Source organism: Mastigoproctus giganteus, chromosome 3, assembly GCF_048544385.1.
Source record: "Mastigoproctus giganteus isolate SK-2022 chromosome 3, ASM4854438v1, whole genome shotgun sequence".
NCBI classification, from domain to species: Eukaryota; Metazoa; Arthropoda; class Arachnida; order Uropygi; family Thelyphonidae; genus Mastigoproctus; species Mastigoproctus giganteus.
In genome coordinates this window covers 10143857-10288035 of record NC_143577.1, presented here as the reverse complement: position 1 = coordinate 10288035, position 144179 = coordinate 10143857, and the positions used below count along the sequence as shown (strand labels likewise).

At 36.8% G+C, this 144179-nt stretch overlaps 1 protein-coding gene and 3 non-coding genes across 4 annotated transcripts; 2 read left to right on the top strand and 2 right to left on the bottom strand.

The window, feature by feature from the left end:
* Positions 1 to 4726: 4726 nt before the first annotated feature.
* Positions 4727 to 4841, bottom strand: TRNAL-CAA (transfer RNA leucine (anticodon CAA)). The gene is made up of 2 exons: positions 4804 to 4841; positions 4727 to 4772 (listed from the first exon to the last, which is right to left on the bottom strand). It is a non-coding gene; the product is annotated as a tRNA-Leu (tRNA).
* A 1371-nt stretch (positions 4842 to 6212) lies between these two features.
* Positions 6213 to 6285, top strand: TRNAT-UGU (transfer RNA threonine (anticodon UGU)). Its single transcript has one exon. It is a non-coding gene; the product is annotated as a tRNA-Thr (tRNA).
* A 2322-nt stretch (positions 6286 to 8607) lies between these two features.
* TRNAL-CAA (transfer RNA leucine (anticodon CAA)) lies at positions 8608 to 8722 on the top strand. The gene is made up of 2 exons: positions 8608 to 8645; positions 8677 to 8722. It is a non-coding gene; the product is annotated as a tRNA-Leu (tRNA).
* A 25875-nt stretch (positions 8723 to 34597) lies between these two features.
* On the bottom strand, positions 34598 to 124852 carry LOC150087661 (mitoguardin-like). The gene is made up of 8 exons (XM_090369853.1): positions 124832 to 124852; positions 122611 to 122697; positions 104938 to 105036; positions 84143 to 84277; positions 70113 to 70166; positions 66371 to 66487; positions 63653 to 63786; positions 34598 to 34696 (listed from the first exon to the last, which is right to left on the bottom strand). The coding sequence occupies exons 1-8, from the start codon at positions 124850 to 124852 to the stop codon at positions 34672 to 34674; spliced, it is 672 nt and encodes a 223-aa protein (XP_090225979.1). The 3' UTR covers positions 34598 to 34671.
* Positions 124853 to 144179: the final 19327 nt, after the last annotated feature.

Below are 144179 nucleotides of genomic sequence, written 5' to 3'. Positions count from 1 at the left end.
CATTGCTCTACACAAGAGAGATAACAAATTCTTGAATAACCAAACGTCTACATTTTCTAGATTAATCATATTTTACTGGTTTTCAAACAGACAAATGAAGTGCCGATTTACTTTGTGATCCTTGATATGTGAATGAAATTAGTATACACTGAAATTTTAGTAATTTATGAGCGACCGAATACTATATATATGCTACTACCGTGCAAAGGAGTTTTATTTTATTTATTTTAAAATTCTTTAATCAAGCGTATAATCTACGAATGCCACTTTATTAGGTATACCCCTACTGTGCACACAAATGGTTTGACCCAGAACGTGGCAAGTTACATGACCACAGTTGTGGATATAAATGCAGCAGAACAGCTTTTCTAGTATCAGTTAAGCGTACAAACCGTAGCAAGAATGGGGAAAAGGAGCGATCTGACGGACTTCGAACGTAGCATGGTAGTAGGTGAAAGACGTGCTGGACAAAGCATCTCTGAAACGGCAATTCTCCTGAACTTTTCACGCACCACAGCTTCAAGGGTGTATCGAGAACGGTGCAACGAACAGAAAACATCCTCTCAACGGCACTCTTGTTGAAGAAAATTAGTTGTTGATGAGAGAGGTCAGAGGAGGAGGGCTAGAATTGTGCAAGCAAACAGACGGGCCAAAATGTCGCGCATCACGTCAGAATACAACCTTGGTGCGCCGAACAAAATATCGCAACGGACAACTAGTCCACTTTGTCACGAATAGGCTACAACAGCCGACGGCCACATCGCGTACCTTTGTAATCAATGAAGAACAAGAGAGCACGCCTCCTGTGGGCACAGCAACACCAGCAGTGGACTATCGAGGATTGGAAAACAGTTGCTTGGTCTGACGAGTCGAAGTTCCTGGTGCATCATGTTGATGGAAGAGTCAGAATTTGGCGAAAACAACATGAATCCATGAACCCGTCATGTCTGACGACTACTGTGCAAGATGGTGGTGGCAGTGCTATGGTGTGGGGAATGTTTTCTTGGCACATTAAGTCCATTGATACCCTATAGATTCACATCTGAATGCCACATCGTACCTAACCATCATTGCTGACCAAGTGCATCCGTTTATCCGTGCATCCGAATCACTGTGGAATTGTTCCAGGAACATGACAATGACTTTTCTTTGCTGCAGTGGCCTGCTCAGTCTGCGGATCTCAATCCTACTGAACATCTTTGGGATGAGCTGAAAGGGTTGTTCACTGCAGGCCTACACCTCCGTCGAATCTCGAGGAATTGCGTGACACACTCATGTCTGCATGATACTCCATTCCTGCACAACGTTTTCAGCATCTTGTTTAATCCATGCGTAGACGAATTCAGGCTGTTTTGAAGGCTAAAGGAGGCTCAGCATGCTACTAGGTAGGTGTACCTAATAAAGTGGCAGCACAGTGTATATTCCATTACTAAAAGAGAGAGAAGTGGGAGGCAGGCAACAAGGTTGAACACCATTTTTGTGTTCGCTTAAACTGAAGTTTTTTGTGTTGATGATGCAAGTTCCTGTGCTCTTGTTCTGTTTTTCTGTTGACTTTAATTTAAATGGATATGCTCTATTTATTTCAGCCGCTCCTGCACTGCAATTTGCTGCGTCTGGAGCTACTTCGTCTTTGAACTTAATTTTTCTAAATTAAGTTCAAAGCTTTCCTGTTGCTATACTTTCTAAAAAATTGTTTTTAAAAATATTAAGATGGTAACTACCGATTAATCATCATTACATCCAATTAGCGGAATATTTGCATATGCTGGACATAAAAGAAACTATCATTTCCCTTTGAAACTGTTATCCTTGGGTGCCTAGTTCGGCGTTTCACGTTTGAAATGGATTCCAGGCTATCTGCGGAATACCTTTAAAGCCAAAATATTTGCATATTTCGTAGTCATACAATACCTGCAATTTGATGGCATTCCTGCCATCACTGTTTGCACTGCTTGTTGCCTTATGCAATACACTCAGACGGATGAAGTCAGGTTGCGCCAGTCATGTTTTCTTTCCTTCCTTAAGTAACCAAGTAACTAAGATTGGCTGTTGAAAAGAAGCGAAACGTCTTCATATTGCTTAAAGCTCTGAGGGAGGGAGAATGTTTCCAATCTTCTTGAGCCCTTTGATCCTTTCAAATCCGTAGAAGAATTTAAAGAATCAAGGGGACAGCTTGCGCGTATCTGGATCAATTATGTAGTTAACTAAGAAAAAATATTTTTCAGGATTAAATAATAATGAAAGGAAAATTTAAAAAACGAAACGAGCCTCTGGTGAGAATTGAACTTACGACCGCTGGTTTACAAGACAGTACTCTGACCACTGAGCTATAGAGGCACAGGCACTCCTGTTATTGATGTTTTGTCATTCATGTTAGACGTTGATAAAGTTGAATCCCAGAGACTTTTGACTACACTGAAGAGAAAAACAATTAGCAGTTCCAGGTGACTCACTATCTCCAACTCTTTTCTCTAACTTTTCTCAATTCGTTGTGGCAAGAGCCTTGTATTTTTTAAACCAACGATTTGTACTGTACATGGCAAGCTCCAACTCCGTATATATCAAATAGCTACAGTAATTTCACACTGAAGAGGAGTCCATTTAAAACTTGTCCACGAATTCTAATAATCTTTTGGCTCTTTCTCTTATTTCCTACCTCAACATCTGCTATTGTTTATTTCATCTTCCAAATATCATAAAGCTCCTGTATTTCTTTATCACAATGTCTTGGGATTGGGATTAATTCAAAAATTTTTATTTGACATATGCTATATATAGAAAGCCCCCATATTTAAATAATTCTAGTTGTTTTTTCATCAATGCTATGTGGTTCTTTAGTAATCTATGAAGAATCCAGCTCTTAGTACAATTTCGTCTTGAACAAACACATCCCAAGGCCGTTCTCCTCCTTGTGAGTAAATAGATAATTATTCAAGGCATACATAAAGCAAACAGGACACCATACCAGACATATAGTACGTGAACTCAACAACATTTGCAATGGTCCCTGCACGTATTATTGGATTTCAAGTAATGATTTGCAGACTGCTGTTAAACGAACTTGTGATGGCGCTGGTGGATTTGGTTGATGACTTCAGGGTCGCAATTTTCCTTTATCGGCCGACATTCTGGAGATGACTCATTTGCAATTGGTGACAGCTTTTGATTCTGTGAAATATATTTGGCATTACAGAGGATCATATTTATAGTATTCTATACAGCGTATGTTACATTACCTGGTTTAGCTTATTTTTCATTTTATATTCGAATCGTAGAGAGGCACCGTTGACCCTTCGCTAGATTGCGATTTACGACTGAAATACGATTTTTTGATGCTGTGTTCACGGAGGGGGTAGGGCTTTGTTTCTTTTTTATTTTTAAGAATTCATTTATTTTGATACCAGGATGGTACTTAGGTAGTACAATCACACCTTAACTATATAACACTATTTATTTATTTATTCATTTATTTTTCTCTTTCATTTTTACACCTCATAAATGGTGAAAACATGTAAACAGCATCATGCATCAAAATCATGACAGTCAACAACTATCATGATTTTGCCCGTGGTGTTTAATATTAATAAACAGTGACAACCAACACCGGTGACATAGTAGTTGGTGCAGGGCATAATAATCGACCTCGGACTTTGGCTACTTCGACTCAGCCAATCAGCGCCATCATGCGTTAGTAAATGCGTACTTAAAGTCGTGCTGTGGTGCATGCAGTGTTTGTTGGATTTTTGTGGATGTCACGTGTTCTTTGATGTTTGCCTTTTCATTCACGCACAATTAAATGAGGGAACAGACAGTCTTTGAGATGTGTTTATTGAAGCCATAACTGGGGTATCACCCATTCACCCCATCACAATGAAATATTGAATGAGAGAGAGAGAGACGACAAGAAAAGAAATGGAAGGAGGCAATAGAAAAAAATAAATAAAAAAGGCAACGAATAGCATAACGAGATTTAATTCGATGTACCTCTAGGTTATTGGCAAGACTGGTTTCGGTGCAAGTAATGCAAACGAATATTGAAAATTGGATTATACGATTAAGCTCATAAGATTACAAAAGCCTGGTTTCCATTATCTCAGAAGCAGCAGAGTGGCGCAGTGGAAGCGTGCTGGGCCCATAACCCAGAAGTCCGTGGATCGAAACCACGCTCTGCTAGGAATTGTTTTTTTTCTTCCGGGTTTAAGAGTCTTAGCATCAATATAATCAACTTCTTATGTCTCTCTATAGGGAACACGCTTTGGAACTGAATAAATCAAAGACTAACCAAGCTTAAATATTTTTTTAACAGTTCCGTTACGAAACTGTTGCTCAACAGATTCGTACACTAAAATAATTGTAATTTTATCTGTCCATTGCAATTTTTAAAGGACAGTAAGCCATACATGAAAAAAAGGTAACATACTGCATTTTTAGTCATTATCTTAAATTTATTTTATTACCATGTTCGTCTGTCCGTCCGCATGTAATAACTCGACTGTCACTGGATTGATTTCATGAAATTTTATATTTAGATTTTTCAGAAATATTTGCTGAGTCTTCCCAAATTTTATTAAAATAGAAGACATAAATCCGGCAATTATTATTATTATATTTTTTTAATAAATATCACGTAAGGTATCCACATCATATATTGTATCTGAAGCACTGGATATAATGTTCGTTGCCATGCGTGCGTTCCAACTCATTGGAAGAATAAATAAAAATTGTTTGTCAGGAGTGGGATTCGAACCCACGCCCACATTCGTAGACCAGAAATCACAACTGCTTCTTACAGAAGGAATTATCCTTGAGTCTGGCGCCTTAGACCGCTCGGCCATCCTGACACGATAACCGATCTTCATCTTGTATTTGAGTACTCATACAAGGTGGATTTTCCAATAGTGTAAGAACAAGAGTTTAATGGCAGTTATAGCTTCGTCACTCCTCGCTTTCCAAAGACAGTTCGTACTGTTCTGTATGAGCTTTGGGGGAGGCAGTGGGCATCTAGTTTATGGGTGTGTACAATTTTTTGAACCACTGAAGAACTTAGTGGGATAAAATGCATCAGTTAATACTGCGCTCCTACAACGTGCTTAAAATTTTTAAATGACAAAATAGTTTTGGGCTGCCTCAGGTTACGTAAGGAGTTAACCAACGTTCAAGTTAGTGCAGTTGCATCATTTCTGAACGTAAGAACTACATTAGTAACTATAAACTGGCATTATTAAGTATATCTCATATACCTTCACAACGAGTTACCATGATATTGCACTAACTCGAATAAGTAATGCTTCTACATAGGAGAAGACTATTGTTACTTATTCTCAGCGGATACTCTCACCCATACAACTCCGTTTCGGAGCTTATTGGCTCTTCATCAGTGGGTGGGCAGGTACCTATTCTGTAATCTTCAATAAGCAACATCTCGTTCACGATCCTTATAGTGTTACATGCAAAGGGTCGCATAGCCTGTCTGAAACTAACAATATTGCATTAAAACTACATTTAATTTATGAATTTCTTTTTACATACAAATTGTAAAAATAAACAATAATTGTCGAATTTCTACTTGAACAATTTTAATGAAATTTGAGATCAGTTAACAAACCTTTCTATATGAATCAAATATAAAATTTCATAAAAATTCATCTATTGGGACTCGAGTTGTTATATGCGGACGGACTAACAGGCACACTGACTGACATGGTGAAGACAATAGGATATATGATAACGCGCCTAAAAATGTTCTATTGGAATATGGTTTTCTATATGGTGAGGATGGAAAAGAAAGAGTTGCAGGTTGATTGATTTGCTGGAATGACTGTAATGATGGGCATTATTGAATAATTAATAATTGATTATGGAATTTATTCGATTATGAAATCGAAAACAAGAAAAATAAAAATAAAAATCAATTCTTAATACATTGCGCTAAGTGGAGTAGCCACTTGTGCAGTGTTTGTTCCCTTCCTGACTGGATTAAATCAGTTGAGAAGTGTAGTATACAAGTTGCTTGTATACTACACTACCAACTGTTGATTTAAGAAAGACAAGGCTGTTGGCACCACGAGTTGAGTTGGTGAAAGGTATACTCAGTTAGAGAAAAGACTTGGAGCGAGTGAGTAACCTTGAACTGCTAATTGCTTTTCTTCCAGGTGTAGTCAAAAGTCTTTTTCAACATCTAACATGAATGAGAAAACATCGCTAACAGGAGTGCTTCTATAGCTCAGTGGTCAGAGCACTGGTCTTGTAAACCAGGGGTCGTGAGTTCAATCCTCACTAGAGGCTCGTATCGTTTTTTACATTTTCCATTCATTATTATTATTTAATAAATCACTTTTCAGTCGTCTTTCACTCTGTAGATGTCTTTGTTCAGAAACTTAATCCCAATCGGAAAAACAACTCAAAATTAGTTTTATATTAGCAGTCAGAAAATAATTTAAATCTCTGCAACTCAGTCATCGTAATACTTGGGAGGACTATCGTTGAAGTCGACATAATTATTTTATTAAATTAAGTTCAAAGCCGTCTTGTTGCCATACTTTCTAAAAAAAAAAGTTTTACAAGATTTTAAGGGAGTTACTATTAAGGGAATCATATATGCATATGTTGGACATAATATGAAACTATAATATCCCTCTGAAACTGTTATCCCGGTGCATAGTTAGGGGTTTCACGTTTGAAGTTGATTCCAGGCTATTTGCGGAATACCTTTAAAGTCGAAATATTTGCATATTTCGTAGTCATACAATACCTGGAATTTGATGGCATTCCTGCCATCACTGTTTGCATTGCTTGTTGGCTTATGCAATACACTCAGACGGATGAAGTCAAGTTGCGCCAGTCATTTTTTCTTTCCTTCCCTAAGTAACCAAGTAATTAAGATTGTCTGTTGAAAAGAAGCGAAATTCGGTCTCTGGTGCATGTCTTCATATTGCTTAAAGCTCTGACTGTAGGGAGAATGTTCCCAATCTTCTTGAGCCCTTTGACCCTTTAAATCCGTGGAAGAATGTAAAGGATCAAGAGGATTGCTTGCGCGTATTCTGGATCAATTATGTAGTTAACCGAGGAAAAAATATTTTTCCGGATTAACTTCAGAATTTGGCTAAATTTCTTGTTGTTTTTTTTTAGAGAGAAGGTTTCTTTGACTGATCTTCACTAGCATCTGATATGAACAACAGTAAAGGAACTACTTGTATAGTTCATTGAGCATTGGTCTTGTAAACTAAGGTTGTGAGTTAGATCTAGGCTGTGGTGTTCTGTTTATTTTCCCTTTTCCCACTCTTCTTTTTTTTTTTTTTTTTGTATATTTTTAAATAAAAGGTTGTTTGGTTGCCGTTCAATTTGTTGATATATGTTTACTTGATCAGAAACTCCAAATCCGAATCAAAAAGAGGCTAGGAATGAATTTTACTTCTGTCAGAAAGTATTTCAAATTTCAGAAAGTATTTCAAATATTTATCAAATAATAATTCAGTCATCATAGTAAGAAACAAATTCATGTTTTTTCCTCACTGGAATGAACTTACGAAGACCCACCTTTTACAATAGAAAAAGCGAAATAAAAAAAAATATTAAAAAAAAATGAAAAATAAGAAAATGGCATGAATAATTTGCATAATGTGCGGCTCTGTAAGGTGGTAGGTAGATCGATTTCTATTGGATACTCAGAATTTGTATGCTAGGAAGTCTATTATATCAAATATTCGCGTTCGGCGACTGTTTCCAATAAAATATTCATGAAAGACATTTTGTTCTGTTAATTTTGTCAAGCAGTGTACTACTACTACTACTAATAATAATAATTATTATTATTACTATTATTATTATTATTATTATAATTAGGGGGCTCCACCCACTGCTTGTCAACCCTCTCGCACAATTTTCTATGGAATATGTAGAGGTATGACGGAGTAAATCAAATCTTTTCTACGTAAAAGACACACCTGTCGAAACGCACTGATCAATATCTAATTTAATATATAAAAGACAATAGAAAGTGTAAGAAAAAACTATAAAAAGTAAAATTATGTGAATCTTGAGTGAATGAAAGTTATTATTAATTGGATGTTCTATCTTAGCCTCTTCACTGGACTGACTGATGGCTATGCAGGCCCTCAGGGGCCTCATGGTTATCCAAGCTGACACCATACTGTGGCTTTTCCTAGCTGCAAACATGCTGTTTCCACACATGGTGTGGAATACTGACACTGGTCATTAGGGTAACCCCTAGGACAGTGCGGAACAGAGCTGCAAAAAGCACGCTCCACCACAGGAATCTCTTTCCCTATGTTCTTTTATTCCTACCACCTGGGGAGGTTGAGTCTTCTTCTCCCAATCCCCCTTCCCCTACCGTGGGTGGACTATCTCCTTTTTCCTGGTGCATTTTGTTCCACTAAGTTCTTCAGTGGTTCAGAAATTGTATACACCCTCAACCACATGCCCCCCCCCCCGAAAAAAAGTTCATACAGAATAGTTAGTAAGAACAGTATCGAAACGAGTAATGACGAAGTTATAACTGCCATTAAACTCTTGCTGTTACGCTATTGGAAAATCCATCTTGTGTGAGTACTCCAATACCAAAAGGAATTTGAAAAGATTGGTGTTTGTGTCAGGATGGCCGAGCGGTCTAAGGCGCCAGACTCAAGGGTAATTCCTTCCATAAGAAGCAGTTGTGATTTCTGGTCCACGAATGTGGGCGTGGGTTCGAATCCCACTCCTGACAAATACTTTGTTTTTGTCAGGAGTGGGATTCAACAAATACTCTCCTTGAACCTAGTTTCATAAAAAAATATTGAAAGTACTTCTGATTTTAAACCTTATAGTACATTGGTTTGAAAACGCTGTACTGTAACTGCTGTACATGTATTACATACAGTGTTCGTATAATAATTTCTGTATTCCAATGAATCATGAATGAACTGCTTTCTTTAAATTATGGAGCTTATTCATGAATCTATTCTGATGATGAAGAATATATTCTCTGATGATGATTTTGATGAATGATCATCTGTTTTGCCGATAATCAATCTATACTGGTATGCAAAACTTAAGGACCAACACTATTTCTAAAGGTAACAACCGCAAAATCTTTACTTAAGGTACTGTTTACTGATGAGAGTAGATTCAGTCTCAGCAGCGATTCTGGGCGTTAGCTAATCTGGCGAGGGGTTGGCACACGGTATCATCCCGCAAACATCACTGAGAGGGATCGATATGGCGGTCAATAACCGGTGCACGCTATTGTACTGAGGTAATCCTTCCCCATGTGCGTCTGTTCCGAGGTGCCATTGGCCCCGAGTTCGTGTTTATGGATGATAACGCCACACCCCATCGCACTGCAGCTGTTGATATGCTTTGGAAAAGTGGGGACATTGTCCTTGAGGTCGTGGGCCGTTGGACGACTTGAAGCCGGGCAGTCGCACTTTGCTTAATGTGTCATGCAGTGACGTGTTGGCACTTTAGAAGCAGTTTCAGGAGGCTGGAACCATTACAAGAAGAGCTGGCCAACGTAGAATGAAGGCTACGTCAACAAGAAGAGACAGCTATTTGGATCTAACAGACGGAACCGTGCGATGTCCTGTCATCAACTGTGTCTTGAGGTCACCGCAGCCACAGTTGAAAACATTTCTAACCAGACTGTGTCGAGAAAGCTTAACTCAAGTGGACTCTATGCAAGGAAGCCAGTGGTTTCTATTAATTCCCAAACCACAGCGGAGTTTGTCTAAACTGGTGCCATGAACATGTGGTTTGGATCCCTGACAAATGGGGTTCAGTTCAGTTCTCTAATGAGTCCCGTTTTAGCCTACAAACGGATTTTTAACGTTCTTTCATGTGGAGACAACAAGGAATGTGGTACCATCCCTCCAACATCAGAGAAAGGAACACTCACGGTGGAGGCGGTGTTCTCGTGTGGGTAATGATCAACGGCCACACCCCTCTTCATGTTTTTGATAGAGGTACCGTAAATGCGCAGAGGTAGAACAAATAAAAAGATTCAGACTATTAAATGTGAATATTTAAAAATAATTAAAAAGGCAATTTTCATAATATTTTTAAAATTAAATCGAATTTTTTTGTGGCCACTGCACAAATATTGAAAATTGGATTATACGATTAAGCTCGTAACCGATTACAAAATCCTCGTTTCCATCATTCAGAAGAGTGGCGCAGTGGAAGCGTGCTGAGCCTATAACCCAGAGGTCGGTGGATCGAAACCACGCTCTGCTAGAAATTGTTTTTTCTTCTGGATTTTTTGAGAGCCTTAGCATCAGTATAATCATTTGCTTATGTCCCTCTATATGGAAGGCTCTTTGGAACTGAATAACTCAAAGACTAAACAAGCTTTAATTTTAGCAGTAAAATTTTCCAACCGATTTTCAAAATTTCTGTTAGATGCCCACTCAACAGTTTCGTAAGGGCCTACAGCAGTCAAATAATAAACTTCCCCGCTTGATATCCAGCTCACTCATTTGATTTCATCGAGTCAGGAAGGGAACAACACTGCACAAGTGGCTACTCCACTTAGTGCAATGTATTAAGAATTGATTTGTTATTTTTAGTTTTCTTGTTTTCGATTTCATAATCGAATAAATTCCATAATCAATTATTAATCATTCAATAATGGCCATCATTACAGTCAGTCCAGAAAATCAACTCTTTCTTTTCCATCCTGACCATTTTTCTCTGGAATAATTAGCTTTTCTAGAGAGAAACATGTTCCAACGGAACATTTTTAGGCGCATTAAGTTCCTCTTCAGCATTTCAGTCAGTGTGCCTGTTAGTCCGTCCGCATGTAACAACTCGAGTCCCAGTAGATAAATTTTTATGAAATTTTATATTTGATTCATATAAAAAGGTTTGTTAACTGATCTCAAATTTTATTAAAATTATTCAAATAGAAATTCGATAATTATTATTTATTTTTACAATTTGTATGTAAAAATAAATTCATAAATTAAATGTAGTTTTAATGCAATATTGTTAGTTTTTTTTTTCAATTATTTATTTCAAGTAGTAATCAAATACAGTATTTATTTATGTTTTGTATTAATTATTTCTTCAGATAGGAAGTTTTCTCTGCAAGAAGGCAGAGGTGCGTTTGCAGATCTGTTGGTTGAGCAGCCTGCGAGGATGATCTGTAAAAACGTATTCTTCTCCCCTTGAACCTAGTTTCACAAAAAAATATTAAAAATACTTCTGATTTTAAACCTTATAGTACATTGGTCTGAGAACGCTGTACTGTAATTACTTACTGTACATATGCAATATTTACTGTACAGCATCTATTACATACAGTACTCTGTAATAATTTCTGAATTCCAATGAATCATGGACGAACTACCTTCCTTAAATGATGGAGCTTATTCATGAATTTAGTCTGATGATGATTTTTGATTAATCTATTCTGTTGATGATTTATGATGAATCTATTCTGTTGATGACGAATCTACTGTTCTTCAATTCTGCAACCAGAATTGAAGAACAACGAACTATGACTATACTGTCCTTTAAAAATTGAAAATTTTGGATAGATAAAATTACAAAATTACAATTATTGTAGTGTACGAACCTGTTGAGCAACAATTTCGTAAGGGAACTGTTAAAAATATAACAGAAATTTTGAAAATTTAACTACAATTTTTTTTTATGAAATTTTATTCCAAAATTAAAGCTTGTTTAGTCTTTAAGTTATTCAATTCAATTCCAAAGGGCGTTCCATATACAGCAATGGATTGTATCGATGGTAAAAAATTCAGAAGCAAAAAACAATCCCTAGCAGAGCGTGGTTTCGATCCACGGACCTCTGGGTTATGGGCCCAGCACACTTCCACTGCGCCACTCTGCTCCTCCCTGATTCCTGGAAACCAGGCTTTTGTAATCCGTTATGAGCTTAATCGTATAATCCAATATTCAATATTCGTTTATATTACTTGCAGCGAAACCAGGCTTGGCCAATAACCTAGGGGTACATCGAATTAAATCTCGTTATGTTATTCATTGCCCTTGTTACTTATTTTTGTTTTTCTATTGCTTCCTTCCATTTCTTTTCTTTGTCGTCTCTCTCTCTCTCTCTCTCTCTCATTCAATATTTCAAGGGGAATGGGTGATACCCCAGTTATGGCCTCAATAAACACATATCAGTGACTGTCTGTTCCCTCATTTAATTGTGCATGAATATTCGAATAAGTATACACAGGCAAACGTGAAAGTACACGTGACATCCAGCTTTCTGTTTTTCAAACTTCCTCTGGGTTTGATAAACAGAAAAATCCTCTTGCAGTGGTGCCAACTACGTCCTGATTGGACAGTGGAACAATGGAAGAAAATCATGTGGTCAGACGAATTACGATACATTTTGTTTTCCACTGGTGGCAGGCAGAGAGTGTGACGAGAACCTCACGAAGCGATGGACCCTGCTGGCTTTGTTAAGACAACCCAAGCATCTGCAGGTGGTATCATGGTATTGAGGAATGTTTTGTTATCACGGACTGGGTCCTTTAATAACCGGTGAAAGGTCGAATGTTAACCAGGGAGTACCTAAATATATCAGATCTATTGAAGCCTGCAATGTTTTACACTTTTATCCAGAAGGTGATGGACGCTTTATGGATGACAATGCAACAGCGCATTGTGCCAGAATCGTGCAAAAATGGTTTGGATATCATGACACTACTTTTTTTCTCTTGCCCCCAAATTCACAATCTCAGTCCTATTCAGAATGTGTGGGAGATGTTGGAGAGAGAGCTATTCGGCAAAGAAGTCCTCTTCCTTCAACTTCATTGCAGCCAACGCGATATGTTGCTGGAAGAATGATTACAATTAGCCCAAAACGTACTAAAACATCTTATAGAATTCATGCTGCGCCGCATATTTTCTGTTATTGGAAACTAAGGAGGCCCGATTCGATACTGAATAAAGGTTCCTAATTTTTTTTTGCCCAGAGTATGTGTGTATGTGTATTTATATATATGTACACACGCACTTTTAGAAAGATTTCTGGGTGCATTCCAAATTTCATTCAAATCAATCGAACAGAAATTCCACAATTATCAGTTCTTTGTCCGTCCACATGAGTAACTCTACTGCAAGTGGATGGATATTCATAAAATTTCATATTTGGCTCTTTGACGAGATTTTTTAAGCCATTGCAAATTTCATCAAAATCTGACCAATAGAAATCCAGCAATTATTATTATTATTGTTCATTATTTTTTTATAAAAAAATAATACAATCATGTATTATTTTCAAAGTATGGGACTGTTTTATCAGAAGATCAGTCCAAGACTAGGAAAAAATATAAAATGTTCGTTGCTTTTCTATAACCGATTATCATGAAAAGGTTGTAATAAACATAGAAATCGATCTAGATAACTGGTTCCAGATGGTCCTCTGATACATTTTTCTCTCCAGAGAATGATCAAAGTCAAGTTGATTTATAAGTTCCATTGTTCTCTTAAAGAAAAAGAGTTCTTTCTTGGAAATGTGTGGTGTTGATCTCCCGATGCTCGTCTTCTGTCTCGCAGCTGCCTCTCGTGCATGAAAATTAAGATGGCATAGGAGATCTGGAAGATCTCCTATGCCATCTTAATGATCCAGAGAAAATATGATATAGAAGCTTAAGGTCCAGGACAGTTCGCTTCCACAGATTGCAGCTTGGCAGTAGGAGCACAGATTTGGATAGAAGATTCGCTGATAAAACACAAGAATGCGTCTGGTATTATGTATGTTGCTAGTTGGAGGAATGAATGAGTAATGTGTCCGATGCGTAGAAACGAAATGATCTCAGTTTGGGAACAAACGTTGCTTTTTGCTCCTTTTTTGTTGAAAATCATGAATTATCAATATGTGCAAACTCGCCTGAAGCCGTGCAGTCGCAGGCAGAGGTTACACGTTGGATTAATGTTTCAAACAGCATTGTCTCGGCATTATGGAAGCAGTTTCAGGAGACAGGAACCATTAAAATAAGAGCTAGCCAAGGTCGCCTGAGGGCTACGTCAAGCAGAACAGACCATTATCTGGCTCTAACAGACGGAACCCAAACGATGTCCTGTCATTAACTGTCTCTTGAGATTCCTGCGGCCACAGCTGAAAACATTACCAACTTGACTATGTTAATAAGGCACAACTCAAGTGGAGGCTATGCAAGGAAGCCTATTTGTATCCTATTTACCCCGTCTGCGCGGTAGCACAGTGGTATCGTCACGGTTCCTTCCCACGCCGGGTGGAAAAGGCCCGGGTTCGAATCCCGTCGATGACGCGAGGAATTTTAATGAGCTTTTTTCACTCATTGGCTAAGTTAGTCGGTCTCAGGAGTAGATAGCAAGGTTCTCCCCCCCAGAAATGGGGGGGTTTCGTCCAGTAAAACAGGCAAATCGACCAGAGAGCACTCGCAATTTACAGGCATATATATAAATGGGTAAATGTAAGAAATTACGGGTGGCCCTAATATAATAGTTTGAATTTGAAATGAATCCCATTAACCCCGGGACTTCCAGACTTGCCTGATAGCCACAGTAAATGTCTTTTTCTGGTGGTAGAACTGGTTGTCTCTGTGTGGCTTGGGATGGGAGTCAGGGGGAAGGGGACCAGGTGTCCCCTTCCCCCTGGCTGCGAAATGCCAGGCGCCAGCACTCAACAGAACCTACACACACAAAACACACGTACACACACACTTGCCGGCCCGCATCAGCCGTTATAGGGGGAACTCTGGAGACCGCCGTACAAACGCAAATACCTTGAATCCCATTAACCCCAAGCAACCACACAGCTCGTCGAAACTGGTGCCATGAACGCATGACTTGGAGCCCTGTCAAATGGGGTACAGTTCTGTTCTCTGATGAATCCCGTTTTAGCTTACAAACATATTCTAGACGTTATTTCATCTGTAAAACAAGTAATGCGATACCATCTCTGATGTTGCTGAGATGGTGGCGCATTCTTCGTTGTGTTCGGATGAAACATAGAGCTCAAGAATATCTTTAAACTGAAAATATCCAACGAATACCGTGGCCAGCTCGATCCGCACACTTAAATCCGATCAAACATGTGTGGGATGCCTTTGGACGTCGCATTGCAAGCCGACACCCAACTCCTCGGTCACTTGGTGTTCTTTCACTTGGTGAGCTGCGTTGGTGGAAGAATGGGATTTGTTGCCACAGAATCTTACAGGCGCTTTTATATCGAGCGTGGTTCATTGCTGTCAGGCCTATTTAGCCGGTGGAGGGGATCATACACTGTACTGATGTCTTGTGACCTTTTTTTCGAGCATCTTGCATCGGCTGCTGTAATGTGACCGTTTTGGTAATTCTTATACAACCCCTATAAATGTTCCTTATACCTGTTTGTAGTTTCTCTCTACAAAATGGTGGTACGCCACCATTTTGTCTTTCTTCATCGCAAGCTGCACGAGTTACATCACGTTTTCTACGTGTTCTGTTAATTTTGTTTGGCAGTGTATTATAGTAAGATGTTTCATAAAACTTCCACCTAGTTCGTTGTCAGCACTTCTCTGTGTTTAATATTAAAGTTTAAACATGTATGACAATATTGGTGTTGTTTAAAGCAAACGTTTGGTAGTTACGCTCAATTATCTCATGTTGTTTAACAGATGGTACGTTTGAGATTCATTTTCATTCTTTCTTTTTTTGCAACAACAGACATTTCATAATAATAGCTTCTCTGAAAATATATGTTAGCTTCTCTGGATAGACATGTGGACTTAATGCACTGATTAAAGTTGACTGACATTTTGATTAATAGAACTCCTGCATGCCATACTCCTATAATGGACTTTCATCATATATGATAGCTATTAGAAAATCGACAGGTAATTATGCTTATCCGTCCTCGAGTTAGGGGTGTGGGAAGAAAAAATGGCTCATCCAATTACATCTTGGACCAGGCTTGCACTGTTTTTTTTTCCACTAGTTTTTTTAAGTGCTGTTTAATCAATACGCAGCAACACAGCAATTTTAAGCAAGGGAAATATTTTTAATGATGACGTGAGGAATTTTATTGGCCTTTTTCAAAATATTGAGTTAGTCTCAGGGGCGGGTTGAATGTTTTTTCTCTAGGAAACTCGGATTGTTGCTCCAGCAAACAGACAAATCGACTATAGAACACATGTAATTTATAGATAATTATATACGTGGAAATATGGTCTAAGTAACTGATGCGCTTAAAAAGAAAAAAATAAATAAATTTTCTGTTTATACTCCGGGACGACCACACGGTCAGAGGAGTTCACAACATAGAGAGGATTCAAGAAACAGCACCGTATTTAGCAGTCACGAGCTTGAACCCCGGTCACTCAAGTCATGTATACTTATGCACCCTCTCGTTGGCCACTCGGCTACGGCTTCCTGATGTGTTGAAATAGATGGTCAAAGGAGCCACTTCACATCGGGCCCTCTCTGACCATCTGTTTCAAAATATCAATAACTGGCGATATTCATTAGCTTACTGTTTCCTTCAATGAATAATCACTACTTGTCCAACTATAATGTTCTTTTCCAAGAAGCAAATTTCTTTTACACTCGTATATACGGACTGCTGCAAGGTTTTATCTTAATTGTCATCATCTGAATCTTCATCGAAAATTAAAGCAGTGATCACTGCCTGCACAATATTAGCTATATGGGTGCCTGGCATTGTCTTGATGGAAAAACCACTTCACGCACTTGGTCACACCTGACCAAGTGCATCCGTTCATATTGACAGTTTATCCTCAGTCAGATGGTTACTTCCAGCAGGATAATGAGCCAGTGCACAAAGCCCGAATCACTATGGAATGGTTCCAAGAACATGACAATGAGTTTTCTTTGCTGCAGTGGCCCGCTCAGTCCGCGGATCTCAATCCTATTGAACATCTTTGGGATGAGCTGGAAAAGGCTATACCTCCGTCGAATCTCAAGGAACTGCGTGACACACTCATGTCTCCATGGTACTCCATTCCTGCACAACGTTTTCAGCATCTTCTTCAATCCATGCCTAGATGAATTCAGATTGTTTTGAAGGCTAAAGGAAGCTCAACACGCTACTAGGTAGGTGTACCTAATAAAGTGGCAGCACAGTGTATATTCGAACTGATAGCGTAAGGTATAAAGTAAAACTAGATAGCGTAATACGAAGCACTGTATTAGGAATCTGTTAGCTTAGTATAGTATTATCAATTAATCAAAAATAATCACAGACTAGCGAGAGTGCTGTTACTTGGGGGAGAAACGAAGGGAGCGATTCTATAACGCATCACGATCTCAAAAAGTGTGCGAAATGTGAAATGTTTGCCGACTTTCTAAAACAGGACATGATCTAGCCAAGGATGCCTTTGTGTGTGCTAGATGTGTAGAGTGTCAAGAAATTGGCGCCAACTCAGCGTTCTGATGGGCGGGTATGAGAGCTGGAGGTGTAGGGTAATTGCCCTCGAAGAAATTAATATGAGGGGTCCATCAATCTCCCAGCTGCCCGGCTCAAAGGCAGAGCTGACTCATGTGCATCAGGCAACACAGGGGCAATCTCTAAGGCAGAATGCGCTGATCTCAAAGGAACTAATTATTGTTTGTGACTCTGTTGTCAGGGAGATGAGAAATATACTATGCAAGAAGGATAAGTGGAACAGGACCAGGGTATGTCTGCCAGGGGCAAAGGTTGATGACGTTGTAGAGCAGATATCATATTTTAAGGGCACAAAAGGTGATGTTGTTGTGCACATTGGAACTAATGACATTAAGAGTAAGAGATCTGCAGATTTACTCAACAAGTCAATGTTGAAAAAAAGTCGCGAGTTAGGGTTGAATGTGAAAGTGTCTGCAATTCTGCCCAGACACGATAGGAGGGAGTATATGATGAGAGCCGTGTCGATCAATTCGGCAATGGAGAGATTGTGCAAGGCTCAAGGGGTAAAATTTTTTTCAGCCTGGTCTGTACTTATTAACTGGAGAGACTGCTTCTTCTACAGGGATGGGATACACTTAAATAGAAAGGGTGCAAGAATATTTTCTGATGCTATCGAGGCAGTGTTAGGTGGGTCGGGAAAATTGGGGGGATACACGAACTAATAGATTAGCAGTAGCTGCTGGAAGAGGTGAAAGTGATTCTTGCACTGCTTCTATTGAAATGCAGTTGAGCAGCAGCCTGGAAAGCAAGGCAATAGAGATTTCTAGGACTGCTGGGAGTCGTAGTGGAGCAAATAAATACATGGGCTGTGTTAGTGTAACTAAGAGTAGTGTTAGTGTAATTAAGGTGGGCAGGGTTGCCGACCTTTCTATCATCTTAACGACAGTAAAGACAGTATGCTACTCCAACCGGATCTATATAAGTTGAGAAAATGGGCTGAGAACTGGCAACTGAAGTTTAACATTGACAAATGCAAAGTACTGCATATAAACGAAGCAATAAACGAAGAGAAACGTACCAACAGTGTGGTACCCTCAGGAAAATGAAAAAGACCTGGGAGTAACTGTGCAGTTGAATCTGAAGTTCGCTGAGCAGTGCAGACGGGCTGCCAGGGAAAGTCATGGAGTCTTGTCAATGATATATAGGAAGTTTGCTAGCAGGGACAGAGAGGTGATTATCCCGTTATACAAGGCAATGGTCAGGCCACGCCTAGAGTACTGTGTACAGATCTGGAGGCCTCATTTTAGGAAGGATGTAGAGTTGCTAGAACGAGTACAAAGAGGGCAACAAGATTGGTGAGGGCAATGAAAGGATAGTCTTACCAAGAAAGGCTTAATTTCTGCAAATTGCAGTCCGCCTGGAGGGTAGGCATCTGCGAGGTGATCTGATTGAGGTATGTAAGGCCTTGAATGAGTTGAGCAAGCTGAATGCTGATGAAATTCTTCCTCTTGCTCAGATTAAGAACCTGAAGAGGCACGTTTCAAATTGAAGAAAGGCAGTTGTAGAATAGATGTGCGGAAATTTGCCTTTAGCCAGCGGGTAGTTGCTTGGTGGAACAGACTTCCATCTTTTGTTGTGGAAGTTGATAGCCTAAATAAATTTAAGGCTGTTTGACAGGCATTTGGAACGAATGGGTGAAATGGGAGGGTTTTTTTTTTTTGGTTTTTTTTTGGCTGAAGCTGCATTAGCTTGCTTTCTTGCATCCTATGCCTCTGCTAATGCTAATACATTAGCAGAGGAACATTTGCTAATACTAATGTATTAGCATTAGGAAGGTTGCCTCTAGGAAGTGTGTCAGCGTCGCGTCGACTTAATAGATTTTCAGTGTTTCTATCAACCAGCTATGGGGCACTGAGTCGAAGTCTTTGCAGTAGTCGATATAGGTTCCAGTGCTTCTTATAGACTTGCTCCATAACTGCAGCGTCAATGGTCATTTGCTTCTTGCATCCTTTGCTCATCTGCTTACATCCCTTCTGTTGCTCAGCCATGATGTTCTGGCTCCCCAAGCGATCTGATATCTTCTTAGTTATGCAACCGGTCAGGATCACATTGCTGAGAGTCAGGTGTTTGGTCTGTACTTGGCCGTGTTTGTGGTGTCTTTTTCCTTAGCTTTCAGGTAAGTGATTTTTTTCCAAGATTTCAGAGGCTATCAGGTTCCTCTTGACAATGGTCCGTCTTTGGTCTGCTATTCGTTGTTCGGTGACCTGAAGAGTCGGAAACCGTTCCAACCACTTGGTGCATAGTATCTTTCAGTGCATTGTCTTGTCTATCTCTATCTTCGTTACTTCGTAATATGCTCGCATCATGAATGTATTCATTTCAATGCTTCACTTCAGCGTTGGCTTCTTCCTTCCTTCCTGGGTGGTCACCAGCGCAGTTGCGTAGGAAGCACTTCCAGTTGATTGGGCTGGGTGATCTTGCCCTTAAGTTATTATTATTATTATGATTATTATATACAATAATAATAATTATTCAATATTTTTATCATGAAAAGTTACAAAATAATATGTTGTCTGTCTTTTCTAGACTGTTATAATCCAGGCCCTCTTTCCTCAAGAGTACTCGTTGCCTCCTGGTGGCTATTTGTGATCACTGTGATTAGTGGATACAGCGGCCATTTGGTATCGTTCATGACCCATCCTAGCTTAGAAGATCCCATAGACACAATCAAAGATCTCGTGACCACTATTAAGACTAGAAAATATAAGTGTGGAACAATCAAGGATTCTTCAGATCACAACATTTTCAAGGTAAGGCACGCATTTCAATTCGAATTTTTTTACAAAGTTTTTTTAACAGAAAATTAACAACTTATCAGTTGCTTCTTTCTTTAAAATCGGTTAATGTTTTTATATATAATTATTCTTTTGTGCTGCTCACCGTCTACTTGAGGAATTCTAATGGCACATTCTGGCCGCCCCATTCACCTAACATTCTTATTAGGACATTTCTTAAAAATCAGACCCCTTGTTTTGGAGAATATTAACTTATTTATTTGTCTTTTGGAAATCTTACTAAATAGGTGGCGGACACAGAAGATTTCAAAGTGATCCTTAAATCGATGGAATCAGATGTACGAAATTTTGTAAGAAATGACAAGGAAGGGTTACAGAAATGTCTAGCAGAGAATTATGCTTATATAGCGGGACACCTAACGGTCGATGCAGATATTAAAAATGAGAACGTATTCCGTTTTGCACGTGACAGTTTTCAACAATCCGGATATGGCATTGCTCTCATAAAGGGTTCTTGGTACCAGGAGCAGCTAAATGAAGCGTAAGTTAAAAAAATTTCACTTCATGTTCATAAGTGTATCAACCCCCTAGTTCTAGTATGTAATAATACAGGGTGTCCGAAAAGTCTGGAACCAATGGAATTTACACTACCTATGCTTACCCTCATTTACAATGTGTTCAGCATGTTCCCCCTGACTCTCCACTCATTTTTGAAGCTGGCCACTCTGGTTTCAACACTGGACGAATTTCTGTGGGCTGGCATGAAACTTAGCAATTACTCCATTTCGGGTGTCTTCACTTACAGAAAGTCAACCTCATCGAGCCTTGTCGGCGAGAGATCCAATATCTTTAAATTTCATTACCAGTTTCCCAACTGTGCTGTGCGTTATTGGATTCCTTTCAGGATGTCTAGCATTAAACTCGACCGCCATTTCCCTCTGGGTCCATACCTAATGACAACTAAAAGGACTATCTCCACCCTTTTATCCAGTGTTGATGCCATTTTTCACCTGTAAAGAACATATTTTTACCATGGTTCCAGACTTTTTGGACACCCTATAGAGAATTGTACAGCAGTAATAGTTTCGTAATTGTACACAAATGGGAAAGTTGTTTCACTGGACGAAGTAAAAATATAAATTATTGGTACTAACCTTCCAGCAGCGCACGCTCATAACCGTTAGGGTATTATGTCTGTAGAAGTAAGTATGTTCGCAGGCCGGTTTGCAAGTTGTTCTGGCTGAAAAATACTCCTGGAATAACTCATGGGAAGAACCCAACAACCTCGAATGAAGAGGACCTGAGAAATTCCCCAGTCGTTGACGTGAATTAAACTAAGCCTCTCCAAACGAGTGAAAGACTGTAATGTATCGTGTCGACTAAGTTGCCAGGGTGGGTTTTGGGAGGAAAAGTGTGAGTATGTGCTATAGGTGCTCTGTTGCTGTGTTTACGAAGCACGATCAGCTAGCTATAGTAATAGCAATAATATTCGCTGTGTAGTGCAAGGAAGCCACAGACCTTTGCTGCACTGGCAAAAAAATAAAACAAAACAAGTAGATAATAAAACAAATCATATGCTTCCCTACTCCCACAGGTAACTATCCATTTGACCTTTCAATTTATTCAAACTGTCAGCCTCAACTACCTACGAGAGCAACCTGTTCTAGCAACCAACGACTCGCTGGCTACAAGAAACCTTCCTATAATCTTAATCTGAACCTCAACTCCTGTAATTTGAGTTTATGGCTCCAAGTTCTGGAATTCTTTATAACAGTGAGAATTCCACCTTCATTCATTTTACTAATCCCTCTTAGAGCCTTATAAGCCTCAATCAGGTCATCTCTGAGGTGCCTGGTTGCCAAGCTCTGTAGCCCACATAATCGGAGATTTTCTTCATACGTTCGTCCTTCTGCCGATCTCACCGTGCGAGTTGCCCGTCTTTGAACCCTTTCAAGAAGCTCAATGTCCTTTTTTCATATAAGGCCTCCATACTTGAAGACAGTATTCCCAATGTGGTCTTACAATTGCCTTATACAGTGGGATTATGACCTCCCTATCTCTAGAGGATAATGTTCGATAAATCATCGATAGGACACTGTGTGCTTTCCTGGCTGCTTGTTTACACTGTTCAGAAAGTGTAAACAGGTTTTACACTTTCTATTCTCCACTGCTTTTAATTTAACTTCACCAAATGTATAATTTATTTGTGGGTTGCTCTTCCCCAAGTGTAAGTAAGACCTTGCATTTAGCAGCATTAAAAGATAGCTGCCACTTCTCAGACCATCTTTGAAGTCTGTTCAAGTCATCCTGAAGGAGCGCTGCTTAGCACTGATCATTAACAACTCTGCCAATCTTTACGTCATCTGCAAATATTGACATTACGACTTCTATCCCTTCGTCGATGTCATTTATGAAAATGAGAAACATTGGTCCAAGAACCGATTCTTGAGGGTTCCCTCTTGACGTTACACCAATCTGAAGAATATCAATTAATCACAACCCTCTGCTTTCTGCCCTGCAGCCACCCAGCAATCCATCTTAGAATCTTACCAGTAATCCCAACCTGTTCAAGCTTATACAGTAACCTTTCCTGAGGGACCTTGGCAATCAGAGGCAAAATCTGTTACCCCTCGCCAGATTGTCGAACGATATAAACGTAATCGTTTAACAAACATACAAAATGAACCCGCTTGGTATTGGTTGTTAAGGCTCCACCAGACCTAGTGATATGATAGTTTAGTCACTGTTTTGTAATGCAAGGTGTCACTGGTGAAGTATTAATGCAACGGTGATAATGGGAAATCCTTCAGACTTCCTCACCTTAACCCTGTACTCTGGACATAAATACTTAGGATTTTAATATTAATATTGGCGATTGAAGCAAAGAAGCAAATTTATATAGCATCCACAAAAAAACAAATAAAATATAACACGTTCCACATCATTTCTTCCATTCCCTCTAATAATTTAGCTAGTCTTCCTTAAATTTATTCAAACTACCCTCCTCCATAACATCAGATGGAAATTTATTTCAACAACCAATCGCTCTCTGGCCGAAAAAAAATTTCGCACATCTGTCCTCAATTTAAATTTGTGCCTCTTCGTGTGTCGCCGAAGAAAGGGTAAGGATTCCATCAGCATTTAGTTTACTCAGCCCTTGCAAGTAGCACAGTAAAGATTGTGTAATCGCCGTCATCTCACACTGCGTGGCAAAGGATTAACTTCCAATCGTCAATGACCAATCAATCGTCAATGACCGCTCATGAATCATGCGAGGGAACAGTATTTGAATTCCAGGATGCTGGATTCCAGGTCCACATATAAAAAATTCGTAGAAAGTTTCCCCATCAATTTAATGATGTTAAATTCCATTACAATTTATGGTACAGTCTATAAATTTCAATAAATGTTATCTCTCCATCTGTCTCTATGGCACTTACACACACGCACACAAAAATACATAGGCATGGTATCTTCCAAGATGTGTTGGCATGCTAAATAAAAAAACATCTGGTTAGAAAATTAATATCAGTTATGACCCTTGTGGGATTTAGCGACATCATTAAATTGATGGAGAAACTTTCTACAATTTTTTTATATGTGGACCTGGAATCCAACATCCTGGAATTCAAATACTGTTCCCTCGCATGACTCATGAGCAGTTCTCTCGTGCTCTTTAACAACCAACCCAAGCCAACTATCTAGCCTCCTGACTTTGCCCATTCCCCACAGGAGCGGACCATGTCCAGTGTTTCTGCTCTCTGCAAGAGGACTGGCGGAGACGTGTGTTTCTGAGAGACAGCTTCGGCTTACAAGCAGATGCAAGACCAAGTTAATCCATTCTGGGAAGTATTTTTCTGATGATTTAGTCGTTTCTCAAGTCACTTTGTTAAAGGTGCCTTTGCCATTTCCTCCTACTATCTGTTTCAACTATCGACGTGTTCTGGGGGAGAGATCATTGAGGTTCTAATTCGACAATCTAAATCTTTAGCAAACCCAATTGCAGAGCCGTATTCGATCTTGTGATAAGGACAAATTGAGAATTGTACCAGCTTTACGAGGACCTAGATCTGGTAACATAAATGAGGAAAAAGCGACAACAATGGCTTATGCACGTGGAGAGGATGGCAGAGAACAGAGCTGCTGTCAGTCATTCGCCAAACCTCCAATGGAAAACGAAGGTAGGATGCCTCAACAACATAGGCCTGAGAAGAATGGGACCCAGGAGCTGGCGAAAGAGGGAAAGAAGTAGAGAAGAGTGGACAGACATTGTTAAGGAAGCCAAGGCTCTACAAGGTCTGTAGCTCCAGGATGAGTGAGTTTGCCTTTGCTGCATTACTAAGGCCGAAACTACCTTTATAAATAAATTATTCTCGCCCCCTGATGACAACTTTTAAATTGACTATAGAATATTATTAGCCAGTATTTAGTAATTGTAATAAAATAAATGCCTTAAATGAACATAAATTTTAACTATACTGTAATTAACCCACACTCGTTGAATTACCTTTTATGGCCTTAATCACTTTATATCATTTCGATAGTGTTTTCAAACAACTGTGCTAAGAACAATTTTGTTCTTATGATTATTAATAATATTACCGTTTGTTTCTTTGACAGTATCCTTCGTTTACAAGAAGCTGGAGTGATTAACTGGTGGACAGGAAATTTAATTCGTACAGTTCGAGACTACAATGTGATAGAAGAAGCTGATGAAAGAACTTTAGAACTTACAGATCTTCAAGGAGCATTTTTTATTCTTTTCATTGGCGTTTTGTTCAGTATCCTTTGTTTCTTGTTGGAGTTTCTCTATTTTGTATACATCCGTCGAGTGAAAAGAAAGGTAGGATGCAGAGTCAAAAATATGGACCCAGCTTTGGCGACCACTATTATTCCAACAAACAAAGCAGAAAGTAAAAATAAAAATAATTAGAAAAGTACATTTTTGTCAGCACATATTGTACCCACAAATCAGATGAATAAATTTTACTATTACAGAGCAGCGCCTCCTCAGTTTTAATGAACCAAAGATCATTGAAAAATATCATTTGTTTCCCATAAGAATCCTCTTTCTATCTAGAGTACAGAAACTTGGATTGATTTTTGATATTCGATCCTAATGAAATTATTCACTTTTCTTTAATCAACAAAGGTTTTGGTAATCAACAAAGTATCTTTGTTGATTACCAATCGCCAAAGATACTCTTTTTGTTTTCTCCACGCCACTGGGATGCAAATAGCATTAACAACTAGAACATGCTATCAAGGACCTTCTTCAATCATTCGCACAAGAGCATTAGCATATGTGGGAAGGCAAGCATTTGATCAGATCCCATTTGTATTGAAAAATATACCACCGAATCCATTGAATTAAAAGTTTATTTTGGAAAATTTAAAGTAAATTCTGAACTTACACTATATTGCTAAAAGTATCATGTATCGCTGGTTTCTGGGAAAAATCATCCAAATGCAAGGACTACAAATACGATGAGCTTAGTGACTTCCGATGGACATGGGTACAGATGAAGATCGTACGTTTTTTTCTAGGGGAACTAATGTTTTTCGTCCCACAAACCGAATGAAGAATACATGCAATTAGACAATATACTGGCACCTCATAGCTTTACTTTCCTTCAATTCTTTAACTTAACACGGTTTAATACTTGTAGAACGCTTTCGTGAACTAGTGGATTAATGCCTCGCCATGTGACTGCCCTTATCCGGGTGAAACGGGGGCCTACCTGTTACTAGATAGGTATCCCGTGATTTCTGTCCACTCAGCGTATAACACGTCCAATGGTGAGTGATTCTAGGATACCATATTAGCAATCGAGTTTCATGGCATTGAAGCAAAAGTGGGATGCCAGACATCACTGGTGGCTGAAATAATCACTAAATGAAATGCCATGCACTGCTACATTTGGGGTAACTCCTTCTGGTTTCTATCAATGAACTGGTAGAAGCTAAGACTTTGTAAGAGTGGTACGTAGATCCTGTCAGCCCTCTATGAATTCAAATCAGAGAGGCTACAGGAACCAACATTAACACAAGGATCACACATAGTGAGCTACATGATATTAGATTTTATGGAAGAGCTGCAGAACACAAATCAAACATCACAGCACCCAATACACAGCATCAACTTGCCTAATGCACAACCAGACAAGTTGATGCTGCTTTGCAGCTCCTCCATGGAATGTTGAAAAATCTGTAATGAATTGATGGTATGTGTTTTTTCAATCTGATAGCAATGTTTGTGTCTGAGAAATGCTCAGGAAACTATTTCGAGTATTTCATCCCAACAGTGAAGTTTGTTGGAAATGTCATCATCTCCTGCAGTAGATCATTGGTATGGACTTGAACAATTAGTCTTCATTCTGAAACAATGATTCTGTGTGGACCAGGGGAGTAGCTATCGTATAGCAAAAGTAGGCAAAGCGTAGGGGGCCCTACTTTACCAGGGCCCATAAACAGATGCAAGGAGGAGCCGCCCCTACTATGCTAGGACCTATAGACAGTGAAAAAAAAGGGAAGGAGTGGAGCCCAAAAAAGAACAATCAAGAAAGCAGTCAATAAATTACCCAAATTAGATCATTTCTTTACAAAACACAGTAATGAATTATGTCCAAAAGAAGGTAAAGAAAAGACCATACTACTATTCTTCTTCAACATATGGTCCAGTTCCTCGTTTACTGCTGTGCTACTCACAACTTTTAGAAGCTGCATATTGGCAACCATGCTGGATGTTTTCAATTAAGTCATTGACGTTCCGTACTACAAGATTGGAAAAAATCTATCTTTTTGGATAAAAACTCAGTGTTTTTGAACACTGAGAAATGAGGCATGTGTCATACATGAAATGTGGCAAAAGAACGCAACGATTAATGAAGATCTTGAGGAACAAGTAAGATACAGATCCTCCTTTTGGAAAATGGTACTAGAATTATTTTGGATATGTTGGCTAAAAATTCTTTAGATTTCACGGTCATCAGGAAGGATTTTCGGAAGATTACAATGGCAATTTTTTATCGCAAGTCCATTTACTTTCCTACTATGATGACGTAATGAAACAATTATTAATAAGCCATCTGGTTCAGTAATTTATTTAAGCCTCACTGTCCAAAATGAGTTAACAGGATGTTTAGGTACCAAATTAACAAAATAATTAACACTCAAAATTAATTCAGCACCATTCAATTTATTAATTTTAGATACTACTCAAGATCTCACAAAAAAAAAAGATCAATTAAGTGTACGACATGTTCACGTAATTCACGACGAAAATGAAAAATCCAAAAATTTTGACATGAATACGAACATATTAATACATTTATATAAATTTATAAAAATTTTATTAAAAATATATAAAAAACATTTATAAAAATTTATATACGTGAATACGAACAAATTAAAAACAAATCTGAGCAAATTGCCAAGGAAATTTGAACCCTTCTCTAGTAGAGGAGACTATGTTATTTATTCTGTGGGCACCACCACCACCCAGACACGTTTCGGAGCTTGTTGACTCACTCATCGGTGGGCGAGCAGGTACCCTGATAATGCAGACTTGCCCAATCTTGCAATGTTGGCTATTAAGCATAAATATGTCAGTAAAATGGATTTAAAAGATATTATTAATGATTTCGCAAATGGAAGAGCACGAAAGTAACATTTTAGCTTTTTTCGTAAATTTATTAGTTACAGTATATTTTATGTTTGTCAAATTGTATAAGTAGCATATTGTAATATTAATTTTCATGTTTTTGATGTTTGTAAAATTATAAAGAAATCGTAAATAAAATACATATTTATGTTATTAAAATGATTTTTTTAAATATTATACCTAATTAAAATTTATTTTAATGAAAATAAGGGGCCCAAAATCTGTGGTACTACACTGACAGTGGTAGAGAATGAAAAGGACCTGGGGGTAATTGTGCAGGCAGATATGAAGTTCTCTGAGCAGTGCAGACGGGTGCAAGAGTAGCTCATGGTGTCTTGTCGATGATATACAGGAATTTTTCTAGCAGGGATAAGGAGGTGATTATTTCCTTGTATAAGGCAATGGTCAGGCCACACCTTGAGTACTGTATACAGGTCTGGAGGCCTCATTTCAAGAAGGATGTAGAGCTGCTTGAAAGAGTACAGAGAAGGGTAACAAGATTAGTGAATTGAACAAAGGGTTGCTCTTACAAAGAAAAGCTTAAGTTTTGCAAATTACAGTGTCTGGAGACTAGGCACCAGCGAGGTGATCTGATAGAGGTGTATAAAGCCTTGAATGGTTTGAGCATGCTCAATGCTGATAGGATTCTTCCTCTTGCTCAGAATAATCACCCGAGAGGGCATAAATTGAGTTGAGGAAGGACAGATGTAGGATCGATGTGCGGAAATTTGCCTTTAGCCAGCAGGTAGTTGGAGCAGACTTCCATCCCTTGTTGTGGAAGTTGATAGCCTAAATCAATTTAAGGCTCAACTGGACAGGTATTTCGAATGAACGGAGGGGTGAAATGGGAGTGTTTTTTTTTTTTTTTTTTTTTTTTTGGCTGATGCTGCATAAGCTTTCTTTCTTGCATCATATGCCTCTACTAATGCTAATGCTAAAAAATGATTTCTTGCCTAAGGGCCCAAAAAATCTTAGCTTCGACACTGCGCGGGACATTGACATTCTGGACAATCCCACTGTGACACTACACTATGAGCAGGACCATTTGTTTCAGCATGACAATTTACGATATCATACTACACAGCCCATGTTGACTTGGTTTAAAGACAATGCATGCAAAAGCTTCACTAGCCTGCTCGAACCCCTCATTCACTCTTACCCAGTGGTGAGCTGTGAAATTTTAACAATGGGCTCGCAGTTTTTCCGACTTTTACCGAGTAAATTTGATCGGTCACGGAAGTGACATCATGATATCTCGAGTCAGGGGCGGACAGATTGGATTTATTACCCCCTTAACCATGCGTATAAGTGAATGTGTAAAACGTTCCTAGATCTAAAAAAAAAAAAAAAAAACCTGGTCGTCATACATCCATCCCTTACGATGATAACTGGATATGATAGTGTCTGGAGTTCTCAACTTTTTAGAATTTTTGAATAGTATGACGTCACAATCATGCTTCCCGAAGTTACTACTGCAGTATGATTGCAACAATACAGATATTTGCCAACAATTTCTTTTTTCTTCTCGCATTTTCGTTACATTCCAATGTTAGGTTCCTCTAGCAGTTGTATATGCCGTTTCAACTGCAAGAGCGGTACTCCAATCGACGCTGTTTTCCAGAGACATTTAGATAAGTTTCAATTGCAAGTATACATCTCTCACTTTAGTTATCATAAATCCACTGTATCTTGTCTTCCCGAAATTATGAAAATTTGTGAATGATCAGGAGCGGATTAAGGTCGGTTGAGGCCCCGAGTGCAGAAGAAAATATTGGGCCCCTTAAAAAAAAGAGAGAGACACAGGGAAAATAAAAATATATGTTAACCATTTTTTTAAATAAATAAAAAATGTTATGTACTATTAATGTTTTATTTGCAATAAAATTTGAATATAATATATGTATAATATAATTAATAATAGCATAATAATAATCACAAAGTTTTGAACTAATATGTTCAACTAATTTGTTGGGGTTTTGCGTGGGCCCTTCAGAAGTCGGGGCCCAGGGCGCGCGCGCGGTACGCCCGCCGTTAAATCCGCCTCTGTGAATGATCAATAAAATATTTCCAATAAAAAAGCTCTTTATTTCGTAATCAATATACACAAATTAAAATACCTAAAAGAAACGCGAAGGATGTTTCATATAAACTATTTACCGTGCGTGCTCGGCACACGCGCCACTTTTTTATTTGTCTTTTATTTTTTTTTAACAACTAGGGAAATATAATGGATACATTTTTTTCATGATAAAATTTTAATATTGCGAATAAAAAATATCATGAAATATTTCCTATATCACAAAACATATCACAAATACGTATTACATAAAAAAAAAAAACTTTCTAGAAAAAGTACACAAAAATCACAGATTACACAAATATTCAAGAAAAATTTATTCTAAAAATTGCCAGTTTACTTCTTGATTAATATTTGTTGTCGATCTGCTTTGTTCAATAGCTGAGCGATGATTACAGAGGAATGATTTGACGTAACGATCCAGATCAAATTGAAGCAATGGTTTTCCATTTAGATGTATGGTCATCATAATCTGCAACGTATTTAATTGTCAACATTATTCATTCATTCATTCACTCAATATTATTCATTATGCTGAAAGCTCGCTTCAGCACTGGTAATCGCAATGGTTTCAAAGATATTTCTGACTTTCTTAATTGAAAAGGGAATTTCACTCGATTTTAAAGATAAACTGTCTTTGGCAAAATCTCTAAAATCATTGCTTTTTATTTCACATTTTATCAGAAATTTTAAATTTCTTATTCGGTTTAGCCCGTCTTACCAACGAGAAGAAAGTTCTTTTAAACATATGCTACTCGATTTCGAGTAGCATGTTTAAAATTTCTTTCAATGGTATCTTTATTTAATTTAAAATCACCCTGTTGCATCAATAACTAATCCTTTAAGGATAAAACAATGCATTTAATAACTTGTGACGAAGTAATTTTTTTACTTTTGATGATGAAGAATGATGGTATCCAGCTCAGGGTGCTGGATATCATCATTCTTCTCTTTCTTGGTGATTCCTTTCTACTTTTCTCTCTCTCTCCCTCTTCCTCCCTCTCTCAGGGTAACTTGGGAATTTTTTTTTTTTTTTTTTTTGGCTGTTGCAACATAAGCCTCAGGCTTCCTTGCACCATATGGCTAATAGTAATAATAATCCCGAATATTTTACTTCTGATTCAAAATGTTTGCACAAAGCGAAACAATTCCTCTAACCGGTAATTGCCATCCACAAGCTACATCAGGGCCTGAACACACGACCGATCTTTATAGTTTCCACATCAAGTTCTTTAGCAATCATCCTTAATTCGTGCTGGTTTTTTGGAGATTGGTGATATAAATTATAGTTGTTTTTTTTTTAATTACTGCCTGTATGCCATTATATTTTAAAACATTTTCTACACAGCAAAAGCCTCGAAAGTTTCAAAATCTCCAAACATTTCATCTTCGTAAAGTTTATATATCTTAGTTGCCTCAATCGCCCCCTCTCTACGTTGCTACTGCCACTAAAAATAATAAATAAATAAATTTTCTGTTTATACTCCGGGACGACCAAACGGTCAGAGTTCACAAGATCTTTGAATACTGTGTAAAATGTCGGAATCACTCGGATATTCAGCTACTGTGACCAAGTAAACAGACGGGAGAAATTTACTGGAAGGAGTGGATCACTCACTTCTCCAAAACACATATACCTGTTTCTCGGACTAAAGATGAACCACAACACAGGTTGACCAGGAGCTATTATCCATGTCGGGAATCTTCTTATTCCTCTGACTGGCTATGGAAAGCATATTGATTAGCGCGACTTCTTGGTATGTGACTGCATAGATTTTACGGACACCACTAACATTGTGAAACAGTAATCCCTTTCACTCTTAATTCGCGCTTTCTAATTACCTAAAGGCCAGAGGTGAGAACAATCCATACAAAGTTCTCTCTCTCCCCTAATCCGTTCGTTACATGGAAATTTTCTTCATTCAACGGAAACTATTTTAAATTCGCTATAAAGAAGTTAGTTAAACAGAGGTCAGACTGTATTTAAATCAAAAATGAATCAATTTTAAAACACATAACTGATCGATTGCGCCATTAAAATTCTGGGGATGGAAACCCCCCCCCCCCCCACTGTAGTTTTGGCTCTGGATACTCAATTGCATTCAGGATTTCATTTGTAAAATAAATGATTGTCTCAACAAAGAGCTCGCAAATTTAAAAAATAATAATAACAATGGGCTCTCGCGAGCCCACTATAGCTCACCACTGCCCTTACCCTACTAAACACCATTGGGAAGACCTAGAATGCCAAGTAAATACCTTTCAGTCAACAGCTGAACTAATTGCTGTTTATGGAGAAATTTGCTCAGCTTTCTCAACAATTCAACCCTTTCTTCCTATCTTGCAAGAGGAAGGGGTTTGACAGAAAAAGCTAGTTTTAGATTGGTTACAAGCTTACAGCAAGCATCCTCAAGATGTCCTATTACTCCAATTCTATTAATATTTTGGTATAAAATCCATACACTAGAAGGAAACTTTATTATGCAATATACCTACCACAAACACTTTTCATAGGAGATAGACGATGGTTACTGCTTGCTGAAGGCTACATGACAACTTTTCAACAGTACATTTTTTAATTTTGAATTTTACTGAATTAAGGCAAAAACTTCATGGTACTGAGAGAACTCTAAAACACTTATAAGGTATAGCTTCAAGTCTGTACATATTTGATATAGGGTTTTAGGAGCATCAGCAACTAGGGCCATATTGCTCCATGTATACTATCTGTAAATGTGCAGGTGTTCTGTGGTCAATTTTGTTTGCTGGAGTTTCCGGGAGTAAAAAATCCATGCTACCCTCACCTGAGACTAACTCAGCCACATGAAAAAGACCAGTAAAAATTCCTCACATTATCGATGACGGGACTCTAATTCGAGTCTTTTCTACCCTGTGTGGGGTCGACAGGGAGTCTACCCATGAGGACACATTTTTATTTAGTGCACTGATCTCATACTGTGGAGACCCTTCTCAAGTTCTGTTTATAAATCATTAACTGTATTTAGAAATTACAAGTTTGAACTCTGGTTTATTCACATGTGCTATTGCATTCTCATGCTTTACCACTGCACTACACTTTTTAAAAAAGCACTGCTCCAGTGGAGAAATACATTGCTATTTGCAGTGGAATTTCACTTACATGTAAGAAAAAACTATCATACGAGTGTAACAAAATTATTCCACAATTTTATTACATTTATACTTATATCAAGCATTATGAATGAGAAAAAGTAAATTTTGTCCATGTGAATTCAGTATAATCCCAGCCTACTGTGGTATGATGCACAAAAACATCACTGCAAAAAAAAAGTCAATTTGCAGGATTTTTTTTTTTACAGCTGAATTTTTATACATCACATCAGTGTGGTTGGTGTCATATAGGAGTTACTTGAATAATCTACCCACATATAATTTAATTTTCCCTACAGACCTCTACACAGTTTGATAAATATTAGACATTTTAACTGCACAAAACTAGAGACAGAGTATAAATTGCACGTTAGCTGTAAGCTGCATTCATAAAAACCCATTTTATTGCTCTTTTTTGGCACATGAAGAAATAGTTGTGCCATTAATTATACTAATCTGTACCAGATAGAAATTAAAAATGAATATAATGGTGAATAAATAAGGACCCTGGAAACCAACAGCCACTGATGCATTTAACACCTGTCAAATCACTACTAGATAAGCTGAATTGCAAGAACTGAATGAGGACAATGTGTTTAATGTTATTTAAGCATGTAGACTATGTAATGCATATCATAATGCAAATTGCATTAACTTTTTCTTAAATTTTTTTTTTCTGTTTCCCTTTTATACTATTATATAGTACACTTAAAATTGATTACTGAAATAAAGGGGAGGGGGGACTATCCAAAATAACTAATTTTGGTCCCAGCTGTTTCAGAAAACTATGATTCTACTGTAGTTTAATTCTTCGAGATTTTCTTCATCGATTTTATAGCTCTCTCTCTCTTGTAGTATGAGGCAATTTGCCAAAGTCATTAATTTCACTGCTCAATGAATTTGCCCTAAATTCATTGAGCAATGAAAACTTCTACCTCATCAAACATCTCGCATACTGCAGATATTTCTCGTCACTGGATTATCAGGTACTCGCCACTTATGCTGCTTGCTAGCTTGCCCACCAATGAGGCTCTAAAAAGAGCCAAACCTGGAGCATGGGAAACATTTTATATAAAGAACAATACACTTCTACACTGGAGCACTGCTTTCTATTTGCACAATACAATATCAAAGCAACTCATGTTTACGTGGTCCCCAACGATATGAGATTGATGTACGAGGCTATGCTCTACTTGTACAATTTGGTTGAGTATTAGCTCTGTCGGTTTTTTTTTTTTTTTTTCTTTAGTTAGTTGTAGGCGCATCGGCTTCTGTGGCCATAATGCACCTCCCAAGATTTTTGCAGTACTTTGATTCGAGCCCGAGGCAGGATTTGAACCCGCGACCTTTGGGTTGCTAGGCAGGCACTTTACCAACCTGGCCAGCCCAGTCGGCCAACGCTGTCGTGAATTAATACTTGATATTATGTCAATCAAAGTAAAGGAAATTACAAAGTAAAACAAATGAATGTCTTATATGATTTTATTTACATAATGTGTTTTTTTTTTTTTACATCAACAATACTGGTTACAACCTATTCTTGAGTAATTCTGGCTGCATATCACAACAATCAGATAAGCTGATTAAAATTATTCAGTGGCATACAAGATAAAACCTAGATTTAGGTTAAACCACAAATTGTGCATTTTAGATCTGGAGCTGTCATCATTTACTACAAGAGACAAGGTGAGGAGGATCTAAGGAGGAAAAGGACTGCTTCTGTAATAATTTTTCATTATGCCAATGCATGACTAACAATATATTAAATATTACCTCATCTAATTCAACCAGTGGCTCAACTTTTTTTATATGAAATAAGTACATTTATAAAATAATAAACTCTTTCAATTTTAAGCTAGTGGTAATAAATCACATGCATGCTTCTCAAGTATACACATAGGATGCTTCCAGTAACTTTGAGGGAGGAAAAGAAGAATTCAAAAATTACTTTCTCAAAAATTATCTTGAGAAATTGCCATATAATATCAAAACTAATTTGTTACTAACTTTAAACATTACTTCAAATTAAATGTATGCATGAAACAAAAGACATAATAAAGCAAAACTAACAAAAGACATAATAAAGCAAAACTAATTAAAGGTAAAGAATGAATAAAAAATTTAATAAAATTCTGCGAGATCCATTTTAAAAAAATTCATATTATTTTACAGTGTTCACTTTTCTTGTCTGGCCCTTCTGAATAATAGATATAATTTTATCAAAATTTTCACATCAGTTTTCAGAAACAGTCAAAAAATTCCTCAAGAAATGTTACAACTTCAATTATTAGGAAATTGAAATTTAAGAACTTCATAGACAAGAAATGAAAATGGCTTATTGCAAAAAAATTCATTCTCTACGTTTTGACATGAAAACAAATAAATAATTGGAAACTTTATTCTTGTAAGGTGATTTTGACACTTGAATCTCTAGTGAGGTATGAATTCAAGGATATTACTGATTCTTGAATAACAAATGGTACAATATCACCATTTGTTATTTAAGATTTATTTATACTGTGGCAGAATTAAAATAATAATAATATTAATAATAAAAAAAAAAACTCTTTCAACTTCCGTTAACTTATTTTATAAATTAATCACAGAAACAGTTTCTAAGAAGATCGATTTAATATTATAACAAAGTTATACATATTTCAATTTTATAACTGCCTCAATTATAACAATTATAAATACTTAGATCAATTTTATGGAAATGAATCAAACCTATGCAGCTAAATTTTCTGCTGCTTTCTTAACAACTACAAATGTGGCAGTATATTCTTTTACTGCTAATTTTGGCAATTAGTATTACGCCACAACAGGAAAGAACAGGACAAAAAAAAAAAAACAACTAAAAAAAAAAAACACCTATTTCTAAACAAGATACCAACATATGAAAAAAGTGTGCATGGCTCTTACATATATTCTCATAGGATTATCTTTTTAACAATGAAAATATTATTTCAAGTGTGCCTAACAACAAACTATGGCCCACTTTTTGTCTGGAAGCATTAATGTAAGCAGTACTGATCTTGGATATTTTGGCATCCTAGAAAATGACATATTTTAGTGCCCTTAAGACTATGGGCTGTCACATCATATTCACGGGTATCACAGGCCAGCCCTGATTAGTCTTAAATAATATTATTCTTAAAATAATGTAGGTAATTTACAGGGAAATTATTTATACATGCTATTTACCCATTTTAAGTAGCAGCTTTAAGAATAAATTAAAGTAAAATAAATAATTTATAATTTATTAATAATTTATATCAATAATTAAAATACAATTTTATACTTTAATTACAAAGTTTTTAACACAAGCATGTCTAGCTTCAGTGGAAAAAAAAGTTGTGTAATTTTGTAGGCAAGAAGATGTAGGTCTTCTTTTTAAAAGTGTAACATTTGATTGGATGTAACAGAAAACCTAGGGAAAATAGGGAAAAATCTTTCCCTATTTTCCTTGATAAAATGGTATTCTGTTAACAAAATCATGCTAGCGATTCCAAATTGCAGGCCTGAATTTAAATTGTCACAACCACATTATGACAAAGTCCTTAGGCTTTGTACCAATTTGTTACAGAATATAGAGGAAACCTAGAAATAAAGTCCTTAGGCTTTGTACCAATTTGTTACAGAATATAGAGGAAACCTAGAAATAAATATACTAGGAAAAGGACAAAGAATTTAATTTACTCTTGCATAGGTCTTTTGCACATCATTTCAAAGAAGCCACACTGGACACAAGTGCTGTACTTTTGAGAAGTGTAATGCTATTTATAATACATTGCCACCAGGCAGACAATCCAAACTGCTGTTAAAAGTGCAATATGACGGTAATTAGTTTTTACTTCTAAAACTGAACATACAAACATTTGAGGTTTGCATTTTTTAGAATTTGCACAAAAACAACTAGAGGTCACGAGGCATAAGTGGGTAAGTGCATGTATTCTATGGTCAGCTCACCTGTTTTGAGACATGAAAATGACAGTGATTAACTCAGCAAAGGTGTGTGTGTTTGGGGAGGAAGACAAATTCCAATTCAACAGGAAATATTTTGCAACTTCAGCTAGTGATGGGGATTGCACCCAACCTTTTCCACAAGGTGTGGGAGAGAGGCAATATCTACTGCACTACTGTGCAGTAAATATTAAAAAATATATTTTCCAGTACCAGTCAGACTTTGGCATCAATATATTTACAATATATTTTCAGTCATTTATTTGGATTCAAATACTGCTGCTGCAACACCTTAATTCCTTATACAACTTTATATAGTTTACCATCAAGTTAGAAACCAATGGGTCTCTCCTTTTCCTGACGTCATGGTGTCACAAGAAGGTTAATGTTTTGATACCCCAGTATATAGGAAGCCTATATGTGTAGATCAATTTAACTATGGATCTGAACCCTCCCAAGGCACTTACACAGAACTGCATTTGCCCTATTCAATCAGAGATGGATATATTTGAGCTGTCATTAATAGATACCAAACTCAAAGGTAAGAGAGAACCTAAGATGCAGATATCCCTCTCATTTTCTAGATAGATTTGGTCTAGGAGGGAAGGGGAATGCATACTCTAGCCTACTGAAGGGTGCTCGCTCGCTCGCTCTCTCTAAATGAATAGCTTGTGTCCACTGCAATTCAACTATTTGGAATTTTCTGAACATCTTGCCAAGGTCCTGCATAGTTATCACACTGGATGTATGCAGTTCTCTGGCAGAAGGTTTCAATCTTACTTCTAGGGTGAAATCCCCTATTCCATTTGTACTACATACTCACATACTATCAGATAAAATGCTGGATTGTGAGGTGTTACATCGAGGAGATGGGAAGGAGACTTGACTGCTTTTTTTTTTTTTTTTTTTGTAGTTGTTGGTGCATAGGCTTCTGTGGCCATAATGCACCTCCCAAGGTTTTTGCAGTACTTTGATCCAAGCCCGAGGCGGGAATCGAACCCGCGACCTTTGGGTTTCCAGGCAGGCACTTTACCCACCGGGCTAGCCCGGTCAGCCTAACTTGACTGCACTGAACATTGGGGGGAGAGCCTGCCTATTGGTACAGCCAATCTTGCTCATTCCACCTTGTCACAAAGCATAACAATCTTAACCTGATGCCATTTAGCAATAACTGACCCACCCATTATTTTACCAGTACTTGTAGCTAGAAGCACCATATTTGCCTGTCGGGTCCCATATTAATTGTAATAAAGGGACTTACATACATTCCACTATGAAAGCTGCAATTGTGCAGTGGATCTGCACAATTCTATAAATGCCATTTTACATCAAGTTCTGACTAGTTTCTGCCTCCTCCTTTCCTCTCCCTTCATTCTTCTCCCATCCTACCCTACACTTTTACGCTCCCACCACGTGTCATTTATTTGCCAATTTCTGTTACTTAAAGCTGGATATTTTAAGTTGATAGTAGAGCCTACTTGCTTCAAAAGCTACTTTAGTGCACTTTTATTTATTTTTTATCAGTTCTTAACTGACAATTATAATTTATATATTCTTTGTTTTGTATTTCATTAAATTTTTTTTAGTATTCATGTTTAAATGATTTATATATTGTTAAGAGTTCAGGTGTTCTGAATTATCAATGGGGCAGTGAAGCTGAGAATTAACTACAAGGCCATGACACATCAGTATCTTTCTATGTAAACTAAATGTATTCTACTGTCAGTTGGTTTGACAGATGAAAAGTCATTGAGAAAACAGCATACATGAGATTAAATCACTCTGCTTCACTTGAAAAGATCTGTGTTTGAATTATGTCACATTGACGGAATTCAAATCCACTTTTGCTGAACATATGGCAAATGAAGACCACCCTCCTGTTAAGAAGGCCTGAGTTTTTATACAAAGAACACAACTCCAAATTAGATATGCCGTCATATTTTCAGGAAAACTCAGAGTAGTAGAATTACAACCTGAGAAATTAATGCCTAGTATGGGACATTCCCTGGAAAACTGACTTTCAATGCATTATAACACTACTAATTATAATATGTTAATAAGGATAGTATGAATCAGAGCTGTACTACTCAATATGTTCTACGTTGATAATAATATTAGTAAAATAATAAGAGGAGTTTACCTCAATATAGTGCGTAGAACACTTCCGTATGATACCCTCCAGAAATTAAAATGGAAAAAATCGACAACTTACCGGTACATTAGAGTAAAATATAAATAATTAAATAATCAATTTAACACAATTCAAATCAATTTAAAACAATTAAAAATCAAATTAGCGCAATTAAAAGAATCTAACGAAAATATCAAAACGATTTTCCTTCCTGAAGCTGACAATGCTTTTCAACCGTATGTCGTGATCACAGGAATGAAAATTACCGAATCAGGTTAAACCTGATACTTAAATAGAGATTATTTGTCTTCGCACATGCGCGTAAAGGTCCACGCATCGGAGATCAAATGGCCGCCGAACATTAACAGAATTCTCGTGTAATTTAATTTCAACGGTTTCTGCAATTAATAGTCGCGTATAATTACGTTGAACGTTAAGTATTTTGGCTTCGTTAAATAAAAAAGTATGTTTTTCGTTAATGGCATGAAAGGCTAATTCTGACGCTGCTGAACGAGAAGCACGAACTGAGGCTTCATGTTGATTTACACGAATATTAAGAGAAAATCGGGTCGAACCCTGATAAGACGAGTCGCAATCACCGCAAGAAATGTTGTATACCAGATCATTAATTTGTGTTGCGAACGCTGAAAGAACCGAGCGATTGTTCAGTATAGTGTGTAACTTCCGTATGGGTCTAGCTATAATTTTAAATTCGGTATCTTTAAAGAATCTGTTAAGCTGTTTGTGCCACTGTTCAACATATGGGACAGAAATAAAGTATTTTTTGATATTACTATTGTTGATTGATGTAGTATTTTTTTTTTTTTTTTTTTTTGATTTGGTAGTTATTGGCGCATCGGCTTCTGTGGCCATATTGCACCTCCCAAGGTTTTTGCAGTACTTTGATCCAAGCCCGAGGCGGGAATCGAACCCGCGACCTTTGGGTTGCCGGGATAGTAGTATTTTGTGTCCTATCCTTAGCTTGTACCCTAATTCGATTTATTGTGTTAATGGGATAACCCCTGTTTAAGAATCTGCTAGTTAATATTTGTATTTCTGAGTCCAAAGCAGAATCCGTCGTTGAATATTTATAGGCATTTAGAAATTGATTAAAGATAATCGATCTTTTGTAGGTGAACGGGTGGTAGCTATTATAATGTAGAAGCATACCGGTGTTTGTAGGTTTTCGATAGATGCTAAATTGTATTTTATTCGAGTCCCGGGTAAGCGTGAAATTTAGAAAGTTTAATGACTTAGTATCCGTATCCTCCCTTTCCAATGTAAATTTGAGACTAGAATGAATATTATTAAACGAATGTAAAATGTCTTGGATAGTATTACTATCGGTAATAACTAGAACATCATCTAAATACCTCCCATAGTATGTGATACAGGTTCGAAAAGGTGTCAAATGTATCTGCTCAATCGTTGAGAGATAGATCTCTGACATTAAGCCACCCAGGCTCAAACCCATTGGTAATCCAAAAATTTGTTTGTATACCTTGTCTCGAAAGGTGACGTAGTTAGCCTCAACTAACAGTTTAATTAAGTGAAAAATTTCCTTAATAGGTAGCTTCGTATAATTAATCGGTGTCGAGTTTTTATTTAACATATCCCAAATAATATCTAATGTGTATTCAACGTTTACATTCGTATATAATGAGGTAACATCTAGTGAGAATAAATTGTCATTGTCGCCGAGTCTACAGTCTTTAAGCTTATTAAATAATGTATCGTAGTTCTTAATCCCAAATTGTATTACCTGTCTAAAGGGTTTTATAACGTTATATACATGTGTGGCTAAGGATGAAAATGCCGAGTTCCTGTAGGAAACAATAGGTCGAATAGGAAACCCAGTCTTGTGTAATTTTACCTGACCGAAGGAAGGAAAATCGTTTTGATAATTTCGTTAAGATTCTTTTAATTGCGTTAATTTGATTTTTAATTGTATGAAATTGATTTGAATTGTGTTAAATTGATTATTTAATTATTTATATTTTACTCTAATGTACCGGTAAGTTGTCGATTTTTTCATTTTTTCCGTTTTAATTTCTGGAGGGTATCATACGGAAGTGTTCTACGCACTATATTGAGGTAAACTCCTCTTATTATTTTACTAATGTTAATAAGGATGAAATTAAGTACTTGGTTTTAGAAGGAATCAAGCACATCTAAAACTACATGGTAGATATCTTAAAGGAATTTTCAGTTTCACTCTTTGCAAAACTAAATGTACAAAACTAAACTCTGAAAAAAATAATTGACAATTTTATAAATGTGCATATATACATTAAGAAAGAAAACAAAAAAAAAAAAACTATAAAAATGCAATTGTAACAAAAATAATGTTACCACTACATTTTGGATGATAGATAGAGTACTGTCTGACTTGTAATCACATATTACTTCTTAGAAAACCAATTCTCAACTTTTTGAGATTCAGCAATTACTTCAATTGCTATGTTGCCAATAACATTCCAATTATGCTACAAGTATTCCACAAAATCACATTTTCCCTGCTATTTCAATGTTTTAGAACCAGGCTGTGATGGAATTTTCATGACATACAATATGTCATGAAAATTTCTTGAAAAGTTTACCCAATTGTGGAAGGTTATTTATTATTAACAAAGGCTCTCTCTGTTTAGAAATAACTATAGATTCAATCTGACTTTCACTTTTCAGAAGTGAAAATTGAGGAGTGTCATTAAAGGCACCTAAAATTGAGGTAGAGAAAAAAGAAAGGGTAGCTGTTTTTTTTTTGGGGGGGGGGGGGAGTTATAAAACTGAAGACAAGGCAATGATATTAAATATCATCTCCAATTATTTTTCTTTATTTACAACACCCAAAACCCAATCTTACTTCATCAACTAATTTTACTCATTAATCAAACTTTTCATTAATAATGCTATTTCAAATATATGAAAGACTACGCAAAAAACAGTTTGTTTTCATATGTTAATAAACAGAAAAACTTCATATATTAAGAATACTATTTTTGGTCCCCTCAATATTTTCTTTAACACAGCTTCTCAGTTACGACAAAGAAAACTTTAAAACAAGTATCACAATATTTCATTATTTATATTTCATTCAACATGCATAGCAAGAAAAGGTATATGTCTATTTAAAATGAACAAAAATCCAAATGGCAATTTAATAACAAATTCAGGAATTATTCATTTTTTTAAGAAAGTAAAGCTGAACTGCATCCAATACTGTCTTACCTGCCTATCTAATTTTTCTGAATATAGAAGAAAAAAACACAACACGAGCTAATTTATATAGACTAAGCACTTGCAGTGGATTGGTAATTGTACTTCAATTTAAGGTACATTTTGTTTGGTCTATTTCAACCAATTTCATAATGTCATTCTTTGTCATATGCTGTCAATTTTAGCTCATACAGAGTGTAATAACTTATGAATTTCCCAATAGTAATAAAGATAAAGTTCACTGAAAATAGTTTAAGTTTGCAGCATAGTAAAATTCATTAAAAGGTGGCAAAATTCTACTCTGAGCAGTGCTAATGAAACTTTTTTTTTTTTTTTTGACTGTGGGCTCACCTTAATCACGAATTTAAAATCATGACAGTGATCGAAATGACTATGATATTAAGTCATTTCCATAACTGTAATGATTTTAAATTCATTACTACATAAATGGCAAGCCAAATGAACTATGGTTGCTTTTTGACACACACACACACAGAGCTTGGATATCTCAACATTGTTTAATTCAACTACATAACTGCCAGTTATCAAAAACTGGAAACTAGAGAAAATTTTTTATATAGATAAATCTGCAGTGGCTTAGCCAGGGTAGTCTGCAGGTACATTGTACCTCCTCCTGATGACAAAATCTGGTATTGTGGTGCTTTTTAGCATTAGGCGATTGGTGCCTTTTTTTTGTGAATGTACCTGCTGACAAAATATTCTGGCTATGCTACTGTCAATCTGTCAATATAATTAATGAACAATTATACTAATATCAGTGGCTCTTTCAAATTAATAAGTAATTAATACATTATATGATGGAATGGGAAATTTATACATCATTACAAAATTCGATAAGCCATATTTTAAAGTTATTTGGTTATTTTATGTTCTTAAAGTACTTATTTTTTTATTCTATTCATAACATAGTATTAGCTACTGAAAATTTGCACCCACTGAGTCAAAATGATTAACACTAATGCGGCTTACAAAGGCAAACTTTGATATTAGAGATATTAAAAGTAAATCCTTATTATCATCAAAGAAATCTAACAATAGGTAACACTGTCAAGAAAACATACAAAATATAATTGTCTTCTCCTACTGCTTCATGTGGAGCATTTTAAAGTAGCAAGTACCTTCTCTTTTGCATTTTTCAGAAAATAGGAATTAAGAGTCGTAACAAAAACTCGATTTCTGTATTTTAAAACCAAAATACATTAATGTTTATACGATATAGATGATTCTGAATTCTTTATTCCATTGTTTTAATTTCATTCATTATTTTTTTTTTAAGCTACTGGCAGAAGTCAGACAACATATTATGCAACAATAATATGAAACATAATATGCATTAAGTCTGTAATATCAGGGTTATGATGTCCTGGAAACATATGTATTAGTTATCTCAAATGTCTTGAATAACAACATTATCAAATACTAACCTTATCTTATGTTACTCAAATCACCTTTATATATTTTTCATTTTCAGCTGTTTATGCTGCATAGACATTATAAACAGCTGAAATGATCACGAATAATTAGCTACAATGATCAAGAATGCAATACAGAGTATCCCAGACAACAAAGCACAATTTTGTAAAGGGAAAATATTGTTTAACTCTCTAGGAAGCTTGTAAAAAGCACAGTAGCAGACACATGATTGTATTTATTTTGCCAACCAGTTTATTTGGGGTGGGGGGAACAATACGTAGTTTAAAATAGGAAATTTCAAAATTTTATTCTTAATTCTGACAGTACAGTGTGTATATATATATATATAAAGCCTTGTTATCTAAAAAAATTTATATATTCCCAACCAAAGTAATGCTTTCATACATCGTTTCTTGTTTGTTGCTACAAACAAGCTACAAAAGCTGATATTGACAAGAAATGCTGTTGGTAGCGTTATTTCAAATGAAACAGAAACTAATGCTGGGGAAACAGCTCAAATAACTTCAATGGTTGCACCAAGGTAGTAAACTATACAAGAACACTTAATCTTAAGTATTTAAGTGTGATTTAAATGTAAATCTATTTAAATTCACTGGGGTGGATGGAATCTATCCAATTATGTTATGTAATGTTATTTGGTTTTTAGGAGCATTAGCAACTAAGGCCATATTGCTCCGGGATAAGCGGTGGTCATTCCCTGACCTTTCCGCATCCTCCGTATTTGATGGTGACGGGCTCGAACCCCAGTCTAATCAAGAAGCGTGTGCTACGCACTGCTGCTCCTTCCCACCTGGCTACGGAGGCACCTCTGTCCAATTATATTAATGGAGGTAACAAAGGAAGTAAGAAAACCCTTAGCCATAATTATAAGAACATCCGTGGATTCAGGCGAAGTCTCTACAGACTGAAGAGGTGCAAATGTAGTCCCCAATTCACAAAAGGGATCAAAGGTGACACGAGTAATTACAGACCTGTTCTTTTCCCCAGAACTTCTGTTTCGGGGAAAATAATGGAGTCGCTGGTTAAAGAAGCGCAGGATCTATGTTGTTGTTGTTGTTTGGTTTTTAGGAGCATTAGCAACTAAGGCCCTATTGCTCTGTGGATATGTGGTGGTCATTCCCTGACCTTTCCACATCCTCCATATTCGGTGGTCACGGGCTTGAACCCCGGTCTAATCAAGCGTGTGCTACGCACTGCTGCACCTGCCCACCTGGCACTGGATGCACCTAATGCAGGATCATCTAGACAATACTGCAGTTACAGTTCAGACAAAGCATGGGTTTGTTAAGGGAAAATCTTGTCTGACAAATTTGATTGGATACTAAGAGGTGGTCACAAAGGAATTGGATGCAAAAAATAATTCTCATATCATATACTTGAATTTCAGAAAAGCTTCTGATACTGTTGCACGTGGAAGACTATGTACAAATTGGAGCAGTATAGCATTAAGGGCAAGTTGCTGCAATGGATAAAGGGATGGTTGAGTGAGAGAAGACAGTGTTAATCAATGGACACTGCTCTTTGTGGACTAATGTTATTAGTGAAGTCCACCAGGGTTCAGTGTTGGGCCCAATATTGTTTTCTATATTTATCAATAATATTGATGAAGGTTATATCAGGCTTAATGTTCAAGTTTGCAGATGATACAAAGGTTGGCAGGGTTGTTAATAACAGCAATGACAATACACTACTGCAACAGAATCTAGAAAAGTTGGGCAGATGGGCTGAGAAGTGGCAACTGAAGTTTGCAGTTATTAACCAGTGCAAACTAGATTTTGAACAGGCTAAGAGTAGAAAACTTGCTTCTTGCCCCAATGGTAGCCAAGCATTCTGATTTCTTGCCAAAGCTATTGACCGCAACTTTTGGCAATCTCTGCTCTCACCTCTATCAAAACCAGATGGTTCTGTTGTCACTTCAGTCAAGGATAAAGCTGACCTGTTAGCATCCCATTTTTCTTCCAACTCGTGTATTGATGATCTTGGTAAAACACCTCCCACCATTCCCAACACACTCCATTCAATGCCTCCTGTGGTCTTCCATCAAAAGGATGTCAGAAGGATTTTGAAGAATCTTGTTGCCGAGAAAGCTCCAGGTCCTGATGGTATTTTTCCATTTGTTCTCAAAACCTGTGCTCCTGAACTTACTCCTGGTTCTTTGCCACCTTTTCTCACTTTCTTATTCCAAAGGTGTTTTTCCTTCTGCTTTGAAATTTGCTCATATCCAGCCAGTACCTAAAAAGGGTGACAAATCCCTCATCCAATTATCATCCCATTGCAATTACTTCTACTCTTTCTAAAGTAATAGAGAAATCAATCCTCCAACTCTTAAACTACCTAAAAACCTTCCATCTGATCAACGATGACCAGTAGGGATTCCGTCAGTGTCGATCCACTGGTGATATTCTGGCTTATGTTACCCATTTATGGACAAATTCAATGGAAAAGTTTTATGAAATGCAAGCAGTTACTCTTGACATCTCAAAGGCTTTTGATCATGTTTGGCATAAAGGTCTTCTAACAAGCTTCTATCTTATGGTTTGCCAACTGTTTTTTGTAATTGGTTATCCAGTTTTCTCTCTGATCACTCACTGAGGGTGATGGTAGATGGCTCTCTGTCTTCTAACTTCTCCACTAATGCTGGTGTCCCCCAAGGTTCAGTGCTTTCCCCCCACTCTTTTCCTCTTGTATATTAATGACCTTCTTCCATTGACTGGAAAACCTATCCATAGTTTTGCCAATGATAGCACATTGCATTACACTTTCCATTTTGAGAAATCTTGCCCTGCTCAGTCAGCTTCAACTTCTCAAATAACCGCTACCAATTCCTTAAATGCTGATCTCCAGGTAATCCTCCAGTGGAGTAAAGACAACTTAGTTGATTTCAATCCTTCTAAAACTCAGTCTTGTCTTATATTTTGCAAAAAAGATTCTTCTGCTCCTATGCTTATCTTTGGTGACACTCCAATTTCTAGGCAAAATGATATATCTCTTTTGGGGATTACCCTAACTTCTAATTTCTCTTGACACAAGCACATTACAAATATTGCTTCCTCTGCATCTAAAAAACTTGGTTGTCTCTTTCGCTCTCAGTGTTACTTTTCTTCCAAACAGCTGTTCACTCTGTACAAATCGCAAATCATCCCTACCAAGGAATATTGTTCGCACATCTGGGGCAGTGCCCCCAAAACCTCTCTCAGGCTTCTAGATTCCACTCAGAAGAGGGCAATTAGGTTAATTAATGACTCGTGTCTAGCAGAGTCTCTCCACTCGCTGTCTCATAGATGTACTGTTTTGCTGCATGCCTTTTCTACAGATACTTCCATAGGTACTGTTCTTCTGAATTCGCTTCTATAATTCCCGCTCTCTCTTTCAAAACAGTCCAAACACGTGCCGCCACCAACCAACATCTATTTACTGTCCAACTTCAAACTCACAGAACCAACTTTTCATCTTCCTCGTTTACTCATTCAACTGCTGTTTTCTGAAACAACCTTCCTTCATACGTATTTCCTGAAAATTACAGTCTACAGAAGTTCAAGTCTAATGTCAACAAATATCTTCTTTCATCTTCTCAACCTCCAACCCAAGCACGGTACTTAGTACTATAGATTCTAATACCTCTCATGTTTGGGGTTTTCATTAAAAAAAAAAAAAAAAAAGTTTAACATTGACAAATGCAAAGTTGGGTGGCAGTAATCCCAGAGTAATATACAGACTGCAGTACTACACTCAAGGTAATGGAAAATGAAAAAGACCTGGGGGTAACTGTGCAGTCAGATATGAAGTTTTCACAGCAGTGCAGACAGGCTGCTAGAGCATCATGAGGTCTTGTTAATGATATTCAGGAACTTGCCAGCAGGGATAAGGAGATGATAAGTGACCACTACCCACTGCCTTTTGTATAAGGCCACAGCTTGAGAAGGTCTGGAGGCCTCATTTTAGGAAGGATGGAGAGCTGCTGGAATGAGTACAGAGAAGGGGCAATAAGATTGATGAGGGGAATAAAGGGGGTACTCTTATAAAGAAAGGCTTAAGTTCTGCAAATTTCAGCATCTGGACACTAGACACCTGTGAGGTGATCTGATTGAGGGGTATACGGCTTAGAATGGTTTGAGCAAGCTCAATGCTGATGGAATTCTTCCTCTTGCTCAAATTAAGCACTTGAGAGGGCATAAATTCAAACTGAGGAAAGACAGTTGCAGAATAGATATGTGAAAATTTGCCTTTAGCCAATGAGTGGCTGATTGCTAGAACAAATTTCCATCTTTCATTGTGAAAGTTGATAGCTTAGATTAAGAACAAAAGTCTTAATAAATTCAAGGAAGAACTGGACAAAATTTTGGAGCAAATGAATAAATGAAATGGAAAGCGTTTTTTTTTTTTTTTTTGGCTGATGATGTATAAGCTTGCTTTCTTGCACTAATATGCCACTATTAATGCTAATGCTAAATATGATGTCAGGAGTGCTGTCAATAAAATGGGTGAATTTGAATTCCTATTGTTGTTGTTGCTGCTGTTGCTCCTCCTTAATGGTTTTATGACACAAGAGTATCAAAGGCTAAGATGTGCCTTTCTAGGTTTCTTAATGTAACTCATGTTTTGTTAGCTTTGCTTATCAAATCAAATTTTCTGAATGAAATTAAAAACAGTTCTAGGCAGCATTACCTAATATCTGTTGAAGGGTAGGTGTATTCTGATTATTACATGAACATCTGGAAGCATAGTAACTAAATTTCTGAACAGATGGCACACCAAAAGAATGTTTTACTGAAAGCTGAACTTGGCAATGAGCAGGGGGGAAGGGGTTTTCTTTAGCTAAGAGATAATGACCCATAGGTGTGTGCGTGGGCAATTCACAGTCTAGCAAACATTACTCCTCTGTGATTTTTCCTGACTGGGACAAAACACTGACGTAAGACTAACTGGAAAATAATACCACCCAGAAAAAGGAGATAATCAGCTTCATTATGGTATGTATAATGTATTTTGAAAGGATAAGCAAGATAGAAAGGGTAGATGTTATAATTCTCATCAAAAGCAACCTGAGAATGACAAAAGCATTCCCAGATTCAGAAATTACACATGCCAATACGGAATCTGTGGTGTGAGGAAGTTGAGGAATCTTGTGCAAACCACAAGATTGCAAAGAAAGCCTGTATGTGATATGAAATGGGAGAGCAAGAACAAAAGTCTTAATAATGGGTGATTTCAATTTGCCTCTTACTGATTGGTAAATGGGAGGGTAAAACACAGTGGAGTAGAAAATTTTTAAATAAACTAGAATGGTTATTACTTGCTCAGCATGTTAGAGAAAAAACCTCATGTAATGTGGTTTTTTCACATTACAAAAATCCACAGGTAAGAATATTCTTAACCTGATCATTACCCATGAACCAGATAATATCATAAGGTTTACAGTACAGGTGCTATTAGCATGAAAAGCAGTGACAGTTAAAGTAAAAGCATGGGTTTTAATTTCATGAAAGGGGACCATGACAGTTTAAGACAATGCATGGCCTCTCTCAACTGGGCAGTTAGCACAGGGATAGTAAATAAATTAGAGTTAAGGAATATTTTTAAAGTAATAGTCATAGAAGCCATGAATACAATAAACTAGATATTACTGAGAAAATACAGAATGATGGGAAAGATGCTGGGCAGAAAAAAATGGCATGGGAAATTTAGAGTGATGAAAAGTACTGAACCTTATAACAGCTACAAGATGACCTGTAATAATACACAGAAAAAAATTTGAAATGAGATATTACTGGCTAAGAAAGCAAAGAACAGGCATGAGGAGTTTCTTTTCTTTTTTTAACATATGTGAATATAAAGAATAAAATGAACAAATCAAATCAGACCCTTATAATAGGTAATGGGAAGTCTCAGATAACTCAAATAGTGTTGCAGATCAATCAAATAGTACTTTGCATTAATAGTTACAGGTGAAATGAGCGAGTCTTCTAGAGTTGTGGTATATACCATAATTTTCAGAGAGTAGCAAGAGAATGCACTGAACCATCAAGAATGCAATCAGGCTATCATTGAACTTGAGAGATAACTTTGGACTGGAAAAGTCCAAATGTATTGCCAATACATAAAGGTGGTTTTACTGACTGGCCAATCAACCTCCTTTGGTTTTACTGACTGGCCAATCAACCAATCAACCAGTAAGGAAAATCATGGAAGCAATGAACAAGGATGCAATACAGAGCCATTTGGATAGATAGAAATGGAATGCAGAAGGAAACGCTGCATTATTTTGTAAAGAGAAAAACCATGTTTAACCAACCTAGTTATCAAGTTTGACAGTCACTCATGGGCTAGATGTAGAAAATAATCTCAACAGTGTTTATTTGGATTTTAGCAAAAATTTGACTGTCCCACATGACAAGTTAGTGTATGTGTATAGATGTTAGGATCAGAAGGAAGACCCTTAGATGGATTACAGAGTGGCTGGCAAAAGAGACACTGGTATAATTAATAGTTAACCTTCACACTGATCCAACATAAGTGGGACCCACCTCCAAGGATTGGTACCCGGACCACTGTTGTTTGTGATTTTCTTAATAGACACTGAAGGGATACCAGGAAGCAATGTCAAAATATGTAGATGATGCCAAGACTGGGAGACTACTTAATGTTCAGTGCTTCTTCATGATAACTAAGCTTTGGGGATAGCCAGAGAAGTAATAGGTATTTTTCAATGCAGCAAAATGCAAGGTCTTATACTTCAGGAATAGCAACCCTAAAATAACTTATAACCTTGGCAAGGTTGAATTAAAACATAGATGAAGAAAGGGATTTGAGGGCTACAATACAAGTAGTAGTAGCAGCATGTGATGAAAGCAAGTGTATGAACTTATGCACCATCAGCCAAAAAAAAAAATTTTACAAAACAATTCAATCTAAATGTTTGTCCAGTTCCTCCTTAAATTTATTTAAGCTATCAACTTCCACAACTACAGATGGAAGTTTGTTCCAGAAATTAACCACCTGCTGGCTAAATGCAAATTTCCGCACATCTATTCTACATCTGTCTTTCCTCAATTTGAATTTATGCCCCCTTAGGTTCGTAATCTGAACAAGTGGAAGAATCCCATCAGAATTCAGCATGCTCAACCCATTCAAGGCCTTATACACCTCAATCAGATCACCTCGCAGGTGTCTAGTCTCCAGCCACTGCAATTTGCAAAACTTAAGTCTCTCTTGGTAAGAGGATCCCTTCATTCCCCTCACCAATCTTCTTGCCCTTCTCTGTACATGCTCAAGCAAATCTACATCCTCCCTAAAAGGAGGCCTCCAGACCTGTACGCAGTACTCAAGGCGTGGCCTGACCATTGCCTTATACAGAGGGGCAATCACCTCCTTTTCGCTGCTAGCAAAATTCCTGTATATCATTGACAAAACCCCATGACCTGCCCTGACAGCCTGCCTGCATTGTTCAGAAAACTTCACATCTGATGCACAATTACTCCCAGGTCTTTTTCATTTTCTACCAACTTAAGTGTAGTACCACACAATTGGTACGTTTCTCTGGGGTTACTTCTACCCATATGCAGTACTTAACATTGACAAATGTTAAACTTCAGTTGCCACTTCTCATCCCATCTGCCCAAATTTTCTAGATCCTGTTACAGTAGCACACTGTCATTAACAACCCTGCCAACCTTTGTATCATCTGCAAACTTCGACAATAAGCCTGATATACCTTCATCAATATCATTGATAAATATACAAAACAACAGTGGACCCAACACCGAACTCTGTGGGACTCCACTAATAACATTAGTCCACAAAGGTAGTGTCCATTGATTACCACCCTCTGTCTTCTCCCACTCAACCATCCTTTTATTCATTGTAGCAACTTACCCTTAATACCATTATGCTCCAATTTGTACAGTAGTCTTCCATGTGCAACAGTGTCAAAAGCTTTCCTGAAATCCAAGTATATGATATCAAAATTATTTTTTGCATCCAGTTCATTTGTAACCACATCATAATATCCAATCAAATTTGTCAGACAAGACTTTCCCTTAACAAACCCATGCTGTGTCTGAGTTATTGCTGCAGTCTTGTCTAGACGATCCTGCAATGCATCTTTAACCAGTGACTCCATTATTTTACCGGGAACAGAAGTTAAACTAACGGGTCTGTAATTACTCGTGTCACCCTTCTATCCCCCCCTTTGTGAATTGGGGATACAAGTAGACATGAAGCTCTTTGTTCAGTACAGACAACAGGTGACAGAGATAGCCCATGCTGTTTTATTGATAAGTTATCAAACATTTGCTTGTATTATATAGAGACTGCAGCTAAAAAAAGACAAGCTTCTTGAAATGGTCCAAAGATAGGCATGCACCTGGTAAGACTGGCAAAAGTGCATCCAACAAGAAAAGACTGAATATGTGGGCCGCAGAGCTGCTTAGTAGCTAGGCACCTTAGAGGGAATGTGACAGGTCTATAAGACTCTGTTGAAAAATTAACATGAGGTGTCAGTTCTAAAAGGTTTGGTTTATTTTCTATGATGCACTGGCAACCTAGGATATGATACACCAAGTCTAGGTAAATTCAAAAGCCACCTATGAGTGAACCACATGGGTGGTTAATCTTTTTTTTTTTAACTGGTGTGGCAAAAATCTGCGACTTTCTTATATCGTATAGTTTAGTTTCTTACTAAATATTAATACTAATGAAAATTAGTCAAAATGCATAACAGTGAACCATGAAGGAATATGTGATGGTTCATGGAAAGTTTTAAGACTGGTTAAAAACATTTTTGATATTTATTTTAATGAATAAAATATATAGGTAAATAACATTTGACTGGTTTTTATTTTATTTATTCATTTTTTAAAAAAGGTTTAGGAATGATGATATATAGTATATAAGAAGCAACAGGAACATATGAAAAAAGTAGTATTTTTTAATACTTCGGTTTAAGTTAGCAATTACTACTTTCTGAATATACAATATGTAGACAGCTATAACTGACTGTTAAAGATAATGATGTTAAAATGCAGCATTAAAAACCTTGGTTATTATGCTAATAATAACCAAGATTTTAATGCTGGTTTGGCAGAAAATATATTAATAAATAAATTTCTTTATTCTCAAGAAGACAAGGCCAAAAGAGCTTGCATACTTGTTATGACTATGTATTGAATTATTAATAACAGCCAGTTTTTTGGCACCACAATGGGATGTACATTTTTTGTGGTAATGTACAGATTCAATCTCACAACATGCATACTGGCAGCCACTTGCATTACCCTAGGACTACAGCCAAATACAGAACTCTATATTCCTCTTAAGTTTGAGATTCTTAAACATAATACTTTTTGAGTATCTATCAAAATATTAACTATGATATCCATATCCAGTGTAGAGATGCAATTTATTATTACGTACATATAATAATGGAAGCAGATCACTACCATTATTACAGAAGAAACTAGACAGAATATAAAATGAAGACTTTTATGACTGCACTTCAAACTTATCCCAAAATTGGTTTGTTTTATTTTAATCACAGGTTTATATGACAGTTATCCAAATTTAAAAGTTTTCTCTTAAATTTGACTGTATTATTCTGAAAATTAAGACTGTTATACAATCATGCAGTGCATCATTTATTATATTATGAATGACAGTATTAATATCTAAAAAATGCAAAACTACACAACCATTTTTTTTATTTCATCCTTTAAACATCCTGTTTCAGTCTCTTACAAAATTAATTAAAGCTATTCTTTCATTTTCTTAGTTTATTTTTAATGTGTCTGTGTGGCTGCATGCTGAGACACAGACGCATACATACATAGGTGTATGTGGGTATAGGGAATTAATGAATGAATGACACTGGGGCATCTGAAATATCCTCAAATCTTAGCACTAGTAATCCTATCTTACTGTTAGGAAGAAATTAAACTATAACAGTATTCATACTGGAATAATTAAGAAAATAATAATATAAAATAAAAAATTAACTTTTTTTTTTTATTTCAAGGCCTTTTATAATACGAATGAAACTAGATACTTCCATATGGTAAGATTTAAAAACTGTACACTGATAAGCTTCTGACAATTCCTTATACAGTAGAAATTTGGATATATATAGTCTAATCAATAAGAAGACAGTTAATCCAAAATGATAGCTATTACACCCCCCCCCCACATTAAATTTCCTACATTTCGGGAAAAAAATAGCACTGCAGCATGCTTATAAGGTTAGGATTACCCTAATAACCATATAACCAAAATGTCAGAAACATAGTACATGAAACATAAACACCAATAATGACACAATGAAACTGTCTGCACAGATGAAACTTCAATTGAGAACCACTTACGCTGTAATAGAATGATTCAGCCTCCATGTGGTTAATTCATGATTTAATTCATGATTATATTTCTTTATCAATGTAGATAACAACTGTATAAGGTATACCCTTTAGCATTCTTTAGACAAAGATTATAAAAAGCATCATAAAAAAGGCAATAATGGAATTCAAGTATGGAATCTGACATCTATGAAGATAAATTAACGATTGCAAAGTATACTGACATGAAATCGTGCATCTCCGTGTCACATAAATGCCTTTAACCTTCTCTGATGTACAACTTTCCAATGTCCCTGTCTTCATTTGACTGTTTTTTGTTTTTTTTTTAAATTACACTGTTAAAGGAAAAATAATATATTCCAAATGATAATGTATATCATTTACAGCAGTTTATTTACCAAGATGGAGGAACACACCTTAGAAAGCAATATTATTTATAATAAAAATAGTTGTTAATACTGCAGAAACTAAGTGGCCTTAGAAATAACTTCAGTAAATAACTAATGAATATATATGAAATATACGACCACAGCACTTACTTATGGCAGTTCAAAGTCTGCTGGCTGCCAAACAAAGTAACATTAATAAAATACAATTCAAATTTACTTTGCATGGTTACTATGGCAGTGCATAAATTTTTTTTCTAGTTGCAAATAAAACATCTGAACCATTTTCTAAAATTATTATAAATTTCCTTAATTACAAATCTTACATATTCTTTTTATAAACAAAGCTTTTATAAATAATATGATACAATGTACACAACACAATACCATAATGCTACACGTGGGGGGGGGAATCATGTGAAAATTGACTAAATTTATATTTTAAGTTTTCATTTGACTTATCAGTAGTGTGCAGGGCTTCCTTTTCATGGATTCTGCAGTGGCCATAATATAATGGTAAGCTAAGCATTCAATAATTATCTATATTACTATTAAATTATATAAATAAATGTTTGATCTGTTCTTATTACACTCATGGAAAAAGTTCTTTCAGTCAATTTGAAAGATTTATTAAAACTATTAAAATGAATAAAATAATAAATATTGCATATAATTAACAGTGACTAAGTGTAACATAAAATTGATGAATATATAAAATCAAATTATAGGCTGGAAAAAGGAAAGGTTAGCCAGGTGGGAAAGTGTAATACTTCACAATATTATAAAATTTTTATTTATAAATGTGACTTAAGCTTGTTTGTTTGTTATTTGGTTTTTAGAAGCATTAGCAACTAAGGCCATATTGCTCCGGGGATATGCAGTGGTCATTCACTGAACTTTCCACATCCTCCATATTTGGTGGTCACTGTGACTTAAGCAATCCATAGCAAAAATTAATTGCATAATTTAACAATATGTGCTCCTGTCATATTGACCTCAATCACATAGTATCTTTGAATTAATATTGACTGAGATCAGACCATACGGTACCACGAGAATCGCTTAAATTTAGCAGGGCGGTCAGTTAAATTCACCGGGCAGTGCACCCATTCGAAGTCCTGGGGAGAACACTGCACTAGTTCAGTATGTTTGCAGCCAGTATGCTAGTGTAATATGCCACGCCACACCAGCCTGTTCATTTGTATGTTTCAGTTGTGTTTGTTCCACACCACATTTGCACCAGTAAAATTATTTATTTGTTATTGTAATCACAGTACATTATTTAATTAATTAAATATTAGGTATGAAATATGGGTGAGAAAAGACGGAATTGTTTCTATGAAAACTAAGTTGGCTGCTTTGGAAAGACTGAAAAAGCCATGTCTAAAAAAAATTGTTGTTAAATTAGGTGTGGGCGAGATAACTATTTAAAAAAAAAAAAAAAAACCTACTATTTTGAACTCAGTTTGTTCGAGTGTCAAAGTTCTCACTCCATTTAAAGGAAACCAAAATTAGAGACAGCAGATAATGCATTATGGCTGCAGTTTAATGCAAGAAAGACAGCATGAAACTCAAATTAGTGGATGCATAAAAGCAAAATTAAAGGAAAGGTTAAATCAAAAGACTGACTGGTTAAATCAAAAGAAAATGTTATGTACTGAGTATTGGCAGAGAAAGATTATCTGCTGATCAGTCTGCTGCTCAAAAATATCCAAATCATTTAATGTCATTTATCAACAGAGAAAAATTGACTGGAAAATACCTCTACAACATGAATGAAAAAAAAACCTAAATTATAAGATATTACCTACCAAAACACCAGGAAAAAGCATAACCTGCAGCATTATGATATAAAAGCCAGAGGAATGTAGCCAGAGGAATTTGTGGAGAATACTAGGTATTCTCCCCCAAAATTGAACTCAAAGTTTTGAGTTCAATTTTGGGGGAGAAAAAAAGAAACAAAAAAAAAAAAAAAACCACTAATATAGGTCTTATAGAACTATTAAAAGTTATCAATGTCAAAGACATCTTTAAACTAAAGCACTAGCATGAAATGAAATTCCAAGTTCGACATTTACTAAATTTTGGAGAAAACTTTGGCCTGAGGCTGACAACACTAATAAGGAGGGTGAAGTACTGCGCTGTCTATGTACGTAAATATGTATATGAAGTAATATATACAATTCACTTCGCTTTCAAAACTTTTTTGGTCATAACACTTTTGGTCATAATAAATCTGAAAATTACTTTGCTGTATACTACAAATGATCTTGCAATATTCTATTCAAGCATACATCTTTCCTTAAAATTCCTCAGTTTTACTGATGGTTTCAGGAGCAAAATCTAGATATTTTATTTTTTTCGATCCCAATTGTAGATTTAGTTATCCAAGGAAATGATTTCCTGATTAATTTCTTGTTCATTATGGCCAAAGTCATTTGAAATTCATATCAAAGCTGTTCACTCACCTCATCTCTCCTTCTGCACACAAGCAGTAGTATCTTGTTATGGTCAAAAGTGAGTGCAAAGGCTGTAATGCACATGAAATTCACTATGAAAGTATACATACATAGATGCTGCTGCTAGTTGTGTTAACAATTCATCAATAGCTGCATAATACTAAGTATAAACATTCAACAATTTCATAGATACAAATCTAGACCATAATAATACATAAAATGTAATACCGTAAGCATCCATCTTTCAGACTCAACTGGAACATTAATGGGAGCTGGAAAAATATCTATATGGGAGAGTTAAACCCACAGCCTGATATGCCACCTAATTACCCCAAGGTACAAACAACCAAAGTAATTAAATCTTCTAATAATAAAAACCATATAAATACTGTATTAGTCTCAAAAATGTCCTTTGTCTTCTTTATTAGCATTATGACAGAGATCAAAGTACCTTCTGAAAATCTGAGCTCATTCATATAAGTGTCCCAAAGCTTCCAGGCATGATCTGGGTAACATGTCTTTTTAGTATCGCACAGGCAGCAGCAAAATTCATTAAGTCTTCTTTCTGTGCATTAATGTCTTAAAGAATTGTTAACATTAAGGCCTGTGATTGTTTAAAAACTGATATTATATTCTTCCATAAGAATTTTTATTGTTATAGTTTTTTGGATGATCATTATCAGGGGCATGTTTATAAATTTGTAGGCTGTATAAAACATATCCATATAAAAAAGTCTCTCAAAGGCAGTCTGGGGGGAGGGGGAATTAAGTAATGATACTTGAAACAATTTTTATTTAAAAAAATACTGCCCACTCCCGCCCTCCCCAAACATGTAATTGCAGCAACAGACTAGACAGGGAGTTGTCATGTCCTTGTGACCTTACAGGTGCTATACAATTATCTAATTTGTGTAGGCATAAACTTGGCCCTGTTTGCTATTTGGACCACTTACATTTCACATGCATAGCAGATGGGACAGACATTAAACATTATAATTAATAAACAACTATTTTTCCTTCAAAAATAATACTTGGCATATGGGACTACAGAATGGTATTACAAGTGCAATAGCATGAAGAGTGCATGCATGCATGCTGCTAATGAGATGTGCATTGAATAAAATAATATTTAAATATTTACAGATAGTCCAAATATGCAAATTTGTATCTAGATTAAAAATGGATCAGACATTGGACAAATCCTCCAGATATAGTATAACAGTCAGATATTTGTAATTTTACTGCATATTGACTGAAAAACATAACTAAAAAAGATATGAATCTCTCAAGTTGTTTGAATTAATCACTCAACATAAAAATAATCTTATGCATACTCAGAACTAACTCTACTATCAGATGACTTCTTTATTTATGCTCAGTGCATACCTAAAATGCCAAGAGCCAGTTAATATGTATAAAAATATTACAAAAATATCTTGTGGGCCTACTTTGCCCCGTAAATCTATAAGCTTTGAATACAGATTTGCCACATAGATCTTCAGGAATTTCTCCCTCCCAAACTCATGATTAGCAAGATTGTACTGTACTAATATCCCCACGATAATCTGCAACATTAACTTTCAGTTACTAGCTGGATACAAGGATTGAGGAGCCTCTAATAAGCACTCAACATATATAAAAAAAATAAATAACTAAAAACACTAAAGCATTAAACTATATATATATACAGGGTGTCTCAAAAATATTGGTACAAATGTTTAGGGGAGGTAGGTAACATCTAAAGGAATGTGAATCGCATAGGAACCCATAACTGGAAATATCACCGTAAGTCGGTACACGGCGCTGTTCATCAGGTCGCGAGAGGGAAAATTTCTGGTTTACTCATTCAAGCAGTAGTCGTTGCACAAAGAGCATGCATCGATATACGAACTGTGAGCTGGCACCCATGCACCTAGTGCATGGATTAGCAGAGGGCCCACATGGTGTGCACCCCCCATGCTATGTTGTTATTAGGTTTTTAGGAGCATTAGCAACTAAGGCCATATTGTTCCGGGGATATGTGGTGGTCATTCTCTGACCTTTCTGCATCCTCCGTATTTGGTGGTCACAGGCTCGAACCCCGGTCTAATCAAGAAGCGTGTGCTACACACTGCTGCTCCTACCCACCTGGCTACGGAGGCGGTGCGCTCCCATGCGGCACAACATCGCTTCGCAATAAATGTGTTGGCAGGTATGGTCGGTGACTGCTTAGTCACCGACCATACCTGTTACCATCCCACATGAACTCCACTAAATATCGGATCTTTCTTGAACAAGTTCTACCAGGGTTACTTGACGATGTTGCAGCAAATGTGAGATGCAACATTTGGTTTCAACGTGATGGGGCACCTGCCCCTTATGGAAGGTGTGTTCGTGACCATTTGAACAGCCGTTTTGGGCGTTGATGGATTGGTCGTGGTGGACCCATTGCCTGGCCCCCACGCTCACCTGATTTATCGAGCCTTGATTTCTTTCTGTGGGGGGTCCCACCTAATGATTCTCCTCAAATGCCTGTAAATCTTACACCTGCCACCAGTGCTAGAGATAAAACAAGTACCCCTGCTTCTTCCAAGGCTAGTTTGGCTAAAACAAACCTGACTAAGAAAATGTCCAATTTGAGTTCTTCAACTGTTAAACTGGTGGATATATTAGGGAAAGATTTCTCTACCTTCTCCATTAAGGACTTAACAGTGCCTAAGACACATTGTTTTAATGGTTCTGAACTAATCACCATTTCTCAGATCAGCTCTCTTAAGAAAATGGAAGATAACTTTCAAAACCTTTTTGAAAAGGATAATATAGTTACCCCTATATTGATTAATGAATTTATTCATCTTTGGTCTCTTGCTTCTGATAGTTGTTATAGCTTGGCAATTAATTCTGCCAAGCTATACGAAAAATTGATTAGATACCAGAAATCTAATGACAAATATGAAGAAAATGCTAAGCTTTTTGAAAAGGAACTTCAGAATGCTAAACTCTGAGAAAATAAATAAATGTTAAGCTCTCTGAAGAGGTCAAGCAACATGCCAAAGACTTGGAAATACAAGAACTTAAGGGCCACAAATGATATACTCCTTGCTGAAGCAAAATCTTCTGCTTTGGAACTTGAAAATGCCAAACTTAAATTTACTAGGGATAACCTTATTAAAGTGAGTTAAATTCCAAAATTATCGAAATTAACAAACTTATGGAATCTAACAATCAACTTGCTGACCAGACTAAGTTACTTGCTTTTGAACTTGAAACTAAAGGGTGAAAATGAAACTCTTTTGAGGCCCTCCTGAGCTCTAAGGACTTGGAGATTGCCTTCTTAAAAGAAAAGATTGACAAGTTAACTAATGAGGCTAACTTAAATATTAAAGAGCTGGAAATTTAAAAACTCAAACAAAATAAAGATGTTAATGCTACCTCAACTAATCCTTCTGAAGTAACCTTTGCACAAGCTGTTTCAAATCCTGTAGGACTTAACTCTGCTTTGAATTTGATCCCCATGGGAACATCTCCTAAGCACATAGTAATAATAAAACCTAATGAAAGTTCAAATATGATTACTAGTGAAGAGGTATGTTCTGCATTAACTTCTAACCTAAAAGAAGATTGGAAACACATTAAAATAAAATCGATTAAGAAAACTCGTGCTTGTGGGGTTGCCATAGAGACCGCAACTTCCGCTGATTTGACTAACTTGAAGCAAAGTTCTAAACTTGCAGAACTAAACCTTCGTCTGGACTCGCCCAAGAGACTTAACCCTACTATGGTTGTATACGACCTTAATAGTGTTGTCACTGAACAAGATTTCTTTGAAGAATTATACAATAAGAACTTTGATAACTCTTCGATTGCCTTTGATGATTTCAAAAATGAAACTAAACTTCGCTTCAGGATGATGGCTAGAAATAATAAAAACAGGCACTGGGTTCTTGAAGTCTCACCCAGGATTAGATCGCACTTTTTTGTCCTGGGTGGACAGATATATTTTTATTGGACTGTACATACAGTTAAGGACTTTTTGTATAGCCACTCACTGTTATAAGTGTCTGCAGTACAGCCATACTTTTTAATTCTGTAAACAACCTACGTATACTTGTGGTCACTGTGGTCTAACTGGACATCAGATAGTAACTTGCCCATCCCTAGACAGTCCTCCATCCTGTTCAAACTGCAGGATTAAAAAGAAAGATGCTACTTATTCCTATAAAGACACCAAGTGTCCTGAATTTGTTAAAGAAGCTCAGTTGACAAATAAACAAAAAACTATTTTTGTTTCATAAAATTGCTATGTAAATATTTGAATTTAAATTTTCTTTGAGCTCTAATATTGTTGCTCTGTTTAACATATTGTTGCTTTGTTTAATACGTTTTAGCCTAGGCTACTAAACTGTTTGGCTTAATCATAACTTTAATATATAATGTTTCACCATATAATTTTGTTTGGTTGCCCAGAGTGGCTATATTTATAAATATCTTTAATTGTAACGCTCTAATTAGATAATTTAACCTTGTCATAACCTGATCAATAATTCAGAATTTAAATCCTTAATGTGATTGGATATTGTATCAATGCTTGATTTTGGCTATGTTGATTTTACATACTTTGTAAATATGTGTTCTAAATGGCAAGTCTTGGTTGACTTCTTTAGTTTAGTCTCTAAAATAATACACTTTTATGTCATAATTGATAAGTACATTACTGCTTTGTAAACTCTGAGGGCTTGCTATACTATATAACAAGTTGTTCTTGGAGTTAATTTTGCCTAAGTTTTAACTGAACTGTTAGTTTTAAATCCATTACTGACTATTAGATACTAACCTCATTCTCTCCTTATGAATATAAAACTTATTAAATTCTCCAACTAGTAACTAAAACTTCTCTTCTTGGGTCATCAATCTTTCTGATTTCCCCTTACATCTTTCGCTAATAGTAGTTCCTGGCTGCCTCCTCGTGACTAGGGACAGGAGTTGGGCATTGTTTGCCTCAGCTCCCTGCTGCTCAATGCCAGGTGCTGGCGCGCGCACGCACACACACACACACACACACACACACACACAGAAACAACACAATACACACATTTAGATAACACATTTTCTTTCTTTTTCCCTTTTTTTTTTTTTGCCGGCTTTTGGCGTACGCCTAAAACACTAGGAGTAACTCTACAAGAATACTTTGAATACTTTGTGGGGGGGCCCTCAAATCTATCGTGTATGAATCACCTGTGGAGACGGAAATGGATCTCGTGGCAAGACTCGTCTGCACTGCTACTACTGTCAAAGAAAATCCAGGTGTATTCGACCGTGTCTGACAATCCATGCTGCGTCGGTGTCACACATGCATCGCGTCTCATGGTGGAACCTTTGAGTATCTGTTGTAACATCATGAAATGCATCCATCTCATACTCCATTGTTAATATTATGTCAAATAAATGTTTGCCACTAATTACTGCCTTGTGTCGTTTCTGCTTCTTTGTGCCTCTGCTACTACTTTTGCGTGACGTTTCCGGTTATAGGTTCCTATGCGATTCACATTCCTTTAGGTGTTACCTACCCCTTTAGCCAGCAGGTGTTTAATTGTTGGAACAAACTTCCATCTGTCATTGTGGAAGTTGACAGGTTAAATAAATTTAAGGAGGAACTGGACAGGCATTTGGAGGGAATGGTGTGATTTTTTTTTTTGGCTGATGCTGCATAAGCTCATACACTTGCTTTCTTGCATCACATGCCACTACTACTACTACTTCCCTAAACGTTTGTACCAATATTTTTGAGACACCCTGTATATGTATGATTCATCATTATCATCAGAGAAAAAATACAACAGTGCAGAATTCATCGCTACCTTCAAAATTTGGCTATGCATAAGTCTCTGCCTAACATGGTAAATAATTTCTCAAAATTAAATAAACCCTTCTGTTCATAATAACTTTTTTGAAAAAAAGTTTTTCACCTTGGCTAACAGCAAAGTTCAGATTATGTTTTATTTAGTGGTTAAAGTATACAAAGGATGTTATCAATTTACCAATAAACTCAAGATATGGATGTCAGATATCCTCCTCTCCCATACATCTGTTAAGACCCTAAAATTAACTTATATCTGAATTTTCTCTCTTTAAACACATTTCTTCATAAAAGAAATTAAAATGTGAAGTGTAATTAAGATCATTTTATTCCATAAAAGCTTTGTTTCTTTATATGCACAGTGTATACTTAAATAACAATTTAAATAACAATTCATGAATTTTCTGACTAATAAAATCAGTAGGTTGCATCATATAAAAATTCGAACTTATTTAAAATCAAATTCAGACAAGTACAACTATATGTTTCATGCAAAGTTTTGAATTGCAGTTTATGACACAAAAAGTAAAACAAATATTTTTTAAATAGCACAAACCTTTAAAAATTATCTATAAAGCTACAAAGACAAGGGCTGAAGAGAAATCAAGTCAGATCAAAGAAGACTGAATTAAATAGGATATGCTGTGATTAAGGCTATTCAGAATGGTTTTTTTTTTTTTTTTTTTTTTTTTCATTGAATAGTCATAGATATATCCACAGGAACAAACTTTGAGCTATCAAACTGATCACAATTCATTAACCTTAATGGCTGTACATCTAAGAGTTAAAAGAAAACTAAATAAATCTTATGCTATATATATATATTTATATATAAAAAAACTCTTAAAAAAAGACAGTATTCACATCATAAACTTTTGACAAGTCCTTTCAAATCTTTCTTTGGCAATTTCCAAAACATCACTTGCTAAACATTCCACTTCTGTGTAGTGCACCATGTTGAAATTAAAAATATCTTGCATAAATCCGAGCACTTCTTCCTATATGTGAAACAAAACAAAAAAATTTAAACAAAAATTAAATATTACTCAAAAATACTTTTAAACTTCTAATGTGGTTGGTACAGGGCATTATATGTAGGTATATAATAATTAGAAGAATGATATAACGCTTCACTGAATAGAGGTAAAGCATTTAATTGCTTTCTATACAATCTGAATGAAGTGTGTGTGTTCACTCTTAGGCATATCAACCATGCTAACATGGGTGGCCAAGTTGGTAGCACATCTCCAAATAACTGCATGACATTTCTACCACTTTTAAACAAATTACAAATCCAAGCTTCTCAGTGTTTTGATTCATATCAGTTATTATATTCAAAGGGAACTTTTATATTTCATTAACACACTGACTGCCATGCTGGCCATACATGTATGGCATCCTCTGTTTCAGTCGGAACTACGTCAGCTGTATAGTGCTGACGATTGAGGAATTTACATTATTTTTGAAAAGTGTAGCCCCTGGTGATACATATAATGAAATTTACATGGCACTAAAAAATAAGCAAGTAACTGCTGGTCATTTAAAAATTCTTTATTATACGAATTTTACAATTACAAAATGAATGTTGCATAACAACAATTCAAATCTGTTGTGAGACATTTCTGTTACTAAGTTATTTTTATAGATAGATTTAGTTAACCAGTAAGATGACATACTGCTCAATCTTACTAGTCCCACACCCTCTGCTTCAGTCGGAGTTCTGTCAGCTGTATAGTACACTTAAGTGGTAGAAAATGAAAAAGACCTGGGAGTAATTGTGCAGTCAGATATGAAGTTTTCTGAGCAATGCAGACAGGCTGCCAGGGCAGGTCATGGGGTTTTGTCAATGATATATAGGAATTTTGCTAGCAGGGAGAAGGAGGTGATTGTCACTCTGTATAAGGCAATGGTCAGGCCATGCCTTGAGTACTGCATACAGGTCTCATTTTAGGAGGGATGTAGATTTACTTGAATGTGTACAGAGAAGGGCAACAAGATTGGTAAGGGGAATGAAGGAATCCTCTTACCAAGAGAGGCTTAAGTTCTGCAAATTGCAGTGGCTGGAGACTAGGCACCTGCGCGGTGATCTGATTGAGGTGTATAAGGCCTTGAATGGGTTGGGCATGCTGAATTCTGATGGGATCCTTCCACTTGCTCAGATTACAAACCTAAAGGGGTGTAAATTCAAATTAAGAAAGGACAGATGTAGAATAGATGTGCGGAAATTTGCCTTTAGCCAGCGGGTGGTTAATTGCTGGAACAAACTTACATCCGTCGTTGTGGAAGTTGATAGGTTGAATAAATTTAAGGAGGAACTGGACAGGCATTTGGAGGGAATGGTGTGATTTTTTTGGCTGATGCTGCATAAGCTCATACACTTGCTTTCTTGTATCACATGCCACTACTACTACTACTATAGCACTGAGACTGATGGGAATTTACATTATTTATGAAAAGAATAGTTCCTGGTGCTACATGTGATGAAATTTGCATGGCACTATAAGAAAAAATAAGCAAGCAACTGCTGATCATTTAAAAATTCTTTATTATATGAATTTTACAATTACAAAATTATGCAGAGTTGTGGTGTTGACCAAAACACTCTAAACACATGAAAGTCTGACAATTACAGTCTGGGCAATAATACGATACTCTGCCGTGAAGCTGGGGTATTTTGAACTTTCTCTTTGGAACATATGTGTTTCTGTTAAAATAAGATTTATGACTTCTTTATCAAATATTAATGAAAAAACTCCTCAAAATAAGTAATATTTCTTGCTATGTCTATTTGCAGTCCCGATTTGGCTGTAAAATCAAATCTTTTGTGGCATTCTTCGTATTCAGTCCATTCAATAACTTCATTTGTTTCAGTCTCAGGTTCTTCAGTCTTTTCAATTTGCTCATCACTGTTTTCTTCTGCCACCCAGTCTTGAAGCACTTCTTTAATATTTTCTGGTATTTCAGTATCTCCTTCTTCGTTTGATGAAATATCTTAGTCAGGATCTCCAAATCATCTGAGTCGAAGTGTTGTTTTTCATCTTCAGAAGGTATTAAGATTTTCAGTAATTTCTATCAGTTCCTCTTCTTCAGTTCCATCGCTTTTTAGAGTTATTTTTTACAACACATTTGTACAAAGGCATATATCACTTGTAGAGTGATATGCCTTTGTACAAATACATAAAGTGATATGCCTTTGTACATAAAACTTGTAAAGAAACACACAATGCCAATATAATGGATACAGTGCACTATTGCCTTTTTTTTTAAAGAACTTGTTTTGACAAAAGCTTTAACAACACTAATAAACTTATTTTGACAAGTTTGCGACAAGTTTATTGCACAGTGCATGTGTAATAAACTAATCACAAACAACCTTCATATCACAAAAAAAGACTTTTTTTGAGATTTTAAGAGAAAAAATGACATAACACTGACATTACAATATTTATTTTTGAAATACTAATCAAATTATTTACTAAATATTTTTTGGCCCCAGGAGAAATTTCTTCTTAAACTAGCTTGGCAGTCAATGTGTTAATAAAGTTTCTTATAGGAAAAGATAAACTCTTCAAAAAGCCTTACCTTGAAAAATATACAGATACTCTTTAATTGTTCATTAGGGCCTAAAAAGCCCCATGCCAAGACAGGAATTATATGCTCAGATATTGAGTAAAAATGACTGATGAATCCATTTGGATACTGAAATTACAAGTAATTTCTTACCATTAAAAACACTTAACTGATAAATAATCTAGAGAAATTCTAATCTATATATATTACATGGTCAAAAAAAAAAAAATTAAGAAAAATTAGAGCAGAAAATGAGAAAAAAAGTCTGATTACAGAATGTATATGTGTAGACATGAGTTCTTGTAAAGCTCCTAAAAAGGCATCAATTCCATTCATGCCTTTCACACAGTCTTCAATGGCCCCATATTACTGAATATTTGTACATTAAAATGGCATGTATGCACATTTAATCAAATAAATTGCTGGAGTAGAGCAGATGGTGGATTGAAGCTGGCCAATCACTGCTATCTTGATACATCACCTGAAAGTGATATATCAAATGCCAATACCACAGAACATAATTGACTGATTGGCAGTGTTAAATGACCTGTATTATTCCAAGGTAAATCACTATGCTCAATACCATTAAAAATATTTCAGTTCATCAGAATTTTTATATAATGTAATTGTGAGATATTTATTTATAGAAATGAATCTCCCAAAATCTGGCAATCTTGAGACCATTGCTGGATTTTGAAATTTTTTGGATGATCTATTACAGTCATTAAAAATCTACATATGGAAAAGCATCAGGTCAATAAAAAAAGATGCTTCAGTTCAAATTGAAATACAAAAGATGTTCAATATGTGGATGAATAAGATCTAAGATTACTTATAGTAGATGCCAAGAATTAGCAACTACTCTGTCTTGTGTTGGCAGTGATTTTGATGACAAAAGAAACAGTTCAGTTTCTTCAGCTTCAAAAAGAATGGAGTCTTCATTGATGACCTTTTGATAACCGTGCAACATAAATGCCACCAGATCAGTGAGAAAAATAGTAACAGCTCCCTGTGTTTGAAACAACACATAATAGTATCATATTTGTGGTAATAGCACTTCTGTTAATGTATTGGGATTTTCTATGGTCAAAGTTTGTGCATTGATTACACTAGTTTACAAATTTAAGTTTGTTCGCTGGGGTTTGAATTTCAATAGGTCCTATTGTCGAAATATGTTGCTGTGATTTCAAATATGACTTAGATTTTTTTCTATCACATCCAGATACATCACAATTTAAGAAATAAAAAAGTATTGTTTTTTTATGAAAGTATATAACCTTATTGTATTTAGTAATCACAAATTGATAGGATTACATTTTCATATATCAAAAAATACGTAAACACTAACAAGTATTAATCAAAATTCTGAAACCTTCATTAATCAGACCTTTGTCTCTTTGTTTGAAAAGAATGTTTAATAGTTTTTCTTTTATGTACAGTGCCATGTTTCTCTCTTTTTAAACACAAGCAGTAGTCGGCCATCATGCTTGTATTCCACCTTTCCTGGTACCACAGCTCCATTTCCTTTACATCCTGATGGAATCTCTCCCCAAATGTGAAGCTTTTCGAGCATATTTTGAACAATTTTCTCATAATTCTGGGATTTATGATTTTCTAGAAAGTTTTCCATTAAACTTTTAAAAGGAATCCAGGCTTCCCTTTCAACATCAGTCATAGTAGTTTCAAACTGACCATCTAAAACCAATTTTCTAATTTGGGGACCAAGTTTTGCATCAGATAAACTGGGAAATTTACTGCAAAGGTACTTAAAGCAATTGTCAGCCTTATTCAATGCTTTAACAAATTGCTTCATCATGCTTAACTTGATATGCAGTGGAGGTAAAAGTATTTTATCTGGCTTCACCAAACTTTCGTGCACAATATTTTTTGACCCCAGTGTAAGATTGTGCCTCCGAGGCCATTGCTTCTTTGTCCAATGCAGCGCTTTAGTTCTGCTATCTCATTTGCAAATAAAGCATGGCATTTTAGTGTACCCACCCTGTTTCCCTAACAACATACATAACACTTTTAAGTCTCCACATAGTTGCCATTTGTGATCTTGATATTTAATTTTCTCCAGAAGGAACTTTAGATTGTCATAAGTTTCTTTTAAGTAGACTGAATGAGCAACTGGCACAGATGTGTACTTATCTCCATTATACAAGAGAACATCTTTTAAACTAGTCTTAGAAGAGTCTATAAATAGTCTCCATTCACTAGGAACATATGATTGAGCTCCTAAGGCACTTATTAAACCAACGATATCACTGCAATATATGAGGGCACCTTCTTGTGAAAAATACTGTATAAACTCCCTCTCATGATTTTGGTACCAGGAAAATGATGTACCTGGAGCAAGTAAGTTCTTCGCTTGAAGTCTGGATTCCAGAATTTCAGCAGCATACTTTGGAAGACCTAAGTCACTTACTAAATCATTCAGTTCGACTTGCGTGAATTGCTGTGGCATTATTTTCTGGTTGATAACATTCCTCTTCGCTAACCTCTTTAGCTTCTGCTTCAGTAGAAGATGATGTCTACTCCAAAGTTTCTGGTGGAGGTTTTACAGGCAGATCAGGTCCATGCGGAACTGGTCTTATGGCTGACGGTAGATCTGGATATTTGATGTCCTTTTTATTTTTTGAATTGTAACCTTAAACGTCACATACACAAAAGTAATGGCTTACTGGCTTGCGCCACACCATAGGAATAGCAAATGGCAAGCAAGCACACCTTTTTTCCTTGACTCCATTTTCTAAGACGTTCGACACATGTATAGCATACTTTATGCGGTGCCCATGATTTATCCTGATCGCCTAGTTTTATGTCAAAGTATGCATAATACAATTTTTTTACAAAATCGGTAATATTTCACCTCTGCTTTACAGGAACAAAACAACCATATATATAACAAAATATGTTGGGACTGTTCATACACTTTCTGGTTTCCATACTAAAAGAAAACTAACACACAAATGAGAACTCACAATGGTTTTTACATGAGTACTGTGACCGCATAAGGGATGTGCTACTTATATAGGCTCTGTGGTTGAGTGGACTGTACAAACAAGTGAGTGCATGCTCAGACAAGTTTAACCTGTAACTACACACAGGAGTCTCCCAGACTCCACTCGGAAAATAAAATTCTGGGAATCACAGATGGACCGGAAGAGCGGGCCGTCTACCTTCCTGGGCTGAGGTCAGCTACCTTGCAGTGTGTGTAGTTACGAGTTAAACATGCACAATCTGTTGTATTTGAGGCAAATATTTGATAATGATTACAAATATAGGGGTATAAAACTTGTAAACCACTGCAGAAACTATAGTTATGTACACATTTGCATATAATACCTAGGTAATATTTTGTTAATGAATTGTGAAAAATCTTTACATGAGAGAAACAAATGGACTTTGGCTTAGTAATCAGTAAACATGCATAAATAACTGCCACATACTTTTATTCAAACCTCAGATACACTGTAAACCAGTGTTATTAACATTACAGTATGTAGGTGAAAATGAGTTCTGTTTGTAAACCAAATGTTTCAAAGAACTGCAAGTCTTATATCACTATATTATTCACTACCTCACCACTCCATTCCCCATTTCATTTTTAAAATAGAAACACTTTATCTGCACAAAAAGAAATGTCTTATGCAAATTTATTTTCTACTTTCATTGCAACCAAAATTAACAAGAAATATTTAAGAATTTCAAAAATAAGAAATTACTTTCTATGCTCATAAAAATAAAATACCTTTAGCATTTTTCTCTTTGCTTTTAGAACAGACCAGACAGCAGTTGCAAGAGCCTAAAATTTGAAATTTAAAACACACATTTAACCACATAAGTGAATATATAAGTGAAAGAAAGGAAGTTCTACATTTACATTTGACTTCAGTAAAAAAAAAAAAAAAAAAACCTAGTACTATTCTACTTTAAACCTTAAGCTTTATGCCAAAAACAACTTAATTATCAAAGAATTTTAACCTGCACATAGAATGAGCCTTTCTCACAATTATTTTATGCACTCTCCTTGCTATCTCTTATATATAATTTTTTAAGGAGGGCTACAGGTGAATATAATATATTCATTAGACAAATATAGGACCATGCTGAAGAAATGAATCAATTTAGGTCAGAATGTCTATATGTCTGCAATTATGTCCAGGCATGATAGGAGGGATTATATGCTGAAAGCCTTGTGGATTAATTCAAGACTTGAAGGACTTTGCAAAGCTTTGGAGGGGAGGATTTTTATCAGCTTGGCCTGCACTTGTAGGTAGAAGGAATCTGTTTTGTAGAGACAAGATTCATTTAAATAAAAGTAGTGCAAAGGTTTTTGCCAGTATCATTCAGGATACTTTAAAGGTTCAGGGAAACTGCTAGTTTGGGGGACAAGGGTAATGTAGGTATGCACTGTCTAACGATATTGGTCAAAGTAATGCTTGCATATACCTCAATAGTTCCTGTTTGTTACTGCAATAGATCATATTAGGAAGATATTCTGAGGACAGAACCGTTTCAAATGAGAGGATAGCTAATGTCAGTGAAGCAAGCTTAAATAACTTCAAGGAGTGTGTCAAAGTAGTTAACTATACAAGAACACTAAGTCTTAATCGTTTATACAGTAATGTCAGAAGTATCGTCAATAAAATGAGTGAATTCAAACACTGACATAATAGGAATTAAGGAAAATTGGTGCCACTTGAAATAAGGAAGGATGAGTTTCAGTATGGTATTTACAATGTATTTAAGAAGGATAGGGCAGATAAAAGGGATGATGGGGTCATGCTTCTTATGAAAAGCAGTCTGAGTGTGAAAAAAGCTCTCCTGGATTCAAAAGTTTCACATGCTAGTTTAGAATCTGTATGATGTGAGATAGTTGGAAGCAAAGGTATAATGAGAGTGGGAGTAATCTACAGGCCAGGTGATTGTGAAGATTATGATGAAAGCCTCTACTTGCGAATGGAATTGTGTTGTGAATGTTTTATTATGAGTGATTTTAATTTGCCTCTAATTTATTGGAGCAAATAAATGGGACGGAAACAACATGTGAGATAAAATTTTTAAATCAAACAGATGATTGTTATTTGTATCAACATGTCAGGGAAAGTACTACAGAAAAGAATATTCTAGACCTGATCATCACCCACAAAACAGATGAAATAACAGAGCTCACAGTACAGAAACCAGCAGCAGGAAATGATCACAGAATTCTATGGTGGATGATGAAGAGAGAGAGAGAAAGAGAGAGAGAGAAAGAGAGAGATTGATTGATTGATTGATTTGGGTTTTATTGGCGCACTAGCAACTAAGGCTATAATGCGCCAAGACCAGGTAATATCTAAAAAATTTAACATCTCGGTGACCTAATTAATTAGGCCACCATGTCCAGATCTGAAAACATAAATAAACAACAATAACATATAAATTTTAAATACGATTAAAAACCTTTATTGCTTTTAAAAAGCTAAAAACAGCAGACACATTGTCATTGTCGGATAAAATCTGACTGAGTGTATAAGGCTCAGTCAGATGATTAAAAGCGGTAAAACGGGTACTGCTAAAATCTGGACAGTCAATTAAAAGGTGTCTGATCGTTAACATTGTGCCACAGGACACACACATAGGAGGGTCATCAGCCCTCACAGAGAAAGAGAGAGAGAGAGAGAGAGAGAGAGAGAGAGAGAGAGAGAGATAGCAGTAGTTAAAGGCAAAGGAAAAGAAATGACGATGACTTAAGTTGCTACATGGCCTCTATTAGCTGGGTAGATATCTCTATCTCACAGAGAATGAATACAATTAAATTATGGTATACCTTTAAAACATTAATCACAGAGGCCATGAATGCTTATATACCATTAAAAATATACTCCATGCAGAAGATTCCAAGTTGGATGAATAAGGAAGTTGCCAGATTACTTGAGCAGAAAAAGACAGCATGGAAGTTACAGAGCAATAAAGTACTAAGCCTATAACAGCTACAAATTGGTCTGTAATAGTGCCACAAAAAAAGTTAGGCTGGCAAAGGCAGATTATGAGAAATCACTGGCAAAGAGTGGGGATAAGGATTTCTTCACATATATAAATGTGAAGAAAAGGACAAATCAGATCGGACCCTTATGTAATGTTTGTTTGTTTGTTATTTGGTTTTTAGGAGCATTAGCAACTAAGGCCATATTGCTCAGGGATATGCGGTGGTCATTCCTTGACCTTTCCGCATCCTCCATATTTGGTGGTGACGGGCTCGAACCCCGGTCTAATCAAGAAGCATGTGCTACGCACTGCTGCTCCTTCCCACCTGGCTACAGAGACGCCTCCTTATGTAATGAACGTGGGATAGTATTAGATACCCTCAACAGTTACTTTGCATCGATATTTACAAAAGAAAAACCCTTTATATCAGTGAGACATTATGGGAGTGAAGTTGAAAAATATCTAATTAATGATAATGAAATTTCACATAATTATTTAATGAAAAACTTTTGACCCTACAGGTGTGTAAGGCTCCTGCAGTTGATGGCATATACCCTATAATTTTAAGGGAAGCAGCAAACCATTGAACCATTAAGGCTAATTATGAGAGCATCACTGGATTCAGGAGCGATTCCATTGGATTGGAAAACTGCCAATGTATCACCAATATATAAAGGGGGTTCTAAGGGTGTAGGGAAATTACTGATCAGTCAGTCTCACTTCAGTAGTAGGGAAAATTATTGAGGCAATGATCAAGGGTGGAATTCAGGATCATTTAGATAGAAATGAAATTCTGAAAGATACACAGCATGGTTTTGTAAAGGGAAAATCATGTTTCACAAATCTGGTTAGCTATTTTGACAGGGTCACTCATGAGCTGAATTTAGGGAATAATTTTGACATTGTTTATTTAGATTTCAGCAAAGCATTTGACACAGTCCCATATGAGTATTTACTTTATAAGTTGGAACAGGTTAGAATCATAGGGAAAATCCTTAGGTACGTAGCAGTTTCAGGGAAGGAGGCAGAGGGTTGTGATAAATGGTTATTCCTCAGATTGGGTTAATGTATGAAATGAGGTTCCCCAAGGATCGCTATTGGCATTATTGTTTTTGATTTTCTTAAATGACATTGATGAAGAGATAGATAGCATGATGTCTAAATTTGCAGATGATGTAAAGATCAGTAGAGTAGTTAATGATCACCACTAAGCAGAGCTTCTTCAGAGTGACCTAGATAGACTTCAGCGATGGTTAGAAAAGTGGCAGCTAGGCTTTAATTCAGCAAAATGCAAGGTCTTAACACCTTGGAGAACAGTAAACCCAAAATAACTTATACACTTGGCAGAGTTCAACTAAAGTCAGTAGTGGAAGAAAGGGACTTGGGAGTTACAATACGGTCAGACAAGAAGTTCTCCAAGCATTGTACATGGTGTCCTATTGATGATTTATTAAATGTTTGCCAGCAGAGATAAGGATGTCATAATCCCACTATATAAGGCTGTTGTTAGACCACACTTGGAATACTATGTTCAAGTGTGAGAATGCACCGAAAAAAAGACATCCAGCTTCTTGAAAGGGTCCAAAGACGGGTAACTCACCCGAGTTCAGCAAAAGGGCATCCATAATAAGGAAAGATTTCAAATATGTGGGTGGCACAGCTTGAAAACTAGTCACCTGAGAGGAGACTTGATTGAAGTGTTTGAGGCTCTGAGTGGCAAAATTAAAATGAATGAGGATGAAATTAGCATTAGCATTAGTAGAGGCATATGATGCAAGAAAGCAAGCTTATTCAGCATCAGCCAAAAAAAAAAAAAAACAACCACTACTCCCATTTCACCCCTCAATTCGTTCGAAATACCTGTCCAGCTGAGCCTTAAATTTGTTTAGGCTATCAACTTCAACAACAAGCGATGGAAGTCTATTCCACAAACCAACTGCCCGCTGGCTAAAGGCGAATTTCCGCACATCTATCCGACATCCATCCTTCCTCAATTTGAATTTATGCCCTCTCAGGTGATTATTCTGAGCTAGAGGAAGAATCCCATCGGCATTGAGCATGCTCAAGCCATTCAAAGCCTTGTACACCTCTATCAGATCACCTCGGCGATGCCTAGTCTCCAGGCTCTGTAATTTGCAAAACTTAAGCCTTTCTTCGTAAGAGCAACCCTTTGTTCCATTCACTAATCTTGTTGCCCTTCTCTGTACTCGTTCCAGCAGCTCTACATCCTTCTTGAAATGAGGCCTCCAGACCTGTATACAGTACTCAAGGTGTGGCCTGACCAATGCCTTATACAAGGGAATAATCACATCCCTGTCCCTGCTAGAAAAATTCCTGTATATCATTGACAAGACACCATGAGCTACTCTTGCAGCTCGTCTGCACTGCTCAGAGAACTTCATATCTGCCTGCACAATTACCCCCAGGTCCTTTTCATTCTCTATCACTGTCAGCGTAGTACCACGGAGTTGATACGTTGATCTGGGGTTACTGTTTCCCATATGTAGTACTTTACATTTGTCAATGTTAAACTTCATTTGCCACCTCTCAGCCCATCTGCTCAACCTTTCCAGATCCTGTTGCAGCAGCATAGTATCAGTAGTGTCCTTAACAACCCTGCCAACCTTTGTATCGTCTGCAAACTTGGACATTAAGCCTGATACACCATCATCAATATCATTTATAAATACAGAAAACAACAATGGACCCAACACTGAACCCTGAGGAACTCCACTAATAACATTAGTCCACGTTGAGCAGTGTCCATTGATTACCACTCTCTGTCTTCTGCCACTCAACCATCCCTTTATCCATAGCAGCAATTTGCCTCGAATGCCACACTTCTCCAATTTGTGCAGCAGTCTTCCATGCGCAACAGTATCAAAAGCCTTTCTAAGATCCAAATATATAATATCAAAGTTATTCCCTGCATCGAGTTCTTTTGTGACTACATCATAGTATCCAATCAAATTGGTCAGACAAGACCTGCCCTTAACAAACCCATGCTGTGTCTGAGCTATAACTGAATTCTTGTCCAGATGATCCTGCAGTGCTTCTTTAACCAGTGCCTCCATTAATTTTCCTGGAACTGAAGTTAAACTAACAGGTCTATAATTACTTGTGTCAGCCTTTGATCCTCCTTTGTGAATTGGGGTTACATTTGCACATCTCCAGTCCATGGGTACCTCCCCTGAGTCCAAAGAAGCTCTCATAATTATGGCTAGGGGTTTGCTTACTTCCTTTGCTGCCTCCTTTAATATAACTGGATAGATCCCATCCACCCCGGGTGCCTTTTTTATGTTTATCCTCAACAATTTCTCCTCCACTTTCCTCTCAGTTATTAGAAAATCATCTAGCTCACTGCCAATGTTTACTTCACCTACGACATTCCCCTTCCTGAATAACTCCTCATGTGTGAATGTAGATGCAAAATACTCGTTTAGATTGTTAGCCACCTGAGCTGGATCCTCAACTGTTGAACCATCAACATCCAGTGGACCAATCTGATTCATCCCTTTCCTTCTTGAGTTTAAATAGGTAAAGAACTCTTTTCTGTTTTTCTTTGCATCCTTTGCCAAGGATTTCTCATAATCTGCCTTTGCCTGCCTAATCTCCTTTGTGACTTGGTTACAGACCAACTTATATCTATCATAGGCTTCCACGTCACCCATTAATTTGTATGTATCCCATGCATTTTTCTTCTCTGCCATATGTCTCATTAGTTCATCTGACAACCATTTAGGCCTGAACCTTGAACAATATTTCTTGGTTGGTATGTAAAGCCTGGTAGCTTCCAAGATTAGTTCCTTGAATGCTTCCCATTTTGAATTTGCTGTTGGTAACATCATCAGTTGGTCCCACTGTATAGAATTTAAATACTGTCTCAGACCATCATAGTCGCCTTTACGAAAGCAAAAACCCTTCCCTTTACCTCTGATGGTAGTTACCTCCTTGAGTAAATCCCACTTCAGCACACTGTGATCACTGCCACCCAGTGGTTCATTTATCTGCAGATTCCTAATGCATGAAGAATCACTACTGATAATCAGATCAAGAGTATTACTCCCTCTAGTTGCCTCCCGAACATGCTGGTGTAGAAAACAATCATCCAATAAATCCACAAAAGCCTTGCTAGTGTGTGAGTGACCAACCCACAAATTCCAGTCAATATCTGGGAAATTAAAATCCCCCATTATAAGACTCTCTGACTTACTGGCCCATTCTATTTCCCTGTACAGTATCTTATTATACTCATCAGAGTCATTAGGCCTATAGCACACTCCTACTCTCAATTTTGATTTACCTATGCTTATGTCACACCAAACTGACTCAACACTGCACTGTCCAGCGATGTCAACTGGCTTCACTTCCTTGGATTTTATGTGTTTTTTAACTAATAGCATAACCCCTCCTCCCTTCCTATCCTGTCTATCCTTTCTGTAGACGTTGTACTCCCCAAATTCCAGTTCTGCATTCCTTATATCTGTGTGACACCACGTCTCTGATATCCCAACAATATCTGCCTTTGATGTTTTGAGTAATACCTCAAATTCATCAAATTTATTTACTAAACTCCTAGCATTAGTGTACACGCAAGTATAAATGCACCTGTTTCTATTCTTAGCTACCCTAACACAACCAATGTGTTTACTTGTACCGCAATGACTTCCAGCAGTCTCTGAAATATCCTGCATCTTGTTTTTCAGGCTTCTGCTCATTCCAATAGAAGCAGTGCAAGAATCTCTTTCACCTCTGCCAGTGGCTACTGTTAATCCATTAGTCTTTGTCTCCCCCCAAGCTAGCAGTTTTCCGACCCACCTAACACTCCTTCAACAGCATCAGCAAATATTCTTGCACCCTTTCTATTTAAGTGTATCCCATCCCTGTAGAAGCAATCTCTCCTGTTAACAAGTACAGTCCAGGCTGAAAAAAATTCTACCCCTTCAGCCTTGCACAATCTTTCCAGGGCCGAATTGATCGACAAGGCTCTCATCATATACTCCCTCCTATCGTGTCTGGGCAGAATTGCAGACACTTTCAAATTCAACCCTACTTCACGGCTTTTTTTCAACAGTGACCTGTACTTGTTAAGTAATTTCGCTGGTCTCCTACTCTTAATACCATTAGTGCCAACGTGTACAACTATATCACCTTTTGTGCCCTTAAAAGATGATATCTGCTCTACAACGTCATCAACCTTTGCCCCTGGCAGACATACCCTGGTCCTCTTCCACCTATCCTTTTTACAAAGCATGTTCCCCGTTTCCCTGACAATTGAGTCACCAACAACTACTAGTTCCTGTTGGACCAGCGCATTCTGCCTTGGGGGCTGCCTCTGTGTTGCAAGATGACCAAGTCCAAGCTCTGGTGTTGATGTGGGCAGCTGAGAGCTTGATGGGCCCCTCAATTTATTTCCTTCGAGGGCATCCACCCTGTCCTTCAAGGTCTCATATAGGCCCATAACAACGCCGAGTTGTCGCCTAATTTCCTTGCACTCCTTGCATCGTGCACACACAAAGACATCCCCCATGGCAGTATCATGTCCCGTACCCGATTGCTCCGCAAACATCAAGCAAACAGTGCATCTTAATAGGCCGTGATTCAGGGGGCAACCGCCCCCCTCAGTTCTCCCCTGAGTCACAGCACTCCCATTAGCTTGAGCCTTTTGCTTTGCTGCTCTGGTCAGAATCATGATTTCGATTTAAATGTCAATAAAATTACAATTTCAGAACAAAATTAAAACCTTAAACTTGTATCTTAACACAGTTATAACGCTATATTTATTTTTCGGTATCGATTGTTATCTACGAGTTCCCTTTATATAACTTCCGTATCAAGTATGTATTAATTATTTGTTACGTTTGTACTCTAAGTCGTTATATATATATAGTTAAAAGTACAATTTAATTGACAATGAAGTTTAACAAGATTAATAGATGTACTGATTAATTGACAATATTATATTATGCACTATACTATACAAAGCTAATGCTATCGAATTCCGGATATGCTGTATCGCGCTTCAGTAACGAGTGTTATCTACGAAATCCCTTTATATAACTTCTGTATCAAGTTATGTATTAATTATTTATTTTTACTAATTATTTATGTTCCGTAACCTAAGTGGTTATATGTATAGTTAAAATTACAATTTAATTGCCAATGAAGTTCGACAAGATTAATAGATTTTACTGATTAATTTTCACGTAACAATGGCGGCCGTTTATGAACGGTAAACACGTGGATTTGATACCCTTTCCGATACTAAGTAATACCTACAAAAAACTCTAAGTTATTTTAACTTTAAGTACCGTAAATAGGAATATAAAGCTACTCTAGAAATAAGTTAATATGTCAATTTAAACTAATAAAGCAGAAAATAAATCAGAAAAAAACTTCTCTATTCCAAGAGCGGCAGAAAGGCACGTCCGCACAGGAAACCCTCGACCTCAGCCCTAGAACTAGTGATTCTAGAACTAGTGGCCATAAATTCAAGATTCATGATTCTAGAACTAGTTACAAGGGAGACTAGAGTGGATTGCAGGAAGTTTTATTTTAGCCAGCAAGTTATGAATTACTCAAATAAGTTATCTACATGGGTGGTTGAGGCTGACAGTTTGGGGAAATTCAAAGGTCAACTGGATAGTTACCTATGGGAGTAAGGAAATGCATAGGTTATCTATTTCTTTTTCTTTATTATTTATTAATTATTTATTTTATTTTATTTTATTATTATTTCACACTATTTTTTTGGATGGTGCAATATAAGCCTTAGGTTTCCTTGAACCATATGGTCATTACTAATAACTATATATAAAAACTTAAAAGTAAACTGTTAACTGATCCCAATGTTCCTGAACTGCATAACTAATATTTCATTTCTGAAAGTATATACTAATTTGTTAATACAGAATGGCACAAAACAAGCTGACCATTTTAAAAAAAATCATAACTTTTTTAGTTCTTTTTAGGTTTGTAATTTTTTGTGTTTATCTTACAGGTAACCCTTGGAGAATTTAATTATGGAGAGGTACACAATTGCTCAGCAGACCAAAATAGTCACAATGTTCTTGGAAAACAATCAGTCAGTGGTTCTAACGCAATGAGCATATAAACAATTTTATAACGTTCGAGAGACACTGAGTAGGAACACAATTTACATTGCAGTTCAAAATTTTGAAGAAAGGGGAACGTTGCTCATGCCAGACACACTGGAAGACCTTATAATGGTCGATCAATGGAAAACATTGCATGTGTACGAGAGAGTGTTGCAGAACCCCAAACATCGACCAGAAGATGCTCTGCTCAATTGATCTCTCATCGCTCGCTGCAGCGATTTTTGTGTAAGGACTTGCATCACTTTCCATATAAAATTAATTTAGTCCACACCCTTTATCCCGAAGACAAGCAAGCACGTCTGGAATACACCTGTGCCTTCATAAACCTCGCAAAAAATGATGAGAATTTCATTTCAAATTTGATGATGAACAACGAAGCACATTTTCAGTTAAGTGGCTTTGTTAATAAACAAAATTGCTGATTTTGGGTCAGTGCAAACCCAAGAATAACTCACCAGAGACCACTGCATCCAGCTAAGGTAAGGGTTTTGTGTGCCATAACAGTTGAACGCATAATTGGAACTTATTTCTTTGAGGATGATGATGGTGTTGTTCAGACAGTCAATGGAGAGCGCTATAGGACAATGGTTGAAAATTTTTTGATGCCACAGCTACTAGAAGACCACAATATGTAGTTCCAACAAGATGGTAACCATGGCTCACACCACTCGAGCCACAATAGATCTCCTAAGGCAGCATTTTCCCAATCGCATTATTTCGAAAAATGGTGATGTGAGATGGCCACTGCACTCACCGGATTTGGCTGCCCCAGACTTTTTTCTTTGGGGCTATCTCAAGGATAAAGTGTATGCCAATAACCCTCAAACCATAGAGGCCCTAAAAGAGAACATCTGGCATGAGATAGCTGCAATATCTCCTGAAACTCTGAGAAATGGCATGGAAAACACCGTGAGAAGAGCACATGTTTGTGAGCAAGAAGGGGGGGGGTCCTTTGGTATTTTTCACATATGATGTAAAATATTTTCAAGAATAAAGCTTTCATTCATCGTTTAGATAGTTCATTTATTACATTTTGTTCTAAAGTTACAGAGTAAACAAACTGTTCAACTTATTTTCTCAACCTCCAACCCAAGCACGGTACTAAGTACTTAAGTACTATAGGTTCTAATACAGCTTGTGTTTGGGGTTTTTCATAAAAAATAAGATGTAATACTACTATAAGATGTAATTATTTAATTAGTAACTACTGTATTAATCTAAAAATATTAAAAATTGATAAAAACTATATCACATAAATATTCCTATCATCATTCCCACTAAGGTATCAATGTCACTGATCAGGTTATGATGGACACATCTTTTGATGAGTGTCCATCATCACCTCTCCCTTTCCCGTTTCATTTCTGAAATTGGAACACTTATCTGCACAAAAAGAAATAGGTCTTGTGCATTTTTATTTTCTGCTTTCACTGCATCCAGAATTACTAAGAAATATTTATAAAAATTTCAACTTTGAGATGACTTTGGCACTGTGACAGTGTGAGCCAGCCCACATCAACTGTGGCTCTGGTATATCAGTTATCTTTCAACCTCAGAGAATAAATTATTTAGATTAATTTATAAACGTATTCTTACAACATGCTATGCTTATAATTACAACTGAGCTTATAATTATGAAGGAAAGACATTTCAGAAGATGGTATGTGTTTGTTATTTGGTTTTTAGGAGCATTAGCAACTAAGGCCATATTGCTCCGGGATATGCGGTGGTCATTCCCTGACCTTTCCGCATCCTCCGTATTTGGTGGTGACGGGCTCGAACCCCGGTCTAATCAAGAAGCGTGTGCTACGCACTGCTGCTCCTTCCCACCTGGCTACGGAGGCGCCTAGAAGATGATATTAATTCTAAGAAAATATGATACGTGATTATTAATACAAAAACACTTACTAAAGCATTAGGAGTCATGCAGTTTAAATATTTACAAGAATTAGCCTAAAGTTAGCTTGCCTATTCTACATGGGAAAAAAGCAGTTTCTCTATTGAAAAACATGCTATTATCTGGAACTGGCTAGCACAGCATTGGATGAAAACTCTAGATAAAGTTTCTCCAATCGCTGATGTTCAATGCCATGAAGACAAGACAGAACCTTTGTATGACCCTCCGTCAGATTGTGCATTGGCACTTTGAGAAGAAATATGTTGTAGTAAGAAGAAAAAAGGCAATAAAGGCTCACCTATATTATACCACTGAAATGGCAATGGTAGCTATCAACTACAGTCATTAGTAGTGAGAAAGTTGAAAATCTCTTATGTAGTAACTCTTTTGTGAGCAAATTTTTTTAAAGTGTGTGTATGCTTTAGGTAATGGGTTTCAGCTAGCATTGGCTCTGTGAAGAAAGTCTTAACAAAATTTTAAAAACATGAAACTCTACACATACGCTGAGTTGGCTTTGCATTAACAACACCTACCTAATACCTCATGGGGTCACCTTTTGCACACATTTTTGCATGGATGGACTCCACAAGGTATTGCAGGGTGTCCTGAGGTAGTGCTGCCCATGTGTGTGTGTGTGTGTGTGTGTGTGTGTGTGTGTGTGCGCGCGTGTGTGCGTGCGCATGCATTACACAATGTAATGTCCAGTAATGTCCATCTGCACATTGTCGGATGCATGATTGCAGTATCAAATGTCCTTTTCCAGTAGGTCCCAAACATGCTCAATTAGTTGAGTTCAGGTCAGTTGGGCAGCCCAGGAAACAGAAAATTCATTGTCATGTTCCTGAAATCAGTAATCTGGCAGGCCTTGTGGCATGACACGTTGTCTTGTAGATAGATGCAGGAGATAGAGGCCCATTGTTCTTTCTGTATTCATCAAAGATATTGATGAAGGTATATCAGGCTTAATGTCCAAGTTTGCAGATGATACGAAGGATGTTAGGGTTAATGACAGTACACTACTGCAACAGGATCTAGAAAAGTTGAGCAGATGGGCTGAGAGGTGGCAACTGAAGTTTAACATTGACAAATGGAAAATACTGCATATGGGTGATCTGATTCAGGTGTATAAGGCCTTGAATGGTTTGAGCAAGCTCAATGCTGATGGGATTCTTTCTCTCTCAGATTCCGCACCTGAGGGGCCATAAATTCAAATTGAGGAAAGACAGTTGTAGAATAGATGTGCGGAAATTTGCCTTCAGCGAGCAGATGGTTGATTGCTGGAACAAACTTCCATCTATCGTTGTGGAAGTTGACAGCTTAAATAAATTCAAGGCTAAACTAACAAACTTTTGGAGTGAACAGATGGGTGAAACGGAAAGTTTTTTTTTTTTTTTTGGCTGATGCTAAGCTTGCTTTCTTGCATCATATGCCCCTACTAATGCTAAATAAGGTAATTAGTCTTTTTCTTCAAAAAGCAACAACAAGCAAACTGATATAAATTTATACAGCACAAAAATAATGTAATCATATGGACACACCACTGTGTGTCCAAGTTAAGAAATGGGCATTTTGAGCACCTGCTTGCTGGCTGAGTCCTTAAGTTAACTGGAGGAATAAAATGCCTCCATTGATCTCTTTGCATGTTCATTCATTGGTTTTACTTTTAAATTTAAACAACTTTTACTGACACATTACAAGATTTTCCAATTTTACTTCTTTCCTTTGATTTGTAACAAACTCAAAAGGAATTTTAAATGAAAGTACTAATGCTGAATGTCCGTTAAATCGAATGTAAAGGGGGGGGGGGGCACTTTTTATTGTTCTTGATGTAAAAAAAAGATTTAATACAATATACAGTACTGCACAATATAAAATCATGTTGCAATTTGGCCTTTGATTCACGGATATCAGAAACTTTTTTTATGCCGTAAATTTCACAAACACGTGCTACTGAGACGCCTTGTTTTAATTTTTCAATTAGCTCTCATTTCTGTACCACATTTAAGTTTACCCACTTTCTTTTAACTCCTCTATCACTTGATGCCATTTTAAGTTGTAACGATTGCAAAATTATTTAATAAATAAAGCCACAATTCAGGAATCAAAGAAACACTCTGTATACAACCTGACCGCAGAATAGCTTGAGGCAGAGTGAAACCAAAACAAAGCAAGTCAGTACACTGCAGTTTAGTGTCCTGATTCACGTTCAGCTCGCAAGTCACTGCCTGCTCTTATCTGTTACCTGGGAAAACAGCTATTTGAACACGTTTTCAGAAAGAATAAAAAACAATTTTAGGACTAAATTTTTGTGAATTTGATTATAAAAATAAAAGTAGGTAATTATCAAAATAATAATGGAAATAGGTAATTATTATTAATTAAAAATTAATAATAACACTAAAGTTTTGTATAACCTAAAAAAAATAATATGGTCGAGATTAATATGTACATTACTGGTCCATTAAATCCGGTCCATTAAATCTGAAATCCATTATATCAGGGTTCACTAAATCGAGGGTTTACTGAAGTGAAATTATAGCAGTTAATAATGCAATTATAGTAAAATAACAATAAAAGTAACAATTTTGCTTTTAACAGGAGCTTTAACATGGGTTTTATTCAATTTCAGATATTTTATTATAATTCCCATATAATGCCTCTTACACAAGATTTCACATTTTTGGTAACAGCATAAAGTTTTTATCACAAAATTCTGCTTCAAACAACAGTTATTTTATAAGAAACCTAAGATTTTTTTTTTCAAACATAGAATAATCCAGAGAATTGTCTTACAGTTTCTTTAAATCCACTAGACAACCAGCGATTTTGAACAACAGCAGTGACAGAAAGTGGAGGAGTTTCTAAATCTTCAAAGGCATCAAGCAGAATAAAATCAAACACAACATCATAAAATGAAAGGCACCGTACCTAAAGAGAAAAGCAAAATTTCTTACCTAATGCAATAAAAATTACTGATTAGTCCACTCAAAGCATACAACTAGTTATTTAAGAAAATAAAAAGACATTATTTTATATTCTTAAATTATAGGTGAAAACCTCATACCCTTTTAGTAGGACTGTTAATCTCTCAACGCTCAATCGCAAATGATTATAATATGAACTTACCCCCCGTGCATAGTCATAAATAAATCAAGTTAAAATAGCTATTAATTAAAATAATCGTGCCTTCAACTCATATATCACGTAAAGGGAATTGGAAAGAATTACGGAAAGACGATGGCCACCAACCTCCAAAAAACCAGCCAAAATCACATGCCACCATGAGAATTGAAAAGCAATTGTTGTAAAATTCTAAAAACGAAGAAACAAATAAATTAATTCACACAAATTAAACTTTAAAACCATTTTTTAACTTCTTTTAAGAGACCACCTTATTTGGTTTGTTACCATGTTCACAAGAAGTACAAAAGTGATTAGCAAATGATATCCCCATCTGTTTTGTATAAAATTAACAACACCTGACATGAGATTATTTATATAAACCAATGTACGAATTTCTATTCATGCATGTGCATAAGCGTCCAAGAGTCCAAAATATTATAAGGTCTGCGTATATTAATAGAGTTGACATTTAATCTCATTTCTAATGTTTCGGCAATTAATAATTTAAAAATTCCCGCTGTTTATTAAGAACCTTCGATTCATTAAAAAGGAACACATGTCCATCAGTGATCGGATGAAACGCAAGCTCAGAGGCACCCGTCCTATTTGCCCTAACTGATGCCACATGCTGCTGTATCCTTACCGAAGTAAATTTTGTGTCGAGCCAATATAAGTAGAATTTCAACCACCACAAGAAATATTGTAAACAATATTGTGAGCTTCCATGGTAGGAATTATATATGTCCTATATTTCAATACAGCATGGAGCTTACTCATGGGTTGTGTAACAATCTTAAATTCAGTGTTCTTAAATATGTTAATAAATTGTCTATACCAATGCTGTATATACGGAAATTTAATAAAATGCTTGTGATCCGCCCTATCATTTGTTGTATCCATCTCCATTTTATATTTCGCCTGTTCACTAATCTGCATAATGGTACCTAATAAATAACCACTATTTAAAAATCTTTGTGAGTTCCTCGAGCTCATCCAATAAGGATTTTTGAGTAGAGAAACTGATTAAAAATAATATGAAACTGATTAAAAATAATTTTTAATGAATCAAAGTTTCTTAATAAACAGCAGGAATATTTTAAATTATTAACTGCCGAAACATTAGAAATGAGATTAAATGTTAACTTCTATTAATATATATATATTATTTTTTATGTAAACCCCAAACACGAGAGGTATTAGAACCTATAATACTTGGTACCATGCTTGGGTTGGAGGTTGAGAATACGAAAATGAAAAGTTGATTCAGTGAGTTTGAAGTCTGACAGTAAATCGATGTTGGCAGCACTTGTTTGGACTGTTTTGAGACAGAGAGCGGTAATTATAGAGGCCAATTCAGAAGAACTGTGCGCCCATGGAAATATCTGTAGAAGAGGCATGCAGCAGAAACAGTATGTCTATGAGACTGCAAGTGGAGAGACTCTGTTAGAGATGAATCATTAATTAACCTAACTCTCCAAATAGGTTAGGGGTTGGGGTTGGGTATATTCATAATACAATTTTAAGTATTTTTCACCAACCGTATGTTGAAATGACAAAATAAAATGAAAGCCAAAATTTTGATAACTTTATAATTAAGCTTACGATAAATTACTATTTACAGTGGATAAAACAATTAAAATATCAATAAAATACAATAAAATATACCAGGTTAAAAGCGATAAAATATCTGAAGCTTTCGAAGGCTCCGCCTTCTTTTTCAACAGTACGCTTTCTACTTTACACTTTCTACTTTTTTGGGACCGCAAGTGGCTTGAGAGCTTGCGGATTAGTTCCACTGAGAACAATATTAATAGAGACAGGGGTATGCATATCCATCCCCTCTTTGAGGCAGTGATCCTCAGAGGGGATTAACGATTCCACCTGACGCGCTACCAAGCCACTTCCGGTTCTAAAAGGCACGAGAACAGTGCACGTGCCATCGAATCCCGTGACATGTGCCGTGAACCTGCGGGTATTTAAAGTTGCACTGTAAAGTAGACAGCGTACTGTTGAGAAAGAAGGGCGGAGCTTTCGAAAGCTTCAGATATTTTATCGCTTTTAACTTGGTATATTTTATTGTATTTTATGATATTTTAATTGTTTTATCCACTGCAAATATTAATTTATTGTAAGCTTAATTATAAAGTTATCAAAATTTTGGCTTTCTTTTATTTAGTCATTTCAACATATGATTGGTGAAAAATACTTAAAATTATATTATAATTAACCTAACTGCCCTCTTCTGAACGGAATCAAGAAGCCTGAGAGAGGTTTTGGGGGCACCACCCCAGATGTGGGAACAATATTCCATGGTACAGTGGATTTGCAATTTGTACAGAGCTGTTTGGAAGAAAAGTAATGCGGAGAGTGAAAGAGAAAACCAAGTTTTTTAGATGCAGAGGAAGCAATATTTGTTGCTTATGCCAAGAGAGATTAGAAGTCAGGGTAATCATCAAAGATAAGCAGAGTAGCAGAAGAATTCTTTTTGCAAGATATAAGACAAGACTGAGTTTTAGAAGGATTGAAATTAATTAAGTTGTCTTTGCCCCACTGGAGAATTACCTCGAGATCAGCATTTAAGGAAATGGTAGCAGATTTTCGAGAAGTTGAAACTGATTGAGGATGGCAAGGTTTCTCAAAATGGAAAAATGGAATGCAATGTGCTGTAATCGGCAGAACTATGGATAGATTTCCAGTCAATGAAAGAAGGTCATTAATATACAAGAGGAAAAGAGTGGGAGAAAGAACTGAACCTTGGGGGACACCGGCATTAGTTAAGAAGTTAGAGGGCAGAGAGCCATCTACCATCACCCTCAGTGAGCGATCAGAGAGAAAACTGGATAACCAATTACAAAAAACAATTGCCAAACCTTAAGATAGAAGCTTGTTTAGAATACCTTTATGCCAAACATGATCAAAAGCCTTTGAGATGTCAAGAGCAACTGCTTGTGTTTCACCAAACTTATCCATTGAATTAATCCATAAATGGGTAACATAAGCCAGAATATCACAAGTGGGTCGACACTGATGGAATCCCTACTGGCGATCATTGATCAGATGGAAGGTTTCTAGGCAGTTTAAGAGTTGGAGGATTGATTTCTCCATTACTTTAGAAAGAGTAGATGTAATTGCAATGGCACGATAATTGGATGGGAGGGATTTGTTACCCTTTTTAAGAACTGGCTGGATATGAGCAAATTTCCAAGCAGAAGGAAAAACACTTTTGGTATAAGAAAGTTAAAAAAGGTGGCAAAGAACAGGAGTAAGTTCATAAAGGTTTTGAGAACAAGTGGAGAACCACTTGTTCTCATAGGTTTTGAGAACAAGTGGAGAAATACCACCGGGACCTGGAGCTTTCTTAGCATCAAGATTCGTCAAAATCCTTCTAACATCCTTTTGACAGAAGACCACAGGAAGCATTGAATGGAGCACGTTGGGAATGGTTGGAGGTGTTTTGCGAAGATCATTAATACATGAGTTGGAAGAAAAATGGGATGCTAGCAGGTCAGCTTTATCCTTGGCTGAAGTGACAACAGAACCATCTGGTTTGGACAGAGGTGGGAGCAGAGATGGGCAAAAGTTTCGGCCAATAGCTGGCAAGAGACCAGAATGCTCAGCTACCATTAGGGCAAGAAGCAAGTTTTCTACTCTTAGCCTGTTCAAAATCTAGTTTGGACTGATTAATAACTGCTTTACAATTGTTGCGAGTTTTGGTGTAGGCAGAAAATGAAACTAAAGAATTAGAAACAAGCCAATAACATATGCAACATTCTTCTCTTGAACAGCCTTGGCACATTTATTGGAAAACCAAGGTTTAGATAAAGGACAAGATTTTAAAGTGGTGTGTGGAATAAAGGATTCCATTCCTACACGAATAATTTCACTGACACGATCTGAGCAAACGTTGACATCAGAAGTTTTGAAACAGTAATCCGACCAAGGAAACGAAGAAAAGAAATCTCGCAGGTCATCCCATTTTGCATTCTTGTAATGCCAGACAATACGAGATTTGGAATAGCCATGAGATAAAGGCCCCATTGGAAAAGAGAAAATTACCAAGTTATGATCTGAGGTGCCTTAAGGACCTCTCACTTCGACCATGTACTTAGAACAGTTGTTTGTGAAAAAAAGATAAAGCTGTTGGCTGTATCGTTAGGATTGTCCAGTATTCTTGTAGGTAAATGAACAATCTGTGCAAGGTCATTAGTAATTGCAAAAGCCTCAGCATCTCGACCAGCTGGATCTTTGTGACTAGAAAATGGAAGCCAGCTGGAGCTGTGAATATTAAAATCACCAAGGAAAATTACCTCACTGTTAGGAAAGTTGGACTGGAGAAAGTCAAGTTGCAAAGAGAGCAAGTCAAAGAGCTCCAAGTGATTAGTGGAGTTGGGAGAACGGTAGAGACAACACATGGATTTGACACCTTGAGGTAGAGAGATTTTAAGCCAGAGAAGATCGAAAAGAAGATATTCCAAATTACTAAATCTCTGACAGGGAATATCAGAATGGACATATGCACAAGTAACACCTTTGAGGTGAAAGGAATCATACAGTGAATAATATGGGCAACTGAGATGAGCAGTAGTTGAATCAACCAATAACTGAGATTCTGTCAGAAAAAGTACATTGGGTTTGGCAGACTGCAAGTGGAAATGGACATTGTTGAGATTAGAATTGAGACCACATATATTTGTGAAATGAATTAGGAAGTGTTTGGGAGGTTTAAATTTTTTGCAGAGAAGCTTACACTATTAGTTTGACAATTCGTGGAGTATTCAATAGTAAGAACAAGTTGGTGGGACATGCTGTATGAAGTAATGAAATTTTTGGATATGGTAAGAACATACCCAGATCCTTGACATAATGTGGCCTCGACAATGCCCCCTAGCATACACACTACTCTGATTCCCTCCAGTCAATATCTGGCAGAGTAACAGTTGCAAGATTATACACTAGCTGATCCGGAAGACTCCTAGAGAGTTACCAATAGGTTCGGTCCAGTGTACTAACTAGTGGCCGGCCTGCGAACACCGTTTTAGAGCTGTACCCACGAAATGTAAGGAATATTGGATCTCGCCACAATGTTCAACATAACGTCAAAAGTCATCAATCATACTGCATGATGGAAGATATGGGGAAGGATTGACCAGAACTTAGCTCTAGAGACTAAACATGGGTTCCACCACTTCAAGCCTCCAATAAGCAAAGTGGTGGTATTGCACCGGTTGATGAGAGTCATCTACCACCTAGTACTGCCTGGTAACATAGAGGGGTGCCCACACCACACCTCGACCCCTGCTTACGTTGGTTCACACCTGGGTGGTCACCCACAGTGTGCTTGTGCATGGAGCCTATACGCAGACCTTATAATATTTCGGACTCGTGGATGCTTTCGCACATGCATGAATAGAAATTCATACATTGGCTTATATAAATAATCTTGTGTCAGGTGTCATTAATTTTATATAAAACATGGGGGGGATATCATTCACGAATCACTTTTGTACTTCTTGTGAACATTGTAATAAACCGAATAAAGTGGTCTCTTAAAAGAAGTTAAAAAATGGTTTTAAAGTTTAATTAATGTGTGAATTAATTTATTTGTTTTGTCGTTTTTAGAATTTTAATTGCTTTTCAATTCTCATGGTGGCATGTGATGTTGGTTGGTTTTTTGAAGGTTGGTGGCCAATGTCTTTCCGTAATTCTTTCCAATTCCCTTGATGTGATATGAGAGTTGAAAGCATGATTATTTTAATTAATAGCTATTTTAACTTGATTTATTTATGACTATGCATGGGGGGGTAAGTTCAAATTATAATCATTCGCGATTGTGTTGAGAGATTAACTACTAAAAAGGTATGAGGTTTTCACCTATAATTTAAGACTATTATAATAATAGGACGTATTGGGCTTCATCGCCCCTTTTGATTTGAATTGTTTTATATATATAGTAGTGGACAAAAAAACTGCATCACCTTAAAAAAAGTAACATTTGTAGTAAAACGTATAAGATATTGTTTGATTACCGCCATTTTGTTTGTTGCAAAGCAAAGGTATTGTGTCATATAATGCTTCTATTGCATCAGTCGTTTCTATAAATATGGCATTGGAAGGTATACACACTCATTAATTTCCTGTTTTGTGGAGGTGTAAGCATGGCTCCATATGTTCAAAAGCGTGGTTGGTTGGTGGAACAGACTTCCATCCCTTGTCGTGGAAGTTGATAGCCTAAATAAGTTTAAGGCTCAGCTGGACAGGTATTTCGAACAAACAGAGGGGTGAAGTGGAAGTGGTTATTTTTTATTTTTGGCTGATGCTGCATAAGCTTGCTTTCTTGCATCAAATGCCTCTACTAATGCTAATGCTAAGTGTAAAGTGTAGTGTTCATTGTCTAACGGCCCCAGGGGTTCCCCCATCTCCGTGTTGTGTACTGTGTTTGTGAAACACAGAACACTGTGAAGGCCAGAGATTTTAAAAAGTGTAAGGTATATGTTTATGTTGTGTAGTGTCATGTTGTGTCGTTCCTCTGACCTTTTAGCCATTGGGCCCCTAGTGGGGACCCCCGTTGCCCACACTTAGCCCCGAGGAGGCAGGTCAGGCATAGAGGGATTGCATTAGAAGTAAGTACTCTGGCAGGCCCCGCCACCTAATTTCCTAAGATTTCAGTGGCAAGGGCCTAAAAAATAAATAAAAAAATAAAAAAGATAAAAAATAAATAAAAAATAAAAAAGATAAAAAATAAATAAAAAGATAAAAAAGATAGAAAATAAAAATAAATAGAATAAAAAAGATAAAAAATAAATAAAATAAAAAAGATAAAATAATAATAATAATAAAAATGGTAATAATAATAAAAAATAAATAAAGTAAAAAAATAAAAGAAAAAATAAATAAAAAATAAAAAAGTAATAATAATAATAATAAAAAAATAATAATAAATATATAAAGTAAAAAAAAAATAAATAGAAATAATAAAAAAACAAAATGCATATTTAGTTAGAGTAAGGGTGAAGACTGAGGAAGGGGGGACAGATAGAAATGTGGGAATGATAGAGAAGGCAACCCCAGAAAGGTCAGTGGGGACTGGCCCCACCAGGAGAAAAAAGGGGGTGGAAGGGAGGGGGGATTAAAGTGAACCAAGTTAGGGTACCCAGTTCGGAATGCTAGTTGGCCAAGAAAAGCAGTTGACATCTAATGGCACGCCGGTGGGGTGTGTCTTTATCTAGGAGATTGTCTTATTGGTCACATCCGTGAGAGTCACGTCCAGAAGTATACGAACCTTTTGTCTTTCTTAGATTGTCTTAATTTGTGGGTTGTCTCTATTCAAAGGTAGTTACTTGGCAGTTATCTTTGGTGGGTGACATCTTTGGAGAATGTATGGTAGTTCACACCAATGATGGTAATGCTGGTCAAGTTTAGCTGCTTTGTTCCAGTACCATCAGGGTCCCTGGGTTCATTTAGTAGAGGGTTATCACGTTGCTGCGATTAGTTGTCTTCTCCTCAAGAAAAGCTGCTGTGCATAGTTGGCGAGAGCTTGATACTCTTCCTTAGTATCCAGTAGGTGGTTTTCTTTGCCTTTTGGTATATAAGTCAGCTTTTAATAAGCTGGCAGCAGAGGTCATCGTAGAGGGGGGGGGTACTCATGCATGAGGTGATCCCAGTCCTCATTTCCTCCACATGTATATGGCATGTTGGGTCCTCTTCTAGGCCAAAGGTTGTTAGTTTTGCCTTTAATGAACCATGGCCAGTAAGCAAATACATAGCATACAGGCCTGGAGAAAACCATATTGAAGATTTTGGATAGACTCTGCTAACATCTGGGATGAATCTCCTGGTGATTTCCCCCTTGGTTGAATTTGTCCAGCGGTCCTGCCACACTCGCTGCATGTGTGCTTGAAGTCTCCTCTTCTCATATTTTTGGTTGTTGGTAAGATTCAGCTCGAATCCCAAGCAGGTCTGAGACACGTCCTTAGAAAGATGACACAAAATTCCAGTTCTCACCACCTCCAAGTCGAGGGGGAGGGCCCCCACCAGGACCTGGAGGGCGTGAGTACTCACAGTGCAGCAGGCATGAGAGATGGAGAGCAGGACCGTGCATTGAGTGGAATCCAGGATTCGTCTGTTTACTGCAGTCGTAGCCTTGCCAAACCAAATTCCGGCTGCATACATAATCACAGGGATGAAGATAGCCTTGTAATACAACGAGAGGGTTCGATTGATGAGACCCCAGTCCCGACGGGATATCCTAGCAACCATGGCAGTATAGTTTCTTACTTTGGTTCTGATGTATTTGAGATGAGCTTGGAAGGAGAGTTTTCTATCTAGTACTATGCCAAGATATTTCAGTTGCTCTGACAACTTTATGGTCTTGTCTTCAAAAAGGCCTCTAAGGTTGGGAGAGTACATATCCAGAATTTAAAACAAATACACCAACCGTTTAATTAAAATGGTTTAATACCAGAAACTAAAATGAACCAAACGATATTACACTGTAAAATGATATATGCAAGATTTACAAAATAAATATATACGATGAAACTTTAATATACAATAAAATAAATAAAATATTTAAAATACAATAAAGCTAAAAGCGATAAAACATTGACTGAAGCTTTCGGAGGCTTCCGCCTCCTTTCTCAACAACAATGATGTTAAATCAACACATCCTTAAATAACAGGCTAACGGCACACGTGGTTGACCAGGCGCATACTCAATACTTCTTCCATACGATCCAGAACCGGAAGCGGCTCGGGAGCGTGGAAATATAAAACGCTCGTCTTTTGCCAGGACCACAGCTTCTAGTAGGGGGTGAAATCGAACACCCCTGTCCCTATTCATATTATTGTTCTCAGACGAGTCTATCCACAAACTCTCTAGCCACTTACGGTCCCAGAACCTATGCGCCCGGTCAAGGATGACAGCATTCATGGTCTTGTTTCCAATTTATGGTCTTGTTTCCAATTTTAATCTGTGGTGGTCTTGTAATACAGAGAGTTCCTTTAAGAAGCAGAGAGTTTGTTTTTGATGGTGATATGGTCAAGCAGTGTGTTTTTGTCCAGTCTTGGAGGATTTGGAGTGCATGGTTTGCCACAGTCTCAAGCTGGGCCCTGGAATTTGCAGCCACCATCAGGATGAGATCATCAGCAAAGACTTGTGAATGAACCTCCCTTTCAAGGCATAGAAATTCGTCCATCACCATGTTCCATAAGGTCGGCCCAGGACCGAGCCCTGGGGGGGGGCAGTCACAGTGTATCCTTCTTGTGAGTTTCTGATACGGTGCATTTACTGTGATCACCCTATTTGAGAGGTAGCTTTTCATGATATTGAACAAATTGTCCGGTACATTTGCTTGCCTGAGTCTGCGGAGGATGCTTGGCCACCAAAGGGTGTCGAACGCTCCCGCGAAATCAATTGTAATCATCAGGAAGTATTTCCTGTCTGCTTGGCAGGCCTCAGTGAGCAGTGCCTGTAGAGCATCAACCGTGGAATGCCCTGGTCTGAAACCATATTGGTTTGGTGATACTAGGTTTGCTTTCTCATAGTGGCTTTGGATCCTCCATACATGGAGGAGATGCTCTAGGAGCTTGCTGCATACGGACAATAGGGCTATGGGCCTGTATGAACTTAGTAGATGTGGTGGTTTTGAAATATTTTTAAGGATCAGTTTCATATTTGCAACCTTCCAGTCATCCGGGAAGGTGCTAGTGTGTAGGCAGAGATTGAATAGGTGCAGCAATAGCTCTGGGGCAAGCTCCACAACCTTCTTCACAATCTCAGGCTTGAACAAGTCAGGCCCCGGACATTTTTTCCCTCTGATAAGAGCTGCTGCGGCTAGGAGTTCTTCCTGTGTGAACTGCGGTTCAACTTGTCCAGTCCAATAGGTTTCATTTTCTCTGCAGATCTCATGCTGGTCAGTTGTTGTTGTTGGATTAATGTTTGGATGAAAAATGTTGTTTAAGATATTTGAGACTGAGTCCCTACAGTTGGTGGTTAGGTTTCCCTGTGGGGTTTCCGTAGCGGTGTTCACTTCCCTCCCGGGAGTTTGTGGTGATTTTGTACACCCCCCCCCACAAGGGTCAGAATGTCCCATGTAAGAGACAAGTTGCTCCCAGGATTGCTACTTTGATTTCTTTATTCTTTCCGTATACGCGTTTCTTGCTGTTCAATATACCTGTTTAAGTTCTTCGACCTTCGCATCAGGCCAAGATCTTCTTGCCCTTTGGAACGCTTTCTGCTTGTACCTCCTTTCTTATCCTTCGAAGCTCCTCATTCCACCAGGGCACAGCTCCCGGAGAAGGTTTTTTCCTTTTAATTGTGGCAATGCAGACTTGTGTTAATAGGGTGGTAATCTCTTTTTGAAGAAGGTTTGGATTTTGAGTTTGCCTGAGTTTCTGCTGCTCCATATGTTCAGTTGACACCAAGAAAAAAAAAAAAAGTGTGGCTGTTGCTCTGTCCCAGGAAGAGCTTTCTACATGAAGTATCGCTGATAAATTAGGCTGCCACCAGTCAACAGTATCCCGGGTGCTGAAATTAAAGCGTGAAACTGGTATGTAAAGAGAAAACCTGGATCAGACCATAAGAAAGTGACTATGCCTACCCAAGATTGATATTTGAAATGGCTATGCCTTCATAATCGCCATGCTCCTGATCTAAAACTGGACTTTGGAGGGCCTCCGGTGTTGAAACAAGGGCACGAACTATCCAAAGACTGCTTTCAGAATGTGGTCTGAATGCCTATCAGCCTAAGAAGAAGCCTTTGTTGACCCAACAAATGAGGAAGAAGGGACTTGCTTGGGCTAAAACACGTTTCATGGACAAAAGAGCAATGGGACAGAGTCATCTTTTCTGACGAATCGAAATTCAACCTGCATGGCTCGGATGGGAAGTGATATGTCAGAAGACGAAAATCAGAGGCATACCATCCTGACTTCATAACACCGACTGTAAAGTTCCCCGCCAATCAGATGGTCTGGAGATGCATAAGAAGCAAAGAGGTTGGGCAAATTAAGTTTATTAAGTGAATGGTGAATGCAGAAACCTACATTGCTATCTTGAAGGAATACATGAACCCCGTTATTAGGGATCACCATACAGACATCCAAAACTGCCTTTTTCAACAGGACTCCGCACCTTATCACACAGCAAAAATTGGCAAGTTTTATGCTATTCAGATTTAATGATGACTTTGTCTTCTTGTCTCACAAGGCTTAAAACATACTAACACCAATGTTTTCTCTCGTTTTTCTCCTTTAAGGTGCAGTCATACCTCAGAAATGCTGGCATTACAGTGTTGGACTGGCCCAGCAACAGTTCAGATTTGAACCCTACTGAAAACTGCTGGTATATAATGTTGTATAAAATTGTTCAGAAGAAGCCAACAAGTAAGATTCAGCTGCAGGAGAGCATTGTGAGAGTGTGGTACCACGAAATTGGGCGACTGTATATCCAGAAGTTGATTAACTGTATGCCAGATCGTTGCAAGGCTGTAATTGCAGCTCAAGCAGGAACAACCAAATATTGGCGACTTATTTTGCTGATTTACAGTACATAATACTATTATGTTAACTTGTCATTTCAGTTTGTACATGTAAATGCAATAAAATGTATGTTTGGTTGTCATGATTTCTCATATTTCCATTAATTACGCATTTTACCCTTTGGGAAGATATTTATGGCAATTAAGTATATCAGGCGGAGTCTTTTTATTGGATTTCATTCACAGAGATATATATCCCATCTAACAAATGCATTTTGAACATTTCTGCAACCCACAATGCAGCGCAAAACACATTTGCAAAATTCACAAGTGATGCAGTTTTTTTGTCCACACTGTGTATATATAATTTTTATAGGGCTATTGAATGTTTTGCAGTATGGATAATTTTTAAAATATGGTCAATTTTTATTTCAAATACAAATTGCAATCCCAAACTATCTGGCATCAATTTGAAACCTTCTGTTGTAGAAACAAAAACATACTTTGGACGTTTTGTTGTGGGTGGGGATACTCCTTACGTTTACCTATAAAAACTGCCTTCATTCCCCTTCATGCTGTGGTCTAGGATGTCATGTGAGGGCATCCTAGCCCACAGAATAGTATGACTTCGCTCTTAGTGTTTATTCGTTGGTTTTAGTTTGTGCTGGAGAGGTACACTGGCACCAAAGAAGCTGGAGATTGTGTTTACAACTGACAATAAGGAGAAAAACAAATTAAGAAGTTTAAATAATGAGGGAATTTGACATTTCAATGGCTACCCTATCCACTTATGTAAGGAATTAACCAGGCACAAAATCTGCAGCAGAGACAGTACTCACACAAATGAAAATGAATGCAAAGTCTATAATAATACCCCTTGAAAGAGGATATTTATGAGTGGTTTTGAGGCAAGGGCAAACAACCTGCCAACTAATGGTTCACTGTTGAAAGAGAAGGCTGACAAATTAGCATGCAAGATGGGATTTCACCACAGATGCTAAAACAGATGTTTACAGCATATGAACACCTGAGGTTTAAGTATTGCTTCTATCAGTTGTGAAGTGTTACCTGTCAATATCAACTAATGGGCATGTTGATCTGGCCTGAAGCCAAAATTCTAGTTCATCCCAAATGTATTCAATGGTATTAAGGCTGGGGCTCTGAGCAACCCAGTGAAGCTTCTGCATGCCCTAGTCCACAAACTAAGTCACTACAGGCTGTACAGTGCATTCTATGCACTGTTATACACAGTGCCATATTCCATAGGATGGACTGTTATGCTGAAAGAGAAATGGGCTGTCACCAGGCTTCTGCAACATACTGTTATTGCACTATGTTATTCACTGTTTCATGAACAACAGCCAATGGGAAAATAATAATTCTTTTTCAGATATCCACCACACCCAAATGCTGCCATCAGACTGGAAAGCTGTGTACCATTATTCATCACTCCATAATCCAGCTTTCTGATATTCCAGGGACCAATTACAATGGGCTATGCCCTGTGTTCAGAAAAGTCAACTGCATGCTGTGATGTCTGGTTTGTATGCTACAGCTCTTTTATAAAATCCAGTGCCACACAGATTCCAAAGTACTGTCTTTGTACTAATACAGAGGTCCCCAATGCCCTTAGTGTCTCAATAATATTTTTCATGGGCACCCTTAGGCCAGAAAAAATACTTAACAGTTCCATTTATTAGGTAGTTAGGTTCAAATAACTTAATAAGTAATGTTGAAACTGTGATAATGTTTAAACTGTGAACTACCTCGAGCTAGACACGTATGGTATCTTATGTTATGTAGGACGGCACCTGAATGTCAATTCAACTCCACCTTTGTACGCTGTGATGATTACAGAGCATTGCAAAAGGCCAGAAATGTGTGTAATATTATGTTTGTGAAGTGCGTGTGTGTGTGTTGTGTTGATTAGTTGTTTCTTGGTCATTTTGTCACCAGGCAGGCGATCACCTGGTAAGCCTACCCAGTGTCCATCTACACCATGGGGGAGGTAGGCCATAACTATGCATGTATTGCAGCTGCCCTCAGAACCCTCTGGTTTACCAGCTCTTACTGCCCTAATATCAGAGCAAAAATAAATAAAATAATATATATATATATATATATATATATATATATATATATATATATATATATATAATGTATGGTTTGTAAAATAAATAAAGTGTCTGTGAAAATGGCAATGAAAAGTACACATGGTGCCTGAACTAAGAGAAGTTTAAGGGATAGTCAAAAGTGGAAGTGAAGTAGTGGTTAAACAGGTGAAAGGATTTGAAAAACCTAGTACAAAAATGAACTGGGACTGAAGAAGCAAGCAATATACAAAAAAAATATACAAAAAATAAAAAAATAATAAATAACAAAGAAATAAATAAGCAAATAACACTGTATTCAGATAGGAAGAGCAATTTTAGCAAGAGGTCAAATCAGGGGATGGCAAATATGCAAAATTTGAGTATAGTGAATGAAAATATGATACACAGCCAGGAAATCCATCAGGGGACTACTCCTGACCATGTATCAAGCACAGTGTTTCCAAACTTGATTAGAAAAAGGGGGGAAGCAAATATGCAGCCTTTATCATAATACTAATAGACAAGGTAGTCCCCTATGCAGTGTAAAAATTAACTTAATAACGTCTGTTTTTTTGTAAATACAAATAGTGTGATATATATATATATATATATATATATATAAAGCATCCATAATATTACTGAGTTTAGGTTGTAAAGATGTAAAATTATAGTTAAAGTGTAATATATAGAACACCCAATTAATGCCATCAAACGATCGAACATTACATCGGACGTTATGTATATACTAAATAGATACGTTATAGTGTAAAGTTAATATCTTTAAAGTTTGAAAATCCATATAGCCATAGTCCTGCCATATCTCCAGTATACATGAAAACCAAAATATAAATCATATTAAGTAAATTAATAAAATAATAAAATAATAAGCCCAACACAGGAAAATTATTTTGCAAGGAAGCAAAAATTTTAATAATTACTCAGTTGTGCTTATAATGTGGTAGCGATCGGTCGGGCTAAATATCATCCAGCCTGTATCATTTATAAATTGTTGTTATGTATTACGGTACGACGCTTGTTGTTTTGGCATTCTAGACTTACATTTGTCTCAAATCTTACGTTAATGTTATACTAAATTATTCCACATTTCCACTATTATATTATTTTGGCTTTAGTATACAGGCAGATGATAACAGAAACCGATGGCTCAGTCTAGCATGGGTTGGTTATTTTGTAAGGGTTTAGCCCTCGACAAAGTTCCTTGCAAAATAATTTTCCTGTGTTGGGCTTATTATTTTATTATTTTATTAATTTACTTAATATGATTTATATTTTGGTTTTCATGTATACTGGAGATATGGCAGGACTATGGCTATATGGATTTTCAAACTTTAAAGATATTAACTTTACACTATAACGTATCTATTTAGTATATATATATATATATATATATATATATATATATTATAAAAAAATAAAATAAAATAATAAATAAAAAAAATAAGTAAGTAAATAATAAAAACTAAATAATAAAATAATAAAATACCATCCCTCGGGCAGCACTGGTTTGGGCTGCCCGAGGGATGGGATTTTATTTTATTTTTATTTGCTGGTACCCTGTACCAGCAAAAAAATAAATAAATAAAAATAAAAAATAGTGCCTTTATATATATATATATATCTAATCCCACACTGGTCAAAGGCCAGTGCCAGCAGGGGTCTCCAGTAGGAAGGCTAGGAGGTATTCCATAGCTGAGTGAGAAGGCATCTTCGGCGATCAAAAGCATGACGAGCAAATTCTTGCAGGGACTGGAAATTTTCTCTAGTGCTCAGGAAGTCCGACTCATTTCTGGGGACAATGACACTAGTGGAGAGAAGAAGGTTCTGTCAAAGATTGATTGATTTTGATTTTAGTGGCGTAAAAACGACTACAGTTAAACTGTGCCAAGAAAATCTGTCGAAGATCTGGATATTGGTGGCAGTGGTATAAAATATGTTCCCAGTCTTCTGGGGTACCACAAGAACAGGGAGGTGATTCAGCAAGATTGAAAGTTGCAAGTTTGGCATTAAGGGAGCTATGGCCAGAGAGTAAGTAGAGAGTGTACAGACCAAGATGAAACCATTTCTGAGTGGATTCTAACTGACATTAAGGATGAACTTTAAAGTAACAAGACCCTAGAGGTAGCGGACCATCTGTCTTGTCAATGCTGCATCAAAGTATTCCAACAGCATGTTTTCTCTGCCTTGGGATCCACAGTGACAGTGTGCCTAATGTAGAAGCACAGGCCTCAGCATGTTAAGGACCTGCAAGGCAGGAGTAGACACAGTCCTACAGGTCCTGCACATTGCTAAAAGCATTTTTAGCAATGTACGTTGAATGTTATGAAGTTTAGTCAGGACTGAACATGCCAGAACCAGGCGGCCATGCCACAGAAACAAATTGCTAGAACTAGAGAGCAAGAATTAAGACTCCAAGACTGTTTAGAGAGACGCAGAAGTGAGAAGGTAAGTTTTTTGACTTTCTCTGAGAGATGTTCTAAGTGTTTAGTAAATGTAAGTTTAATATCAATGATAAGACCAAGAAATTTTAGAGAAGAAACCAAAGACAGTGATTTGTTTTGAAGTTTTACAACAGGTGGCCATGAAATATTAAGCGAACCCTTAACTAGCATCTTTTTAGTTTTCGTGGAGGATATGGATAATTTATGGTGGACCATTGAGAGAGATCTGACATGACATGATATGACAGAAAGATCTGACATGGCAGTACTTTCAAGAGAGGCACGAAAATTGCATTGGATCAGCAGGGTGAGATCGTCTGTGTAAGCCAATTTGGAAGTAGAAGGAACAGGTTTAAAGAGCCATTTGTCAAGAATAACAATGTTTCAGATGAGTGGTCCAGGAACAGAGCCCTGAGGACAGCCCCTAGTGACAGAGTGGAAGATGGAATTAGATACAGAAATAATAGAAACTACGATTTTCAAAATAATTTCTTCGAAGGTTATAAAGAGGAAGAGGACAATCGGCAGCACGTAGGCAAGCAAACAAACTAGACCACCATAACAGATCAAAGGCGGAAGAGAAATCAACAAAAATAGCATGAATGTATTTAGAGTTTGCAGAGTTAACTCGAGAAAAGAATTCAACGACTGCTTCTTCAGTGCCTCATCCAGTTCGGAAACCATATTGATCATCTGATACAAGTTAGTGAAAAGAGAAGTGTCTTATAGCAATCAATCTTTCAAGTGTTTTGGCCAAATGCGATAACAAAGCAATAGGATGAAAGGCTTTGCCATTGTTTAAAGGTTTAGGAATTAGTTTAAGAAGAGCTGTCTTCCACATAAGTCACCCCTCCCTGGTGTCAATGAGAATGATGGATGAATGGAGGGGGGGGGAGTACAAAAAAGTTGTAAAATGTAAAAACTATAAAATGTAAAAAAAATAAATAAATAAAAATAATAATAATAAAAAAATAATTAAAAAAATTTAAAAAATAAAATAAAATGGTGTGTGAGCAAATAATATAAATTGCATGTTCTATTCCAACCTCGCCACGCCACCAGATGGTGGCGAGGTTGGAATAGAACATGGAAACCTTATGGACCCCAAGGTCATCCATGCTAATGGCTGTTCCTAGCTGACATGCTATGGAATGCTGTCCTAGGTGGGACACAACCACCAGCACAGCTCAGATGCTGCTGCCATTAGGCCTTCCTAGCCATGCTCCCTTGCGTTATCCTTTGCCTCCACTCCCTGGGCGGGAGGGGGGTTACCCCTGGTCTCCCACTTGCTGTCCCCTCTTTCTGCTGTCGGGGCATGGGCCCGCTCCACTGATTTGGGGGTCATCATCTCTATGGACCCCATATCTGTCTTTCCCTCCTGCCTTGTCTCCCCTCCCCCTCTAATTTACAACTACTAGCATTCAAATAATTGTTAAATTGTTTGAGTCCTACACCCATAAACTTAATGACATCAAATCACAGAACTAGTACTGCTTTTGGCTGACCCTTTTTTTTATTATTTTTTTTTTTTAGATCCTAGCCACTGAAATCTCAGGAAATTAGGTGGCAGGTTGTTGTTATTTGGTTTCTAGGAGCATTAGCACTAAGGCCATATTGCTCCGGGGATGTGCGGTGGTCATTCCCTGACCTTTCTGCATCCTCCGTATTTGGTGGTCACGGGCTCGAACCCTGGTCTAATCAAGAAGTGTGTGCTACGCACTGCTGCTCCTGCCCATCTGGCTACGGAGGCACCTTAGGTGGCAGGACCTGCCAGGATAAATAAAGATAATACTGGTGTACCTGGTCTGCCTCCACAGGAAGGAGTGGGGCAACATTGGGTCCCATTAGGGGCCCAGCAGCCAAATGATCAGAGGAACAATGGTACACAACACTACACATATACAAGATTCATACACCTTTAAACCTCTGGCATTGACAGTGTTCTGTTTCACACCCACAACGTATACTACGCGGAGATGAGTGGAACCCCTGGTGCCGTTTGACACTAAACACAGTCTACTGTACATAATTAATACTCACTTCAGGTACATTGTTGTTAGATGGAGCGGCATCGCTGATTGAAGGCACTGCTAAATCCAACACTTGATTTTCTGTTTGTCTTTTACGCAAGCCTTTGTCATTCTCACACACTCATTGCTACCTCCATCTTTATTTTCTTAGGTTGGCTTGCTCGATACTCTCGACAATGCTCTGTAGTTGACTTTGGCATCGTTGAACGCAAAGGTTATAGCAATGTGGCATTCAGTCCCTTTTGCTACTCAGAAAATGATCGATCTGAAAACATCTAGGCACCTAACAGCAGAATGTAATAAAAATGTGGATTGTAACACATGAATACTTGTATTGTTGCAATCATACTATTGAACAAATGGCTACAATCAAATGGGTAATTAGGCTATTGGCCTAACCTCTTCCAAACGTTTATTCAGTAGAGTAAGCAGCGGGCGTGTGCACTAAAATTGATTCGGTAGAGTAAATAGTGGGCATGAGCATAAAACGTTACATCGTTCATGATTTTGGTTCTAGCTGTTCGATTTTAAAATGGTTCGATTTTAACATCTTTGACGAAAATCAGATTTTCGTCAAAGATGTTTATACATAAAACATCTTTTGTGCGTATAGGGTACACATGTGATTTTTTTTTATTTATTTTTTATTTCAGTAAATATTTTAATAATATATATATATTTTTTTTTCAAGTCTTTAAAAAACCAGAAGGTATATGCTATTCATCTAAAAAAAATCCAGAGTGTATACAGCATATACCCTCCATTACAGCCCTGGTACCAAGGATCTCCAGTCCAAACTTATCCCAGACCACTGTGCTGTCACTGCCAGCCTAATTCTTCTTTATGCAGGTGAGTATGAAAACCTCATGCCAAGTATGCCACCCATACCGGTCCATCTACAGGCAGTTGGAAATGCAATTCATCTGGCCATCAACCAGTTTCCTGTCACACAGTGTACAATAGCTCCACTACTGTACCCAATATAGGTGCATTTACTTATGGCAGGTAATCAGTAAGGGTACTTTTAGTTGTTATTAAGCTGTGATAACCCATCTGTGCTAGGTTGTAATGCATAGTCCATGTTGAAATGGACCATACCTCTGCAATGTAATGCACAGTCAGTTGCTCCACTGTGGCATGAGTGGAGAAACCGATCCAAGATACTTTTCCCCACTGATCTAGTCCCAACAATCATTCCCACTGGAACACATTTGGGTCAAGTCTCCAACTCATTCTTTGTGTGAAATGCTGTAGAGAAACAGTATGCTATTAAGCAGCACAGGGATAGATGCTGCACACAAAATTGCAGTTGTTCCTAAAAAAATATGTGCCACTGATATCAGTGTGTGCATGTCCATTTCATACATATATTTTCTAGTTTAATATTCTTTAAGTTTCCTGTGGTGGCCACTGCCAGCCTATGCCTTCTTTATGCAGGTGAGTGAAGAGAGCCTCGAGCCAAGTATGCCACATGACACAAAATTCTTATTGTTCTATGTATCAGGGAAATTTATATTTTTTAATATTTCAGTATGATATCATACAAGAGGTCATGTTTTTCTGAAATGGTGTACTGTATCATGCTTTTCTTTACATGTTTCATATATTTTTTTTAAAAATGAAAAAGCTTATGGCTAGAAGTACTTCATATAAAGTATTGGAGTAAGTAATATTTTCTGTGAATAATTATGTCAATAAAGGTGAGTGAGTGGGCTAAGAAGTGTAACAGTGCCACTGATACATTAAATTTGAATATCTTCTAACTCAAGGTGAGAAGGAAAGGTTTGATAGTTGAGTGTTTTTTTTTAAATGCATGAATATTAGTTCCTGAACATTTATAGTTTATAATGACAAAGTAGTCTTCAGCATGAAGATTTTAATATAAGCCAGTGATCATATACATCATATCATCTCATCATATACATAATTTCATGGCCTCTAGTTGACCACAGAGTTATACATACATAAAAAAATTAATTAAAAATTCAAAAATGAATTAATTTTAATTCAAAATAAAAAATTAAATTAATTTTAATTTAATTCAAAAATAAGATAATTTTAGGACCCTGAAGGCTAATAAAAAATTTAAGTATTTTGTGTTATTAATTGGCCTATTTTATAATGTATATTAACAGTTTAAAAGGCAGAATAATGTGTAAAACATAATATGCAATGGGAGAAAAGCAATAATTGAAAACTTACAATAAAAATAGAATAAAACTTGTGATAGTGAAAAATTTTTGTGACATGCATGTAAATCAGTGAGTTTTTTTTTTTTTTTTTTTTTTCAATCTAAATTTTTGGAAATCCATATTCAGAAATTATTCAACAAATAAAAGATATAAAAGAAAAAATATTATATATTTCAGTCAAAGTTATTTTTGCACTACAGTAATTGTAACTTACTCCTCTGCTCCTAAGTTCTTCTTCAATTACTGGTGAGTTACTTTGATCACTCACAAACTCCACAATCTCACTGTATGCCAATAAGCAGTCTTTGGGATCCTGTGTAATTATAAAAAAGAAAAAGTAATTATAAAACTAAATAAAATTAAAAACATTAACATAATGCCTTAACAGTATGAAGGTGTTATATAACTAGATAAATCAATTTTTACAATTTTTATAAACATAACAATTTGTAAAAATCTGTTAACGCATATTTTTAACTAATGATCCAGTTAGTCCATGCCATGGGTCTTTCGATATAATCAAGGTTCTGTTATTTCTTAACCAAGAATTAAGGAGTAATGAAATCTTCATTATATAGAGGTGCTAAGGTGAGGAGTTGCAAACCAGTTTTCAGTATGTAAGGGAACTAAGGGGAGCACGATTACATGCAAGTAGTAGCACGTAATGCAATAAAGTAAAAATGATTTAAAGCATAAACAAACTGAGGACCTGTTTCAAAAATATAAAGACACAATAGGAGAGATCCAATGAGAGCCTTGGCAATAAACAGTAGATTTAAAAATACTCTGCAAGGCTTATGGGGGAAAAGTTTCTTGGCTTTGCCTGCCCTAATTATAGAAAAATGAGATAAAACACATATCACATTAGAAACATTAAGGGTCCAGGAAACTGCCATCTGGATTGGGGATACATTGAAAACTTAACATCAAGGTTCCATTTGTATCCTTGAAAGACCTCAATACAGCAACATACATGGAAAGAAATATCAACCAACAAAATCTATTTATGCAGTTATAATCAATGTGTAAGGGTAGTAAAAAGTAAATTTAACCTGTTTATATAATAATGCCAGGAGTGTTGTCAATAAATTGTGAGAATTTTAGCTGCTGGTCAAGTTTTCTAAGGCTAATATTGTAGGACTAACTGAGACTTGGTGCCTTCCTGAAATTGGGAATTTCACTATGGTTATTATATTGTATTCACAAGATAGAAAGAGGCAGAGGGGAAGTGGGACTATACTTTCAAAAGTGAACTGGAAGCAGTCATACCATTAGCAGAGTCTAATCAAGCCCAGGTGAATTTAAAATCAGTATAGTGTGAGCTGTCTAGTGACAATGTAAAGTTTATAGGTGGGATATGCTACAGGCTTAATGACTGAGAGAATATGATAAAAATCTGTTTCAGAAACTTGATTCAACAAGAAAGAGTGAATGCCTTATTACGGGCGAATAACTTATTCCTTCCTGATTTATTTTAAATCCACAGGTTACATTTTTGACCACCCGCCTGGATGACTGGAAGTACAAGAGGCCCAAATATCCTTGACTGGGTACTCAACAAAGGATCGAATATTATCAGGGATTTGACAGTACAGGACCCACTAGCAGGTGCAACCACTGTTATAAAACGGATAATGTCCATAGAAATTTTGGTGCTCAAAAGCAAAGAAAATTTCAATTTTAAGTGTTTGGGAGGTGGATTATAGTGGGTTGAGGACCTTCTTACTATCAATTGGGGTGATAATTCCAGTTCTCTGGACACAAAATGCTCTGTAAAAAATTAAAGTGCATAAGCGGCTTCTACATATTTCCACAAGTATTTTTCAAATTTTAAGTTTTTAAAAAATTTTGCCTTCAGTATAAGCATCTTCAGTTAAAGAAACTCTACAACATTCACATTTCTAAAATTGTTCATTTAATTCAAATTTTTTAACACCTTTTTTCCCTCTAGGCTTAATAATGTACTTCAAAGTTGAGTTCAAAATGTCATCACTGTACTGTTAGAGTGAGATTGTCAGAGTGGTTGTGTACATATCCTACTTCATTTATTCATTAGTCATTTAAGTGTAATAGATTTCACTTGGTATTCAATGAATCTCACAATCTGAGCTCAAACCTTACATGAAGTTAGGTGTCAGTTATTTTGTAATTCTGATTTAGTAATTTGAAGGAACTTTTTAAATAAATTATCCTGGAAGATATGAACATATTTGTTCCAGTGTTAGCACATCACTAAAGAAGGATGCCAAAATGGATGACAAGAGAGTTTAACAGCTCTATAAAACTAAATATACCTATATAGCTCAAGAAAAATGTATGGCACAGTTACAGATTATCATGTAACATTGCCATGCATGAAAACTATAAGCAGAAATCTAACAATACTATTGATTTGATAAGAAAGAAAAACTATCCTTATATAAAAAGGGGATATGAAGTTTTTCTTGTATGATAATGCAAAACGGAAACCATGAAGCATTTATGTTCTCTCCAGGTCCAAAATGATGAAATCAAACAACTCTGCCACGATTCGCAGACTAATTGACTAAGTATTTTGCATTCATTTTTACAAAAGAAAGCACATTTGAACAAGGGGGACAGAGAAAGGGAGTCCAGATTGCAGTATGATAAGATTAGTGATATAATGGTTGCTGAGAAGTATCTATCAGAAATGCTATTATGGTTGAAAGAGAGTAAGGCTGTGGGGTAGATGGAGCAGAGTCCTGCATCTGGTTGGGTAGCAGTAGAAACCTGCCACTTACCAGCAAGTGGGTCAAGGTAACTATTACACATATACAGGATGTCTCAAAAATATTGGTACAAACGTTTAGGGGAGGTAGGTAACATCTAAAGGAATGTGAATCGCAAAAGAAACCATAACCGGAAGCATCACGGGAAAGTAGTAGCAGAGGCACAAGAAGCAGAAATGACACAAGATAGTAATTAATGGCAAACATTTATTTGACATAATATTAACAATGGAGTACGAGATGGATGCATTTCACGATGTTACAACAGATGCTCGAAGGTTCCACCACGAGATGCAATGCATACGTGACACTGACACAGCATGGATTGGTGGACATGGTCGAACACAACTTGAGTTTCTTTGACAGTAGCAGCAGAGCAGACGAGTCTCGCCACGAGATCCATTTCTGTCTCCACAGGCGATTCATACATGATAGATTTGAGGGCCCCCCACAGAAAGAAATCAAGGCTCGATAAATCAGGTGAGTGTGGGGGCCCGGCAACGGGTCCACCACGGCCAATCCATTGACGGCCAAAACGCCTGTTCAAATGGTCACGAACACATCTTCCATAATGGGCAGGCGCCCTGTCATGTTGAAACTAAATGTTGTGTCTCACATTTGCTTGAACATCGTCAAGTAACCCTGGTAGAACTTGTTCAAGAAAGATCCAATATTTAGCAGAGTTCGTGTGGGATGGTAACAGGTATGGGCCGACTAAGCAGTCACTGACCATACCTGCCCACACATTTATTGCGAAGCGATGTTGTGCTGCATGGGGGCGCACACCGTGTGGGCCCTCTGCTAATCCATACACTAGGTGTATGTCTGCCAGCTCACAGTTTGTATATCGATGCATGCTCTTTGTGTGGCAACTACTGCTTGAATGAGTAAACCAGAAATTTTCCCTCTCGCGAACTGATGAACAGTGCCGTGTACCGACTTATGGTGCCGTTTCTGGTTATGGATTCCTATGCGATTCACATTCCTTTAGATGTTACCTACCTCCCCTAAACGTTTGTACCAATATTTTTGAGACACCCTGTATAACAATATATATTGTTATAAGCATAATGTGTATAGTAACCATTCATGACATTGTCCACTCATATTTGCAAAAGTTTCACTTTCAAGCTCAACTCCAGCTCACGAATACAGAAAGGCAGAATTAATTTGTATTTGGCGCTTTGGACTCAAATTCATATTATTACCCTACAGGGCTGTTGTTTTTCTTATGGTAACACCACATCCTATCTTAAGTAATTTATTTTTCAATATTAGCTACCAGGTTGTATTGCTGTGTAGTGTAGTTTACACAGTGTTCAATCTTCTGTTTTAGATATACATTTTTAGTGTATTTTAGATTACTGAAATGACTCGATTAAAATGTAAATGGTAAAAAGCTAAAAATTTCAGCTTTTTTTTTTAATTGAGTCTTGAATTTATATTTATATAAAGAAGGATACTTAATTACAATGTAGACATCTATAATATGCTACAACCAGTCAGCCTAGTTATTTGTTTATTTTTTTGTGAAGCTTTTCATGTATAGCATAGTTATAAATAAATACATAATCTCTATTACTGGTAGTGTACTCATCATGGTGGTGGGAGCCAGGAGCATAAATGTAGCTATTTAGGAATACCTGCCCTTATTCAGTAAGTCCCCCCCCCCCCGGTGCCATTAAATTCTTCCCATTGGTGGTGGTCAGTTTCAACAAAGTCAGCAAGTGGTTTCTTAAAAATTCAACAAATAACTGATAATTATCAAACACACAAAGTCCAAAGTAAGGAATATTTTGTAAAATGTCAATACTGTTCCAAAAATGTCTGTTATTGCTCCTGAAGTCACTGAAGTCTGTTTTAATTATTTGCTGACCTTACACACAATAATTTTAAACAATGCTTATTAGTCAAAATGCTTTGAAGTGAAGGAGTTTTTCCCCCTTCTGACATACCATATTTCCCCATGTATAAGATGCCCCCTTTTTCGAAAAATTTGGTGTCTAAAAACTGGGTGCGTCTTATACAGTGGTTGTAGATTTTTTTACTTGCATTTCCCGCTTTTTGTCTTTGCGTTCATTGTTTTGCACTTGTTACCGGTATATTAGGTTACTTTTTGCCACGTTCTGCCCAGAAATGGCTCAGAAAAGATTTTTGTACAGTGCTGAATTCAAGTTAAAAGTGATCCAGTTTGCAAAAGAGAATGAAAATCGTGCTGCTGAATGCAAGTTCGGTCCTCCTCCAACTGAGAAAACAATCCGAGACTGGCTACGGGAAGAAGACACCCTACTGAAAACGCCACGGCAGAAGAAGGCCATGAGAGGCAAGTCAGCAAAATGGCCTGATTTAGAGAGGAAATTGAAGAGCAAAGGGCAATTGGAATTCCTGTGTCCACAAAGATGGTTTAGCATGAGGCAAGAAGAATTGCTGATGAAAAAGAAGTTACTGATTTCAAAGGAGGACACAATTGGTGCTTCAGGTTCATGGACTAAATATGCATACATGCACCAGACTTGCCCAAAAGATGCCTGAAAGTTATGAGTAGAAGGTCCTTGAATTTCATCATTTTGTCATTCAATGTCGGAAGACACATAAGTTTGAGTTGGGACAGATTGCAAATATGGACAAAGTCCCCCTTCAATTTGATGTCCCAAGTAACAGAACTGTTGATAAGAATGGGGTGAAAACTGTAACTGTGAAGACAAGTGGACATGAAAAGAGCCATTATACAGTTGTTCTAGCTTGTTGTGCTGACAGAACCAAGCTGCTTCCTATGCTGATTTTCAAATGCAAAACAATGCCAAAAGAAGACATTCCTCGAGAAGTGACTGCCCACATTCATGAAAAGGATTGAATGGATCAGGATGGGATGAAGATCTGGTTTGAGAAAGTTTGGAGCAGGAGACCAGGTGGGCTCTTACGCAAACCTGCCCTATTGGTGCTTGATCAGTTCAGGGCACACATAACAAAAAACAAAGAATATTGCTGCAGAGCAAAAAACAAAACTTGCCGCCATACCTGGAGGCTTGACATCCCAGCTCCAAACACTTGATGTCAGCATTAACCAACCCTTCAAAGCTGCCATGAAAGATGACTGGAACCAATGGACGAAGTCTTCTGGGGACAATTTGACACCAGCAGGAAGAGTGAAGAAACCAACTATAGGAGAAGATTGTACCTGGGTGAAAAGATCCTGGGATAATATCAAGATTGAGATCGTTGTCAAGTCATTTAAGAAGTGTGTGGCATTTCAAATGCCATAGATGGAACTGAGGAAGAGACAATATATGAAGACAGTGATTCATCATCAGACACAGATGAGGACAAGATAACAAATGGGAGCTTTGATAGTGATGAGGAGTTGTATGAATTTTATGATGAATAAAACTTGAGTTCAATAACTTTATGTAATACATTTTTTTTCAAATTTTGGGCCCCAAAATTAAGGTGCATCTTATAAATGGGAGTGTCTTATACATGGGGAAATATGGTACTAGCAGAAAGTTAATGGTAAAATAAATTAACATCCTTATTTCAGATCATTTAGGAATAGTCAATTTGATCAAATGCCTATTTTAAGTGGGAGAAAGGTACAGGCACAGTCCTTGCTGTTATATTTTGCTTTTGTGTTAAAACCACACGGGATTTTAGTGATATATTTCATTTTTTTAATTGCAATAATGTCTGTGAATGAAGAAAGAAAGAAATCAAAGAATGGAGCATATAAATTAATTGACAAAGAATACGCTAAATTAGATGTTTAGACCAGATTTCAACTACTACTATTGATGAAAATGAAGAACTAGTTAAAGATGTTGCAGCATGTAAGTTTTGTCTTCAAGTTTTTATTTTTCAAAGCCATAAAACTGGTACTTTTATCTTTAAGAAAACACAGATGTTTTAACTTCTCAGCATCTAGTTTACAAACTGTAAAGGGCTATTTTGAAAAAACTGTAGATACATTAAAAATACTAACTAAAGAAGAAAAATAAATAATAAAAATGGCAGTGAAATACATGTATAATGATGATGATGATCATCATCATCCATTTTCAATCCACTACAGGATGAAGGCCTCTCCAGCAACTTTCCAGTTCCTTCTGTTTTGTGCAATGGCCATCCATTTACTACCCACAAACTCATGAATTTCATCTGTCCATCTCCATTGTTGTCTTACAGGTTTTCTTCTAACTCCTCTTGGGTATCATTCTGTTATTTTTTTAGTCCATCTTTCATCATGTCTTCGAGCTGTGTGTCCTGCCCAAGACCATTTTAGTTCTTTAGTTTTGATAAGAATGTCCTTTACTTGAGTTTGCTGCCTAATCCATCCTTCTTATCTAACAGTCTGATTCCCTATATAATTCGTTTCATTCTTTGCTGCGTCATTCTCAGCTTCTCTTCCATTCTTTTGGTGAGTGCCCAAGTTTCACTTCCATAAGTCGTGGTGGGAGTATCCATTGGTTCATTATTTTACGTTTCACACAAATTGGAATATTGCTCCTCAGTATGTGACTATATTTCCTGAAGGCTTTCCATCCAAAATTTATTCTTCTCTTGACTTCCAGCCATTTATCATTATTACAGCTAATAACTTGTCCCAGATAAGTATATGACTCCATCTTTTCAATTACTGCTTCTTCAATCATTATTTCCCTTTCTGTGGCATACTTGGTCATCATTACTTTTGTTTAGCCACATTCATCTTTAATCCAAAATCCTTACTAACTGTGCATAATTGATTAAGATTTTCCTCTAATTATTTGGGATCGTGGCTTATGACCACAATGTCATCTGCAAATCGTAAATGGTTTAGGTACTCTCCGTTCACATTGACTCCTTTCTGCGACCAGTCTAATCTTATGAAAGCTTCCTCAAGGGCAGCAGTAAACAGCATCAGAGATATTGTGTCTCCTTGTTGAACTCCTTTCTCAATTTTAAATTTCCTACTGTCTTTATCTAGTCTAATAAAGGATTTTGATTTGGTAGTTGTTGGCGCATCGGCTTCTGTGGCCATATTGCACCTCCCAAGGTTTTTGCAGTACTTTGATCCAAGCCCGAGGCGGGAATCGAACCCGCGACCTTTGGGTTGCCGGGCAGGTCTAATAAAGGAAGTAGCATTCTCATATATTTTCTTCAAAATCATAATATATGGGTATGCCTTGTCTTTCAGTGCCTGAAACATTGCCTTATGCTGTATGGAGTCATTTGCCTTATCATAATCCACAAATGCCAGGCATAATGATGTTTTATATTCATTTGCTTTCTCCATTATCTGTGACATTACGTAAAGATGATCCATAGTTGAGAATCTTGTCCTAAAGCCAGCTTGCTCTTTCAGCTGATTCTCATCAAGTATTCTTTCTAATCTGTTAGTAATGACTCTTGTGAACAACTTGTAGATGTGGGATAACAAGCTAATTGGTCTATAATTTCCAATTTCTGATTTATCTCCTTTCTTATGCAGCAAAACAATGATTGCATTATTCCACTCCTTCGGCTTCACACTTTTTCTAATGCATTTTGTGAAGAGTCTTGCCAGTTTTTGTGTCATGTCTCTTCCTCCCAATTTTAACAACTCTACAATAACTTCATCTTCCCCTGGGGCTTTCTTGTTCTTCATTTTCTTCAACACATGTTCTACCTTATCAGGAAGGATATCAGGTTTGTTGTATGTGTTACTAATTTGCAATCCATCTTCCCCACTGCTGGCATCATTCCCTCACTCCTTATATAACTCCTTATAGTAGTCTTCTGCTATTTGAATTATGCCTTCTCTCCTATTTATAAGTACACCATCACTATTCTTCAGTTTCAGTATCATTTGTCTTTCTGTATTACTGCTCATGGCTGCTGACTTAAATCCTTTGTTTTCCCTTAATGTCTGTTCTACTTTTCTTGTGTTAAATCTTCTTATGTCCTCTCTAAGTCTCTAATGGCTTTGCATAACTCAGTATACTCAATTTTCTCCTTGTCAATGTTTATCATTTATTGTCTTCGGTTCATCATGACAAGTGTTTCTTGACTAATTCTTCCTTCTTTGGATTTCTTTTTTAACTATAGGTTTCTTGAGCTTTATCACTTTCAGAAAGTTGTAATATTCCTCATCGATATCTTGGTCCTGAGCAGTCTGCAGAAGCTCAAACTTGTTCTTAAGTTCTAGTACATACTGCTTTTTTATCTCTTCTGTTATCTCAAAGACTTTTGTATTATTTACTCGAGTCAGTTTTTTCCTTTCTTTTCTTACATCTATATCAAGTGTACATCTTACCATTCTGTGATCACTTCCAACATTTACCTTGTTCAGGACAGTAACATCATTCACGATATATCTTCTGTTAGTGAGGATGAAGTCGATTTCACTAGTTATTAATCCATTTGGGCTCTTCCATGTCCACTTTCTGTTCAGCCTTTTTATGAAAAAAGCGTTCATTACTGACATTCCTCGAGATTCTGCAAATTCCACAAGTCTTTCACTTCTTTCATTTCTTTCACAAATTCCAAAATTTCCTATAGTTCCCCTTTCTGTGCTATTTTGTCTCTTTCCAACCTTAGCATTGAAGTCCCCCATAATGATAGTGTAAGTGAGTTTTCTGTTCATCTAGAAGACTCTCAATTTCGGTGTACATTTCTTCAACCTCTTCATCATCATGGCTCGATGTTGGTGCATAAATCATTATAACCTTTAGCTTATACCTCTTAGAAATCCTGAGTAGTAGTCTTGACACCCTTGGTGATGTACTTTCAAAAACCAAAATGTTGTTTTTTATATCTTTATGGACCAGAAAGCCAACTCCATCTTCACTCCTTTCACTGTTTCCATTGGTATACAGCAGATTTCCACTTAATGATAATGATCCACACATAATGATATAAAACCCTTTCAGTCTGTTGTTAGTGAAGGATTTATAGAATTTGCACAGTGTCTTATTGATATTGGTTCAAGATCTGGTTGTGTTGATGACAAAGCACTGTTACCAGATCCTACTACAATATCATGTAATACCAAAACCTTGCCATCAGAGCTTTGACTTAAAATTATTACTGAACTCAAAGAAATTTTATGTAAAACAGGAGAGGCAGTGACTTTAGATTTGTGGAGAGATTATTTTAGAAAATTGGGTATGTATATTTAACTTTACACTACATCAATGGAACTTGGTCTTTAGCATAAAGGGTATATGTATATATATATATACAACACTGTGTTATGTTATATTATAAACAACACAATGGGATATTTCCCTTAAAAAAGAAAAAAAGAAAAGAAAAAAAGAAAAGAAAAAAAAGCAGGTGATAATGTTAAGTCGGTGATAACTCAAAGTCTTTAGAGATATGAATTATGATTTTTTTCCCTAGCCTAGTTAATGTAATTGATCATAGCAGAAATATGATATCATCATTAAAAAGTGTTAAAAGTGTGAACCGTTCTGCACATCTGCTAAACACAATTTTGCTCATATATTTGAATTTAAAGATGCAGAAAATACAGATAATCTCTTGAATGCAGAAAATGCAATCAGCACTGGAATATCTCATTACAAATTTTAAACAATCAAATCTGCAGAACTGTTGTAAAAAAATTTTAAGGCACCACTTAGAACCAGATGGAACAGCTTGTTCACAACGTTTGAATCTATTCATAAGCAGATCAGAATGATCAGATTAAGGAAATCTTGCTTGGTTTTTGGTTTGTTTTTTTTTTAGGAGCATTAGCAACTAAGGCCATATTGCTCCGGGAATATGCGGTGGTCATTTCCTGACCTTTCCGCATCCTCCGTATTTGGTGGTGACAGGCTCGAACCCCGGTCTAATCAAGAAGCGTGTGCTAAGAAATCTTGCTGGACAGATTGGGGGAGCATTGTCTTGATGGTTTGAATGCTTACTTAATAGAAAATATTGTAGCATTTCTGGAGCGATTTAAAAAAGCTTCAACTTCAGATGAGTTGGAAGCTTCAAGTAAGCCAAAATAGGACTACATAGAAATATAGTCTGATTTAGAAGACTAGTACATCATCTCTAGCCTTCAGTTATGGATACAGAAATTATTTCTGAACTTAAAATGTCTATCCATTCTTCAACAAAAATTTCTATCATAATTATTACACAAAATAGCTTTGTTTTTTAATCCAAAACTGAAAAGTTTAGAACTTTTAAATAACGAAGCAGAAAGAATAGAAGTTAGAAACGAAGTAAGAAGACTGGCAAGAAAAAAAACAACTTAATACTAAACTAGAAGCCCCAACTACATCAGTGCCACGAGACCAAATAGCCAGACTAAAAAGGTTCGTCAAAAAGAAAAAGACAGAAAACAATTTATTTGATGTGGAAGAATCAAGTGATGAAAATGGTGACCACCACTTAATGACATTCAAAATTACATCACATGAAACTTCCAAAAGAAATTTCTGATAAAGGAGATTTTTCATTGTTGAAGGGGGTGGGGGAAAAAATTATGTATTTTTTTCTAAATCTTGTGGCTGTGGCTCATTTCATTCGTGCCATACCTGCCAGCACCAGTGAAAAAGATTTTTCTGCAGTGGGATTTCTCATCCAAGAAAGTTGGATTTGGTTGAACCTGAAAAAGGTTGATGTCCTCTTTCAGCACAGCAATTTAAAAAATTAGTAAAATTAATATTTCAAATAAATATTTTCTATTTTTTTTTTTTTTTTAAGTTTTTGTGTAATATATACAATAAAAAAATCAATACTATTGATCCAGTGATTTATTACATTATTATTGTGCAAGATTGTGCAAGGCTCAAGGGGTAGAAAATTATTTTCAGCCTGGACTGTACTTGTTAACAGGAGAGATTGCTTCTACAGGGATGGGATACACTTAAATAGAAAGGGTGCAAGAATATTTGCTGATGCTATCGAGGCAGTGTTAGGTGGGTCAGAAAACTGCTAGCTTGGGGAGGGAGACAAAGACCAATAGATTGACAGTAGCCACTGGCAGAGGTGAAAGAGATTCTTGCACTGCTTCTATTAGAATGAGCAGAAGCCTGAAAAACAAGATGTATGATATTTCAGAGACTGCTGGGAGCCATTGCGGTACAAGTAAACACATGGGTTGTGTTAGGGTAGCTAAGAATAGAAACAGGTGCAGTATACTTGCATGTACACCAATGCTAGGAGTTTAGTAAATAAATTTGATGAATTTGAGGTATTGCTCAAAACATCAAAGGCAGATATTGTTGGGATATCAGAGACGTGGTGTCACACAGATATAAGGGATGCAGAACTGCAATTTGGGGAGTACGTCTACAGAAAGGATAGACAGGATAGGAAGGGGGAGGGGTTATGCTATTAGTTAAGAAACATATAAAAACCAAGGAAGTGAAGCCAGTCGACATCACTGGACAGTGCAGTGTTGAGTCAGTTTGGTGTGACATAAGCACTGTGAGATCAAAATTGAGAGTAGGAGTGTGCTATAGGCCTAATGACTCTGATGAGTATAATAAGATATTGTACAGGGAAATACAGTGGGCCAGTAAATCAGAGAGTCTTATAATGGGAGATTTTAATTTCCCAGATATTGACTGGAATTTGGGGACTGGTCACTCACACACTAGCAGGGCTATTGTGGATTTATTGGATGATTGTTTTCTACATCAGCATGTTCGGGAGGCAACTAGAGGCAACTAATACTCTTGATTTGATTATCAGCAGTGATTCTTCATGCATTAAGAATCTGCAGATAAATGAACCACTAGGTGGCAGTGATCACAGTGTGCTGAAATGGGATTTACTCAAAGAGGTAACTACCATTAGGGGTAAAGGGAAGGGTTATTGCTTCCGTAAAGGTGACTACGATGGACTGAGACAGTATTTAAATTCTATACAGTGGGACCAACTGATGATGTTACCAACAGCAAACTCAAAATGGGAAGCATTCAAAGAACTTATCTTGGAAGCTACTAGACTTTACATACCAACTAAGAAATATTGTTCAAGGTTTAGGCCAAAATGGATGTCAGATGAACTAATGAGGCACATGGCAGAGAAGAAAAATGCATGGGATACTTACAAATTAACACATGACACAGAAGCCTATGATAGATACAAGTTGATAAGCAACCAAGTTACAAAGGAGGTTAGGCAGGCGAAGGCAGATTACGAGAAATCCTTGGCAAGGGATGCAAAGAAAAACAGCAAAGAGTTCTTTACTTATGTAAACTCTAGAAGGAAGGGGATGAATCAGATTGGTCCACTTGATATTGATGGGTCAACTGTTGATGATCCTGCTCAGGTAGCTAACAAACTAAATGAATATTTTGCATCGACATTCACACATGAGGAGTTATTCAGCGAGGGGAATGCCAGAGGTGTATTCAACTCTAGCAGTAAGCTACAGAATCTTGAAATAACTGGGAGTAAAGTGGAGGAGAAATTGTTGAAGATAAACACGAGAAAGGCACCCGGGGTGGATGGGATCTATCCAGTTATATTAAAGGAGGCAGCAAAGGAAGTAAGCAAACCCTTAGCCATAATTATTAGAGCTTCCTTGGACTCAGGGGAGGTACCCATAGACTGGAAATGTGCAAATGTGACCCCAATTCACAAAGGAGGATCAAAGGCTGACACAAGTAATTATAGACCTGTGAGCTTAACTTCTGTTCCAGGAAAATTAATGGAGGCACTGGTTAAAGAAGCACTGCAGGATCATTTAGACAAGACTTCAGTTATAGCTCAGACACAGCATGGTTTTGTTAAGGGGAAGTCTTGCCTGACCAACTTGATTGGATACTATGATGCAGTCACAAAAGAACTGGATGCAGACAATAGCTTTGATATTATATACTTGGATCTTAGAAAGGCTTTTGATACTGTTGTACATAGAAGACTGCTACACAAATTGGAGCAGTGTGACATTGGTGGCAAATTGCTGCTAGGGATAATGGGGTGGTTGAAGGGGAGAAGACAGAGAGTGGTAATCAATTGACACTGCTCATCGTGGACTAATGTTATTAGTGGAGTCCCTCAGGGCTCAGTGTTGGGTCCATTATAGTTTTCTGTATTTATAAATGATATTGATGATGGTATATCAAGCGTAATGTCCAAGTTTGCAGACGATACAAAGGTTGGCAGGGTTGTCAAGGACACTACTGACACTATGCTGCTGCAACAGGATCTGGAAAGGTTGAGCAGATGGGCTGAGAGGTGGCAAATGAAGTTTAACATTGACAAATGTAAAGTACTACACATGGGAAACAGCAACCCCAGAGCAACGTATCAACTCTGTGGTACTACACTGACAGTGGTAGAGAATGAAAGGGACTTGGGGGTGGTTGTGCAGGCAGATATGAAGTTCTCTGAGCAGTGCAGACGGGCTGCAAGAGTAGCTCATGGAGTATTGTCAATGATATACTGGAATTTTTCCAGCAGGGATAAGGAGGTGATTATTCCCTTGTATAAGGCAATGGTCAGGCCACACCTAGAGTACTGTATACAGGTCTGGAGGCCTCATTTCAAGAAGGATGCAGAGCTGCTGGAACGAGTACAGAGAAGGGCAACAAGATTAGTGAATGGAACAAAGGGGTGCTCTTATGAAGAAAGGCTTAAGTTTTGCAAATTACAGTGTCTGGAGACTAGGCACCAGCGAGGTGATCTGATAGAGGTGTATAAAGCCTTGAATGGTTTGAGCATGCTCAATGCTGATGGGATTCTTCCTCTAGCTCAGAATAATCACCTGAGAGGGCATAAATTCAAATTGAGGAAAGACAGATGTAGGATAGACGTGCGGAAATTTGCCTTTAGCCAGCGGGTGGTTGGTTGGTGGAACAGACTTCCATCTCTTGTCGTGGAGGTTGATAGCCTAAATAAGTTTAAGGCTCAGCTGGACAGGTATTTTGAACAAACAGAGGGGTGAAGTGGAAGTGGGTTTTTTTTTTTTTTTTTTTTTTTTTGGCTGATGCTGCATAAGCTTGCTTTCTTGCATCAAATGCCTCTACTAATGCTAATGCTAAATAAAGAAAATTAAGGCAAATTTTCTTAATATGTCAATTTTTTTGTTTGTGAGTTGTGGCTTGGCTACAAACAGTGCAGGTCAGGTTCAGATGCAGTTCCATTTACTATGGGTATGAGTTGAGTATGTTTCCAGTTATTACAGGTGCAGGCCTAATGCAATGGACCCATGCAGGACTCTAAGATGGGGGTGCAACCAGTTATATTAAGGAATGCAACGTGGGAATGAATCATCATCATCAGGATTGCTACTGAGATCATAACTAGACTACAGGGTGATTTCCTTTGGAACAGAAAAAGTGCAAACGTTTCCCCCATTCATAAGAGAGGAGCTAAATAACAGTCAGAAATAGGCAATTTTTTTTTTTTTTGGCTGATACAGAATAACCTTGCTTCCTTTGCATTATTTGGCTTGACTAATACTAATATAGTTCAAGAACTACTTTATGCTTAGTAAAATATCTGAGGCAACCTAACCAAGTGGAGATCACATTATTACATTTTCCACACAGAGATCACATGAAACACTGTTTCAGAATTATGTTCAGCAGTGTGTTTAAATAAACTGACACTACACGTTTTATTTCTTTAGCAAAGATTCTGTTCAGTAATTTTCAAAAAAATTCATTACAGGAAGAAAAATAAATAATACATGCAGTTAATGTGGGTATAAACATTGGGGTATTCACATATTAACTATTTAAAATAAACTATTCTAGTAGTGGCCATCAACTAAAACTAACGTTATTAGGTTACAGATGGACACTCTTGAAGAAAACATAACATTTGATTCAAAACTAGAAATGAATTAACATGGTGTAATCAGAAAATTAGCCTTTCACACAGTTCTTTATGAAGACAAAAAAAGTTACACATTTTAATAACAGTTTAAGGGCAAGTTTTCTTTCATGTTTTCTTAATAACAAATCTTTGCTTTTTGGTTTCTTCAATCAAACATGATGAGAAAATATGAAACTCTTAAGCTTTCTTCAGAAATCTCCATTAACAAAAATAAATATCCAAGACAATGAATATTTCCAGTCTTATGAAACATTAACAGTTTATTTTAACATATTTTCCTTTATCATTCTAATGTATAAAAAACATAACTAACAAAACAGCATGAATCAGTCCAATGACAATATAACCTGCTTTTATTACATTTTTGTGCTTGTATCCAACTGCACCTATGCAGCACCCCATTTTCAATTTCCAGGATTTAAAACAGCAGCAGAATTCCTCAGAAGATACTGCCTTTAATTGCTGCATTGTGTTCTATGTTTGCTAAGTCCTCATACTGTTTTCCTTTGAAGTGGATTTTAATTTTTGGAAACAGAAAAAAAAAGTCACAAGGTGCCAGTTTTGCTGAATAAGGAGGGTTCTCCAATGTTGTGATCTTGTTTTTCATTAAAAATTATCACTGCAATACAGGAATGACATGGTGCATTGTCACAATGAGAAACCATCTGTCAAAATTGTTCTTACTGTTTCTTTGTCAAAGCGTAACTGTTCTGCAATTAGTCAAATGCTCATCTGAGAGTGTTGGAACATGATCTCTCGAATTTTTTCAACATTCTCGTCTGTCACTGAAGTTGGCAGTCTTCTTGTCGTGGACATCTCCCTCCCTCTCTGAAACTAAGCGGCATGGCTTCAGATGTTGACAGTAGTTCCTGGACTGACCAGTGTGGGAATGTCACTTGCCACAACGAACACAGCAAATGGAAGATTACTGTACAAACTGGAGCAGTATGGTATTAAGGGTAAGTTGCTGCAATGGATAAAAGGGTGGTTGAGTGGGAGAAGACAGAGTGGTAATCAATGGACGTTGCTCTTCATGGACTAATGTTATTGGTAGAGTCCCCCAGGGTTCAGTGTTGGGCCCACTGTTGTTTTGTATATTTATCAATGATATTGATGAAGGTATATTAGGTTTAATGTCGAAGTCTGCAGATGATACAAAGGTTGGTAGGGTTGTTAATGACAGTAACAGCAGTGTGTTAAAGCAATAGGATCTAGAAAATTGGGGCAGATGGGCTGAAAAGTGGCAACCGAAGTTTAACATTGACAAATGTAAAGTGCTGCTTATGGGTAGAAATAATCCTAGAGGAACGTGCAACTGTGTGGTACTACACTTAGGTTAGCAGAAAATGAAAAAGACCTGGGAATGATTGTGCAGTCAGATATGAAGTTTTCCTCTTGTTTTGTCTATCTTTTTTGGGATCCTCCCTGGCAAGCTCAGGTGACATCCATGGTTTGCCTGCACCAGAATACTCATATTCATACTTACCTGCTGCCCTGGTCCACCTCCACAAGGTAGTCACAGGCAATGGGGGTTGCCTTGATTTCCAAGCACCTGTATCTAAGAGGCCAGATGAACATAACTAACCTAACACTACACTGCACTGCACTGCACTGCACTGCACAAACCCAACCCTCACACATACACAATCTGACAATCACAGTGAACTGTATACATCACAGAGATACTACATGGGGTTGGGGGAGATCCCCCAGTGCAAAAAGACAATTAACATCCCTATCTGAACCATTTGTACCATTCATACAAATATGGCTGATTCATGGTTTCATTATCATACACTTTCCGTGTTTCTGTAGCATTTTTACTGAGTTGCACTAAAAATTGAACAATTCTTTGCTCTAAATTACGGTCACTCATTTTTCCATTGAAAGGTTAAAACACTGAGTCACTTAAACAGGCACAGCTCAATCAAAACTTAACCAATTGCAAAAAAAAAAAAAAAAACTGACCTGTACAGAAAAAAACAAGCTATGGCATGATATGAATGTTGTTGACATGCGTAGTAGTAAGTATTGGTAAGCAATGATTCTCGTTTCATTTTTGACACACCTTGTATACTATCAATTATGTGATTATAACCAATAAAGGTAACCAAAAATACACAATTATAAAAAAAAATATTAAACCCAATAAAGTTAACCATTGATTGTCTCACTACTTCTGCATACATTCACCATCGCAACCTTTCTAATTACTTCAAGGACCATATATACTTCTAGCTGACAATCACTGGCTTATGCTATTAGAATATGGATTCAATAAAACATGAATTGGGTTTATATTCTTTGTTTTTATACTGTTTAGAATTTATTTTTGCAATGCCAAAATAATAATAATATACTAGAAAATATACCTTTTCTCCACACAGCAGGAGATTAGTAAGCAGATCACTTCCAACATTTAAGAACCACTCATATACCTCTTTCTGATCAATTAAATGCTATAAACAAAAAAAATATAAAAACTGCATAAATTAATACCTTTCCAAAAGCATAGCATAGCATGTATACAGCATAACGAAAAACAAAACAGATCATATACAGAAAAATATATTTTGCAATTATCTCTATATCATGAAAAGTAAAAAAAAAAAAAATCACCTTCTAGATTTTTAACGTTCTTAGTATATAGCAATCTGAAGCAGGATGATTTATGAGAATGATGCCAAGATTACAAGGAACAGGTCTTTTTGGGAGAAGCTATAGTGACTTTTTTGTTACTTAAATTGATTTTTGTTTAAAATTAGTAGTGCACTTGTAATTTGTGTTTATCCGATAAAGTTCATTAATCTGGTCTTTACTTGCTTTTCAAAATTGCTTAAAAGAATGAAAGTTGCAGTCTGCAGCCACTGTTACCACTGTATCAATACAAAAATGATATCACCACCACTGTTATAGCATCAACATAAGAATAATATAAACATAGTATTGATATAAAAATGATATACTGGTGTGCAAAACTTAAGGACCAACACTATTTCTAAAGGTTACAACCACAAAATCTTTACTTAAGGTACTCTTTACTGATGAGAGTAGATTCAGTCTCAGCAGCAATTCTGGATGTCAGCTAATCTGGCGAGAGGTTGGCACACAGTATCACCCTGCGAACATCACTGAAAGGGATCGATGTGGCAGTCGAAGTGCTCTCGTCTGGGGAGGCATTATCTTGGATGGACATACACAACTCCAGATACTGGAAGGCGGTACTGTAACTGGTGCATGCTACTGTACTGAGGTAATGTGCGTCTGTTCCGAGGTACCATTGGCTCCGAGTTTCTATTTTTGGATGATAATGCCAAACCCCATTGCACTGCAGCTGTTGATATGCTTTTGGAAAGTGAGGACATTGTTCGTATGGATTGGCCTTCCTCATTACCCCCGATCTAAATCCCATCAAACATATATGGGACGTTCTGGGGGACTCTGGGGAGATGCCTAGCAGCACATCTACACCCAACAGAAAATGTTTACCAGCTGAAGATGGCCTGACAGAGGAATGGACGATGTTACCACAAGAACTTATCAACAATGCTGTTCTAAGTATGGACAGGTGGTGCAAAGCCTGCATCGACATTAGGGGTGGCCATATCTCCTACTGAGGACCAACTCTTCCCTTTGTTCCATCTTTGGCAGTGATGCATCTAATCATGGCAGCCAGTGCTATGTTGCCATTTTTGAATAAAGTCCTTCTGTTCTGTTTTGTTTCCATTGTTGTGTTGGTGTTGTTTCCTTCATCATTTCTGTACCTCATGAGGTTCCTTTGATATGCTTTACCCATATCCAGGCTACTCCTATGAGAAGCTACAGGTGAAAACCTGACTGGTCCTTAAATTTTGCACACAGGTGTATATGCAATTTAGTAGTCATCTATATATGAGTAATTCCATAGGAGTTACATAGAAATTAATATTAGAAACCATATATTTAAAGCAATACAAGCACAATCTCATAATGTAACTGTAGCACATAATCTAGCTTAAAATGTAAGTACTGCTGCAAAATAATCCAGATATAGTGTAGCATTATTATACTTATATTCTTAGTTTTGTGGGGTGTTCTTAAATTTAGACTAGAATCATGCCTCAGAGACTAGAGCAATGAAGTAAAAAGCTCAAAGCAGCAGGAAAGCTACTTTTGGCTGAACGTGATAGAGCCAAGGAGGATGGCTTTTGTGTGGTCATTGTAAACAACATGAGAAGATTAAGCATATTCAGCAATCTAATGAACTTACAAGGGTCTCAAGAATAGGTCTGATGCCCTCAAAGGAATAAAAGATAGGGCCCATCAAGTACTCAGCTGCCCATGCTTGAGCAAGACACAAGGACATCCTCAATGGTAGAGATCTCTAGTCACACAAGAGGTAGTAATTGTTGGTACCTCTCATAGTAGTAGTAGTAATAATAATGGTAAATGATGCAAGAAAGCAACCTTCTATAGCATCAGCAAAAAAAAAAAAAACTACCAGTTCACCCATCCATACCCTCCAAGAATTTGTCTAGTTCTCCCTTGAATTTTTTCAACTAATCCACTTCTACAATAACATATGGAAACCCATTCAAACAATCAAACACTCACTGGCTGCTGTCCTGCAACCATCATACCTCAACTTGAATTATGCCCCTTCGTGTGTGTGTGCAGTGTCAGCAAGTGGAAGAATACCATTAACAGTCAGCTAACTCAATCCATTCAAGACTTTAAACACCTAAATCAGATCGCCCCGCAGGTGTCTAGTCTCAAGACTGGGCAACTGCGGGAGAGATCAGAATGAGGCCTTTCTAGGTAAGAACACCCTTTTGTTCCCTTCACCAATCTGGTTGCCCTTTTTTGCACTTCTTCCAGCAGATCTACATCCTTCCTAAAGTGAGGCCTCCAAAACCGTATACAGTACTCAAGATGCAGCCTAACCATGGCCTGATAGAAAAAGGATAATCACCTCCTTATCTATCACCTGCTAGCAAAGTTTCTGTATATCATTGACAAAACCCTGTGAGCTATCCTGGCAGCATGTCTACACTGCTCAGAGAATTTCAAGTCTGAGTGCACAATTACTCCCAGGTCTTTTTCATTCTCCACTACCCTCAGTGTAGTACCACACATAAGTTGATAAGTTACTCTGGGGTTACTGCTACCCATATACAGTGCCTTGCATTTGTCGATGTTAAACTTTGACTGCTATTTGACTGCTGAATGGAAGAAAAATGCATGGGATAATTATAAATTAGCACACAAAAGAAAAATCTACAGTATATACAAACTGGTCTACAATCAGTTCACTAAGAGATTAGGCAATCTAAGGCATCTTAATTCAATAGATATGAATATCATAACTAGTAATGATCCTGTTCAGGTTGCTGACTAACTAAATAAATATTTTGCATGCACAGTTTCATGTGAAAAATTTCTTTACACATGAAGTTTTTAAGGGATGCAAACTGCAGAAACACACCAAGTTATCATCAACAGCAGCCATTTTCAATCCACTGCAGGATGAAGGCCTCTCCAGCAACTTTCCAGTTCCTTCTGTTTTTGAGCACTGGCCATCCATTTGCCCAAAAATTCATGAATTTCATCTATCCATCTCCGCCTTTGTCTTCCAGGTTTTCTTCTAGCTCCTCTTGGGTACCATTCTGTTATTTTCTTAGTCCATCTGTCATCATGTCTTCGAGCTATGTGTCCTGCCCAAGACCATTTTAGTTCTTTAGTTTTGATAAGAATGTCCTTTACTTGAGTTTGCTGCCTAATCCATCCTTCTTATCTAACAGTCTGATTCCCAATATAATTTGTTCCATTCTTTGTTGTGTAGTTCTCAGCTTCTCTTCCATTCTTTTGGTGAGTGCCCAAGTTTCACTTCCATAAGTCGTGGTGGGGAGTATACATTGGTTCATTATTTTACGTTTCAGACAAACTGGGATATTGCTCTTCAGTATGTGACTATATTTCCTTAATGCTATCCATCCAAAATTTATTCCTCTCTTGACTTCCAGCCATTTATCATTATTACAGCTAATAACTTGTCCCAGATAAGTAATGACTCCAACTTTTCAATTACTGCTCCTTCAATCATTATTTCCCTTTCCGTGGCATACTTGTTCATCATTACTTTTGTTTTAGCCATATTCATTTTTAGTCCAAAATCCTTACTAACTGTGCATAACTGGTTAAGATTTTCCTCTAATTCTTCGGGATCGTGGCTTATGACCACAATGTCATCTGCAAATCGTATATGGTTTAGGTACTCTCCGTTCACATTGACTCCTTTCTGCGACCAGTCTAATCTTCTGAAAGCTTCCTCAAGGGCAGCAGTAAACAGCATCAGAGATATTGTGTCTCCTTGTTGAACTCCTTTCTCAATTTTAAATTTCCTACTGTCTTTATCTAGTCTAATAAAGGAAGTAGCATTCTCATATATTTTCTTCAAAATCATAATATATGGGTATGCCTTGTCTTTCAGTGCCTGAAACATTGCCTTATGCTGTATGGAGTCATTTGCCTTATCATAATCCACAAATGCCAGGCATAATGATGTTTTATATTCATTTGCTTTCTCCATTATCTGTGACATTACGTAAAGATGATCCATAGTTGAGAATCTTGTCCTAAAGCCAGCTTGCTCTTTCAGCTGATTCTCATCAAGTATTCTTTCTAATCTGTTAGTAATGACTCTTGGGAACAACTTGTAGATGTGGGATAACAAGCTAATTGGTCTATAATTTCCAATTTCTGATTTATCTCCTTTCTTAGGCAGCAAAACTATGATTGCATTATTCCACTGCTTAGGCGTCACACCTTTTCTAATGCACTTTGTGAAGAGCCTTGTCAGTTTTTGTGTTATGTCTCTTCCTCCCAATTTTAACAACTCTACAGTAACTTCATCTTCTCCCGGGGCTTTCTGATTCTTCGTTTTCTTCAATGATTTTTTTACCTCATCAGGAAGAATATCGGGTATGTCATATTTGTTGCTAATTTGCAATCCATCTTCCCCACTGCTGGCATAATTCCCTCGCTCCTTGTATAATTCTCTATAGTAGTCTTCCGCTATTTGAATTATGCCTTCTCTGCTGTTTATAAGTATATCATCGCTATTCTTCAGTTTCAGCATTATTTGTCTTTCTGTATTACTGCTCATGGCAGCTGATTTAAATCCTTTGTTTTCCCTTAATGTTTGTTTTACTTTTCTTGTGTTAAATCTTCTTATGTCCTCTCTGAGTCTCTTTCTAATGGCTTTGCATGACTCAGTATGCTCAAATTCCTTCCTGTCAGTGTTTTTCTTGCTCTTCATTTGTCGTCTTCGGTTCATCATGACAAGTGTTTCTTGACTAATTTTTTCTTCTTTGGATATCTTTTTTCCCTATAGGTTTCTTGGGCTTTATCACTTTCAGAAAGTTGTAGTATTCCTCGTCGATATCTTGGTCCTGAGCAGTCTGCAGAAGCTCAAACTTGTTCTTAGGTTCCAGTACATACTGCTTTTTCTCCTCCTCTGTTATCTCAAAGACCTTTATATTATTTACTCGAGTCCGTTTTTTCCTTTCCTTTCCTATGTCTATATCAAGTGTACATCTTACCATTCTGTGATCACTTCCAACATTTACCTTATTCAGGACAGTAACATCATTCACAATATATCTTCTGTTATTGAGGATGAAGCCAATTTCATTAGTTGTTAATCCATTTGGACTCTTCCATGTCCACTTTCTGTTCACCATTTTCTTGAAAAAAGTGTTCATTACTGACAGTCCTTGAGATTCTGCAAATTCCACAAGTCTTTCACCTCTTTTATTTCTTTCACCAATTCCAAAATTTCCTATAGTTCCTCTTTCTGTGCTGTTTTGCCTTTTTCCAACCTTAGCATTGAAGTCCCCCATAATAATAGTGTATTGGATTTTCTGCTCATCTAGAAGACTCTCAATTTCGGTGTACATTTCTTCAACCTCTTCATCATCATGGCTCGATGTTGGTGCATAAATCATTATAATCTTTAGCTTGTACCTCTTAGAAATCTTGAGTATTAGTCTTGACACCCTTGGTGATGTACTTTTGAATTCCAAAATGTTGTTTTTAAAATCTTTATGGACCAGAAACCCAACTCCACCTTCACTCCTTTCACTGTTTCCATTTGTGTACAGCAGATTTCCACTTGATAAACTTATAAGTGATTCATTTCTTCTTCTTGTTTCAGCCAAACCGATGTTATTCCAATTCACATTTTCTAATTCCTTTTCCAGATCTAATATTCTGTCTTCACCGATGAGTGATCTTATGTTATAATAGGCCAAGTTCAGTTTCCATGCATGGCAGCCTGGTCGTACCCAGAGATTCTTAGCACCCTCTGCTTCCACTCTGATCCTCTCGCTGCCATAAGAGGGAGAGTAAAAGCTGCTGGGGACTGAGGGCCATTTCTTTTGTCGTGCTGTCATATGCTGGAGGGTTTGGTCTTTTCCTCTTCACGCTGATCAGGCGTCTTGAAGAGAACCACTCTACATGTTCGTTGCCAACTAAGTGACGTAATAGTGCTTACCATCGAGAAGGTGTGCATGAGTGGATTTTAGGGAGGCAGGCCAACCGGACTTCTCCTAAATCTTCTGTAATAGAGAGATATTGGATCCATCAGTGTTTTAGGCTGAGTGTCTGATAACACACAGGATACCTGTTCCCCTCTAAGCCCAAGTTATAACTGGGTACTAAATTTTGTTTTAGCGGAGAAGAAAGTATAACAGAAATTGTTGAAGCTAAAAAGCAGAGAAGGCACTCAAGGCTGATGGGATCTATCTAGTTATATTAAAGGCAGCAACAAGAGAGGCAAGCAAATCTTTGGCAATAATTATGGGAACATCCTTGGATTCAGAGGAAGTTCTTATAGATCAGAGGTGTAAAAATCTCTCTCCTATTCACAAAGAGGATGAAGGGGCAATGGGAGCAATTATGGACATGTAAGTTTGACTTCTGTCTGGGGAAAATAATGGAATCTGTGGTTAAAGAAGTATTACAGGATCATCTTAAAAGGAATTGAATAATATGGAAACCATAGCATGGTTTTTTAAAGGAGCAATCCTGTCTGACCAATCTGGTTGGCTATTATGATGAAGCAGTAACAAAGGAACTAGATGCAAATGATAATTCTGATATCCCATATTTAGACAGCTGTACAAATCGAAACGTGCAGCAGTAGGGACAAGTTACTGCTATGGATTAAGGGATGGTTCAGTGGCAGAAGACAGAGGGTGGTAATAAATCAGCACTGCTCTTCTTGGACTAATGTTATTAGTGGAGTCCCTCAGGGTTCAATGATGTGCCTTTACCTTTTACGATATTTATTAATGATACTGATGAAGGCATAAAGGTTGTGGTCTAAGTCTGCTGATGATATAAAAGTTGGTAGGAATTAAGGCAATCATTGCCTAACCTTTCTAGGTCTTATTGTAGTAAGACCTAGAAAAGTTAGGCAAGATGAGCTGAAACCTTGCTTTTACCAATGTTGAGGTTTAACATTAGTAAAAGCAAGGTAATGAATGTGGGCAGCAATAATACCAGAAAAGCATACCAATTAGCCGGTATCACTCCAAAGAGGAATGGACTTCTCTAAGAAGTGCAGACAGGCTACTAGAAGAGCTCACGGGGTTCTGTCAATGAGATATATAGGAACTGGTCAGCAGGGACAAGATGGTGATTATCCCATTGTATACGGCAATGGTTAGATCACACCTTGAATACTGTATACAGGGCTGGCAGCCTCATTTTAAGAAAGATGTGAATCTCTTGGAGTAGGTGAAAGCAATCCAATTAGTCAAGAACTCAAAGGGGTATTCTTAACACGAAAAACTTCGGTTCTGAAAATTGCAATACTTGGAAACTAGGCTTGTGAGGAGATCTGATTGAAGTTAAACACTTCAATCAGATCCTCTCACAAACCTAGTTTCCAATTTAAAAGTTTTTGGTTTTAAATGGATTGCATAAACTTGATAATAGTATTCTTACTCTTTCTCAGATAACACCTACAAGGGGACATAAACCACTACTAATAATAACAACAATACCATTTCTGTTTGTCTTATCTGTTACATTTTCTGTTATCATAATAATGAATAAAGAAATAATGAGAGAAATGAGAAGCCAATCTTAGCAGTAATTATGGTTAGCAGTATGGGTAGCAGTAACTGCTAACCATAGTCAAAAATGCCTTTTGGAACTTTACATGCTCTATTATAAAACATGACATGAACTTTGAATTTTAAAATAATTAATGCCATTAACTTTAAAAAATTATGCATCAGCTGCATAACTTTTTTTTAAAGACCGTTTTGGTCTTTAAAAAAAAGAAGAAATGATGAAGCAGTAACAAAGGAACTGGATGGAAGAATTGGGAAGGAAGAATTTCCTTCCCAAGAGAGAAAGGAAATTCATCCCTTCTTGTTTTTGTGACTAGCAAGATTTAAACTGCCAAGTAATTAAATAGTTTTAATGTTCATAAAAGAGTTAACTCCACCTTCACTTATGAAAATAGGGGGCAATTTAACATAAAGTTTGTTCTGCTATGAATATTAAGATCACTGCATTTACTAATACAACTTTAGCCCTATTACCTAAAGAAACAAGAAAGTCCTACTTCCTATAATTTTAAAAAGGCCAAAATAGCATTACCTATTGTATAATTTGCATAATTTGTATAATACATATTATACAATATAATGTACATAATTTGTTCTAACTTCACCTACCCCATGGACGCTCGTGGCAAATAACTTCTTTGGGCTGAAGAAGACTTTGAAAGTTATTATTCTTCCCCCCCCCCCCATTTTTTTAGAAAAAAAAACCTTACACAGTTTTCTGTACTTTTTTGTTTCACTTTTATTAATCTTATTTTATTGTCATATACACCTTGCAGTTATTTTACTGTGTAAATAAGAATTATGATCTCAAATGAAAATGTATGAAATAGACTTCATCCTCACTAACAGAAGATATATCGTGAATAATGTTAACGTCCTGAACAAGGTAAATATTGGAAGTGATCACAAAATGGTAAGATACACACTTGATATAGATGTAAGAAAAGAAAGGAAAGAAAAAAAACTTGACTCGAGTAAATAATACAAAGGTCTTTGAGATAACAAAAGAGGAGAAAAAGTAGTAAGTACTGGAACTTAAGAAACAAGTTTGAGTTTCTGCAGACTGCTCATGACCAAGATATCGATGAGAAATATTACAACTTTCTGAAAATGATAAAGCTCAAGAAACCTATAAGTAAAAAGAAATCCAAAGAAGAAAAAATTAGTCAAGAAACACTTGTCATGATGAACCGAAGACAACAAATGATAAACACTGACAAGGAGAAAATTGAGTATACCGAGTTATGCAAAGCCATTAGAGACTTAGAGAGGACATAAGAAGATTTAACACAAGAAAAGTAGAACAAGCATTAAGGGAAAACAAAGGACTTAGATCAGTAGCCATGAGCAGTAATACAGAAAGACAAATGATACTGAAACTGAAGAATACCGATGGTGTACTTATAAATAGCAGAGAAGGCATAATTCAATAGGAGAAGACTACTATAGAGAATTATACAAGGAGCGAGGGAATGATGCCAGCAGTGGAGAAGATGGATCGCAAATTAGTAACACATACGACATACCCGATATCCTTCCTGATGAGGTAGAACATGAGTTGAAGAAAATGAAGAATCAGAACACCCTGGGGAAAGATGATGTTACTGTAGAGCTGTTAAAATTGGGAGGAAGAGACATGACACAAAAACTGGCAAGACTCTTCACAAAATGCATTAGAAAAGGAGTGGAATAATGTAATCATAGTTTCATGTAATCATAACATTCTTATCAAAACTAAAGAACTAAAATGGTCTTAGGCAGGGGACACAGCTCGAAGACATGATGATAGATGGATTAAGAAAATAACAGAATGGTATCCAAGAGGAGCTAGAATAAAACCTGGGAGACAACGATGGAGATGGACAAATGAAATTCATGAGTTTGTGGGTAGTAAAATTGATGGCTATTGCACAAAACAGAATTAACTGGAAAAGTCGCTGGAGAAGCCTTCATCCTGCAGTGGATTGAAAATGGCTGATGATGATGATGATGTGAATATGTATACTGTTTTCAAGCTTAATGGCATTGTAAAATAGACTTAATAAGCATATAGCTGAACTTGTCAGAAAAAAAGAAAACTTAACCTGCATGTTAAGGAATAATTAACTATACATTTGTTTTGTCTTTTTTTATTTTCTTTTAAAACTACATTATTATCTTATAAAATATATGCATTACTCAGTAAACAATAATTAAACAACAAAAAACAGCAACAAAAAAAAGGAAAATAACTTGCCTGAAATGCTAGCCTTATGCCATAGACTTTTGCAAGGTATTCCATATTTGATTGGCACTTCAGAATATCTGTCCTAGAAAAATGTTTCATCAATTTAAAACATTTATTACAAAGTGATAGAGAAAAAATTTATGCCTTTCTTATGCTTTAACAGAGTGCCTGAGAATAATTTCCCAAATTTTTATATTTACTGAATGGAAAGAGGCATATCAGCAAAATAAACTGCAGTGTTGAGCAAAGAGTCTAAACAACTTATGTGTATATGCTTAAATCAACAGCCCTGGATGGCTCTCTATTAAAACTGTTTGATGTGGGGGCCCTCATACATACTTTGCATACAACTAAACTGTAATTCAACTTTGATAACACAATACATCTGGGGCAACAACAGAAAGTACCCAAACCATTTTCGCTTTCAATTCATTCATTTGAGTTCATCTTTGCTGCTGAACATATATCCTTTTATTTTCATATAATTAGGAAATTGTCAGGTCTTCATTCAAGTTGTGGGAGTGCACTGTTTTCTAATACATTCAAAAATATGGTTTTGACCCATCTCTGTTCCAAAACAGAAGGGACCTAAGCATTTTTTTTTTTTTATGTAACCCCAAACACGAGAGGTATTAGAACCTATAGTACTTAGTACTGTGCTTGGGTTGGAGATTGAGAAGATGAAAGAAGATATTTGTTGACATTGGACTTGAACTTCTGTAGACTGTAATTTTTAAAGGAAATACATATGAAGGAAGGTTGTTCCAGAAAACGGCAGTTGAATGAATAAACGAGGAAGATGAAAAGTTGGTTCTGTGAGTCTGAAGTTGGACAGTAAATGGATGTTGGCTGGTGGCGGCACGTGTTTTGACTGTTTTGAAAGAGAGAGCGGGAATTATAGAAGCCAATTCAGAAGAACAGTGCCCATGGAAGTATCTGTAGAAGAGGTATGCAGCAGAAACAGTACATCTATGACACAGCAAGTGGAGAGATTCTGTTATAGATGAATCATTAATTAACCTAACTGCCCTCTTCTGAATGGAATCAAGAAGCCTGAGAGAGGTTTTGGGGGCACCACCCCAGATGTGGAAACAATATTCCATGGCTGGGTGGATTTGCGATTTATACAGAGTGAGCAGCTATTTGGAAGAAAAGTAAAGCCGAGAGCGAAAGAAAAAACCAAGTATTTTAGATGCAGAGGAAGCAATATTTGTAATGTGCTCGTGCCAAGAGAGATTAGAAGTCAGGGTAATCCCCAAAAGAGATATATCATTTTGCCTAGAAATCGGTGTCACTAAAGATAAGCATAGGAGCAAAAGAATCCTTCTTGCGAGATATAAGACAAGACTGAGGTTTAGAAGGGTTGAAATCAATTAAGTTGTCTTTGCCCCACTGGAGAATTACCCAAAGATTGGCATTTAAGGAATTGGCAGCAGATTTCGAGAAGTTGAAGCTGATTGAGAAGGACAAGGTTTCTCAAAATGGAAAGTGGAATGTAATGTGCTATCATCAGCAAAACTATGGATAGGATTTCCAGTCAATGGAAGAAGGTCATTAATATACAAGAGGAAAAGAGTGGGAGAAAGAACTGAACCTTGGGGGACACCGGCATTAGTTAAGAAGTTAGAAGACAGAGAGCCATCTACCATCACCCTCAGTGAGTGATCAGAGAGAAAACTGGATAACCAATACAAAAAACAATTGGCAAACCTTAAGATCGAAGCTTGTTTAGAAGACCTTTATGCCAAACATGATCAAAAGCCTTTGAGATGTCAAGAGCAACTGCTTGTGTTTCACCAAACTTATCCATTGAATTAATCCATAAATGGGTAACATAAGCCAGAATATCATCAGTGGATCGACACTGACGGATGGTTTCTAGGTAGTTTAAGAATTAGCGGTTAATTTATTTCTCCATTACTTTAGAAAGAAAGAGTAGAAGTAATTGCAATGTGACGATAATTGGATGGGAGGGATTTGTCGCCCTTTTTAGCAACTGGCTGGATATAAGCAAATTTCCAAGCAGAAGGAAAAACACCTTTGGAATAAGAAAGTGAAAGAAGGCGGCAAGAATAGGAGTAAGTTCAGGAATACAGGTTTTGAGATCAAGTGGAGAAATACCATCGAGACATGGAGCTTTCTTAGCATCAAGATTCCTCAAAATCCTTCTGACATCCTTTTGACAGAAGACCACAGGAGGGATGCTAGCAGGTCAGCTTTAATCCTTGGCTGAAGAGACAACGGAACCATCTGGTTGGACAGAGGTGTGAGCAGAAATGGCAAAAGTTGCGGCCAATAGCTTTGGCAAGAGACCAGAATGCTCGGCTACAATCAGGGCAAGAAGCAAGTTTTCTACTCAGCCTGTTCAAACTCTAGTTTGGACTGATTAATAACTGCTTTACAATTGTTGCGAGCTTTGGTGTAGGCAGAAAATGAAACTGAAGAATCAGAAACAAGTCAATTGCGATATGCAACATTCTTCTCTTGAACAGTCTTAGCACATTTATTGGAAAACCAAGGTTTAGATAAAGGACGAGATTTTAAAGTGGACTGTGGGATGAAGGATTCCATTCCTGCAAGAATAATTTCACTCACACGATCTGAGCAAATTTTGACATCAGAAGTTTTGAAACAGTAATCCGACCAAGGAAAAAAAGAAAAGAAGTCTCTCAGGTCATCCCATTTTGCATTCTTGTAATGCCAAACAACACGAGGTTGGGAATAGCCATGAGATAAAGGTTCCGTTGGAGAAGAGACAATCACCAAGTTGTGATCTGAAGTGCCTAAAGGACCTCTAACTACGACCGTGTACTTAGAAGGGTTGTTTGTGAGAAAAAGATCAAGTGTACTGGCTGTATGATTAGGATTGTCCGATATTCTTGTAGGTAAATGAACAATCTGTGCAAATATACCTGATCTTTAGTAAATGCAAAAGCCTCAGCATCTTGACCAGCTGGGTCGGTGTGACTAGAAAACGGAAGCCAGCTGGAGTTGTGAACATTAAAATCACCAAGGAAAATTACCTCATAGTTAAGAAAGCTGGACTGGAGAAAGTCAAGTTGCAAAGAGAGGAAGTCAAAGAGCTCCAAGTGATTAGTGGAATTGGGAGAGCGGTAGAGACAACAGATGAATTTGACACAATGAGGTAGAGAGATTTTAAGCCAGAGAAGATCAAAGAGAAGAGATTCCAAATTACCAATCTCTGACAGGGAATATCAGAACGAACATATGCACAAGTATCACCTTTGAGGCGAAAGGAATCATACAGCAAATAATTTGGGCATCTGAGATGAGTAGTAGTTGAATCAACCGATAACTGAGATTCTGTCAGAAAAAGTACATGGGGTTTTGGCAGGCTGAAAGTGGAAATGGACATTGTTGAGATTAGAATTGAGACCACATATATTTGTGAAATGAATTAGGAAGTGCTTGGGAGGTTTAGATGTTTCGCAGATAAGCTTGCTCTATTAGTTTGAAAATTCATGGCGTATTCAATAGTAAGAAAAAGTGAGTGGGACACACTGTATGAAGTAATGAAATTTTTGGATAGGGTGTACATATAGTAAGAATATACCCAGATCCTCGACAATGCTCCCCATATACACACTACTCGGACTCCCTCCAGTTACTGTCTGGCAGAGTAGAGGTAGTAAGGTTATACACTAGCTGATCCGGAAGTCTCCTAGAGAGTTACCAATAGGTTCGGTCCAGTGTACTAACTAGCGGCTGGCCTGTGAACACCGTTTTAGAGCTGAACCCTCGAAATGTAAGGAATATTGGATCTCGCCACGATGTTCATCATTACGTCAAAAGTCATCAATCATACTGCATGATGGAAGAGATAGGGAAGGGTTGACCAGAACTTAGCTCTAGAGACTAAACATGGGTTCCACCACTTCAAGCCTCCAATAAGCAAAGTGGTGGTATTGCACTGGTTGATGAGTCATCTACCACCTAGTACTGCCTTGTAACATAGAGGGGCGGCATTCCTCCATGTGGTGTGGGTGCCACACCTCGACCCCTGCTTATGTTGGTTCACACCTGGGTGGTCACCCACCATGCACTTGTGCATGGAGGTTATACCCAGGATTACTAACAGACCCACCATCGTGAAGGTGCAAGCAGAGGATTTGGCTGTCACAGACCATCCGGACTTTGCCGAAATTGGGTCCATTTGACTTGAGTGTCACCCAAATATCAGTTCCATCAGCATTTTAGACTCCCAGGTAGCAAGTACAGCTTGTCTTCCATATCTGAGAGAATGTCTGTGACAACCTTAAGTGTATTGGTGTGAACTCTAATTCTTAGAGTTCACATCAATACACTTCCACTTTTTAAATGTTCCACTAATATTTAATATGTTAAGGGATTTAGAACCCTGATTTACAAGTTATGCTTGTTTATATATCCAATATGCAATTATTTCCATTTTATTTAAAAATTGCACCTTCTGTAAACTTCTCTCATTAATACAAACTCAGCCTTGCTACTTTATTTCCTTGCCTGAATAATCACACCAGTTTTCACTTCATTCTACTCAAATATCTTTTTGAAAATATTTTGCTCAAGAAGCTTTTTTCATTCTGCTTCATTCTACAAAAGCACTTTGAAAATATTAAGTTACAATCTTACTGCATGATTTATTAAGAATGCAGAAAGTTTTTGCAAATGCCTTAGCATTTCAGTAGAGGTTACAAGTCCTGCTGTTTTCTGCTTCTCCAGACTATCAGCTTTACTAGATAGGTACGCCACTATTATAGTTTGGGTTGTCTTGGTCAGTGCTAAAGCAACTTAGGTGCACAAAGTTTTTCCCCTGGTGGTGGAAAGTGGAACTGATTTTTTTTCTTCTACATATCGCTTCTCCATAACATAAATGACATACCCACTGATTTTCACAGTTCTACCTCTAACCATTTTGACACTAGGGTCTCCTGAATAGGGAAACTTATTTTATAACCACCCGGCATATACCTATGTAAAGTCTTTGAATAGACATGTCAGATTAAGGATTAAAAAGCTTCCTTCTTTGGCCATTTTGATGTTGTTAGTGCTATAGGCATGAATGAATAAAGAATATAAGGGAGAGAAGAAACAAAAAAAAAGACAGAATTTTGTTATGTAGAATCTAAACTATTTAAACAGGGAGTTTAATAATGTAAACATCTTGTTTCAGGAGTGAAGAGTTATATTTTTTGTGAAGAGTTATATTTTTCCTAATATTGACACTAGGGTCTCCTGAATAGGGAAATTTTATTTTAATACTAAAATAACTTTATACATTGAAGAATCAAAAATATTTGTAGCAAATTCAGTTATGTTAATATGATTACTTTGAATAATAAAACTAGAACATTTGGTGACACTAGCTGACTACAAAGTTAATCAGTCTTAAAATGAATGCTGCATTTCCATAGAAAAGCTTATGTAAATGAAGTAAAACAGTATCTAGAGTATTTCTTTATTTCACAGGATGATGTTTGTTTCTGATATTTATTTGAAGTTAAGAAATTTCCTTCTTTTCTTTCTTTTTTTTTTTTTAAACATTGGCTTAATTTGGTAAAGATAAAGAACAGTGGAGGCACTGCTATTTTAAATATTGCAACAGTAGCCTACTCGCTGAGCAAATTTAGACAATTATGAAAAAGACACTGTCAAAATTTAATACTACCAATTTTACTGAACTTGTCTTCCATTAGTAAGAAAATAGTGATTTGGCAGATAGAATTAAATTTGTAAGTGCTTGCTGATTGTGAAAAATGGAAATTTATGTAAAGTTATTAATGAATGAAAGTGCTGGTCAACAAAAATCAATGCACAGATATGAATGAAGTTTATGAAAGCATTAAATTAAATATTGTTTAACTTTACTTTAATATAATAAAAGTTAGAGAACCAACTCAGTGCTATTCAAAGAACAAGCTTTACAAGTTGAAATGACCCAGTTTCAAGCACACAAAAAAAATATATTAAAAATGTGAAGAATTTGGAAAATCAAAATTTTTGGACAGTTGATTTGCTAAAATTGGTTTCCTAATATCAGTGGTATAAGTAATTTGAATATAACTGCATTTGAAAATCAATAAAAAGAAAATAGGTATTCAATCAAACTAGTTTACATACTTTTATTTATTACATAAAAATGTTGCACAAAATTTAATTAGAAATAAAATTTTTAATTAAATTAAACCATGGCCATGTCATATGAAAACCTTCCATCCTTTTCTCCACCTTCTCAATGTTTGTGACATTACATGCAGCAACACCAAATATATTTAATATTAGGAAACCGAGTACTGACATTAGGGCACAAAAATTGATTTCCTTTGACACTTAAATTCCATAATCACTCTCTTTCAGGGGAAATAAAAGCATCTTATCTTACAATACAGTTAGATATTTAGGATAATATATACCACACTAGCTACTAAAAACTTGAAAAATCAGCTTTGATGCAAAGAGACTGAAGTTAATAAATATAACATTTTCATATTTTAATTCCTATAACTGATGTTCTCTGGGCTGCTATAAGTGATGCTCTGTACAGCTGCAAACTACCCAGATGTGATTGCACATCATACACAATTTGTTGCTACTTTAAACACTATAGGGCAATGTAAAATAAGAAAGAAAATAGAGCATCTATATTTAGGAATTTATATATTTTCCTCTACAGATTGGAACTTGTGGTTTAGTCACTCATTCAGTAGCAGAACACTTCCAGATTTGCTGGATAACTGCTTCATACCAATATGTTAGAGACTTCCATATTCTTGTTTACTTATCAGCATTCATCATATATTAAAAATCTTCATGTAAAGGAACTACTAGGCAGAAGTGATCATAATGTATTGATATGGGATTTAATCAAAGAAATAACTGGTGTCAAGGGTAGGAAAGAGATTTTGTATACCACATATACAAAAACTGGGATATGCCCAAATAGCTTTGTGAGATGTCTGGAAAATTAGAGTAAATAGAGGCTTATGTTGCATATCACATCAAGGTATGTGTAACAAGTAACTCTGGGTATATACAGTAATACTTTTTATTAAAGCTAAAATTTGAATAAAACCAGAAGACCAGGTGTTTTTTTTTTAATTCACAAATATTTTCCTCAGCCAACAGATTGCATTCCAATATACAGAAAATACTAAGTAAAAAATAAATAGCAGATCTGTAAGGGAAATAGATTACATTGATGTGAGATAAAAGGCCAAGAAATGCTTTTGACCCTCACATAAATTAAGAGGTAATTACAATTTAAGCCACTATTACTCCATAGTAATTACCTTTATAAAAAAAAATATGTTCTGGAATCTATACCAATCCCTTGGTCACATGCAGAACTCCTCTCAATGTCCAGGGATGTCTTATGTTGTCATAAGACAGAATTGACCCCTGATTATTCATAGAAACTGAATATTTTTTTCTAAGAGATGTAATTTCCCAGGTGAGATGCAAGACCTTATTTAAAAAACACACGTGGCTGTGGGAAAGTTTACATTGGAAAGACAGGAAGTTTATTTGAAAAAAAAAAAAAAAAGTGAGGAACATTATAAACATTCAGAAAAGGGGAACACCAGAAAATCCAAGATTACAGAGCACACCAATGGATGCTCACATGCTTTTAATGCAAAAAATTTCCAAATTATCATTTTATTTTTTTTTTTATGTGGTTCCATTCTTTATTTTTTCCCCTTTGTACTCAGTTTAAAATCCATGTATATAAATACAAGAGAACCGATCTTTAGAGGGTAGCATAGGTTACTCAGTCTCTCTGACTGACCAATCAGTGGATCAACTGTTCTCTTACAATGTTATCTCCCTTCTCTTACTTGCCCTAGCCATCTGAAACACCAAGAGGAGTTGTACACATGACCAAGGAACTGGTATAGGTTTCAAAATCCTTTATAAAGCAATTCACAGCGGCTAAACATTGTAGTTCTCTTAATGTAAATAACTCGTGAAAGTAAGTAACAATTAGTTTAAAGTCATGATTGAGGATTACATAAATTTATTTATTATAAATAAAGCCACCTTCTGACAAACATTTATTCACTTACCTTAATATTCTACATGGAATTGCACCTTCTTCATATTGTTTTATACCTTCTTGGTATAACAGTAAGTCCTTCACATCAACACTTACATCTGCAAATTCATCAAACTCAAAAATGTCAGCTATCTGCAAGAAATAACATGTTTTAATTAATCTAAAATTATGTTGGCAGTCTCTTCAATGCTCAAAGAGCAGATTTAAACTATACAGAAAAAAAAATAATGATTGTCTCTCATTAGATGCATATTATGAAGATAAATCAACATTTGTAGGTGAGAGAATTATATGTGGTAAAATATATGGAAACAAAAACTAATTGGCAAGTTGCTGCAATGGATAAAGGGATGGTTGAGTGGGAGATGGCAGAGAATGGTAATAAATGAACATGGCTCTACGTGGACTAATGTTATTAGCGGAGTCTTCCAGGGTTCAGTGCTGGGCCCATTGTTGTTTTATGTATTTATCAATGATATCGATGAAGGTATATCGGGCTTAATGTCCAAGTTTGCAGATGATACAAAAGTTGGCAGGGTTGTTAATGACAGTAAAGACAGTATGCTACTGCAACAGGATCTAGAAAAGTTAGGCAGATGGGCTGAGAAGTGGCAACTAAAATTTAACATTGACAAATGCAAAGTACTGGATATGGGTAGCAGTAACCCAAGAGAAATGTACCAACTGTATGGTACTACACTCGGGAGGTGGAGAATGAAAAATACCTGGGGGTAATTGTGCAGTCAGATATGAAGTTCTCTGAGCAGCGCAGATAGGCTGCCAGAGTAGCTCATGGAGTTTTGTCAATGATGTATAGGAATTTTTTTGGCAGAAACAAGGTGATATAAGGCAGGGAGTGGCCAACAAGTCGATTGCTGCTTTAATTTCAGTCAATCACGATGAATTTTAAATATACAGTCATCCCTCGATTTGCATAGTCAGGTATACTCTCAAAATTTTATATTGCAGAGTGGGTTTCGCTACCTATGTGTTATTTTTTTTTTTACGAAGCTTCAAAAATAGGAATGAAGAGCAGATTTTGAAATTTTATTTTCATTTTCTTTTCATGATAGAAGATTTCACTGAAGGAGAAACACATTTAGTATTAGTATTTAGTATTAGTAACGGCCGCATGGTGCAAGAAAGCCTATGGCTTATGCTGCACCAGCCAAAAAAAAAAAAAATCCGAATAAAACAAGGATAAAAACAAAAAAAATAAAATAAAATAAATAACTAAATAATAATAATTAATTAAAAAAAAAAAAAAGAAAGAAAATTAAACCTATCATCGTATGCGCTTCCCTTACCCGAAAGTACTATCCAGATGACCTTTGAATTTCCCCAAACTATCGGCCTCTACCACCCATGAAGGCAACTTATTCTAGTAATTTATAACTCGCTGGCTAAAATAAAACTTCCTGCAGTCCAATCTAAACATTTCCCCCCCATAACTTGAATTTATGTACCCTAGTTCTAGCATCATTTATAATCTTGAAAATTTTGTCCTCATTCATTTTACTAATGCCTCTCAGAGCCTTAAACACCTCAATCAAATCTCCTCTAAGATGTCTAGTTTCCAAACTCTGCAACCCACATATTTGAAGTCTTTTTTCATAAGGACGCCCTTTTACCGATCTCACCAGGCGAGTTACCCTTCTTTGCACCCTTTCAAGAAGCTCGATGTCTTTCTTTCTTTAGGTGCGGCCTCCATACTTGAACACAGTATTCCAAGTGTGGTCTAACATAAGCCTTATATAATGGGATTATCACGTCCCTATCTCTACTTGCAAAAGTTCGATAGATCATCAATAGGACACCATGGGCCTTCCTTGCAACCTGTTTACAATGCTCAGAGAATTTCATGTCTGACCGTATCGTAACACCCAAGTCCCTTTCCTCCAGTACTGGGTTTAGTTCAACTCCACCAAGTGAATAAGTTTTTTTGGGATTACTGTTTCCCAGGTGTAATATCTTACACTTTGTTGGATTAAAGCACAGCTGCCATTTTTCTGACCATTCCTGAAGTCTATCTAGGTCTCTCTGAAGAAGCTCAGCTTGACAGTGATCATTAACTACTCTACCAATTTTAACATCATCTGCAAATTTAGACATCACGCCCTCTATCCCTTCATCAATGTTGTTTATGAAAATTAAAAACAACAGTGGTCCTAATACTGATCCTTAGGGAACCCCACTTCTTACATCAACCCAACCTGAGGAATAGCCATTTATCACAACCCTCTGCCTTCTGCCCTGAAGCCATCTATCCATCTTCTATCCATCTAAGGATTTTCCCAGTGATTCCAACCTGTTCCAGCTTATAAAGCAACCGCTCATGTGGGACTGAGTCAAAAGCTTTGCTGAAATCTAAATAAACAATGTCGAAATTATTCCCTAAATCCAGCTCGTGAGTGACCCTTTCGAAATAGCGAACCAGATTTGTTAAACATGATTTTCCCTTTACAAAACCATGCTGAGTATCCTCGAGAATTTCAATTCGATCCAAATGATCCTGAATTCCACCCTTGATCATTGCCTCCATGATTTTCCCTACTACTGAAGTCAGACTGACAGGTCAATAATTTCCAACTTCACTTTTAGAGCCACCCTTATGTATGGGAGATACATTTGCACTTTTCCAATCCAAGGGAATTTCCCCAGAGTCTAGTGATGCTCGCATAATTAGCCTCAATGGTTCAATGCACTCGCTTGCTGCCTCCCTTAAGATTATAGGGTATATTCCATCAACTCCAGGAGCCTTACTGGTCTGTAGACCCGAAAGTTTTTTCATTAAATAATCTTGCGAAATTTCAATATCATTAATTACATATTTTTTAACTTCGCTCCCACAATTTCCCATTGCCACAAAAGGCTTTTCATTTATAAATATCGATGCAAAATAACTGTTGGGTTCATCTGCAACGGCAGCTGGTGTATTTAATACTATCCCCTTTCCCTTACGTAAAGGTCCGATCTGGTTTGTCCTGCTCTTCTTGGCATTTATATATGTGAAGAATTCTTTATCCCCCCTCTTTGCTCTGTTTGCTAGTGATTTCTCATAAACTGCCTTTGCCTGTCGAACCTTTTCTGTGGCTCTATTACACATCACCTTGTAGCTGTTATAGGCTTCAGTACTTTTTATTGCTTTGTAACCTTTCCATGCCATCTTTTTCTGCTCAAGTAATGTGGCAACTTCACTATTCATCCAACTTGGAACCCTTCTCGTGGGGTATTTTTTTAATGGTATATACACATTCAAGGCATCTGTGGTTAATGTTTTAAAAGCGTACCACAGTTCAATTGTATTCATTCTCTGCGCGATATCTACCCAGTTAATAGAGGCCATGTAGTACCTTAAGGCATCATAATTTCCTTTTCTGAAATTAAAACCCATTCCTTTGCCTTTTACTTCTGCTACTTCTCTAGTCATCATCCACCGCTGAACTCCGTGATCACTTCCTGCTACTGGTTCCTCTACTGTCAGCCCTGTTATGTCATCTGATTCATGTGTGATGATGAGGTCTAGGATATTCTTTTCTC

What these genes read in the sequence shown, in the direction of transcription:
- LOC150087661 (XM_090369853.1), bottom strand. Translation starts at nt 124,852, where the DNA reads ATGGTTGCAGGACAGCAGCCA. An exon ending in TGGTTGCAGGACAGCAGCCA is followed by an intron (nt 122,698 to 124,831) that starts GTGAGTGTTTGA and finishes TTTTGTTTATAG; the next exon opens with CATTTAATTGATCAGAAAGA. An exon ending in GTATCTGTATATTTTTCAAG is followed by an intron (nt 63,787 to 66,370) that starts GTAAGGCTTTTT and finishes TTTCACATATAG; the next exon opens with GAAGAAGTGCTCGGATTTAT.